The 144,179-nt window shown below is 35.4% G+C and overlaps 1 protein-coding gene across 6 annotated transcripts; it reads right to left on the reverse strand.

Annotated features, from left to right (window-relative positions):
* Nucleotides 1–1,344: 1,344 nt before the first annotated feature.
* On the reverse strand, nt 1,345–97,126 carry PKIA (cAMP-dependent protein kinase inhibitor alpha). Of its 6 annotated transcripts, XM_082363662.1 has the most exons (5): nt 96,971–97,126; nt 47,228–47,336; nt 35,068–35,194; nt 8,064–8,241; nt 1,345–4,856 (listed from the first exon to the last, which is right to left on the reverse strand). In XM_082363662.1, exons 4-5 carry the CDS (start codon nt 8,212–8,214, stop codon nt 4,777–4,779), a joined length of 231 nt encoding a protein of 76 aa, XP_082219788.1. In that variant the 5' UTR covers nt 8,215–8,241; nt 35,068–35,194; nt 47,228–47,336; nt 96,971–97,126; the 3' UTR covers nt 1,345–4,776. The 6 variants fall into 6 exon arrangements, with proteins under 6 accessions (XP_082219788.1, XP_082219789.1, XP_082219787.1 ...); XM_082363663.1 differs by lacking the exon at nt 35,068–35,194; XM_082363661.1 differs by lacking the exon at nt 47,228–47,336 and having other exon boundaries at nt 96,971–97,123.
* Between the last annotated feature and the right edge of the window lie 47,053 nt (nt 97,127–144,179).

The raw sequence follows: 144,179 nt of genomic DNA on the forward strand, positions 1-144,179 counted from the left end.
AATGGTTTAAAAACCTCAGATGAAGGAATAATCTTAGACAGGAAGAGGAAAACTTCCTCTGTCCCCAGGGACATGAAAAAAGTAGCTGTGCAGCACTTATGTCTAAACTGAGGTTGTAAACAATGAATAAACATTGTTATAAACTTTTTACAGTCATCCAGAGGACAAGCAAAGAGAGATGGTTTGGTTGATTTTGATCGGACAAGAGTGTGAGAAAGACGAGAAAGCAAGGAAATTGAAAGCACTGAAGAGAAAGATTAACAGGGATTCCAGACTGAGAAGAGAGCTGCTGAGAAAATATCCATCTTGTTATGGTCAGGAAGTAAATGTGGTGCAAATTAGAAAGATAATGGGTGATAGTCAGGTGTTTTTTTAATTTTGACTTCACAATGAGAGATGGCCAGGACCCCAAATTCCTATATCCTGGACTAGACAGATGCAAAACATTTACAAGAAGAGACATGAGAGGCTAATGCAAACTGGTGGCACTGTTTGCTAGTATTTTGTCCCAAATCCCTATGTAGTGTTTTATCCTCATGACCTGAGTAAGAAGAACTTAAAGATCTACATCCTTTTTTGCCTCTTTGGCTTGAGTCCCTCCCTGGATCCAGGCTGAGTGCTATTTGATGCTTGTTTTCTCCTGAGCCCTGCCTTGGTCTCTGCTTGGTCTTTACTGCCTGTATGTGGTAACAGTAATATTTTGAAAAGAGAGCAACACTAAGATAAAAAAAAGTTAAAGTCTTTGCTCCTGTATTCCAAGATGTTATCCTTAATATAGTAAAACCCTGTGTGTCTGTGAGCACTCCTTTTTGTTGATTCATTTTAAAGTTTTTCAGTGAACAGGTTGGGTGCATCAGGAAGCCTTGTACTTCTTCTAGATAAGTGGTTCTCAAGTTGTGGAGGTGAGGGTAGGAGGGAAAAAAAAAGATATGAAAGTATCCCAGGGAATGTTTCCAAGGGGAAGAGAGTGCTCATATCTCTGTGTGTGCAGGAGGAGGAGAGAGCATTGTAAAAACTTTCAGGGGGTACTGATAAACACCTGTCTTTCTTCTGACTGAAAATCATTGTCCTACAGGTGAGCAGGTAAGAAGACAGGAATGACATTGGAGTTTAATATTTGAGAGGTGGGATGGCTCTGGTAGGTGATAAAGTCCAGGAAGTGGGCTACCAGGGTGGAACGGAGGTGAAAAGTTTTGGAGTAGAGGTCGGGAAAAATGAGGCTGGAATGCTGGGTATGTCCACCACAGGGTGGGTGAGCTTTGGCTTTCTCCTTTATTACCTGTAACACTTCCCCGAGCATCAAGTACATAGTGTGTGTTCAATAAATACTCTTAATAGACTGTGTACATTTCAGAAAAATGTATTACTTTTAATATCAATCATGTGAGCATGCAACATTGCTAAATACAAAAGTCATACAAGCTCACAAATGACTTCAGAGACTGCCACTTGTAATTAAAGAACAATTTAGGCCCTATTAAGACATCATAAACATAGATCCGTTCCTGTTTTCACCTATGGCTATACATTTTCACCCTATTACTACTGGCTTCACTCAGAAACTCTATTGCCCGCAGTTACATTTCTTTACCCCTTAATGCTTCTCTGAAGAGAAATAGCCATTATCAGTCATCTTCTAAAACGGTGTATTTCCACTGTGCCTGAGTAAGACTCAAGTGTTGGGCATTTACAGTACACAACTTTGGGGATATTGCCTAAAAACTGGAGGCTGCCTGTCTATTATCTGTTGGAAAAACATTTCTATGAATTTATGATATCAATATGTCAGCATAGGATACTTACAATTGATAAAAGGTAAATTTGAAAAGTTTACACTTGTTGCAAGTAAGTTGAAAAACGGAAAATTTCAATTTCTAGTTAATTAAACAAAATGAGTAGCATGGAACATAAAAAGTCTGAACCATGCTAAGTTTACAGGCTCCATGTCAGAAAAATGTCTTCTGGGAAGTATACCACAAAAAAATAAGTTGAAATTAAATTTATTATTATTATTTTTTAGATAAAAGTGCTACTCACATCTGTGTCATTGCTCATCTAGGTAACCTTGAGAAAAACAATTGCCCTTTCTGGGACTCAGTTTCCTCCTCTAAAATATGGAGGCTGATCTAGTCCATCTCTAAAAGTTCCCTTCCAGATAAACATGCTCTGTAAACTGGCTTCAACTTTAGGGAGTGTGCAGTAGAAACCTCCCTGGAGACAGATAAACACAGTTTCAAATTTTATTCATCATTTATTAGCTTTTCAAGCTTGTAAAAGTTATACCTTATTGAGCCTTAATTTCCTTATTTGTGAAATGGAATAACGCTACCTCTTTAATTGAATTGTTTGAGAATTAAATGGGATAGTATGTGCTGTGAAGTGAATAGCATAAAGTCAGTTGGTTAACAGGAATTTAATGTGTATTATCAAATCAGTGTCTTAGTTTTCTACTCTTTCTTTCTCTCCTTAAAAATTCAATTCTTTGTATGTTACTGACTTGCAAGTAAAAGATATTATGATAAAATTTGGAAGATACTATGAACTTTTGCTGAGCAACATTTGTAGGATGTGAATGTTTTGGAAAGCTGATTTTTATTTTCTGGCTTGGGAATACCTCTGGATTTGAATATAGCAGACAAAGTAGCAGTAAGAGGTCAAAAATAATTCAAAAGCTCCATATGACTTCACAATTTAGCAACTATTATATATTCAAAGACAGGCATGATACCACATGCATTAATAATAGTATATCACACAGGAATATAAATCCTCCACATATACTCAGCACTAGTCCTAAACTTTACAGAATCACATGAAATCAGTTTGGAATTCCACAATTTTAAGGATGAAGAGAACTTTACCTAGAATCACAAGAAAGCTATGAGGATAATAAATAAGGATATTAAAAAGTGATTGTATGGGTTGGATGTGCTAAATAGTCTAGCAGAAACTGTCTAAAATAGCCCCAGGAACCTCTTTTCCCACTTGCGAGTCTATTAATAGGTGGATTTGTTTGAATGTTAACTGGACATTTTGGATCCTACTGGGTTAAGCAGAAGGAAGTACTCTAAAATTTAATCTTTCCTATTGTCTCAAAGACTCACACTGTTAACATTTTTTCTAGTAATATGTGATTGAGGACCATGTGATACCCATCCCCTTATTCCACTCATTCAAAAAGTACTGTAAAGGGAGATGAGGGCAGACTTACCTTTCATCCTTTATGTAACTACAAAGGAGGGCTGAGTTCCTGGTATGTCCATATAGATTATCTGTTGAAACGCTGCTTAGCCTGCTTCACATGGGATTGTATCCAAGACCTCAAGGACAGTTAAGTGGGGTCTTTATTGCAAAGGGTCTTCCTGTTGCCTGCCATTTGTCCAGTAATTCATGAGCCATTGGCATATTACTGGTGCCTTATATATTACCACCGAGAAATAATTTCATAATACTGACCAGTGGGATTACACAGCTCATAGAAACTTTCCATATAAGAACCATGATGTCAAAACACAGCAGAGGCCACTAACAGTATTAATGAGGATTTTGTCAGCTTCTAATGATGATTATTATTGTATCAGAATGTAATTCACACTAATTATTAGTAAAAGTTTACAAACATTAGAAAGTGCATAATAACATTTGGATCTGATAGGGCTGAAAAAAGACAAGAAAAACACAACACAAGGGCTTTACTTTTGTGATTGGTGTCCACATGATTGAAAGATCATTTTCTACATCTTTTGCTGCTCCGTGGAGATAAGTTGTCCTCCAAATTTTAATAGTATCATACAGCACTGTGATAAATTTGATTCCATAGAAGAAAATATTTCCCATGCTTAGTATTATCTTGTATTCTCTTTCCCACCTCCCCAATTCTCAAAAATCCTCGTAATTGGAAATAAAAATATTCGTTGGAAAAAGTTCTCCACTTGGGAATAAGACAAAATTTGCAGTTTGAATTCTGGTCTGTGTAGACACCAAACAGACTGAATTCAGGTAATATTCACATTAATGGATATTTTCAAATGCCTGTATAATAAGCAAAGGAGCCTTGATGAATCTGTTAGACTTAATTCATCAGCTGTGAATTAAGGGGAAAGATTAAGTTTTAAAAAATGTGTGTTCTGTCCTGTGCACACCACCACACTATGGAGCAGAATTTTTAGGCAGCCCTTTTAAAAATGAGTAGTATAAAAATTCACAGTAACGTACATCATTTTTGTTTTTCATAAGCAATCAAAGAAGGGGGCAGTGCTGAGCATCTATATTGTATAATACAAAACAGTGTAAATAACACAGCAGGAACACACAGATACATAATGCTAAAAACAGTGCTTTCTGGATGGTTCTTTTACTGGGTGAATACTTGGGCCAGAGATATTTAAACTCTGGGGTTCAACCAACCCTTTGCGATTAGACATAATTAAATCCTCTGACATTGTGAGGGGCCAGATGCTACAGGAAGAATCATCATCTAGGTCGGTGCTACTCTCTACAAGCATTTAATCATATGGTCAAGTGAAAGGATCCGTACAAAAATGACATCCAAACACAAGCCACATGATTTCAACCATTGCTGATGCCAGAGGTAGAGAAAAGTCTGTCTGCAGCCACAGCCTCTGCCCCCATTTTTAACATAACAAGCAGGTTCCTGCAATGCAGCACAGCCATTTTCTTTTCCCCCTTTTCACTCTTGGAAATAAATGCATTCCAGCCAGGCCTGGAGATTTGAGACATTGTCAGGTGTTGATGAAGATCGATCAAAGTGGAGTGTTAACTTTCAGATTTTGCTGCTTCTCCCTGGGCTTCCCCACTTTGTTCTGTTGAATTTCGCTGTGCATCTTCTTCACCTTCTGTTAGGGACATAAAAAAGGATACAGGCAAAATAAAAATGACTGCTTATATTTACTGACTCTCAGTATATATATCATATTGGAGATTTCAGAAATACTCAAGTCTGAAATTCTCATAGAGACAAGTATATTTTCTTGGTAATCAATTCCCCATCAAGAAAACAGCTTAAGTGTTTCAAGGGCTGACTAATTCTGGTTCTGGAACAGCATGGCTCAAAAACAAAATAATAACTGAATTTTTAGAATGGTTAGTGATGCTCTATGCTTCTGATAAATAGCTGGGAAATCTCATGGCCAGGTCATGGCATGGCACTTGTACTTTCATAGGTTGCAGAAATCATATGTGTCTTTAGGAAGAAACCAGAAGTAGGGAACAAGTTTACCTTTTGATGCCTGACTATCTTATATTAAGAAATATTTTAAAATTACATTTTACATTATTCTGAACACTTGATGATAACCTAGCTGACTTCTCATAGGTTTAATTAATTTAAATTAAAAGCAACAGTGGAAGGACATTGTGTCAGCTGGTTAGTCCCTTGTCAAATAGTCATGATGGCCTCTGGCCTGCCCTTACAGAACATATGTACAAATCCAATAAAACCACTTTCATAACTGAACCCTTAGCAACAATCTCAGCCATAGCAACACTAAAATTAAACAATGCTTTCTCTCCATATTAGGTCACTTTACCTGGGTGCAAGCTGCAGGCAATTCTTGATTCAAAGATTCAAATATTTGCATGTGTTAGCTTGTTACTAAGTGACCAATATGGCTTAATGGACAAAATATTTGGGGGTGTTGCAATAATGTGTGTTATATTAAATTTTGCTAAGAGTTTATTACCATAATTCAAATTAATTGAGATAAGTAGGTTGTCCATTATTTAGATGGAAATGTTGAAGGTAATTTCTCCTTTACGCTTAACAAGTACACACAAGACACCTCACCATGCACCATACTTTAGGGAAATTAAAAGCAGTTTTTCCACATAAAAATCATATTCTGTTCTAAAGGGGTTCCAAGAATATCATGATGCATTATATAGAATTTTCATGTACTATCTTCACTATTAGAGAAATGAACAAGCCCCCAAGGTATGCAGATGGCCTGAATCTGAGATGTATAGATTAGCATGAAATGAGAACTTGATAAATAGGAGAAGCTCTTGTCAACCAAAGGAATGAAGTCATATTAGGGCAGATGCAAGACAGTAGAATATTAAGGATGAAAGTGACGGCATAAATACAAGATGAGTATCTTAATTCCCATGGGGCTTGGGACTTTCTAGGTATCCAGGGATACTTCTCAGGGCTCAGAATAATGCTGCAAACACAGACCTGTGGCTAAATAGATGCTTGTTAACAAGTCAAGATAAACATGGGACAACAATATTGTTGAGCATAAACTAAAATAGAAGCTGAAATACTCAGGAATTACAAAGGAAGTCCCACACTATTCTCAGCTAGTGATATTTAATTTGCCATTGTACAGTTGTCTTTTTTTTTATGTTTTAGACTTTTGATTGTACAGTTATTACTTTTAGTTCTTTGTACTTAGAATAATAAATAAAGTCAGTGCTGTTTATACTTTGCCTTATTCTGGATTTTGTGATTTGAAGAGAAACAGAAAATTCTTTCAGGGCCTACAGAATTGCAATTAACATGTAGAAATATTTGAAAAAGAATATATCTGGAAGCATAAAGATATTTGAATTATTTAAAATTATTTAATTATAACATATTAATATCAAATATACAATTATTTATTAATATAAAATGTCAACCTTTTTAAATTTTAACATAGTCTAATAGACTATGTTAAGATACTATAGTCTCTTGTATAAGAAAGGTCTTGAGGTTAATGAGTCTTAATTTCAGTGAAAACAAAAAAAGAAGAAATTAAACTACACTATGAATAAAAATGTCCTCATAGTAAGGGTGGCTAAAATTAATGCAGATTATTTAAAATAGAGTATTCATATAAAATACAAATTTTATGAAAAAGATTAGTAAATTCTCAAAGATTGCAGAAAAAATATATTTACTTACTTCATGCCACCAAGTTGGAATAGTTCCCTATAGCTTTTCTCAGAGCTATTTTGAAAATTAACTCCTGGTAGTAACAGAGAAACAATGAAACCTAAAATATACATCAGTCTATATACTCCATGGAAGTGATTATTAAAGTTTTATTTTCAACCTGAGTTTTAAAAGACCAATCTATGACCTGCTGATCTGTAGTCATTGAATAAAGTTCTGTCAGTAGGTATTTTAAGGTAATGTTGCTGAGCTATTTCATTAACATATATATATATACTCTGACTCAGTTTTCCAATAACTGGAAGGCTTTGCCCTGAAAATTCTAATAGCAAAGAATTATCAAGCTGTTACCATGAGTCAGAAACTGATCAGTGTTTTTCACATATATAACATTGTGGTTCCTTAATTGTGAACTCCTTTTTACTTTTAAAGATTATTTTTTGCACAAGTGTTTTTCAGGGAAATACATTCAGCTTTGATATTTGCAAAAGCTATGGATGGAAGAACCATCAGGGGATTCAGAAGTACTTTGACATGTCAAACTTATTTTACTTTTTCACTGGTAAAGTTAGATTTGGTGGGTAGGAGTTCGACGCCCAATAGTAAGACAAATTTTTCAAACTCAGTCTATCATGAAAGGAAAACTAAAAGAACTTCTTACCTAAGACTTATTTATGTAATAGACTATTTTACTTCCATTCTCAATAAAAATGGTCCTGGAGACCCTTTTATTTTGAAATGGTTCTTGGAATCGAGATCCGTCAGACTCATCTGTGAATCTTGTTAAATATCTAATGCTATTAAATGTTACAGGTGGCCAAACTGTCAAAGGTAGGAGCTCCAACTTTGTTAAATGTTCTACATAAGATATTTCAGAGCTTTGATAGAGATTAGGATTAAAAAAAAAAAAAACTCATGTGTTTTATTGATTGCATTAGTAAAATCAGATTAAGGATTCTGCATTTGAGTGGGAAACCCTGTAAGGTGCAGTCATTGAAAACAGAGTGGGAGTGATTAAGAGATTAGTACCTGCCTTTTATCTTGCCTTAGACTGTTTATAACTCTATTAGGTTACTTTCAAAGGTGTTTTTTCATGACTTAATCCTACTTAACGAAGTGCTGCAAATCATTCCATGTTCATAGAGATGGATGTCAAACGACTCACCTGTCTTGTTGATATCAAGACCTGCTAATTTCAAGGCTAATTCATTGCTGTTACCACTTGCAGAGGAAACCAGGATATCATGTATTGCATTTCTTCTACCCGTTCTTCCTGAAGCAATAAAATCTGCATATGTAGTTTCCACATCAGTCATTGCTAACAAATATCCACATAGCAGGAGCTACAAAACAGAGAAAAATTAATAGGTAAATATAATGTTGGTCAATGGTAAACATTTAACAAAGACACTTGTTAAATTACTGGCCTATAATATGGATATGAAATAACTGTCTTGCTTACATGTCCACAAAGCAAGTAATGCTTTGATTCTTGATCAAGGGTCAGGGAACATTTTTTGTAAAGGGCCTGATAGTAAATATTTTAGGCTTTGAGGGTATATAGTCTTTATCCAACTACTCAACTCTATGGTTGTAGGACAAAAGTACTCAAAGAGAATACATTAAATAAAAGTAATACACTATACTTATAAAAATAGGCATAAGGCCAGATTTGGCCTGCATGCCATAGTTTGTGGACATCCAGTTTAGATCATAAAATTCTCCTTCTCTAATACCATTTTAGTCAGTCTTCAACTCCAGAAAGAAGAACTTGAGCTCAGTAGCATACCAAAGTGGTGGGAGGTGGAGTGGAAGTGCTCCATCCTAGAGATAAGCAGTAAGCAAGGGCATTGTTTGCAGAGGACCTAAGAACGATAATGAAATTGACCAAAATCCAGTTTCCTTTTTATTATCATCATGCACCAGCAATTCTAAACAATGCCAGTGATCAAATACTGCCCCCAGTCCAGGAGGACAGCTCCCTTGTTGCCTCCTTGGTGAGTCATTCCTTGAGAGGAATAATAATCTTTCTTGACTGAAACTTTGAAATAAAATCTTCAAAATTACAAAGGACTCAATGAAAGTGAGTTTCCCCAAACAAACCTGGTAACACACATACTTAATTAAAGACTTAATGAAGAAAATATTTTCAAGGTAGAACATGAGATACATGTAATAACAAAAGATCATCAAATGTAAATCTTTAATTTCTTTTTCTATGTTAAAAACTCATATTCTTTCCTGAAGGTCAAAAGAGGGATGAATACTAAGATATGAATAATGAATTTCTGTTGGATTAATTTTGTTTAAACAGAACTTTAAAGTAGCACAATTTCCCTCCTATTCCTAAACATTCCAATTAAATTTTACTATAGTTTAAGATTAAAAACTCATGCCAATAATCAAGAGAAAGGAGTCTTTTCAAAATATACGAAATGTGGAAGAAGCTAAAATGGTAGAACCCATACACTATCATGGACATGCACACTGTCACTCTGAAATAAATTGATGCCATTTACAGTGAAATCCAGGATGGCAGTCAGTAGCACTTTCCTTAAAGCTTAGTTCTTCTCCCAGTGCATAATGAGGGAGCTATTAATTTAATCTGGGGAAAACTTTTATACTCTCTCTTCTGTAAGAGGAAGCTAAAAGAGGAAAGAGGGAGGAATAGCACAATACAAGTTTTGAAATAGGAAATATATGAATACTGCACGCTTTACTGTGACTGTATTATGGTTCCAATCACTTGACTATATCCACCATTCTTTTTTATGGGAATATGATTTAATGGTTGTTACCATGTTACTTAAAATTTCCAAATGCTCCTCAGAAGATCCTGGATTTAACCCTGCCCCTGACATTGGGTCATGGAGTGACAGAAAATCACTTGACCTCCTGGCCTTCCATTTTCTAATAAGTAAAGCAGGACAGCTGGATGACATAATCATTAATGGCACTTTAAGTGAAAGTGTAAAAACAATGATCATTCAAAACTATATCATTTCTAGAATCTTGAATTTGGAAATTCCCTTCTGTGACCATAACCACCAATTTTTTTTTTCTTTTCCTCTTACTCACAATGAATCTGTTCTTCACACTGGTCATATCTTCAATTCCTTTAACCCTTTTTGTTTTAGTTTCCTCTAGGCCCAGTCTGGATCAATTGCCCACCGTTTTGTGTAGCTTCTCATTAGCATCAAGAAGTACCTTTGCTCTACCGTCACCTTGACTTTCCTAAGCCTCACCTGGAAAACAGCACGGTACACTTTCTCTGATCTCATTACTGGGTGGATAAGTGTTACCAAAAAAGTCACAAAATTGTGCCAATTGGCTCAACTAAACATTTTTACTCTATTATTAGTATACACTCTGAGTTGAACGGAAATTCTTTTGTTCACCTCTAGTTGAATCTTCCGTATGGCTTCTCTCTGTGGGAAGGATTCCAAACCCTTTGTAGTCCACACAACCAGACACTACCTGCCTCAAGAGGTGACTTTGCATCTTCCTTCTTGGAGAAGATATAGGACATCTGCTGCAAGTTCTCTTACATTTCTTCCTTTCTCAAATACATTTCTCTGTAAATCACTATTGTTTCTTTTCTAGATAAACTAGCTGCTTTCTTTTTAAGGCATGCTATTGATTCTGTTTCCTATTACCTCCTGTAGGACCTTTCTCCATCCATTTTTTTCTCAATAATTTGAGTCTTCTTTCTCCTCTGGATTTCTCCCTTAAGTTTATAAGCATGTTCAAGTCTTTCCTTACTAAAAAAAAAAATGAACCAACCATTCAACCAAATACCCATTCCTCAACCTTCATAAATCTTTGCACTACCTTCTCTTTCCTTCATTAAACTTCTCAGAAGGGTTCAACTACTTTTATTTTCTCACTTTCCTTGAACCAACCTTTAGAATTTTTCTATTCTATTGGCCTTTATATAGTATGTTTTACAGAGACTACTTTCATATAGATCACTGAAATGATCTGTATTAACATTAAGTAACCGCTTAGTGTGAAATGTTCTTGTGAGTGTCTATCCTGTTTGAGCTCACATGACACTGCCAGTTACGTTCTCCTTGAAACTCTCCCCTAGCATATATTAAAAGTTATAGAGGCAAAATAATTATAGGAATCAGACTTATCTGTATTTGAATTTAGACTTTCCATTTACTTGTTATGCTAGGTCTAATCCCTCTGTGCTCAGTTCTTCATCTATAAATTGTGATAAATATACTTAGTTCTCAAGATTATGAGAATTTACTTGGATTATGTATCTCAAGAGACTAACACAGTGTTTGGCACATGGTGGGTAAGTACTGATTAAAAAAAAAAAAAACTGTCACTTTCTTAGCTTTCATGATACCTTACTATCCTGGTTCCATCCCATTTGACCTTTGTATTTTTTACAGACTTCCCTTTCTAGGGTCACCTTTAGAAATAAGAGCACATTTTGTAGGAATTTAGAATCAGTCATTGACCTTCTTTACTTACTTACTTGAATAACTCATCTAATCCCAATGCTTCTAATTCCTCACTATGGATAATACAAAAGTCTGCATCTGCTATTTAGAGTGTTCTCCCAAGCTCCTCACACACAAGAGCAACTGCCTGCTGAATAGGGACTTCCACTTGGTTTTGCACAAACATTTCAAATTCGATAAAACAAAGTAAGACAACAACAAAACACATAAATAGAGAAAACTGGCTTCATTAATACGCTGTGTTGGGGCATATTTTGACTTATTTCTCTCACTTGATATCCATGTCTAATCATCTGCCAGGTCATGTTGGTTTCTATTTGATGTCACTCATATTTATTCTCTGTAAAACATAGAAAAAACTCTTACCAGGATTATTGCTGAGTTTTCCCACAATCTGAAAAGAACCCACTTTTGCTGCTTTAACTTTAACCACTCACTCTCATACTTGGTATGCTACAGAAAAATGCACAGTGTTTCCCCAGAGCTTCTCTGATGGTGCATTTGCTCAAGTCTGTTATTCAACCTGGAATGCCTTCTCCTGACAAACTTGCTTGTTGAAATGGATTTAGCCCTCAAAATTCAGCCAATGCCATCTTCTCTTTGTCTTCTTTCCCCTATCTCTTCACCTAGCACTCCCACAGGCCTTGATTTGTGCCGGTACAAGGCGTTAAAATTCTAACTGGCATCATGGTTGCCTCTCCTTCTAGACAGATCACAAGTTCTGACAAGACAGGAAATGCATTTTGTTAATATTTTAACTACATAGAATTCCTAGTAGAGCCTTTTGCACATAATCAGTGCTGAATAAAAGTATGTTGAATAGAACTGAACAATGAGGAAGAAATACATTAATCACCTTTCATCAGTAGCCACAGAGAATTTCCCTATCCCTGGGTTATACTAAATCACCAAATCCTAAAACTCTGGAAGGTTTTATAGGTGAAAAATCTGAGGACCAGATAGTTCAAGTGATCTGCCCATCTTCACATAGTTAATTAATTAAGTGGTTGGAATGAAGGTCTTCAAATCTCAGTCCACTCTTTCTGTTTTACCAGGTTGCCTGTCTGTGAGTAAGCTACGAATTTGCATAAAGTTTTTGACCTTGAAGGAATTCGGTGCTATTATAATGATATTTTCATTACCTACTCCACTACCATTAACCAACGCAGTACTTAGTTTCTATGTTACTTTAAAGATTTAGAATTGGATATCTTTACCGATTTCTTTCCATGGTCACATTTTGAAATAAGGGCACATTTTGTGGAAATTTAGAATCAGTCATTGACCTTCTTCTATCTATCAAATATATCTGATAAGAAAGCGAAGTAGGTTACAGGAATAAGCTCATCTCAAAGTCATTGTTATTGTCTTTCATTCTGAGTCTCTTTATGGCTTTTTAAAACATAGGCTTTAAAAATAGCACAACTGCTATTATTTCTCATCTGATAACAATGTTATGAAGTAGGCAAAAATATCCTCATTTTCATTTGAAGAAGATAAGTCAGAGATGTTAAGTGACTGCTAAATAACACACGGAACTATGACTTGAACCCAGGTCTGTGGGTTTTGCATAAAGAACACTGTATTTTGCAATAAAGTTCCTTGTTTTTTGCCATTATCATTTTTTAAAATGTAGACTGTCATAATAATACTCGTGTATGTGGGAGTTTACATCTAATTCACTTTGCTGATAATAGTTTTAAGAAGATTTGAAATATCAGAGTGAGAGAGAAAAAAGTGGTGACATTTTCCATGAGAAGATATGAATTAAAAGGAGTACTGTGTTATGATTTGTATAACTGGGAATGTTAATTTCTGTGACGGTGGTAATTCTATTTATAAGAGGGGAGCCAAAAACTTAATTTGAATTTTCATTTAGGGTACTCCTAAGTAATGAGCACATGGAAGAAGAAACAGGGTTATGAGAGATGTATGTGTATACTGTGTTCACCTTTGAAATGTGTGTATCTAGATTTCAATTGGATTGAGTGAAAGACAATAATGAGAATTGTGAGAATAGGTTATTCTGTAAACTCCTTTTCTTCTTAAGCATTTATGAAATATACTTGCTAGATTGATGTGCATCTTATTGTAAACCTCTAAGGTAACATAGAAAGTACTGGGCATTCAATTATGGTAGCCATTATAATTATTATTATAATAGTTATTATTATAAAGTAGTATTTCACTTTTATTAGATTTGTTTTCTCCAGACAATAAACTTAATTTTCAGTAAAAAGAAAGATAGCTGACAAATAGCACATATTTAAATACATGCATGAAGAATATAATTACATTTTGAAACAAAACATATACATGTTATAAACTCTGTATCTTTTTCTCTCTCTCCATGATTATACTTCCTTAATGAATTCCCATTAGGTGCTCAAAAACAGTAATTTTTACATGCATGGCAGCTATGTTTTTTTCCTTTCAGCTAAATATCTTGACACAGCTTTTCAATTTATTGATATGACTACCAGAGACTGGAAATAACTTTTACACCAATATAATCACTGTATAATGACTTGTAGTTAGCTTAGAAATTCTGGGGAAACTGTTGCCAAATGACTATGGCTGACAGATGTTCACCCAAAAATGACAAAAGTCAAAAAAAAAGTCTAATAAGTGTCAGCAGCTGGTAGAGATTTAATAGAGTAGCACTTAGCACACATTCTGGCCTTATGCAAAATAAACTAATCAGAATAAAACTTGGAAAAATTTACCAAAAGTGGGCTTTGACTCTTCACTAAAGCTTCCTACTTATGTTGCTATAATTAGAATTTTCTAGACATGACAAAATGGTAGTATTGGATATAAACAAGATAATATGGTGCTATTTTTTGTATCTAGTTATATACAAGAGCTAATTATACTAATATTCAAAGTCTGATTAGAGGGAGGAAAAGACATTTTATTATTTAAGTACTGTACTATTTAAAATTTGATTAAATTTTTAAGCATACATTTCTAAATATTGATATCTAAAAATCCAATCAAAATTCATGACTAAGAAATAACCTTGCTTTCTTTTCCCCCTTCTTAAAAAAGTCTCACTTTCTCTCTCTTTAACAAAGGAAACAGTATATTGGTATTCTAAAATTGTTTTGTTTGTATAATGGATTTCTAAACTGAGATTCATAATTTGTGTTGGTCTTTCCCTTATTTATGCCCTTTATCTTTTTAAATATCATTTACACAAATTGAGAGAATAAACCAGATTTCACCCTAGCATAATTTATAGATTTAGATAGACTGCAAGAGGCTAGAAAAAGTATGTACTTACGTCTCCTGTATTAAACAAATTGAAGCGTCCACATAGATGTATTCTAAAAGAGGTTGGGTCTAGGAAGCTGCTTAAATGATTTTTATAGTGACATTGAGTCATGAGCCAAATGGTGACTGGATAACATGCTAATTTTACTCCTGTAAATGGGGACACATGAAATGAGACTCACAGACTTGGAAGAAAGAATGGAGAGAATGTCATCAGCAGGCACTGAAGTCTTCTCTCTAATATAAATGGTATGATTTTTTTTTTAAAAGAGAAGGAAAATTCTTCCTCTACCATTATTACAAATGCAGTTACATGACTTCTCCATTGTTACTTTATGAAATCATGTGAAGTTTGCTAAAAGTCCTTGAGTAGTTTCCTATGTGCTTAAGACTTGGTCTACATTAGTGTTTCTGAAACGTTTTGGTCTCAGATATCCATTACATTATCAAAAATTACTGAGAACCCGAATGAGATTTTGTTTATATAGTTATATCTGCCAATATTTACCATATGTGAAATTAAGACTGTAAATTTTAAATATTTATTAATTCACTTAAAATATAAATAACAAGCCCATTACGTTTCAATAAATAGTATATTTTTAGTGAAATGAAATATATATTCCAAAGCCAAAATAAAATAGTGACAAGAATGGCATTGTTTTACATTTTGAAATTCTCTGGCTTAGTTTTGCAAATGTCTGGCTTAATAAAAGACATCTGGTTTCTCATAACTGCTTCTGCATTCAATGTCTCAATATGTTGTTTTAGTTGAAGTATATGAAGAAAATCTGGCCTCACACAGATTTCTTAGTTGGAAAAGTGAGGAGAATTTTAATAGCTTTTTCAGATAATTATGGATTTTTAAATTTTGCAATGTGGAATCTAAAACCATATCAATATGCTTCCCTTACTGTTTAATTAAAATCTATTGTCTACTTTGCACCTTAAATGGATCTTTTGCCCATGTGTATTCTTAAAAATATCAGGTATTGGTCACTTGGAAAAATATTGGTTCACTAGGTTATGCAAAATTTCCAAATAGTAGCTTATTTCATTATACAATATCACATTTGTTAGTAATGCCACCTATCTCAACAGAAAATTCTTTAAGAATTGAGAAACTGACAAGTTCACAGGGGCCGATAATAAGTTTTCCAAAATTGTAATTTTTATTTGAAAACTCAGATTTTATCATTGGCAACAGATACAGTTGGATTTTGCTTCTCTTGAAGTGACAAGCTCACTTTGTTCATTTTCAAGAAAATCTCTGCCAAATATCCAAGTTTGAAAAAACCACAGTTTGCTTGTCAGTTGTTCTTTCAAGTAAAAATGGTGATTCATGAGAAAAGTGGCTAATTTAGCTCTCAACCCAAGCAGTCACACAAGTACTTACTTGAGACAACCATGCAATTTGGTACATCTTCACTGACTTACCATTTCATCACACAGAATATTAAAAAGACCTCTACTCAAGGGTCAAGATTTGACGAAATTAGTATATTTTTACTCCTTAATCAAGTACATTCTTAGGTACATCTTGCATTTTAAAAATATTAACTCTGAGTGTGTGGCAGTGAAGAATACCAGGCTTACTAGTAGAGTTTGCTGCTACTGACTTGATTCGTGCTAAGGTGTCAGCAGTTTTCCCCACCATGATTTTGCACCATTAGTGCAAATGGCAGCCAAGGTAAAAAGGTAAATAGCATCTGTATTATTATGAAAATTATTTTAAACTTGTGAATCCACTGAAAGTATCTCAGGGAATGACCGAAAGGGTTTTGGGGACATGCAGGAGTTGGGGGGACCAAATTTTGAGAACTGTTGTTCTACACAGTAACAGGAAGCTATCCGACAAACACTACGGATTAGAGAAGGGAACCCTTTTGTAAAGAACTTAACTAAGCAAGTTTTTGATTCCTAAAATATTCTGGAAATAATCAGCTATTTCCATGCTAAGTACAATACTACCTATCTTTTTCTCTTTCCTTTTCCTGTATAAGAATATTACTTATTTATCTAATTCAGGCTTACAAACAATCTAATAGCTTATTTCTAAGAACAACCCCCACAATCTCACAAATCAGAGGGCTTCAAATTAAGTCTCATGAGCTCAGGACAGGGTGCCAGAACTTGATGCTACCTTAGTTCCCCTTTTCCTTGAATTGGGCTATATTCTAGTCACATTTTGGAGTAAGTGACAACAAAGAAGAAATCAAGAACCATACCTGTTAATAGCAACCATTTGAAAATTTCCACAGAAGTCTCCTCTGTTAAGGCATAATTATAAATCCTGCGCCAGATCATGACATTGCATGGTCTAGAATGCCATTTGGTATAATGGGACATGTATTGTCCTTTAGAAGAGTTTGAATAGTGTCCTATCAAAAGCACACTTAAAAAAAAGTAATCTCATATACTGAGTTGTATCACAGAATGATGCCAACACATATTAACTCTGCGAAGTCAAACCCTCTTTTGTTCTAAATCCAAGGCACTGACTTTTTTAATCACAAAATATTGCTAGAATAAATTTTGCCTAATATGAGAAAAAATAGGCAGTCTTTGATGGTTTTCACAGTAAGTTTTTGACTAATACTACTAGAAATAATAACCCATCTACATTTGTTGGGGGGAGTTCTTCACTTCTTCCCTGATTTTCAGTGTATAATAAAAATTCTCAAGTTCAAAAATTTCTAACATTTGATACTAATGGTTATTCTTCTCAATCTTCTCTCTATTCATCAATTCATCTCTGATCCCCAGTTATGTGATAATTGCGATCCTTATGCCTTCATTCAAGATTATATATATATTTTTCCTTGTTTTGACATGGGCACATTTTCATATTGTTTTTGAAAATTCATGACCCAGTCAATTGTATTATTACTTAACTTCTTCTCTGAAACTTCCTTTAGCCCAGATTCAAATCCTTTTTTGTTTTTTTCTTTCCACAGTGCTTAACAAATCAAAACTTTGTAATGAGAAATCTAAGCCTAAAAATGTTATAAAGCCAGAAGCACAGGCTATCTTAAGAAAATATTTTCACTGTCTAATTAGGCAACAAGTGACCTCAAAGCTATTCATAAATTCCTTTCTTGATTTCTGGCTGACCCATTCACCATCCTTAAAAACAGAAATTTCTTCATTGTTTTGTGTTTCTTAAGTCTCACTTGTATTTCATCTGCTTACGCTCTATAGAAAATCTTGCCTAATGACTTTACGGAGAATGTCAAGGTCATCCTATATAAATTCCTTCAATTGCTGTTTCTTTATCATCACATCAAAATTGCCATCTTTTTACTTGAGTCCTTTTGCCAACATTAATACCTGACTGGTGCTCTTGATTCTATCTTCTCTCCTATTATTTTTCCTTCAATCCTGCTTTGTGCTTCTGGAGTCTTTCTTTTCCCTGCTTCTCCAATGCCTATAAAATTATTTACATTTTCCCTGTTATAAAATATATTTCATCTTTTAGCTCTGTTATTTTTGTCACTCACCTTTTACTTTCATTTACTCTCAAACTTACAGAAAAAGAGGTAGATACTAATTTTCCTGCATCCTTTACAATGCTTTATTTTTAATTCCTTTGCAATTTAACTTACATATCTATCAATTTACCAGAATTGTTTTCTCAGAGAAAAACCATTACAGATTAATCACAAAATTCAATAGGTTTTTCACAGTAATCATCTATATCAAATTGTATACAACATTTTACATTGTTATTCCTCTCTTCTTGAAACATCTTTCTCCCTTGGCTCTGATAGTTACTGTACTCTTTTTTTTTTTTTTTTAAAGAAATCTCCATTTTAATTTTTATTTATTAATTTATTTATTTTTGGCTGTGTTGGGTCTTCGTTTCTGTGTGAGGGCTTTCTCTAGTTGCGGCAAGTGCGGGGGGTCACTCTTCATCGCGGTGCGTGGGCCTCTCACTATCGCGGCCCCTCTTGTTGCGGAGCACAGGCTCCAGATGCGCAGGCTCAGTAGTTGTGGCTTACAGGCCCAGCCGCTCCGTGGCATGTGGGATCTTCCCAGACCAGGGCTTGAACCCGTGTCCCCTGCATTGGCAGGTGGATTCTCAACCACTGCGCCACCAGGGAAGCCCTACTGTACTCTTGATTCCCTCATAATCTTCTTATATTTCTTCTTGCTCTTTCCCTCACTTAACTATTAAATAATATTTTTTCTCTCTTTTGTTCTTTATGTTCTGTTTGGTAATCTCATTTACCTCAATTGTCTTAATTTCCAACTGTGTATAGACGGCTATCAAATCTATAATTTGGGGGCCTGATATTTTTCTGAATCGTAGCTTGGGAATTTTTACTGCCTATGGGATATTCCCCCATGTTTATCCTTAAAAACTCAAATTCAGTAAGTTCAAATGGAATCTCTTTGCTGCATCTCTACCTCCACCTCCCCCAAACTATTTATTATCCTTATCATTTTAGTGTATATTACTACTATTTTCTTAGGTATCCATGATATTAATAGAAATCTTAGAATTGTGTTCAATTACTTCCATCTCACTAATTCTTCCCATCTAATCAATTCTCAAACCTCATTGTTTTAATTCTATCCATTCAATGCTTCTTAAATATTCTTCATTTCCATTCTTTGGTCACTCCCTTCATCATCTCTTTCTTGACTATTGCAATTATAGGCTAACTACTTACTTATCTAAACTTATTCTTTTCCAAGTTACCCTTTACACTTTTGCCAGAATTAACTTTATTAAACATAAAATACTCAAAAATCTTCAGTGGCTCCTGGGAACCCTCAAAACATAGTTGTAACTTTATTTGCATGGCCCTCAGGAATGTGAACCCAACCTAATTTACTAGCTTTTTTCCCTATATTATCTCTCCCATGTATACTAAGTTAGATCATAGCAGACACTTGCTATATCTCTGGTGTTCTCTTATTGGTCTTCTCATGCTGTTTTTCTCAACCTGGAGTGACCGTCTCTCCCAATGACAACAAAATCCTCCTCATCTTTCAAGCCCGGTTTATAAGCTACAACACCTCCCCATCTCCAGGTAAAATGAATAACTTTATTATAATATTTATTTAATTTGGCACTATGCAAGAATTAATTATTTTCATGTTGCTCTTCTTCCTATATTATATGTTCCTTGAGATCTGGGTCTTTGATTTTTGAGTCCCCTCAGAATGCTTGGCACAGGATTTTGTATGTTGTTCTTACATCTGCAAAAAGTATATTGTAGATTTATTTTTAATCATCATACTCAAGATCCTTATTGGTAAAGTAAATTTGTCAAGGTTATCCCATTGTCAATAGTAAAAGTATTGATAGCTCAGAAAGCATGTTTCTTTATTCTTATTCATTTCATTTTCCTGTCTCATAATACTTATCATCAATATAAAGAGATGAACTGTAATCATTTCCTCTAATACACTTTTTCTTCTGTGTATTCTTAATTATGACAGAAGATTTTTTAAAAATAACAGCAACAAAAAGCACTGTAGAATTCCAAGTAATCTATCCTATTTTCACTTTATGGAAGGTTACCTCTCTTTAAGTTTTTTATAAAATATATATGACTAAAGTAGCGAATTAATGCATGGAATGATTTGTTCTGTCCTTCTTTTGTTAAGGCTTTTTACATCATTTATTTAATATTTCAAAAGGTTTATAAATCACTTATTAGCTAATCTTTGCAGCATCCCTGCTGAGACAGTCAATTAGCTGAAGAAGTACTACTGGTTGGCAACTGACAAATAATATTACTTGCACATTACAGATGAAGAAACTAAAGCAGAGAGAGGTTAATCAACTTGAACATGTCTTACACAGTGAGTGGTAGTACTGATGTCAGAATGGGGACCTGGGGTTATTCACATCAAAACCACAAAAGCATTAAGAATCGAGAGCTGGTGCTGTTCTTTATTATATTATACTTTCTAAATCCTTTGTTTAATCTTTTCTGGCTCTCTATTGAGTCCAAGGAGGAAAGATACTTTTAAAATCTATACCTTCTCATTAAACTAAGACTATTTTTTCTACATCCAATAAATATTTAGTTTTTGCAAGGACATTAGAACATCGACACATTTCTTCTCAAAATAACTCATTATTAACTTTTCCGTCTTTAAAAGCACAATGAAAGATCAAATCAATCTCAGTAATATTTTCTGGTCTGTTCTAAGTTGTAATAATGACCATAATAACAAAACAGCTATTGTTTACTAATTATTTATCAATAATAACAAAAATATCAAGTATTTGCCAGATACAACACTAAGAAGTTTATGTGAATTGTATAGTTTAAATTCATCAACAAATTTATCAAAGAGGAATGTTCATTATCTCAGTTTTAAAGATGGAATATTAAAGGTTTAGAAATATTGTCATGAAACTGATAGGTGATTTAACCACTTACAAAACCAGCTGCCATTTTCCAACATTCATTTTGGAACATACTGTACTTAATTTTTTGTTGATGGTTTGCCATCCCTATTTTTTTTTTTTTTTAAATATGTAAGCAGTTCACATACTGTGGTGTTGAGACATTACTGTGTAGGGTGATATTTTATTGACATCCCTGCAGAACCTGGCTTTTTAATACTATCATCTGATATACATCATATTAATTGACACTGCAATTTCTTCCTTGATTTGTATATTTTTTTTTACAAACACTTTGCATTCCAACTTCCACATATCTGATTTACTCATCCATGTGATGGTCTTCATCTTCAGACATCTTGCTGTCTGGGCTGTTCAACCCTGTGACAGTAAAAGCACACTCACTAGGGAATAGGAGTTTGAGAGGGACTTAGAAAATTGTTTGACACCTGAAAAATATGGCTCCAGAATATGAAAAAAAATCTGCAAAATTGAGATTAAAAACTTGTGTAATTAATATTTTCAACTAATATTACTACAACAGCAATGTTACTCAGCTTTCATATAGTTATCTATAAATTATATTGGATATGTGACTTGGGCACATTTTAATGCATTTGATAACATTTAGGGTAAAGCTTCTAAAAGGGCAATTGCCTAGGACTGAGGAAGGTTTAAAAATGGCCCTGCACAGAATGAACTAGAAGTGACTTCAGTGGGAGGCTGAGGCAGAGATGCTGGACCTGGAGAGTGACAGAGCAGGCGTACATTGGAGAGAGCTTTCCTATGTAGGAGAGCCAAGAATTTGTTACTTATTGAGTGGGGAGCATGAAGGTAGGGGACCCTATAATGAGAATCCTAGGATTGCTTCTAGATTTCTAACTTGGACAGTACTCTTTGGTGAATACTAAAGGAACAGCAACAGCAGCAAAAGTCTAAGAATGGAACTTTAACATAACACAATGCCACCTTTAAAGTAAATTTGGCATTCTTCCCCTTTTTGAATGAATGAAAATGCATTAATTAAAGACATACACATTCACACACCTGCTAATATCTGCTCTTCTGCAATCATGTGTTTTCTGTAGAGTGTCTAAATATCTATTCCAGTTGAAGTAGTGCTTAAACACTTCAATATGCCTCTTTTCAGCCAAAAAGAAAAACTGTCTATGACTGCTTCAACATACTTTAAATATATGTATAATCATTGCCAACTTATCTGCTTTGCAGATACTAGTTTCCTATACAATATTTAATATCTCCCTTTATTGAAAGTGTCATTGCTCAGTATTATGATTAATGTTTTTCATTTTTATTATATGTCTGAATGTTAGCATTATTGATTAATCTCTTTATTAATGGAATGATCTTCAGCACAATGTGAAATACTCTTCTTGTCTACCATTATTATATGTTTTTTTAAAGATTTTCCATACAGTTACTTTAAATGGGATTTTCAGATTTTTCAGGCTTTTTGAAGTCAGTAGGATAGGCTCCAGTGAGTAAAAGAAATGCTGAAGAACAACAATATGAATTAAACAAATTTAAGTAGTTAAGAAAGCACTAATCTAGCCATTGAGAAATATATACTAATATTTACATAGTATGTATATATAAATCAATAGTTTAAAATGAGATAATCTACTGAACAAAATATCTTAAAATGTGAATTAAAAGATGTTGTAAAATCTCTATATGATTAAAATACAAAAATTTTTATAAGCTTGGAATATAAATAATAAGTGCATTTTTGTCTGGGAGACAAGTTGTTATCTGGGAAACCTCACAACATTTTGTAGATTATCGAAATCACTTTACTATCAATCTTGAGCATTTCTCCTATCAACTCTATAATTAGTATTGGAAATTAGCTTTATGACTCTATTTCACTGTCAGGAACATTGAAGAAACTATTTAAAAGTGCTAAACATTGGTTTTAACAAATAAAAAATAATTCATCTGAAGAAGATGTTACAATGAACTGAGGAATTAAAAGATCTCAAAGTAGAGAAATTTCACTGACTGCAGTATAAACAACTTGAGGGTAGAGAGTTTCTGTTTTTCCTGTTTGTCCTCCAAATTTTGGAACAGTGTTATATACACGGTGCAGGGTAATAAGCAAATATTTAACAAATGAAAAGTACTGAATTCATTACCTTGTGGTACAAATTAGGATTTCTTTTGTACTGTAACTAGAAGATTTTAATTTCAGCATTATGAATTATTAATGTTTTTATCTGATTCCCAGTTCTGTGTCAATGAAACTTATTTGAGTGATAATTAGAGGACTTTATGTTTATCCTATCTTCTAGGATTTCACTTTTGCATATCTGTTAATTCATAATTTTGATATTTTTATAGCACAACCAAAGACTATAAAAACACATAGAGCAAGCACTTGCCAAAGAACTCTAAATAAAACAGGTCTCAGATATGAAATAAGAGCCATGCTTGGTTATACTTCTAAGTGCTTCATCTAAAGAGAGACCTGCAACACTGCTGCATGAATTGATCACCTAGGGTGACTTTTAAACCTACCAACAGCTGGCCCCTCTATCATATCTGATTTTATTCAATAGTCTAAATGATAATAATTTTTTGATCAAGAACTTTATTTTACTGGTTGTAAAGGTGCACGCATGCATGCGCACACAATCCCCAGTGCTTTTAAAAATTGTGGGACAGAATTAATCATAACTATTGAGTTTAAATATCATTTATCAACTTATTAAAGTGCAAGCATGCAGGGAAAATAAGCTAAAGACAAGACTTTCGTTTTTCAATTTATTTTTAAAAAGTCTTGTAGAAATCTTTATGAAATTAACACAAAATGGTGGTACACAAAAATCTTTTTGCTTTGTTTATTCCCTAGTCTGTGGCAATGTAAAGAGTGGAAGTTAACCTGAAATTTAAGTTAAAGAAAGCTATATTGTATTAAGTTTAGCCAAACATTGTCTAACTTGCCATCATATTTTTTCAAATAAATAAAATTTCTATTCTCTTCCCTCTCTCCTCATCTCCCTTTAAGGTATGTCAACTCTAACCCCGCCCCCCCCATACACACACCTTGTTGCCTCTGACATTATCTCCTCTACTAGATGTGCTTTCGTACTTATTGCTACACAATAGTTCAACAATAAAATGTGATAAATGCAGGCAGAGGTGTTTCAAGAAAGAAGGTAAATGTCCTTATACATTTTCAACATAGAAACAGAATTTTTCAAAAATGAGTTACAAAACAGCAAAATTAAAAAAAAATTAGTTATAGATAAAGTTTGCAGATAACGTTGTCATCCCTCTTAAAAGAAGAGGGATAAGGCACAGAAGGAATGTGGTGTTGAGGACAATGAAAATAAGCAGTTATTGCAATCTTTTTATGCTGCATTCAATGGATTTAGAAGACAGAGTCTTGAGTGCTGTCGTTATTACTTGTTTGCCATTTGATGGTGGGCAAAATATTTAATTTCATTGGGTTTCTCTTTCTATGCCTCTAAAATGTGGATTCCCAGGCTAAGAAAATATTTCAAATCTTTTCTAGGTCTAAAAGTCACAGACCTTAGTGTCTGTGTACCCTTTATAAAGGCCACATTTTCACAAAAGATAGCATTCTTGTAAAACATCTTTATAGAAAGAAAAAGCTATATTTAGAAAGTCCACTCAGTGTCCAGGGTTTTCTGAAGTCATACTGCTGTTTATAACCAGGTGTAGGCCAGTAGGACAACACATTTGCTTTAACTAATAACTATCCAGATTTCTTGGAGTTAAAGATACGTTTTTCATTATTCTAAGTGTTGACCTAAGAAATTATTGAAAATAAGAATTGTTTTAATTTACTTATTGAATTACCCAGTTCTTACATGGCCTGACATGAAAGGTGATTTAAAAGATTGCATTTAAGTTTGGACATAGAGCCTTCATCCTGCTGTTTCATCACAGACCTCTTACAGGATAAACACATGCAACCATTTTGAGTTTCTGAATGGGAGTGCTCCTTATAGTATTTTCCCTTATAAATTTCTTGCCAACTTACTCCAATTTGAATGCAGGTAGAAATTTATAAATTTCTCCAAGAACTGATTTTTATTTTTATGAATCTTACTGATTTTGTTTTAATACCGAGGACTTTATCAAATTCATAGACATTTGATAGAGTAAAAAGCAAAAGCATAATTAGGAAAAATCCAAAAACCTCAAATAGAAAATAAGATGCTATGTTGTTAGTAACAAATTAGCACAAATAGACTGAAAAGCTGACCACCATTGTAAACTGAGCTTTTAACTATGTGAGTCGCCAGGAAAAGGAGGATTACCTGACTCATGGGTCTTCTCCTCTTTCTTTGCCTTTTTTGAATGATCTCAAAAATTAAAGAAAGGTTGAAATGACAATAAAAATAATTTATTTCCCAAACCATTTGAGAGTAGTTGCCAACACAATGCAATGTCTCCCCCAAATCCTCTAGTATTTCCTACAAACATATATCCAAATATAATCAGGAAAATCAGGAAATTAACACTGACGCATTACTACAGTGCTACTAATCCTCAGACCCCTTTCAAGTTTTGTCAATTATCCCAATCATGTCCTTCATAATAAAAGAATCAGCCCAGCGTCATATGTTGCATTTAGTTGTCCTGTCTCTTTAGTTTTTTAATCTGGAAAATTTTCTCAGACTTCCCTTGAATTTCATGAACTAGAAAATTTTAAAGAATATGGATCAGTTATTTTGTAGGATTTAGCTGTTTGTATTTGTCTCATGATTATTCAGGATATGTGTAGTTGGCAGGATTAACACAGTGGTGAAGCTCTGTTCTTCTCACTGCTTCCTATCAAACAATTTCGGCAAACTTTTAACTTGTAACCTTACTGGAATATTATTTTACTCATTTGATTAAGGTTTATCACCCAGTCATCTCCATTGTAAAGTTATGTTTTTCTCCTTCATTATTAATAATTTTTGTGGTAAGGCACTTTGTAATTATGTAAATATCCTGTTCCTCATCAAACATAATTTATTCAATTTAATTATTTAAATCAGTATGAACTCATAGACTCCTATTTTATTCAATTGACTATAATATGTTTCTACCATTATTTATTTTGAGGCTTAGATTGTTCAAGATTTGTCCAGTGGAAACCCCTTCAGTTTGGCTTCTATATCCTTTGATGTTTCCCAATTATTCTTTGATATCTCCCTTCTTCTTTTTTTTTTTTTTTTAACATCTTTATTGGAGTATAATTGCTTTACAATGGTGTGTTAGTTTCTGCTTTATAACAAAGTGAATCAGCTATACATATGCATACACCCCCATATCTCCTCCCTCTTGCATCTCCCTCCCTCCCACCCTCCCTACCCCACCCCTCTAGGAGGTCACAAAGCACCGAGCTGATCTCCCTGTGCTATGCGGCTGCTTCCCACTAACTATCGGTTTTATATTTGGTAGTGTATATATGTCCATGCCACTCTCTTACACCGTCCCAGCTTACCCTTCCCCCTCCCCATGTCCTCAAGTCCATTCTCTACATCTGCGTCTTTATTCCTGTCTTGCCCCTAGGTTCTTCAGAACCATTTTTTTTTTCTTTAGATTCCATATATATGTGTTAGCATACGGTATTTTTTTTTCTCTTTCTGACTTACTTCACTCTGTATGACAGACTCTAGGTCCATCCACCTCACTACAAATAACTCAATTTCGTTTCTTTTTATGGCTGATCCCTTACTTCTTGAAACAATAATATGTTCTAGGGTCATCTTATATTTTCCCTGTAGTAGCTCTAGAATCAGCCATTTCTCCAAAGAGCTTTAGTTCCTTCAGTTGGAGAGCTGTATTTAGAAACCAAGATCTGGACACTAGGTGTATTCATTGCTCTTGGGAAGTAGTGGTCCCAGGTACTCTCAATAGGCAGAGCTAGGGGATTTATGTACATATATACATACACACATATGAAAGCACATATTCATAACCATTTACACGTATTCATAAACGTATGCATACATATTGTCTATGTTTAGTTCTATAATGTCTCTATATTGAAAATCATGTGTTCACATTAACATCCTCCATTCCCTTTCAACACCCTTTCAGTCATTTCATTGCCCTTTTCATATTTTAACTCCCTCCACAGATATTAAAAAAACACTGATTACCATATCCTTAATATCCTTACTTATTTGATCAATCTTCCTGTATTTAAGTAAATTCTTGTAGCTGCCACTTTCCCATCCCACACATTTTCTCCACCTGGCACGGGTTATGACTATCTGTACAGAGTGGTTGCCAAGGCCACTTCCTCATGTGGATGCCCTTTCACACGAATCAGACTTCAGCAGTCAACTCCAGGCTCCCTTATGCAGACATCCTCTCCCCTTTCTCAGACTCTGAGACCCAATGCCAAGTCATGTGGTTCCTTGAATGCCCACCTCCTCCATGCTGACAAAGGGTTATTTTACCTCACTTAATGGACTAATTTGTTCAAGAAGGGAAGAGATCACAACACTGTAAAGCAATTATACTCCAATAAAGATATAAAAAAAAAAAAAAAAAAGAAGGGAAGGGACAAGGAAGGGGATGAAGAAAGGGAGGTGGACAGGGATGAACAGATATCTTTTTTTCCTAAACAATATTTGAAGAGGTCCTTCATTTAGAAGTTACAAAGACATTATGAAGTATCAGCTGAAGAACTGAAACGACAACATGTATTTACACACCTATATCCCTACACCTATGACACACAATGTACACCTACTTTTATAGTAACCAAAATATAATTTAACAAAACTTATGATGCTTAGCCATACACTTTAATACTCAGCAACTTAAAAAAATATGCAGTGCCATTTGGCTGTTAACTATCAGTCCATTTATATGAATGGATTTGTATAACTCCTAGCCAAGAGTGCTTGAGATAGCGTCTCTACTGGTCCTTACTGGATCCTCTTCTTCTTTTGTCACTCTTTTCAGTCATTTGTTGATTCTCGATTGTATCTCATTGGTGACTTGAATGACCATTGGTAATCATATCTGGGCAAATACCCCAGCTTGGTGTCTCTCAAAGGGCTGACTGAAAACCATTTGCAACAGAATCAACTGAGGTACTTGATAAAATTCAGGTCCACAGGCCCTGTTTTGATTTCCTGCTCAGAAGCTCTTTAGAGAGTAATAAGTATTTGGAAAATACCTTAGCTAATTCTCACACATTAACACTGAAGCCATGGTGTAGTTTGCATGTCTACAATTCCTCAAAGTTCACGGTTTAAAACACATAGGTCTCACCAACTACAGTTCTTTTATTTTAGCTTCATTAATTCACATTTGTTATTTAACCAACTTGGAAATTGCTAGATGTGTGAATAGCCGCCAAAGTAAAATGTATCTATCTTTTGCAAAAATGTCTTCTACCAAATGTCTCTACAAAATGAAATGTAAATACCTTCTAAGATCTTGCTTGGAGGAATCTTACAGATTTTTAAAATCTTCCAGGTTTTAGGGAATAGCAAGTGCAAAGGCCCTGATGTTGGGAAAGCCACTGCAGAAAGAAAATCTGGATGTGTGTGTGAGAGAATAATAGTAGTAAACGAGTTTGGAGAGTCGGGCAGAAGAAACATTGAATAAAGCAAGTAGGACAGGTAAAAAGTTTAATTTTTATTCTAAGAGTGATGGCAACGGGTTTTGCGAAATAATGTGATATGATTTATGGGTTTTTTTTTTTTTGATTATTCTGGCTATTGTATTGGTTATAGACTATAAGGATTGGGGCAAGAGGGGAAGCAGCAAGGAGGTTGTGGAAGAGGCTGCCTATTGCATTACATGAGGCAAGCAATGATGTCTTGGAGTAAGTAAAGATGGCAAGGGTAAGGTGAGAGGTAGGTGGATTCAGAATGTATTTTCAAGTGTTAGAGCTGGCAAGAATTTCTGATGGACTGGACATAGGAATTGTGGGAAAGTGAGAGTTTAAGGATGAATCTAACATTTTTGGCCTGAGCAACTGGATGAGTTATGGAACCAGGAAAAACTGGAGTGCAATGGATGGATCAAAGCAAAATATTTAGTTTTATTTGCTAAGTTTGAAATGTCTATTATGCATAGATTGGAGATATTTAGTGGGAAATTGGAATTAGGAGTCTGGAGGTTAGGTGAGGGTAGATGGAGAGTGAAGGGGGCCAGGAATGAGCATTAGGGCATTCTAACAGACGTTGAGGGATGGGAGGCATCACCAAGGGAGACTGCCAAGGAATGGTGAGTGAGGAGGGGAGAAATCTAGGAGAGGATGGTGTCCTGGTAGCCAGTGAAACAAAATATTCATTCTGGAAATTATGAAGTTCATTTTCCAAAGTTTCTTGAATTGATGATAATTTGAAACTCGGTATTTTAAAAAGAGCTTTAGCAAACAGAAAAGAGAATAATTTTCTATCACGAGTGATTGATTGCAGTAGCATGGGGAATGGAAAAGTTGTGAAAAGGGAATCAAGAATTTATGTAAAAGACAATTTTAAACAAAAGTATTCGTTTAAAAAACAAGTACACAATATTTAGACATTATATTTTGTCTTTGTGTCAATAGCAGCTACAGCATGCTGTAAGTGAAAGATGAAGGATTACAGTTTAATATCAAATCAGGGGAAAAGGTGAAATACTTGAATTCTTTGTAGATTTTTAATAGATTTCAAACCTTTATTGGTTTTGAATAATGTCATATTTCAAACATAATTTTCTAAATAATCATGACAATTTTAGAATCAGAATAAACCTTATATAACCTTATATAAACCTTATTTAAATGCACATATAGTTCATTTTTATGGGTAAAACTAGGACTCTGGTCTTCTGATTAACAGTACTATTTCTTATTGCAACACACTGTTTAAATGCATAGATGATTGAAAAAAAGAGCGTACCAGTGATCTCTTAAATGTTTTACAAAATATTCAGTAATTAAAATTAGGGAAAATAAAGCTCATGAGGATTAAATTACAGGAAGAGTTTATAAGAGGGCAAAGAAGTAGGAGATGTATTTTCACACGGATAAATATGAGATTTTAGGAGAAAATGACCCAAACTGCATTTATAAGGTCATGATACTAGCTAAATGAAATAAAGACAACCATCATGTGAATAACATATAATTTTGAAGGTGAATTTTGAATATGGAGACTGATACAGATTAACATCTGATTATGATAAAAATCATATAGGCAGGGTAACAAGGTCTTCTTCATCCAATCACAGCTTTTCAGGAATAAGGGAACCTCTTGATACTTTGGTATGTGCCATTTTAGGACAATGAACTTGCTACAAAGTGAACACTTGATGCAAGAAATAGTTTAGAAACATAAATATGATTCAAGAAATTCCTGGATGGTGAAAGCTATGTTGGATTGTTTCACAAAGTTAGGGATGACTAGGTTAAGTAACTTCTCTTTTTAATAACAGAATAACTGTCACATGAAAGATCTCACTATGCCACTGACAAAGATAAAATCCCGGGACGGCATGGCTTCACAGTCTAATAGTCTAGAGCTACAGTGTCCAGTATAGTGTCCATTAGTCACAAGTGGCTATTAAATACTTGAAATGTGGGCAAGTTTGACTTAGGAACTGAAATTTTAATTTTATTGAATTTTATTGAATTTACTTTTAAAAATTTAAAAACACATGTGACTAATGGCTATAATTTTTGACAGCACTAAGAACATTTCCATTATCATGGAACGTTCTATTGACCAGAGCTGAACCATAACATTTTTATTTAATTTTACATTTATTCCTCTTTGCTAAGAAAATCCTCTCTCTTACTAATAAACAATATTAGCAAGATGGCTAGATATAAGCTCAAGATGCAAAAAACTATTGGATTTCTATAATCCAGGAACAAAGAGAGAGCTTAAAAATTATTTAAAATGGAAAAAAAAAAACTACCTAGGAATAAATCTAAATAAAGATGTGCAAGACATTTATGGAGAAAATAAAACCTTACTGAAAGATATTAAAGAAGTCTTAAATAAATGGAGAGATACATCTTGTTTATGGATAGAAAAGACTCATCATAATGATGTAAATTTTCCCCAACTTAATTTATACATACAATACAATTACAATAAAAATACTTAATAGAGGTTTTACAGGATTGCCAATTCTGAAATTTATGTGAATGGTCAAGAACAGCTCAGACACACCTAAAAAATCCATTCATTCCAAAGTGGTCCTGGAAAACTTAATTATTCATAAGAAAACAAAGACATTGGATAATACAGACAAGTCGATTGTAAGTGCATTAATGGCTTGAATATAAAACAAAGATACACTAGAACTTTCAAAAGAAAATCTATTATATCTGGGTGGCATTAAACTGGGGAAGGACATTTTAAGTAGAACAAAAAGGCACTAAGCTAAAAGATAAATTTGATTTCATTAAAATTGAGAGCTGCTATTTATCACAAGACAACATTAAAAAAGTGAGAAGGCATGACATAACTTATTTGTGTCATATATAGCTGACCAAGGATTATTTGCTTGTATTTAAAGAACAATAGAAATAAGTAAGAAAAAGGTAAACAGTAGAAAAATGGACAAAAGATACTCTCTGGACTTTCACAGAATAGGAAACATAGGCAACTATTAAACAAATGAAAGGATTCTCAACCTATCGGTAATTAGGGAAATACAAATTAAAATTGTTATGGACTGAATTGTGTTCCCTAAAATTCGTATGTTGATGCCCCATCTCCCAATGTGGCTGTTTGGAGACAGGGCCTTTAAAAACATAATTATGGTTAAATAAGGTCATAATGGTGGGGCCCTAACTGATATGACTGGTGTCCTTGTAAGAAGAGGAAGAGATACGAGGGATGCATACACACAGAGAAGAGGCCATGTGAGGACATAACAAGAAAGCAGTGGTCATCTGCAAGTCAAGGAAAGAGGCCTCAGGAGGACCCCAAACTGCCAACATCTTGATCCTGGACTTCCAGCCTCCGGAACTGTGAGAAGATAAATCTCTTGTTTTTTAAGCCACTGAATCTGAGGTATTTTGCTAGGGCAACCTGAGCAGACTAATACAGGGAACAAAAGACTAGACTGGCCATTCTAACTGGTGAAGCTATAGAGCAAAAGGACTGAAAATTGATTCCATAACTTTGGAAAACATTTTGACATTATTTTTTAAAGTTGAATATTTGAATTCCCTACAACTCAGCAATTCTTCTCTTAGTATGTCTACTCTTTTACTTATGTTAAATCTTGCACATGTGTACCGGGAAACATTATAATAAATGTTCATGGAAGTACTGTCCGTAATAGGTCCAAAATAACCCAAATATCATTAATAGAATAATAAACACATTTTCTTGTATTTATACAATAAAATATTATACAGTAGTACAAATGAATGAACACTAGTTAAAGCAAAGTGGATGAACCTTAGAAACATAATGTTGAGTAAAAAAAGCAAGCACAGAACTAAAGTATGATATCAATTTTATAAATCTCAATAATAAGCAAAATCAGATAAAAATTATGTGGATGTTGAACATAAAGCCAAGATCAGAGTGATTTCTTTGGTGAAAGCAGGAAGGTGGGATCAGGGTAGAGAACAGAGAGAAGACTCAGCAGTTTTGATTCTAGTTCTTAGTTTTGGTGGTGTGTTTGCAGGAGTTTATTATTTCTCATAACTTACATACAATTAAATATATTCTTTTGTATATTATCTAATAATATTTAAAAAATCAAAATCCATTATATACCAAAGATAACCCCTAGACATTAATTATAGAGAGTCCACTTTGAAACAACATACACAGTTACTCATAAATCTTCTGTAGTTGAAAGCTTTTAGCTATGAAATTCTTCCCCCTTCATATGAGGACTTTATGTTCCATAATGAAGGAAAATTGTTCCTACTTTGGGACAATTTGCCTTCTTTATTTAAGTGATACTAGTCCTTTGGCTGTCTAGAAATTTTAAAAACAACTGATAACTACATCTACTGCCTGCAAGAGAATAAAGGAAAAGGAGCAGAGGAGGCAATCTCATACATTATTGATAAACACATACAAAGACAATATTGGTACAAAGCTATTTCTCCATATAGCAACTCTGAATTTTACTAATAAATACATAAATATATCAAACATTAATAAAAGAATAAAATTATCCAATATGAGTACATTTGCTCTTCTTTTGCAATTAGTTCCAGGATTCTATTTTAGATTATTACTTCATATCTGCGAGAGCTGGGTGTGTGTTTGTGTGTTTGGTTTTGTGGAAGCTGCATTGTGCTAAATTTTACATTTCCTTCTTGAATTAAATGGCTTTTGTTATCCCTTGGGAATACTGAAGATAGCAACAGCAGATTACTACCTACCTGTGGAAAAGTATAAATAGCAGTTTTAGCTGCTAGTGATTCTGAAATTGCCCTTAACTTTGCCCTTATAAAAATGCTCCAAGAATTACGTTTTGCAAATCCACAGATTTACTATCCATATTCAAGTCATTTACGTGGACAAAGAATGTAGCCTGCCATATCAGTAACAAAGGACCTTAGAGCCATCAAGCCATCAGCCACTGAAGCCACCCCCAAAGCTGCACCCTGAGGGGATTCAGGATGGAGAAAACAGGAGACTGGTCCTAGATAATTAAAGTGCATATCAAGGGAATGATTTCCATGAGACCAGATTCTTGCATCTCACCATATACAGAAAAGTGCTAAATTTATTAACTTAAGATGTCTAGTTTCTTTAATTAACAGTAATCTTTTGATGTTCCAACTACCTGTTTTTTTTTTTTTGCAAGAACCCCTAAATATCCTGTGCCCTCCCTTACCTCTTCAGAACAGTCCCTCAGAGCTATCTGAGAGGTTGTCTCCTGACGTAAGTCCTCAGTATGTCCTCCAAATAAAACATAATTCTCAACTTCTAGGTTGTGCATTTTCTTTCAGTCCACATTTAATTGTATGGCTCATGTAGGTACTATGCCTAAATGTAATGGGATGAGCTGTAAATTATTAAAACTAGATAAATTCTGTCAGCTCTACCACTAGCTGAGATCCAGGCTTTCATCTCTGGATACTTCTGTCATAGATCTTGGCAAATATGGGGTCTGTGTTGGTCTTAAAATTATTCGTAGAATTGTGGGGACTCATTCATTCTTTCAACAAATTTTATTGCTTATATTCTATGTGTCAGTTACAGTGCTGGGTCTTGAAATACAGAAGTCAACACACAAGAAAATATAAGGATAAAACACATTTTCTACCATATTAACTTTTTTCATTCATTCATTCATCCCTAAGTCATTCAACACGCCTCTTCTTATTGAATACTGGTGAAGGGTCAAATGCTATGCTAAACACTGAGTATATAACTGCAAATGAGATGGACAGGCCCTGATTTTGATGTCACTACTATCTTTTATCCTGCCATATAATGGGACAGCTTCATTATTCCCTTTACCCTAAGTTTTTATCACAAATTGCTAATGAAAATAAAACTGTTAGTGGAGTTTCAAAATGCATAGGTAAATGAGAGCACAGAACTCCTCTTTCGCATGCCCCATTCTCCTCCTTCTAACTCCCTATGTGAACTCACTTGGTGCCAAGACCAAGAAGATGTGCCCCAATAAGAACCAAGCTGATTTCCTCACACTGACTGGGGCTATTGCTCACTTAGAAGACTTGATGCTTAATTTTGATAAGCAACTAGAAGATCATGGAGACAACCTATAAAAATGATTTGTCTTGGGAGAAAATACTAAAAAGGGTTAATGTGCTGTTCCACATGCCTAACCTCCTGGAATTAAACCACAGGCACTAGATCACCAAGTGTACTTGGCAACAATGAGCTAAAAATGAAAAAAAAAAGCATCATACTGTTATTGTATTCATTTTCCCCCAAGGCACTCTCTGATAAACACCACAACCTCTAAGGGAATTGAGAACAGCTTCCTTGTGGGGTAGGTTATATATGCATCTTTTTCCAAGCAGTTAAATCATATCCAGCTATCAGCACACCTTACTTAAGGTGATTGTAATGTATGAGGTTAAATGTTCCTACCTGATTGGAAACCTTCTTGTCCTCAATTCATTGGCTATACTGGATTTTTTTTCTTGGGTCAGACCTTCAGACTTCTACCAGAAATCGTTCCTTTGGGGAAACCAGGCCTTCCCAGAAGCTCAGGAAACTGAAATGGAGACAGCAAGACAGAAGGAAATTATTTGGACATATAGACCTCAATTGTTTCGTTTTAAGTAAATATCCAAGCAAACATCTTCTAAATGGTATAATAACTTTAGGGAAATTCATAGTTTATAAGTTTGTGTACTCATAAACTGAACATATTATGATAAGAGTACAGGTTGCATTTTGTGTCTTCAACTCAAGCAAAGACTTCAAAAAAGGCCCAGTTATCCTTTGTTCATTAAGACATAAAGAGAGGGCAAAAAGGGCAAGTTTCTAAGTCTTTTTCTTTAAAATTTACTTCCTTTCTTCAGTCTTCATCAAGATCTTCAGGAAATTAACTTTACTAAAGTTAATTATTCATAAAATAAACATAGGAACCTGCAGAAGACTATTTCACAGAGACCTGTAATGTACAATATCCTTTGCATACATGCACCATGAGCTTGTCTTTTCTAGCACTGGCATACACAAAACTCTGTGTGTGTGTGTGTGTGTGTGTGTGTGTGTGTGTGTGCACATGTGTGTCTTTTTTTGTGATGGAGCCACAGGGAGAAAATAAATCTATTGGCTGCAATTCAGTGATTTAGAAAGATTTAAGCGTAAAGGAAAAGGCTACATCAAGTGAAGCAATAAAGTCATGAGGTTGTGGTTCCATAATAATAACAATAGCAGTCTTCTGAGTAACCAAGGGAGCAGGCTTCTCAAATTATAGTCACACCTGTTAGACCATCTGCCCATAAATTTCACACTATCATTAATGGAAAACAAATGGCACTGTCTCTCCTTCCCTTTATCCATTGGCCATTCTCATATAAACTATTTTTCTCTTCAAGGTCATGCTCTTTCCTATCTGTTTAAAAATATTAGGATTTAGGAGGAGTGATAATGTGCCATGCCTTGGTGCTTGTACCAGTGATGGCTCTGTAAGGAGCACTGGATTGTGAGGAGGCTAAAAACTGAATTCCCCTAGAAGCAGAACCTGAGGCAATAATTTGAATGCAAACTGTTCATCTGGGAGGTGCTTCCAGAAAACTCAGAAGTGGAGTGGGAATTGAGAATTGGAGGCATGGAAGGAAGCCAACAGAGGTGCATTACTGAACAAATTACTCCTGCAGGGAACTGCTGCCAGTACTTCAGGGGAGTTCTGTGAAACTCTATAGAACATGTCTCAGAGTTATCCCAAGAATCGGTGAGAAACTTGAAGTACTTATCTTCCAGTCCCCTCTGTCTTTGGTTGAAAGCTACCCCCAGATACATTAACTCCTGTACACTTTTGGCCTGCCCTAAGGTGGATAATTGCAGGTGATCGCATGATTCTATCAGCATATACTGGAATGATGAGTGCTGGGGAGATATGAGTGGAGCATTGAAACCATCTAATACAGTCGGGGCAGGAGATATTAATTACTGGCTTGCAAGTCCAAATGGATAACCTTAAATTCCTGGGTTAATGCTTTTACTTTGAGGTATTTAAGCATGATGTATGAGTAAAAATTTCCTCTATTAAATCAAGTTTAAGATCCTAAGTCCCTAATCTTCTGGAAAACTGTGGGTATCTTTTAACAGATTTTTGAAAAGTAACATGATTAAGATTTCAAATTGACCATTCATTCATTCATTCATTCACTCATTCAACAAACAGTTATTGAACACCTGTAGTATGCCATGGGTTAAACTAGGCACCAGTGTTACTGTTACTAAAATCATTATCGTGCCACCTAGAATTCAATGTATTGTGACACTCAAATAAGAAAATCCGTAGTTACCGTAAAAATTATTACAGAGTGCTATAGGAAGACACAGTAAGACCTTAATTCATGCTGTGGACAGTAGTATATGGGGGATATCAGTAGGGCTTCCTGTAGAAGGCAATTGAAATGGATATGTAACACGAAGGAAGGGTGAATTTTTGAGGAAAAGAGAAGATAAATCCATGGTTGCCAGAAAATGAATGGTTAAGGATCAGTCCAGAAAGGAATTCCATTCATAATCAGTATAAGAAATGCTCACTGGAGTGTAAGAAAAGAAGACAATGGAGAGGGTGGTAGAAGCCAGATCATGAATGGTCCATGTATGTATAGTAAGTGCTATGGTCTAGTCTTTGTGTTCCCCTCCAAATTCATACGTTGAAATCTTAATTTCCGTAGGTGATAGTATTAGTAGGTGGGGCCTTTGGGAAATGATTATGGTATTAGTGCTCTTATAAAAGAGACCCCACAGAGCTCCCTAAGCTCTTCTGCCATGTGAGGATACAATGAGAAGTCTGTGACTCAGAAGAGGGCCCTCATCTGACCATACTGGCACCCTATTCTTGAACTTGCAGCCTCCAGAACTGTGAGGAAAAAATTCCTGTTGTTTATGAGCCACCCAACCTGCAGTATAATCTTACAGCAGCCCAAAAGGACAAAGAGAGTTTGGATGTGGGATTTTACTCCAAGAAAGATGGGAATCCATTGAAGGATTTTAACTGGTAACTTAGAAGAGAGAAAAGTTTCATAACACAATCAGGTATTTTTATAAGAAAAATTTGTTTCATTTTCAGAAAGATCACTCTGGAAATACTGTGACTAGATTTTTGGAGAAGGGTGATGGCAGTCCCGGATATAGAAAGATGAGTTAGTAGTCCATTAATATAAGTCAAACAAGAAAGTGGATATAAAATGTGTGAATTTGTGGCTGAGAGTTCTTTTCTTTTAGTACTTGAAAAATGTTATGTCAGTGCTTCTGACTCCATAGTTTTAGACAAGAAATATACTGTCATTGGAATTGGTGTTTCTCAATAAGTGATGCATTGTCTCTGCCTATCCACTTTCGAGATTTTTTTTTGCCTCTACTTTTCAGAAGTTTAATTATGACGTGTCTTGGCAAGGATATCTTTGTGTTTTTCCTCTTTGGGTTTGCTCAGATTCTTGGATTTGTGTTTATGTCTTCTAAAAAATTGGGAACTTTTTAGTCATTATTTCTTTGAATACTTTGTCAGTCCTACTTGCTCTCTTTTTTCATTCTGGAACTTTGATGATATGAATGTTAGCGCTTTTGTTACTGTTTACAGGTTCTTGAGATCCTGTTCTTTCTCCCATCTCTACCCCTCAGTCTATTTTTCTCTGTAGATTTGGTACATTGTATTGATCTCTTCTAAGTTCATGATTCTATGCTTTGTAATCTCTACTCTACTCTTGAGCAAAGTTTTTTGATTGTTGTATTTTTCAGTTCTACTGTTCCCATTTGTTTTAATTGTTATAACTTCTAGTTCTTTGTTTACATTTTCTACTTTTCCCATTTCTGTCAAGGAACACATAATTGCTAATTGAAGCATTTATGTGACAGCTTATTTAAAATCCTTGTCTGATAATTTCAATAGATGTTTTATCTCAGTGTTGGTGTATGTTCATTGTCTTTTCTCATTTATTCTGTGATTTCCTGGTTCTTGGTGTCATGAGTATTTTTCAATTGTATTCTAAACATCATGAGTTATTATACGACTCTGTATCCCATTTAATTTTATTATTACTTTTTAGCAGGAAGTCATCCTATTTGAGGTGTAGTATGAGGACTGGGGGGTTACATACAGCTTTCCATTGGGCCCTACTGACAATACCCCAGCAAAAGTGGGCACTTACATTGTCTCACTGAAGACAGATCAAGTAGAAGTTCAGCTATCCTACTGGCCCTTCTGACACCTTCCCCCCAAAAGTGGGAACATTAATATCATTGTGTTGCCTTTTAGTAGGAGTGGAAGTTCATCTCCCCAGTAGATTTCTTGACACCAGGGGAGGGGAGAAGTGAAGTGTTTGCTGTCCTTCCTCCCACTTCATTCCATCTTGTTGATGCCGGGTATGGGTAGAGGGTCAGCTACCTGCTGGCCCCACTGACACCAGGGTAAGAGGAAGAGAACTGCCGTCTAGCTCTGCTTGTGCCATCTCATTCTGTCTTACTGCCTCAGGATGGTTATGGGGATTCAGCACCCCATTGGGTCTCACTGACACCATGTGTTGAGGGTTAGTGGGGTGTCTACTCCCTCCAACCTGTAACATCCTGTTATTATTGAAGTCAGGGAGAGATGGAGGCTAAGTCCCACCATTGGACCCCACGACTGTGTGAGGGCAGCCCAGTGTTAACTAGCCTGTCAGGCACCACCTTTTAAAGTCTCTTTGCTAATGGAAAGGGGTGGAGGCTCAACTCACCACTGGACCACACTGAAACAACCCTGGTGGGGAATCAGAGCGCTGCCTCTTCTGGAGGGCAGGAGTTGGGTGGTGTGGAAGATCAAACCCTAGCTTGGTCCAACTGAAACCACAGGACGTAGGGGATGGGTGCAATATTCCACTGGCACTTGGCTCGAGTAGTGTGTATATTATTGCCCAGATGGTTTTCTGTCTTTAGCAACCCCTTTCCTCATACTTTGGCTAGGGGGAACAGGGTTTTTTTTGAAGCTTTTTTGTCTGTTGTTGTGTTGGTGGTTATTGATTGGGGGTTCCTGTAATACCCTCTCCAGGATGTATGGGAAGCAACAGGAAACACAGGGGACTCATCACCATGTTATTCCTCAAGTCCCAAAGTCCCTAGTTAAGTCTGCCTTCTCATTTCCACCTTTCAGTGTCTTCCTATGTTTGTTTGTTGTTATGTTCAGGGTTTTAGTTTTAAGTGGGAGAACCTGGGAGAAGTGGGCTACTTCATCTTCTTGGAAGCAGAGGTCTGGAGGCCTATTGATGTTAAAAAGTACTGCTGACTGTAAATTAAAATTTGATGATATACACCTTTCCCTTTAAGAATTATTCTGCTAGATGATGTGGCTTCCCAAAGTTGCTACAATTTGATTTTCATACTTCTAAAAGTCAAGTGTTTTGCTGGAGTTGAAATTTAAAGATAAGCAAGAGATGAGGCTAAAATGATCTATGTGGTAACAGATTAAAGTTGGAAACATCAATATACATTCATGTTCAGCTTAATATTGCTTCATATTACCTTAATACACATGGTTATGTAGAGAGATACTTATAGATATGTGCATATACATGGGTAATGTACACACATATTATCTCTTTGCTCTGTCAGCTGAGATCTAGAAGCAATGACATCCGAGCAGCAATTAGCACACCCCACACCCAGATCCTGCTGTCTGGTACCGTTCTCCACTAAAAAGACCTACTTATCCTTGAAGAAATAGCTGATTCTAGGACTGGGGCAGTAAATATACAAGATGAGCCTAGACCATCTTATAGTGTCAGAAAGTAAGGAAGTTCCAAAAAAAAATATATGGATGGGGATACATCAGAGTGGCACAAGAGCCAACTGAAAAGAGTTCACAAGGGTCAGGACTAGAGCAATTTGAGGAACAAAGTAAATAAAGTAGAATTAGATTATAACCCAAAGTATAAAGTAAAAATCCATGAGTTCTTCTGATATAAATAAATAATTGGATATGTAAATAAATGAGGGAGAAATGATAAATCTCCAGTGCAAAAGAATTCCAAATAGTTTATGTAGTACTCCATCTTAAGCATAACTCCCTATTCCTTAGCTGTGGGCTGAGCATATTGACTTCCTTCCAAAAAGTACAGTATGAAAAAGGGAAAACAGTAATTTTACAATGGAGAAACCTGAAAAACACTACCTCAGCCTGGTGATCAAGGTCGACCTCAGCATTCATAATGTATATTGATACTTTGTACACTTGATGTGATCTGACAAAATAACCCTTCTACTCTGTGGTCTTCCTCCCCAAAACACATAATCCCAATATTATCATGAAAAATGCATCAAAGAAATTCCAGTAGTGGGCATCCTACAAAAACCTAACTACTCAAAATTGTCAAGGTCATCCAAGGAAAATCTGAGAAGCTATCAAACCCAAGAGAGCCTAAGGAAACATGGCAACTAAATATAATGTGAAGTTCTGGATGAAATCCTGGAATAGAAAAAGGACATTAGGTAAAAACTAAGGAATTGGACTAATGTATAGACTATAGTAAATGATAATGTATCAATATTTGTTAATTGATTATAACAATGTAACATACTAATATAAGTTGATCATCATAGAGGGAAATGGGTATAGTGTATATGGAAACACTTTATACTATCTTTTCAATTTTTCTGTAAAGTTAAAACAGTTCTAAAAACTAAAGTCTATAAAAAAAGTTGTGTTTTCTTGTTTTATGATTATGTGCCTGTATTTCCTAATAAATATGTAAATTTGCTTTACCTTCCTTGATACTGATATTAAAGAAAATACTAAGTAACTCTGAAAGAATTTGTAACTCCAATTCAACAAGCAAGAATTCTTGGTATTAACTTTTTGGAAGAACCCACTGAATAAATCAAAGCAAATTGTCTTTAAAGGCTGAATTTCTTTTCAGTGTTTAATCTTTTATATGATTAATGCATACCACAAGCATGATTCTGTTTCAAAGGGCAGAAAACATTGATTGTAGGCAATGTCTAAAGTACAGTGAAATATTAATACATGATGCTATAACAACTTTAATGTATTTTATGTTTTCAAAATGATGAATTGTTATTTCAGTCAATAAAGGATTCACTTTTATACATTTCCTACCCACCTTTTCCCAAAACACCCGCAAGGAAATGATACTATCATCTGATATTAGGTTCATCAATTTAAATTGGAGTTTTTGGTAGCTGTGGTTGCCAATGGTACTGGAATATGTGATACTTTTACAAATCCTCTCCATGGCAAAATCTGATCTTCACAAGGTAAATCACAGTAGGTGCCTAAAGCCAAATGACATATAGCTTTGTAGCTAGATTACCAAGCATTTTACTTAGAGGCACAATAGAATGTAGAAAAGGCCATTTCTCTTTCTGTCTTTTTCTGCTCAAAGGTCACTCACCATCTTACTTTTTATCAGCTATCTCAGAAGTTTTCCATAAATTTAGACTATATAATGTCACTTAATGTGAATGTAGCTCAACATTCTGTTTTAGTACAGCTAATCTCACATTATTTTTATTGGCGCTAAATATGGAAATCATCAGCAAATTTTTGTACTTAACTTTTTTTTTTTTTGATGTGGACCAATTTTTAAAGTCTTTATTGAATTTGTTACAATATTGCTTCTGTTTTATGTTTTGGTTTTTTGGCTGCGAGGCATGTGGGACCATAGCTCCCCGACTAGGGATTGAACCCACAACCCCTGCATTGGAAGGCAAAGTCTTAACCACTGGACAGCCAGGGAAATCCCTGTACTTAACTTTTAAAAATAATTAAAATAAGCTATTCAACACATTTTTCCTTTAAAAAAAAGCAATTCTTCTTAGGCTGGCCCTGGGCACATACGTGACTTTGCCATTTTTTCCATGGACTATTTTCTTATCTGTTCTACTGTGTCACATTTGTTCTACCTTCTCAAAAAGAAGCATTTAAAAATTCATCTACACATTCATGCATCCATACATTTATTAAATAAACCTATTGAACACCTACATATGGCACAGAAAAAAAGGCAGAAAACTAATCTGGGTTGCACAGAAAGCAATGAACTCAGTTAAAATTTTTGGTGAAAACAGGTGTTACTCAATCTACTGGAAATTACATTTCATTATGGGGACTCACAGACTCAAGGAAAACCAAGACCTAAATAATGATAAAGTAATAAAAGCACTAGCCATTTACTGAGTGCCTGCTTGTACCTGACTCTGAAACTCTAAAATCATTACGGATGTTTTGAGGATTGTCTGATATAATTGTAATCTCCATTTTACAGATGAAAATAACAAGGTTCAGAGACATTAGGTTACTTGCCTAAAGTGAAGTGGCCCAGAAACTACAGAACTGGAAATAGAACCTTAGACTTCATAATGCCAAAGTCTGTGCTTTTAATCACAATGTGTGTGTGTGTGTGTGTGTGTGTGTGTGTGTGTGTGTGTGTGTGTGTGTGTGTGTGTGACAGCGAGGGGGGGAGAAGAGAGAGAATGTGTTTAATAGAGAACTTCTGAGAAATGGCAAGAAAACTGCCAAGTATCCATAAAACAATAATTTAGGAGCTTCTTACTATACAAGTAATTGTTAATCATATGGCTGAACTAAGGATCTCTCACTTTTGAACTAAGAAATCAAAAGCTTCCAGAAGTTGAGTCTAAATTTTACACTTACATAAGATACTTCATACAGAATGCTAAAGTATAATAACTAAAGAGCTCTGAAAATACTGGAAGCATTCATATTAGTATGATTTCATAATGTGGATAATAGAGGATTTAAGAAATTGGCAGATGCAACTGCAGACTCATTTGTTATCATTTCTGTGAAGGGCAAGATAAATGAATAAAATGAGAAAAATGAAAAAAGAATGGCTAGCAATTTTAGGTAGTTTGCTTAATCTCCATACTAGGAAAGACTAAGCAAAAAAAAAAAAATTCTCGAAATTGTATTTTGAAAGCACCTACAAGTGCATATGGTCTTTTTATACCGAATAACTTGGAATTATGAACTGTCAAATAAGTCTAATCTTCTCTGATGATAAAATTGCTGACTTTATTTGAAACTGTGAAATGAAAAATTAGGTAATAATCAGAAATTCTTACGAAAAGGAGTAGAAAAAACAAAATTATAAGAGTCATGTTAAAAAATATTTTGAAACAAACATAAAATCCCCATTACTGGTACAGAGCTTTTAAAACTTTATTTTGGTTTTAAGTTTTAATAACTATTCATATGTTTACATAATTACTGTCATAAGGAAGACACAATTTTAGGTCGGCTTTCTTCATTCTTTCTTTATTAAGCATTATTCTATTTTGCTCCATCGTCTTGTAATTATAATATAGTAACTGTGTGATTTTCTACTAAGTGGATATAATTTCCTAAACTGTTTTCCTATTGTTAACAATTAAAGGTGTTTCCAATTTTTTGTTATTACAAATGACATGACAATGAGCATCTTTATATAATAATTTTCTGGATTATAAATTATTTATTGGCATAAACTTCCAGAATTAGAATTAATGTGTAAAAAGCTATTAACATTTTAATCTTGCTAGACATTGCCAAATTACTTGTCAAAAGATGGAACCAAATTATATTGCAAAGATCTTTGACAACAGAAGACATTATATATAATTTTCGATCTTGCTAAATTAATAAGTTGGAAACCTATGTTCCATTTCTTTGAATTCTTTGATAACAGAGTGCTCCTGGAGGCTGGGAGGGAAGCCATGTCCGTGAAGGCTGCCCAGAGTTGGAGCGGGGAAGTGGAAAAAGGTAAAAAAAATACTAATTGTATTTTCCCTCAATTGTTATCTCTCACTCTTCTCTGCCTCTGTGTAACTTATATCCAGGTAGCTGGAGAAAAATCATGTGGCAGGGCAAATTGGTATTCCAATAAATTAATAATCACTAACTTCAAATGGGTTTTCAAGACTGGAAATATTGCTCTGACTTACAGTAAGTTCTTTCTAATTCTCCTTAAGGACTATTTTCTTAGAAGCTTTACCTACCCTCCTCAAATTTTCCTCCATCCTCTCTACTTCCTTCACTCTGAGCTGGTGAGGTGCTTCATAACTCATTAAGAACATAGAAGTCAGTAAATAGTCCACTGCCAAATCCATTAATTCATTAGCATTTGCACTGATCTTTGTATTCCCTTTTACTACAGGAGTTAAAGTTAAAAGGCCATGTGCACTACAGATAGCATTTCATTTTCTCTCATCTTCTCAAGTACTTCACAGCACTGCATTTTCTACAACCCATCTACTGCTTATGAATGATTCTTGCCAAAATTCAACCTCATTCTAGACTAGTAACTCCTACTTAAAATGTTAAAAACTATACGTGTAACATGAAAGCCTCCCTCCTCCCCTAATCCCTGCATATCTTCTTTAGCCAATTCATGTCTGAACTTTTCAAAATTGTTATCTTCATATATTGTTTCCATTTCCTCACGTCCCATTTACTCTATAATTTACATCCATCTGACTTCTCTCACCATAATCTCTTTGCCCACTGTCCTGAAATTTTACTTATGAAGGTCACCAGCGATCTCCATGTCAGTATAGCCAAGGAATAGTTTTTGTCCTATTTCTAGGCTCTTTCCTTCTTTAAAAAAGAAAAAGAAAAACAGAAACAAAAACCGTTTTTTTTTTCTTCTATGCTTTTACACTCTCATCATCTTCTGTCTTGGTATATTTTACTGGCTTTCTGTGTTTAATCTGATTTCTAAATATTCTATTAGTTTCCTTTATCTTCAGTGGAATAAACCACTATATGAAGGATTATTCTCAACAGTTAGTTCTCATAATAACAGTACTGGTAGCAGCGGTCAATACTTCTATAATGCTTATCATGTGCCAGACACTATTCTGACACTGTTTAAATACATATATATAGACACACACATATATGTGAGGTTTTCCTCCTCATAGGCCTATGAAATAAGCCTATTATTATACCCATGTTACAGATGAGAAAACTGAGGCAATGAGAGGCCAAGGTCACATGCTCAGTACTTGGTGAAGCCCTGCCTGAGTTAATGCTGGAACTTTAGAGTAGACAAGTTAAATAATGTCTCACAGATTGGCCTTAAAAGTGAGCAACATTTAATTAATGACTTGTGAAGTATCAGAAAAAAATGGAACATTTTAAATTGAATGGGAACTACTAAGTCATGTATCAGTAACTAAGAATGACTCTTATTGAATGAAACTATTTTTCATTATTCTTTTGAAAGAAAAATATTCTTGTGTTAGTGTTTCACAGTTTTTTTTCATTCACATATTTATTCATTTATTAAACACACATTTCCTACTCACCTTCTATGCAAGCCTTGGAAGATTCAGTGGTGAGCAACAAATCACAAAGTCCTTGCTCTTAAGCAAATGTCCAGTGGTGGAGGAAGGCAGAGTAAACATGTAAATAAATTTTGTACAGTGACAGAAATACGACTGGACAATGGGATGGAGAGGCACTGAGGAGGCAGGTCTCTTTGGTCAAGATAGTAGTGGTGGCGTTTGAACCGAGACCTTAATGATCAGAGGGAAATTGGTCTGGGTAGAAGGATTAGCCAATCTAAAGCTGGGAGAGCAAGAAGTAGAGCTTGTTGCATCTGAGGGACTGAAAAAGACAACTGTGCCTCGAACCCCATGAAGGTCAGGGAAAGATTTAGTAAGTGACCAGAGCACATGGTCTCTGTGAGCCTGGCTAAGTAGTTGAAAATTTAATCTCTTTACAATAGATAGCCTTTAGAGGTTAGAAGCAGTGCAATAATAGCATCTCATTTGTGCTTTTTAAAAGACTACTTTGACTGTTGAGTGTCCTACAAAAGCAAAATACTTGTGTCTCTATGAAGTGCAGATAGTAAATTTTAAAAAGCCCAATGAGCTCATAAGCAGTTGGTTTACTAACTAATCATTTATCTTAACTAGACTTCATTAATATAAGCTTGGTGACCTTGGGGTCCTGGGACATATTAGATTAGGGAAACCCAACTATTTTCAAATAGTGTGATTTGAAAAATTCTCGAAATTGTTGGGGTTCAGGAAGATTATTTTATTGCTGGGGCTGGATGAGAAGTTTAGAATAAGAAAAGAAAGTATGATGGCTGGCTTCCATCTGTTCTCCCTTTCTGTGAGAGAAATGATGATGGGGTGACTACTTTGCTGTTGACCCAATGCTTAAATTTCAGAGCTAGTTCAATCCAGTAAATATTTGCTGAACAACTATTATATGTTAGGCACCTAGCTGAAACTGGGAATATAAAGAGAATAATTAATAATAAAAGCAGGTATTACTAACAAGAGACAGGCACTGGGCTAATGCTTAACATGCACCATCTCAAGTTACATTAAGTTACACACTAACCATATGGGGTAGATGCATTTATCATACCATTTTCCGGGTGAGAAATCTGATCCCTTTAAGGGGCTTAAGTTACTTCTCCAAGGTTACACAGCTAGTTAGGGGCATAGGCAGTATTTGGACTCAGGTCTGGTATCAGCACCAATTCTCTTAGCCATTATGCTCTATAAGGACCTTACTTGAGAAGTTCAGGATTATACATATATGGGTACAACCAACCCTAAGACCATCTGGCAAAACTGGCTGTTGAGAAGTCCTGGATTTATGTTAAGATGCTCTTGGAATGGAGAAGATTGTGAAGGAGGGTCCCCAAAACACACTCTCTGTACTAAGGGGCAACAAAAGAGAGAAAGAATTAGCCTACAGCAGTATGATATTGAGGACCAAGAAACAGTGTTTCTCTCTTTTGTGAAGAGTTATTAAATTATTTCTACTTCAAAATATCAGAAAGAAATCACAGTACTATGGACAGTTTGCAGAGCCACCCTATCTTAGCGTGAATCCTGGCAGGTGTAGAGTTCATAGTATGACCCTGGCACCTAAGTGTAGTTAAGTAAGCTTTCATTTTTATTTAGCCTTAAAGCAAAGTAATTTTCTGATAGGTATAATTTAGGAAAGTCTTCAAAGAAAATATTTAAAGTCCACTATCTCAGAGAAAAGCAATTTTGCAAAAAGATCTATCAGCAAAAGCAAGGCCAAACACACCAATTATTTAGTGAGACTTGTATTGTTATATCATTGCTCATGTTGTTTCTTTATGCATTTACCTGGAAGAAGGCTTTTAATGTTCAACAATTCTCAAAGAGATAGAGACCCACACTGATGTGTCAGAAAGAGCTTTGCCCTTGAATTAGATCAGTTTAGGTTTGGCTACTTACTAGAATTAGGTAACATTCTTAATCTTTCTGAGCCTGTTTCCTATCTGCAAATAGGGATAACACTATCTATTACAGAGGGATGTGGTTAAATTAAATGACACATGTAAATGAAATATATCCTTCCAGACTGAGAACATACCTAGTAAATGTTAAGTGATCTGCAAATATTCTGCTTTCTTGAAATGGATGAAACCTGTTATCATGTTCTTAACCAATGGTCTAAATATCAAGACAATATTTAGTTAAAAGTTATATTTGTTCTTTCACTGTCCATCTGCATTTTAACATATTCTAACATATTCTCCTTGATAAATTGTGTCAATATTAGTAACATTTGTCATTTAAGCTATTACTGTTCATATGTTTAAAATATTTCAATGTGATATGTCATTACTCAAAGGGATGCCTAGCTGGCTTTGTCAAAGATTTATTTTAAGTAAAAATAAAAGACACATTTTTCATTTTCACCAAGTTTTATTGAACAGTGTATTCATTAACTGTATGAACTTTCTGGCCAACCCAATACAGTAGCCAAGACATGGAAACAACCTCAGTGTTTTTTTGGTGGATGAATGGATGAAGAAAATGGGGTGCATACAACCTACTATTATTCAGCCATGATAAAGAAGGAAATCTGGCTATTTGTGACCACATGGGTGGATTTGGGGGGCATTATGCTAAATGAAATGTCAGACAGAGAAAGATAAATACTTTATGATCTCATATGTGAAATCTAAAATACTGAACTCATGATAGAAAGAATGGAATGATGGTTGCCAGAGCTGGGGGTTGGTGGTGAGAAAAATGAGTGAAGATGATCAAAAGATAAAAACTTCCAGTTATAAGATAAGTGAGTAATGGTGGTGTAATGTACAGCTTGGTCACTACAGTTAACAATACCGTATTTTATGTTTGAAAGTTGGTAAGAGAGTAGATCTTAAAAGTTCTCATCACAAAAATAAAATTTGTAATTATGTGAATTAAGGTTAACTAAACTTATTGTGGTAATCATTTCACACTATATATATATCAATCATCACATTGTACACCTTGGACAAATAAAATATTATATATCAATTAAATCTGAATAAAACTGGAAAAATTTCATTTATATTTTAGCATAAATATATCAAATTGGGTTTCTTGACAAGATTAATAATAACTATAGATAAAAGGAAATAAGATTTTGTTGTTGCTGTTGTTTGCTTTTCCAGAGTGCAGAACACTAAAAAGGGGGGAGGTGAGTGTGGGCTTGCAAATGCTGCTCCATGGGCCCTAATGCTGTGATACAGACATTTAGTCCAGATCTGAAAGAGAACTTGAGTCATTTCAACAAATCTGCAAAACAGTCATGTTCAAACATGAAGAGATGAATAGATATCAGTAAATTTTTTTTCACACTGCAAGAAATCTGCCTTCAGCTTTCAGCAAAACCTCAGTTTTCGGGTTATGAGGGTAACAGTTCTTAAGCAAGCAGTACAATGCTTACACCAGTGCTTTCTCCCTACGATGAATAAGTTTTCAGTCTCCCCACCAGTGCTCATCCCTTCTCCCCTTAATGTCTTGGCCAAAATTCAGCCATCAGCCCAGAAAACTCTTTCCCAGTTTCATTGCCTGTACATGACCACGTTATTTCAATCACCTTGGCACATTTATATTACCTACTTCCTAAGGTAGGTATTATATATATGAGATTTTAAATAAAAGAATGCCTGTAAAGTACTTAATGCTCAACTCCTAGCACAATATGAATATTCCGTAACTGCTGACTAGCATTATTATTATATCATTTACATTAAAACTAATCGGTACTTTCTTTCACACACCCATGTTCTTTGTCCCCAACTGGGGTAAAGGAAATAAATGAACATTTATTGATTATCTACAGTGAGAGTATGGAATGCAGTGTAGGCTATAGAATTAGTGGTGTTCAAGACTGAAACTGACCTGGATTTGAATTCCAGACCTCTCACTTACTTAGACTTTACTACGCCTCAGTTCCCTTACTGATAATTAGAGATAATAGACGTTTCAGGGACCACGGTAAGGATTAAAAATATTATAATGTTTGGATCCAGAAGGGGCATTCATTACCTCATTTAATGTAAACTGTTAGGTAATCTGATTGAGTTTTGAGAATCTGATAACAGCTCTGCATCTTTTTGCTAAAAATAATTAGATAAGTAGATAACTATTCATAGCATTTTGCAAATAATTCCAGGGCTTTGCTAATATGAAAATCAATCAAAGGCTTTAGTTGGCACAAAGAACTCAGAGAAATTGTTATGGGGCAAGAATTACAATTCTTCTTGAAATATAGACTATCGTCCTGGAGAAGAAAGAACAACACTTTAATGTGGTCAAATTTGGGTCAAAACTATGCACTTCCATAATGGTGTTTCTACCAGGTCTTGATTTGACTGGGATTGAAATTTCTGACATTACTGTCCCCATCGCAGACTTGAAAACCTGGCAGACAATCAAGTGCAACCTATAGTTAAAGGTCACTCATCTAAAAAAATGGCTATGTTACTACCATTCTGACAAGAGCATTATGAAGATTAAGAAAAAGCACAAATAAACTCTCCTAACACCTGACAGCCAAGTAATACATCTTTCAGCTCTTTCATTTCTTTTTCCTTCTTACCTTACTTATTTCCTTCCCTGCTCTGAGTTCTCACTGTGTTTCATGTCCCACAATGCTGAAGTCATTGTAATGCTTTTACTCAGAAATCTCATTTAACATTTAGCATAGTAAATAAGAAAGCCTAAGAAGTGATTGAGGTAAACTGCCATTATTACATCATCTGATAACCTGATTTGTCCAGAAATGTAACTATGTGATTCTCCTTTAATTCTAGTTGCTCACCATTCATGGGCACAAATTGAGTGTGTATCAGATATATTAAATTCCTGGAAAATTATCTGTGGTGTGATTTGGGGTTATATTTGTGTACTACAGCTTTCCTAAAACTAAACTATTATCATTTCTACCCCTCTTCTGTCTGAAAATCCTCAAAACATAATTTCTAATTAATAGTTATACTAATTGGCATTATAGTCATTCTTTTTTGCTTTTTCTCTGATTATAAGTATCTTCTGACTCTTAAGTCAATCAAATGGGTTCTCTACATATGGGGAAGTTCAAAGAGGAAAATAGGATGAGTAGGGTAAGAAGACATTCACACGTAGAATTAGTGGAAGCCTTAGCAGTAACAAAACTAGTGAAATTAGAGCTAATTAATTAGCAGTCAGGAAAATTTTGTCATGTGTTGTCATTAATTGGTCAACTAGGGTAATTAGGCTTACAAACAATAGAAAGCAAAGAGTGGAAAATCTATTGTTTCTGCCAGCTTCTCCTGCTTGTTATCAGTGCAATTTTCTCCTAGTTTATGAAACAATAACAGTTTGGTATTAGAATTTAAATGCCATCAATATAAGATATGGAGATATGTGAAGCCTACTACACTTTCTTCGTAAACTAGTACCATAGCATCATAAATTCCACAGTAGAATGATTTAGTTGAAAGATAAAATTCATGCAGAGTACACTATTTGTTTAAACTTCAAAAAAATCAAAAAGGATTGCTATATCTTGGCACACTCTTCTTTGTAGAATATGTTAGAGCCGGCCTTTTTTTGATTAAGAGCTACTGTTCTGTAGAGAACACTTTTTTCATATTCATAATCATCAGGCAAATCAAGAATCTGACTTCCTTAGAATCAGTAAGTGGTTTTTTCCTCACTTCTTAACAAAGAACAGAACAGCTGATAAGAAAACTAAAATCCCTCTTTTTTGTTGATGTATAGATGATTTACAATATTATATTAGTTTCAGGTGTACAACATAGTGATTCAATATTTTTATAGATTATACTACATTTAATTATTATAAAAAGATGGCTATATTTCCCTGTGCTGAACAATAAAATCCCTCTTTTGTTAAAAAAATAGCAAATGATGGAATGTTAGAAAATTAATTTATTTTCCATGAATAATTATCAATAACTATGGGACACTGGCCCATGTAAGTTAAGAGGCTTCTTTTTCCATGTGATTCTGAATACAAAATGTATCCATATTCAGGAATCGTTTTCAAAGTGAATTTTTTTTGGTACCTTAATAATCATAATGGGTAGTAAGATCAATTTGTTTTAACACTTATGTAGATAAGTGTTAAATATAAAATGATAAAATGTAGGGTCTTTTCACTTTTTAGTTTTAACTCTGTATATGAGACAAAGAAAACTAAGTGCTTTCTATCATATTGTAGTTTTTGCTCAACTACTACTACCAAAATTCTTGAAAGATAGTATTACCTGTTTGTGTCCTTTCAGAACAATGCCCTTGCATACCAGTGCCATAAAAAAATCAATAGCCTTGAGAGACCTTTCAAGGAAATCATTGTTATTGATTCATCCCTCAAATATGACCCAATTTAGCAACAAAATGATGCTGAAGTTTATCGTTTCTTCTCAGTGAATTAATAACTCTGGAAGATTTAAATGTCTTTTCCTAGATGACAGAGGTGGCTTCTATACACATACACAATGGACACATACACACAAATAACATCCTGATATCCATTTTACATCTGTAATTCCACTCTGAATTCTCCCTGCCATTAACCAACTCAAATGCCACATTATTCAACTCCTTTCCCTTGCTGGCTGGATTGGGTTCAGGAAACAGGGAGCAATTTTAATGCCCTCTTTAGTAAACCTACACCCTATTTATGAACTAAGAAGAAATAGTTTTTGTTTCTATTTTCTGGTATCTTGAGCCTTTCATATGATTGCATCTCTCCAACCATATAGCTTGCAGAATTAGTATTACGATTAGAGATGCAGAAAAGTTTTGATGCCTAAAAATGTCTTCTCATCTACTAACTGATGGCTGGCACTCAACTCTCTTCCCTTTATCTCTGAATCTCATCCCTTTACCTTAAATCTTTTTTTCCCATTAAAATTCAAATACTGGTTGTGCTTTAAGATCTTAGTCATTTTTATCTCAGCTTGAATGATCCAAAAGCAAGTTTTGATGATGTGTAAGAGGGAAGAGAACTTGAGGGCATGAGGGTTCTGCAGAGGGTATTAGGGAATAGAGAAGACAGAGCAATAAATAGACTCCCAGGGGAAACTCAGAAAGTGGAGCTTGATGAAACAAGCAAACATCACGGTTTTGCTTAAGGTCTATTCTAATTAGTTGTTATTCGTGTGTAAAAGTTTGCCTAAAAAGCATAACCTATGAGTGATTTGTGCCCCTGCATATTACGGATGTATAATATAATTCAAACAGTGCAAGGAACACACAGATTACCACATGGCCTCAGCCATGCTCCATTTTGTAGTCTGCCCACTTTGAGCATCAGAAAATGGATTGTAGAAATCTGGTTCATCTTATTTTAAACTTCTCGTTCCCCAAATTTGAAATAGTATTTATTTAAAAACTAGGCTCTTTAAAAAGACCGCAAAAACACTATAAGGTATTCACTGAAAAGAACCTAACATTTACTACTGTAGTACATTATGTACAATTTATTGACTATTTCTCCTGAATATACATTTATGTATTTCATAATCTAACATTTATATTAAGTATAACTATAATATGATTCTGGTGTCAATCTTGACAAAGCTGGTGAAATCCTTTGCTACAAAAATATGTCTCTGCCTTATAATTTTGTTTCAGTATTAGTTTCCACATCTGCCAGCAAGATACTTTTCATCCTACTCAACTAATAGGCCACTTAGTTGAATACTGGATAAAATACAAATTGCAGAGAATCCTCTATTTCTGTTCATAATTTTAAAAATTTCAACTAAAAGTGCAAAGCGTTTATCAATTTCTGTAGCTTGCTCTCTTCCTAAACCTACTTGCTTCTTACATCAATATTAAGTTTCTGGTTTTAAATAACTGTGACTCTCCTTTAATGTGTCCTCTGTTAAAGGCTTTCTCTCCCTTTAGAATTGTTAGTAGAAGTGGTATTTTTGTGGGAAGAAAACAGCATCTTCTGTACTACTCAGCTGTCAGGACTATAGAGCTACATCCTCAGTTGTATAATCAAAAACCTGGCCTGGCATCAACTGGTGGGATTAAAAACCACTTTTTCAATTCCTTGCAATTCAAATATTTACATCAACTTCTCTTTGTTTTAACAATAGCATATAGAACCCAGTGTGGGTGTGGCTCATGATTCTGCTTCTCTGACTCATGATCTTAGACTTCTTGCTTCCAACTTCCTGATGAATGTGCCCTTTAGCAATTGATGGGGGCCAGGTTTGTTTACTGCCACTGGTTTCCAACAGTTCAATGCCATGAGGCATCTCTTGAAAGTATTTCTTTGCTACAAAGTATTTCTCTCCCCTGCCCTCACCCAGCTCTCAGGTTCTGTTGCTTATTTAAGGTTTGCATCTGTAAAGAGTCCTTTGGGTTTATTTCCTTGGTGGACTGGCTGTCTTCCAAGATTTTGTTGTTAATGTTGTCTGACATTTTAAAGATGACCTTTTGGTGTTGTTATAAAACTTCTCAAGAAAAGGAAAACAGAAGTGCTCATCTAACCCTCTTCTAAAGACTATGCAAAAAAGCCAGTTGTTTTAAAACATTATGGCTGGTGATATAAATGGCTGCAGCATATTATATCTGCACCTGCATGTTTTTAACTTGCAGAAACTAAAAATCAGCTCTGCAACATGCAATCAGACATGAAGAAACAAACAAACAAACAAAAAGCCAGTATTGAAAATTTTCTGCCTGATACGTGAATGTATTGGCGAACAAGCCTGCTACTTCTAATATTTACATAAAGACAGTAGTCAAATAACCAATTCAGTAAAACAAACAATTCTTCTATGAGAAAAAAGAGTGATGCTACTTAGAGTTGATGGACATGAACTTTAGGAATTTTAGAGCTGAAAATAATCTTGGAGGCCTCCTTTTATAGATGAGGAATATGAGGTCTATGGTGGTTAAGAGAATTGTCCAAGCCGGAGATGGGACTAGGGTCAAAGTTGAGGTTTTCTGCCAGGATGTTGAGCTTACTCTTTGAACTTGCTGGGTGTTTACATATTGCATCAAGAGAGCCCATATGTACTGGATTTTCTTCCATTTACTATTAGAAGCAAGTTAGTGCTTTTACAGGTATTGTAGTATAAAATCAGCCCATTTAGTCAAACTAGTCAAAAATTAGTCAATCTAGGAGTCCCAAAGAGACAATGCTTTGTAGGCTTTTTCTTTTCTTTTCTTTTCTTTTCACTGGAAATGGGAATTAGATAGATAATGCATGTTTGTGTGTATGTATGTATACATATATATATATATATATATATATATATATATATACTTACATCTTGTTCAAATTTAAAAGAATACAATTTTGTTTTTTATAGTCTAACTATGTATGACATAAAAATAAAACATGTGGTTAATCAAATATATTTGTAGTATTATTTTTGTAAGTAACTTCCTTTCTTTATATAAATCTGTACAGTTTTAAAGATAATGGGATGACACAGAAATATTCATTTTCAAGCTAACACTGATAAATAATGTTTTGTAAGTGCCCTAAATTATGTAAAGACTAAAAGTTCCATTGTTCTATCTATTCTATGGAAAGTGGTTGATGTTTAGCTATGAAATAATGTATCAATCTCAGGAAACAATTCTTAGGTTAAAAAACTCATTTTCCCCATGACGTCTTTTCACAAAGATTTAATTCAAAGAATTTGCCTTTGTAAGATTTCGATCACTTTTCACCATTGTTCCCATCCATGCATGTTCCTGTTAAGGGTGCCTGCTTCTGTTGCTAAGCAACCTTGCAGTCTTGTTGGGGCATGATGATGAACTAATAATTATTTTAAATATGTCTGTTTGGATAGGGTCTCTTTAAGAATATCGTGATACTTTTGTCTAAGAGGCTGTGTAAGAGGGTTCTTCATTTCAACTTACAGTTCTACAGGAATATAAGTGATAGAATGATGTTTTCCAGAAGAGTTGGAAGAATGCCAAGAGTACACTAGAAAAGCACTAGGTCTTACTTCCTCCCAGTATGCTTTTTTTTCTAGGAAAGGGTAAAAATCAGTCAGATTACAAGTCAAGAAATTTACCAGAGGATTTCAAAGAAATATGAGGAACATCAATATTCCTTTTATTGACTAGATTAAATTATTATTTTTTCCTTCTCATCCCAAATTCTTAAGAAAAATTGTCAAGCCATTATGTTGAAAAATAAGTCCCATGTAAGCGAGACATGGGTATTTGAATTTTATCAGGCTTCCAGATAAAACTAAATTGTTGATTAAATCCTCTCCATCCTGCTTGCTCTTGTCCCAGACATCCCTCTCCAGTTCAGGAATATCCTCCTTTAAATAGTTTATTTAACCATATGGGACTGATGCCAGTAGCCTTAATATTTTCTGTACGGTATACTGGGATATATAAGGGGACTACCATCATATCTCTAGCATGTAGTGAGAGTTAGTAGATAGCATTCCCAGTGTGTATCTGGAAAAACAAAAAGGTTGTTCCTTTAAACAATCTTTTTTGGTGATAAAGCAAAGAATCAAAGGTATTTCATTACTAAAGAATCAGAGAATGTCCCAACTCCAAGAGAAGAGCACTTCTAATGTCATCTCAATATCCATCCAATCCAGAAGCAGAGCTGATGGTGCTACCAAGAGACAGAGTCTCCTTGTGGTGACACCACCTTCAAAAGTTTTGGAAGGTACCCCCAAACATCACCAGTTTTCTTTACAACCTTGCTTGTCTCTAGTACTTAAAGATACATCTGATACTTATTGATTCTATTTATATTTTGAGGGTGATCCCTTCTTAGGGATATCACCTCATATGCAAAGTTAAAAGTATTGATCATTTTTCTCTTCTAAAACTTAAACTATTATAATTTATAATTTATGTTTAAGGCAGCCAAGTTTAATAGCTTTATGACTTGGGGCCATAAAGGTGAGTGTTTAAATCTTGGTTCACTGTTTTGTAGGTGGTATATGGCCCCTCCAGGCATCAGTTTTCTTACTTATAAAATAGGGTTTGCAGTGCTTTCTTCACAGATAAAGGATTAAATTTGATATGCTAACATAGTGTCTACCATATAGTGTACATTAAATGTGAGCCCTCTTTCCTATCTTCACTGGGTGTGGCCGACTTCTAGTTTTCTAGGATTTACTAGAAAATTTCATACCTTCTAGGAATATATGGCTTCTGATCATATTCCCTTACCATCTTCATTTTACTAAACTAAAGGCTCTTATTTTTTTTGTAATTCCCACATTCTTATTTCCCATCTCAGCTACTTTTCTGTTAATTTTTTAGAATTCAGTTTATTTTAGCAGGCATTCATTGAGGTAAGGGGAATTACAGTAGGTCCTGTGGTTACAAATGTAAACAGGATCCCTGTTCTCAGGTACCTTATAGTCTTGTGTCAAGAGTAGTAAACAGACAAAAAATTGCAATTTGACCTGATAAATTCTGTGATACTGGTAAGCCTGTGACAACACAAGTGAAATATCTAAATCAGATTAGGGAGGATGGGAGATTAAAGGTAAAGGAGCTTGCTGTACTTGTAGGCTTTTCTCTAGAGTTGGCAAACATCTGTACCTGTGTTCAAGGTTTAGATTGGCCAAGACAGCCTTAACATTCCTTTCAGCTTAATAAAACTTTAGACAGGTTTCTTCCTGAATTATAGGCCCTTGACCTCCCCTTATTTAGAACATTTACTCTAAAAAACATGCAAATTCCTTTTTCACCCCTTTGACACGTAAATCTTCTTCTAGTAATCTTGCCGGATTTACAACCCAGGAATGTCTTTCTCAAGGACATGGGAGCCATTTTTCGGAATGTAATCATCAAGAAAGATAGCATCGCATTCTCTGTGGGAGGGCAAGAGTCTAACTTCAATAAGTGCTGATTAGCAAACACACATGGCCTAATCACATTAACCAGTCTCCTCCTAATGTCCTCCAGTACCAATCCACTAGCTCACTCCAGAATTGATAAACTCTCCCACCTTTGTTTCAGCAGAGTTTAGTCCAATCTCTCTCTCCAATTGCAATAGTTTTGAATAAACTTTCCCTTGCCTGTTTAAGTCTGTCCTTTGACAGGATGCATCCAGGTTTTGTACAAGGGGAAAAAATTGATTTTTGCCCAATAATCTACTCACTGATGCCTGGCACTTGGTCAACTTTTGTAATTGCTGATTAAAATAAGTCCATCATGTCAGTGTCTAGGGGGAAATGTTTTCAATGGCTCTAAACACTTTGAGCAGTGATAAATGAAATCTCTGAGTTCACCATCTTCTAACTGGAACTAGAATTATTTTTCCAAAAATATATTTCTTTACACTTATGCACAAAATGAGCCTCTGCCTCAAAGAGACTCTGAGTAGGCTCAAGTATCCACTCGTCCTAATAGCTTTATACTCATTCTTTTGGTATTTCAATGATCTCAAGGGTTCAGAATCATGAATAAAGTTGGGAGCAATTCGTGATGATGTTAATCAACTATAAATTACTCAACAAGGGCTCCCCTTATTATACTCTCCATGAAGCTCTCTAGAGGATCAGCTCAGGTACTGGTCTGATGCACAGTCTAGACTGAGAGAGGATTTCAAATAATTGATGGTTTTAGCCAAAATTTTGAATTCTAAAAAGGGATGGAAATTTGGAAATTCTAAATCAATCATAGCAAATTACAAATTATCATCAAGAAAGACTGCATGATAAAAATTTCTAAAGGTTACTGTAGAAATTAAGCTTAAATTCAAATTTAATTCTAAGGTAAATAAAAATATGTATTCCATTTTCATTTTTTTCATTATAAAATTTATAAAACCAGAATTTTCCTTCTAATGTGCCCATTTGCTGTACTTGCTTTTTCTTTCCAAAAAAAGTTTCACTAACTTAAGGACATATACGACATATGGCACCTTAGAATTAAGGAGATATGGGAGAATGAGTTTGATTACCTCCTCATGCTACAAGCAAATTTATTACTTCAAACTTTCTTGGACAGTTTTTAAAAAGATGCCAGTTACCTAACTCATACAAACACCCATATACATATGTACATCTTTCTTGTTGGGGAACAGACATATTAGTGTAAGTAAGTGGTAATTAAAGTTAATGTGTTCATTTTATATAGTTATAATTTAAGATACAGTAGAAATATGGTTTGAACATGATATATACCTTTTTAAAATATATTAGAGACTTATATAACCACCTCACAGTGCCTATATTTGTCCATTATGAGGTTTAGAATATACTTTACTACTTAAATGAGTTGAGTATGATATTTTATAATTATACCTTTGCTTTTATCATATATTGTGGATGTAGAGTCTTTGGTCAGAAACATACCCTCTATATTATAAAAACATCATTATAGAAAAATGCAGTATTCTTTTAATATATACTTTAACATGAAACTAGGACAGATTTTCAGCAAAATAAGGGAGTTGCATATATTTGGCTTTTACTGGCAGGCCTGTTTCTGCCCAGTAATTACCAGTCTTTACATACATGTTACAGTTCAGTGCTTTTAAGGAAATCCAGCTTTCTTTGCTCTCTGATCTTTTCTTCTCACAAAATACTTAGCAAACACATAGCTATTAGCTCCATATGAAGTGGTTGTATACATCAGGTATTTTTCACAAGCCCACTTAACCAAGGTACCAAGTAATTTGACTAGAATCCAAAGCAAATCAGTTGAAGAGCTAAGTGTGCAAAAAATCCTGTAACACACTAGATTCCAATGAGCCACAGTTTTATTAACACTGCATCACTTAGCAAACTCAGATGGGGTCTTTGGGTCATTATGTTGAGTTTCTTTAATTGGCAAATGCTTAAGAGCACACTTTAAATGCAGTTACACAATGAGATCATGATAAGAAATGCTATAGGAATATAGGCAAAGAAAAAAAAATAAATCATCACTCACATATGCCCTGAGCATTTTCTGCTGAAGAGAGAATCTGAACTCCATAATGAGGGTACTAATATATTACATGCTTCTGATAGTAAGTTCTTATCACTTGAGAAATATCATTAAACATTGTATCTGTGCAGCGTAATCCTTCTTAACTTGAAATATACCTTTAGAAATAATACTTCAACAGTTTGAGAAAATTCAGCTATTACATAGCTATTTATCTAAATATTTATGTGAGATAATTATGAAAGCATTCTATTAATAATTTTCTGAAGACATTGTAATAACAATTTAGTCTTAGAATTTTAGAAAAAAAAATAGACCAATAAAGATACTTCTTCTGGTTCAAATTGTACAAATGAAAATTCTGAAGCTAAGTAAATTGGGCAAAGTATGTTGCTGTTTCATAAGTTAATGAAAATAAATTTATTTGTTAAATTTTTATTTATTTATATTTTCATGGGTTTATAACATGTAAGTTTCATGTGTACAATATTATATTTTGACATTTATATACACTACAGTGTGCTCACCACCAAAAGGTTAGTTGTCATCTGTCATCATATTGTTGACCCCCTTTACCCATCTTGCCCTCCCTCCACCCCCTTCTCCTCTGGTAACCACTACTCTGTTCTCTGTATCTATTTGTTTGTTTCAGTTTGGTTTGTTCATTCGTTTTGTTTTGCTTGTTTTTATATGCCACATATAAGTTAAATCATATGGTATTGGTCTTTCTCCATCTGATTTATTTCACTTAACATAATACCCACAAGGTCCATCCATGTCGTCCCAAATGCCAAGATTTCATCTTTTTATGGCTATTATTCCATTGTAAGTGTGTGTGTATCTTCTTTATCCATTCATCCATCAGTGGACACTTAGGTTGTCTCCATATCTTGTCTATTCTAAATAATGCTGTGATGAACACAGGGGTGCATATATCTTTTCAGATTAGTGTTTTTGTATTCTTTGGATAAATACCCACAAGTGGAATAGCTAGATCATATGATAGTTCTATTCTTAATTTTTTGAGGAATCTCCATGTCATTTACCATAGTGGCTGCACTAATTTACATTCCCACCAAATGTGCACAAGGGTTCCCTTTTCTTCACTTCCTCTCCAACACTTGTTATTTCTTGTCTTTTTGATAATAGCCATTCTAATGGGTGTGAAGTGATATCTCCCTGTGGTTTTGATTTACATTTCCCAGATAATTAGTGATGTTGAACATTTTTCACGTGCTTGTTGGCCATCTATATACCTTCTTTGGAAAAATATCTATTCAATTTCTCTGCTCATTTTTTAATTGTATTGTTAGCTTTTTTGTTGTTGAGTTGTATGAATTCTTTATATATTTGGGATATTAGATACATGATTTGCAAATATCTTCTCCCATTTGGTAGGTTTTCATTTTGTTGATGTTTCCTTTGTTGTACAGAAGCTTTTTAGTTTGTTTAGTTACGCTTTTGTCTCCTTGCCTGAGGAGACATATGCAGAAAGATATTGCTAAAACCAAAGTCAAAGCGAATACTGCCTATGTTTTCTTCTAGGAGTTTTATTGTTTCAGGTCTTACACTGGAGTCTCTAATCCATTTTGAGTTGATATCTATGTATGGTATAAGATAGTGGTCTAGTCTCATTCTTTTGCATGTGGCTATCCAGAGAAACTAAATTTAGATGCTCTCCATCCCTTCATCACATTTTAAACCCATTCAGATTAATCTGCAAAACTTCATCAAGAGGTTTGAAGGTAGAGAACTTTTGACTGTCTAGCTGATTTTTAAGAGTGATTAGGGCAGAGTTATAAATCAAATTACTGCAAAAAACGTTCTGGCTAGTCCATGTCAGTCACTTTCCTAAATTTCAAGGTTATTAATTGCTCAACTTATCTTATGACTTTAAATTTGAAAGCCTCAAATTAGCAACAAGTTTTCATATGATTCAAAGCAGTAGGGGTTTTACAGAATGATTCTGTTAAATTAATTTTTTCCTCATTTGAAACATAGATGATTAAGATATATATTAATTTATTCAGAAAAGTCATACATTTTTTCAGTGGAAAAAGTCTTCCCTTCTGTGCTCCCTAGGGCTATTTGTGTGCAAAATTTAACAAATATTGGTTCAACTCTTTTTTTTTTTTTTCTGATTCAAAACTTCAGCATGAGTGATGATTAGTTGGATGGCTAATGAGACAGTAATCTCCTCAAACATTTTTTAACCCACTTGTACAGTCTACATGAAGCAGCAGCTCAGTAAATGTTGAATGAACAAGTGGACAGATCCCACTTACACAGAAGACTGAATTCTTCTTTAAGAATCTGAGGTTTAATTTTGTGGTCAAAGGTTTAGAAATGGAAATAGAAGTCAAAGTTCCATTTGACTTATAACGTGACTTCTGTCCTCAGCAGATGGTTAAAAAGGTTAGTTCTACCAGTGGCTTCAGAAAACATACAAAAGAGGTTAGCAGAACCATGATATTTATGGTATATATTTGATTGTTTCAAGTACTGAGTGAACAGGTATTACTTGTAAGGTGCCAGTTTCAATGATAAGGGCTGAACTGCAGGGGTTTCACACTCAGCCCTGCTACTTGTTAATTCTGGCTTAACTCATTATGCTTCCTGATGCTGCCACACAGCTCCGTATTTTGAGGTAATAGGTGATTTGACTATGCTTTTTTGTTTGTTTGTTTTTTTAATGTTACACAGAAAGCTAGAGTCAAAAATTTGTGTGTAGTATGAGAATGATACTTTGGATATATTGCTATTTATGATAAGCCCAGATTTACATGTTTACCTCGAACTGGAAAAAAATTGCTAAGTAGAATTTCCCCCGTAAAAGTAATTACTGACAATGTCTTACTCCGTAACCACATGGACCTATATCAAGACTGCTTATTTGTGCAAGATACCAAAGTTGTTACCACAAGACTATGTTATCAGAAGCAGATTTTCTGCCATTGGGCTGGGCCAGCTTTTGCAAACTACAGGAAACCTGGGTTCATAAAATAACCTAAGGGACACTCCTGATCTAAACTCAAACAGAATGGGGTTAATACATAAATCCTTGCAGGAAGTTTAGACATTGAAAAGATCTGTCACTTAGGATGGCGATTCAGCTTAACAAATGAGGCAATGAGACTGATGGAATATGCCCTTTCCAAGGAAGAAGTTACAATGGTTTCCATTGATAACTATCAGTATTTCCACAGTCCTCTGTTTCCAGGAGGTTATATATAGTATCACAGAAGAACCCTCAGAACAGATAATCAAGCCTTTGTAAAGAACCAGAGAAATATATTAAATGTCTCTTAACAAGGAGAATTGAACTTTTTTACTTATAATAATCATTATTATCATTATAGAATTATTATATTATTCTTAATATTTTATTATTAAATAAATAATTATTATCTGCAGGGAAGGCAGATTGGCATCACATAAGTGTTACATCACTGAAAACTAATCAAGACACACACACAAAAAAATGTGCTAAGGCTACACTAGGGAGTCTCACTTCTGATCTCAAGGTTATGCCAGTTTATCCCAATTTCTCAACAAAACTCTTTATCAAACTTATTGTATCTTATCCCTCACTATATCGGAACTGTTTCAAAAGGGATCTTGTTAGTCATTTTCCTTAAAAAAAAAAAAAAAAGAGAAATTCAAGCCATGCCTTTTCTATGAAATCTTTGGAGGTTGCTATGACAATGTTATTTGTAGCTCAGCCCACAATTCATATTCTTCAGCTTTTACCCAAAGTAACCTGGTTCTGCTTGCTAGGTATCATCTTCTAAGACTCCAAGAGATATTGCCAAAGTTTTCTCCAGAGACTGGGATTGGGAAAATGATGGCATTATTAAATGCTGAACTTTAAAAAAATCATTTCTATTTTGAGCACCCTAACATAGTTATCTTCATTTTGCATAATCCTTTTTTTTTTTAAAACAAGGATGTACATTTTTACATGGTTGCAATTACAGCAAACATAGGGTTTTGTGTTATTCCTTCACTATTTCCAATAACGAAAGCATTTTTCATATATTACAATTGGGGGATTATTTTAATGTTAAAGAATACATGATATTTAATGGATACAATCTATATTTAATTTAATCAGATCCCTATTACTAGCTATTTGTCGTCATTTTTTTCCTTATTACAGACGGATTCACAAATAACATTATTATGAATTTTTTTTCTTCTACAGAATTGTTTCTTTAGAATGAGCCAGGGGTTATGGTTTGTTTGGCTTGTATCGACAGTATTTATAAAAGTGTAAATCTGAATGTGTTTAGGTGAGGCAAGTACAGTAACCTGTATTCCCCATTGTCTTCCCCCAGGCCAACACTGCACATTTAGATTACTTGCTTGACCCTGAAAGCATTTGAATTTTTGACTCCTGGATTACTGGGTCAAAGGCGTAAGTATCTTTATGACTTTCAATAACAATTATCATTTAACTCTTCTAAACCAGTTATACATGTATTTCAATGTCACCAACTTTCATTTATTCGAGTACTTTCCAAACGTTAGGTGCTGTATAGGCATTGGGGACACAACGATGAACAGGGAGTTACAATGCAGTGTGAATTAATAGAACTTAGAATAGGGTACTAAGGGAACCCATAAGAGGGGCAGAAACAAGTCTTCTCCAAATCGGGTCATTACATGGGGAAGTGGTGGCAAGTAGAAGTACGGAGGAAGGAGAGAACTCCAGGCAAAGATAATACCACATGCAATGGCCTGGAAAACATAAAGCAAGCATATTTTAAGTATTATGAGAATGTAGAATGGGTCCTAATCTGGTGACTAATTAGCCTTCATTCTAACCAGTAGATCAAAGGGAGTAGCACGAGAGCTGGGAGAGCTGTTGTGTGACTGTGGCTTGTTGAAGACAAATAGCTAGTAATAGGGATCTGATTAAATTAAATATAGATTGTATCCATTAAATATCATGTATTCTGGTCATCTTACACAAGTTCATTAGACCACTGATCGTTGTTGCAATAGTGTTGAAAGACATGAATATATATGAAAAAGCATATATATATATATATATATATATATATATATATATATATATATGATTTTATAATGTAGTCATCATTAGGTATCATTTAATAATTTTTTGTCAAATTTATTAACTATATAAGCATGTTATACATGTAGATTTAATATGCATCGCATCTAAGAAAATCCAATTCCTGACATAATCAGCAGAATGAAAAGTGACACAGAGATTAGAAAACTCCCCAGCACTTGAGAGAAGAGAGGTTTGTGCAGTTTGATGGCAGCACAGGCCCATGTGTAGGAGAAGGGGAGGTGATGGAGCTGCAGTGATAGGTTAGAACAGTTGAAGTGCCTGGAGGGCCAGGCCAAGGAGTTCACTTTGTATTAATTCAATGGTCAATGAAATTACATAGCAATTTTAGAGGAAACAAAAATTATAATTAAAATTGTAGAGGAAACACTAATTCCTTTCACTAAAGCAAAATTCAGAACATCCTGGTGTCAGCACTGGAAAACAATCTCCAGGTAATTGAAGCAGGAAAACCACGTCCATTTAGGGGTTCTCTCATTTTCATTATGACTGCTACCACCATAGCAGCCTCTAGGCTTCCATTCTAACACTTTTGTCCAGGTATGGAGCAATCAAAAACATCTTGCTTTGTTTCACTTTAGTACAAATGATATAGAAAAGACATCAAAAGAATTTATTAAATGATAAGAGAGAATAACTGGGAAACAGAGTGTGTATGAAATATATAAACAGTCTAGTTTACAAAGAACTACTTTATTCTTTATAGAACATTGTTAGCCCATAGTCCATGTTATTCTACATTGGACACCAAGTGTCTGTTAACCCTATGAAATAATATTTAAGACATTATGTGCATTTATTTAGTCTTTGTATAAAGGATGTGATGGAAGAGGACCTCTACCAATAGATAGAAAAGAAATTCTTGTAATTGTCTGTTATGCAAGCCAAAAGTGGATGGGGTAATTTGCCAGAAATAATACTATAAGGGATATAAGTAATTTGGTCCAAGTACACAGCTCTCTGGGTTGCATTATTCAAGAGTAAATTTTAGAATGTCTGGAAGCAGAGGTCTTACTCAGTGTTCAAGACATATGAGGTCTCTGAGAATTTCTCTGAAATCACACTGAACATCTTGTGTACATGTATGTGTGTGTGTATATTTCCTGGGAAGTCTTTAAAAGGCTAATAAGCTCTTTTATGGCACTTCTTCATTTCACTTGTGTGCTGGGCCTCCCCATTTATGAAAGCAGAAGTTTCAGCCTCTGAGACTTTGAGCACAAGTCAGCAGGTGGTGACAGCTTTCTCTTCCAACACTGCATCTTTTAAGCGTTCTTAAGAAAGCAAGCAGCCATCAGTTATGAACATCATTCAGGTGATGTTCTGTATGTATGAACTGTATTTGAGATTAAAAGATGGGGAAGAGATAGGAAGTGAGTAGACATGAGACTATTATAAGGGCTGAGGAGAAAAGTGGCAGAATCTAATTACAATGGGATGAGTGGGAATACAGAAATGAGGATGGGCAGAGGATGCACATCTTGGTATTTGGTATGTACCGCAGGATTTTTTTCACCAAGTTGTCATTCTGTGTTTGGAAAACAAAACTGGGGGAAAAATGAAATCAAAGAGTAAGTCAGTGCTTGGCATATAATAGGAATGTAATAAATTTTGGAAAGACTCACACTACCATGGTGAAACTACAAATTTTAGTATTAAACATATATTCATTTGCAGAACAGACAGTAGTTGGACTTTTATATTACTAATGCTTACAATACTTCAACTTCTGGTCATCTTATACATGTTCATTAGACCACTGATCGTTGTTGCAATAGAGTTCTGAAAGTTTAATTTTGAGATGTGAATGAGAAATGAGGTCATGGCATAGATGAAGACAGGCAATGAAACTATAAAAATGGTAAGCTTGGTCTATGAGAACCTATATGAGCAAAGAATCTGAAAAAGAATAGATATATGTATATGTATAACTGAACCACTTTGCTGTACACCTAAAACTAACACACTGTAAATCAACTATACTTCAATAAAATTAATTTTTTAAATTAATTAATTAAAATTAAAAAATGGTAAGCTTGGTGAACTGTAGTTGATCTCGTTCAGGAAAGTATAAGTGGGCACTGGTTCTGGAGGATACAGGAGTGGTTTGAATAGAGAGAGGGCCAACTTTACTTCCTAACAGTAAATTAAAATTAGGGGAATACAGAGATTATAGACTAATAATCAGAAAGTGGCATAAATGTAAGAAGCAGGCTGGCTCTTCTTATACTAGAGAAAGAGAAAGCTAAATTTGTGGTGGAGATGGTAGGGGAATCATTTGAAACAATCCAGATTTCAATTGAAGTGAAGAGGTCAGAAAATATTAAGGATAAATAAAGCTTAGTTTATTCATTAGGAACATGGCACAGTTAGTAAAAACCAGTCTCAAAATGATAATTCTCTAATTTGATAATTCTGAACTAATCAGAAAAAAATATGAACTATAGTGTACATTAAGTCAATGTTGAGAAAAATGATGTATTAATTTGAGTACAATTCAGTTGTTATTTTACAATGCTTTAACAAAAGTACACATTAAATACATAGAATTTTATATATAGTATAGTATAAAGATAGATATAGATATCTATAAGTATACTTTTCAGCATAGAAAATTACCAAATTATCTAATCAGTTAAAAGAAAATAGCATTATCCTTCCCACAAAGTTCTGAAATTAAAGAAAAATGTTATGAAGATATAAACTATTCACTGAAGTTTCTGAAATAATCAGAAAGCTTGAATCAAAGAGAGATTACATTTAAGAAGGATGTGTTATTGTTTAATTCAATGGTTAAAGAAATAGAAAAATTAAATGGGAACACTTTTCTGTTAAACTTTCCCCTCTGGCGGCTGGTATAAATAAGGGAGCTAGTATCAGACCCTCCATTTCCCTTGAACAGGTGTTAACTTCTTCCTAGAGGGTTTAACTTCATGGTTAAGAGCATGGCCTCTGGGCTCAAATCTTTTGTGCCTGAATCCTAGACATGTCACTTGTTAAGTGTGCAACTTTTGGCAAGTTTCTTACTTTCTCTTAGTCTCAGTATTTAACTGTGTAATGTGGATAATATTTGTGAGAGTTAAATGCCACTGACAAACAGTAATTGGTATACATTTAAGCGCTCAATAAATTTGTCTATCAGGAGGAGTTTGGACATACAGGGAGATGGTAGATAGATTCAGAAGGGAAATATGAGAATTCGTTTAGAATGAACAGTTTCGAGGAAGATAACGACTGAAAGGGGGGTCCTCCTTCCCATTCAGCTTCTAGAAAAAGAGGTGTGTTTAACAGGACAGAGAAAACAGGTTGAAAACTGGTGGCCCTGTGGGCATTGGAGTAGGGGAAGCATGTTAGAAGTGTTTCACACACAGACCGAAGAAGCTAAATACTACACATCCAACAGAGCTGTGGATATATATTTAAGTATGTTTGTGGGTCTATCTGTACAATGTTTCTCTTGAAAAGTCAGCAAGAGCTGTGAAGATAGAGCTCCAATCCTCTCTGACACTTGTTTAGGGGAGGGGCAGCAGCAGAGAAATCTCAGAGTGTAAGACAATCTACAAATACCTGCAGGGACATACATTACTACTTTCCACTTTCCTCCTGGTATCAGAGCTCTCAAAGTAGTTTATACCCTTTCATTGCCTTATTCATTCCCTTCATGCATCTTCCACAATCAGACTTCTGTTTCACATTTTTTACTTCATTTTCCTCTGTAATGTTGTAATTGCAAAAATGAAGTGAACTTGCCTCAATCCTCTTCCCTCTTGTCCTCAATGAACTATGAACTGGTAAATATATATCTTCTCTTTCTCTTATCTAGAAACCCACCCTTTAGGGTGTGAAATCCTACAATGTGTAAGACAAAATTGTTCTCTTATAATTAACTGTGTATATATAAAGCTTCGCATTCATTATATATATTTATTATATTCAGTTGTTATTAATTATATATTTATTATATTCATATATATATAATGAATGTGAATATCAACTTTATCCCCTTAAATTTAAGCCCTCCAGGTAATAAATGTTTTTGTCTTTATGAGCTACATAGGTCTCTAACACATATTCTTTCTTTTTTTCCTTTTGCTTTTTCTTTTCTTACAACCTTTTCAAAATGTAATAACCATTCTTAGCCCAAGAATAGATTTGACCTGTAGGCCATAGTTTGCTTACTGATGCTTTAAAATAAATAACTCTGAATTTGAGAAAAATATAACAAAACTCAATAATCAGTTATTGATGTTGGATATGGTACACTTTAATGCAAGTGAGCGACAACAAGTACTATGGTGAGAATATGCTTATCAGTTCCCAACAGATCTGAGGGGTGAAGGTAAGTTGTGTGAAAGGAAAATAGAAATGGAGTCAGTATTGGTAGGGAGAGGTCTCTCAAATGGAGCCTCTGAGGAAGCCGCTGAGTAAGTGTGACTTAGGCACATCTCAGCTGAGATGGAATCTGAACTTTGACTACCTATTGCTTTGACACAGGCATCCAGAGCATCTGCCCACGTTCCAGAAACTCAAGATACTTATCGGACCCTTACCCTAAAATAACTTGTGACAGAGAATCCCTTAAGGACAAATATTTCCTTTCCTGCGTCAGAGTCAATCATAATTCCTGCCAGACAGCTTTAACAACCTTGTACCTTTTATCTTTATAAGTCCCTGACTCTTTCTCTTCCAAAGAACATCTTTGGGTTTTACCTGAATCTGTGTCTCCAGGACTGCAATTATTAAGACCCCAAATAAAACTTTGTTCTCTGCAGCCTCGATACTGATTATTGTTCGACAGTTGGGCCCCATAGTTTACGAATAAGTGAGACAAGTTCTTATCTCTTGGTTCATGCCTCTGATCTCCTTTTTCTTGTTCAATTTAAATGTTATTTCCTAAGAATGACTGCCTCCTTATATTGAGATAAAGTTCTAATTTTCACCTTAGATCTAGTCATGTGACAAAGGAATTCTTTTATTCCTTTGTCACATGACAAAGGAATGAGGAAATATACTCATTTTCTCAATCTCTTATGGACTGCTTTCTACTTTGATACAGCAAAAATGTTACTGTTGAGAAAATTGTTTCTTTTGCCTGTTAATTTGATCCTGTCAACCTTTTCTTGTACATTTTCTATGCTACATTTAATGAATTTAAATTACTCACAGTTGATTTCCAGGCCTACCAATATACCACTTCTGCCTTTTAACACTCACTCACCTTGTTTCTTTGCACTTCTCTTTTCTGTCATTTTTGCTCCAAATTGCTCATATTTAAAAAGTCCTCTTGCAACATCATGCATAATTCACTCACAGATGTGAGGAGGAACAGCTGTAACATCTTTCTGCCAAGGCATACAGTCATTCACAATGCCCAGTGGTTTCTCAGTTGTGTGTAGGATTTTTCTGCTGGGATGGGTCTTTTATCATCTTCAAACATGCATGACTCAGCCACACATACTACCTTCACACAGTCTTCCCGGCTATAAAGTTTAGAACAAGCTTCGACTCCCAAGTATCTGCTATGGTCTGAATGTTTTATATGTTGAATTCCTATGTTGAAATTCCTATGTTGAAACCCTAATGCCCAATGTGATAGTATTAGTAGGTGGACCTTTGGGAAGTGCTTGAGTCGTAACAGTGGAACCATCATGAATGAAATTAGTGCCTTATTAAAGAGGGTCCAGAGAGATCCCCTGCCCTTTCTATCATGTGAGGACACAGGGAGTTGGTGCCAGCTTATGAACCAGGAAGAAGGTCCTTACCAGAAGGCAAACATGCTAGCACCTCAGTCTTGGACTTCCCAGCCTCCAGAACTGTGAGCAATAATTGCTGTTGTTATAATCTACCCAGTTGGTGGTATTTTGTTATAGCAACACGATTGGAGTAAGATGATAGCATCTTTCTACCCTAGAGGAATAATTCCTAGACTAATTACCTAGTAAAATTTGTGCATTACCTCAACATACACCAAGTGATGCTGGATGAGGTAAAATCCAGAAACAAGGTTGCTGAAGAGTTTTATCATGATCTACTATCACATACTATCACATACCTCAGAGATACTACATATTTACTCGTGTTAGGAGCCTCACATGGCAGTGGTTTTCTTCATGGCAGTGTGAACACCAGCATCACTGCTACTTGCTACTCCTAAAGGAGCTTGAATGCCTCACTCCCTTTCCTTGTTTGAGAGCTATTCCAGTTTTTACTTGGCTGATCTTCAAGCTACTTATCATAAGTGCCCATTCTCTTGATTTTCAGGAACACTCATTACTATTATATCCCTCAGGGCAATTTTAGAAGTTTAAAGCAATGAAGAGTAGCTTCTTAGGATAAGAAAAAAGAATAAGGTGGATTGTTGTTCATTTATTGATCATTTATGAGTAGCTGTCATATGCCAGGCATTGGGGCATTGTGCTTTTGATGTCAGAAGCAGTCCCTGCTTTCAAGTGGTCTCTGGTAAAGCTGGGAGGAGTTTCAACTGGACAGAATAGTATAACATAATGAGTAGGTAAGTGCCAGGACAGGGTGCCAGGGTGGGAAGGAGGACACAGAGAAAGAACGAGTTTATCATGAAATATTTTTGAAGAACAGGACACCTGATTTGTGTTTTGAAGGAAATGTAGAAGTGTGAAAGACAACAAAAAAGTTTCAGAAATGAACATTCTAGGCAGAGGCTACAGCAAGATTTAAAAAGCAAGAGGGCACAAAGCACCAAGCTGATCTCCCTGTGCTATGTGGCTGCTTCCCACTAGCTATCTATTTCACATTTGGTAGTGAGTGTATATATGTCCTGTGACCACCTAGAGGGTGGGATAGGGAGGGTGGGAGGGAGACGCAAGAGGGAGGAGATATGGGGATATATGTATATGTATAGCTGATTCACTTTGTTATAAAGCAGAAACTAACACACCATTGTAAAGCAATTATACTCCAATAAAGATGTTTAAAAAATAAAATTAAATTTTAAAAAAGGCAAGAGGGCATAAAGAGCAATGGTGGTTCTAAAGAACTGCCAATAGATAAGTATGACTGGAGTATAAGATCATTTGAGCAAGTAATGCAAAAGATACCAAAATTTGCAGTGGATAATCTAAGGTAAGGATATATCACCTTTCTTTTTTTCACTCTAGAAATATTTACTGAGTGACTCTTATGTGCCAATGATTGTTGTAGGTTCTGCAGTGAAAAAACCATGACTCTACCTGCACGGAATTTGCATTCTACCTAGGGAAGAGACAGAAAATAAACCAATACCAAAATATTGATATATTTTTTGGCAGATGGGGACAAACATGTGGAAAAAAATATATCAGGGATGGAATAGAGCATGTGTAGGTTAATGTGTGCACCTGCATGGGGATGCACAACAGTTGTTTTTTATAGGATGATCAAGGTCTCACTGATGTGGTGACATTTGACCAGAGACTTGAAGGTAGTCATATCCTGTCTATTATCATAACCTCTAGTATCATATTCTATTTATATGTGTATGGATTACTTTTCTAGAACATTTCCAGAAGATGAAATCGTAAATGCAAGGGCCTTGGGATGGGAGAACATTGAATGTTGAAAGTACAAGCTAAGAGGCTGGTGTTACTGGTGTGGAAAGAGTGAGAAGAGCAGTGGATAAACTGGAGAGCTGGTGGTGGTGAAGGGGGTGCAGAATAGATAGGGCTTTTTAGAGTCTGTTTAAGTACTTGTTCCCTTGTGGCTCCCCACCTCTTAGACAGAGTCAAGGAAATGTCTAGCCCCAGGCAGTGGAGAATAGGCATTTGGTAGTTTTTGCTAAAGTGTTAAGCTTAAAAGCCTAAAATCTTTATGGACAGAGAGAAATTTTGCTAAATATCTTCTTTACTACATCAGAGTAATAGATGGATAAATCCAAAGAATTTTCCACACAGGGAAAGCACCATCAGGATTTGTGTATTTTTTGTTTTGTTTTGTTTTTTAACAAGAGGGAAGGGAAATTACCGTTACTATTTTGAATCTGAGAAAGACTGGAGCAAAGAGAGGTTAAATGATTCATTCACTGCAAACCCGGGCTTAAGAGTAGGACAGTCAAGAGTGTTCTACATGAGGCCCTCGGCCAATCACTTACTCAGAGGAGGGCCAATTACATTTTTTAAAAATTAAATTTAATTAAATTAATTACTTTATTTATACAGCAGGTTCTTATTAGTTATCTATTTTATACATATTAGTGTATACATGTCAATCCCAATCTCCCAATTCATCCCACCACTACCACCCCTGCCCCACTTTCCCCCCTTGGTGTCCATACGTTTGTTCTCTACATCTATGTCTCTATTTCTGTCTTGCAAACTGGTTCATCTGTACCATTTTTCTAGATTCTATATATATATGTGTTAATATATGATATTTGTTTTTCTCTTTCTGACTAACTTCACTCTGTATGACAGTCTCCAGATCCATTCACGTCTCTACAAATGACCCAATTTCATTCCATTTTATGGCTGAGTAATATTCCATTGTATATATGTACTATGTTTTTTTTATCCATTCGTCTGTCAATGGGCACTTAGGTTGCTTCCATGACCTGGCTATTGTAAATAGTGCTGCAATGAACATTGGGGTGCATGTGTCTTTTTGAATTATGGTTTTCTCTGGGTATGTGCCAGTAATGGGATTGCTGGGTCATATGGTAATTCTATTTTTAGTTTTTTAAGGAACCTCCATACTGTTCTCCATAGTGGCTGTATCAATTTACATTCCCACCAAGAGTGCAAGAGGGTTCCTTTTTCTCCACACCCTCTCCAGTATTTGTTGCTTGTAGATTTTCTGATGATGCCCATTCTAATCTGTGTGACTTTCAATACGCTTCCCTGGGGCAGTAGTGATTATCTTCCCAATAGCTTGGGCAGCTTGGTGAAGAAGATCAGAGGCTGACTTCAGCTTTTCATAGCTCTCGATCTTTCTACTTCCTAAATTCCCATTCCTTTTACTTGAGAAGCGGTTCATCAAATATGTAACAGCAGCAGAAGTTTCTCCTAGAAACTTGTTAGAAATGCAAATTCCCAGCTGAGGCTCCAGAAATCATTGTTTTGACAAGCCTTCTGATTCTCTCTAAAGCTTGAGACCCATTGCTCTCCTTCTGATCTGAGAGAGAGGGAGAGGGGGAAAGATAGAGAAAGCCCAGGAAAGAATGCTGGAAAGTAAATTCAGATAGCTTTTTATATGGGGTTTTTACTGTGGTAACTTACAAATGGTTGAAAAAACCCCATAAATTGAAACATGTAGCTACTTTAAGGACTCTTTAGCAGAAATCAATCTTATTCCCGATCTATTACTTAATAGGTCATTTCCTCATATGGATGACTAACAGCAATTCAACAGAAAATGCTTTTTATATTTAAATAACACTTTCTGTTCCAAGATGTCAAAATGTTTGACAAGTGGTCAAAATGCAGCTCACTAATATTCTCAACCCCATGGTAGTAAATAACCCACATCTACCATCACTGCTGTTTACTGGTGATTTCTTGTCTGGGAAAGTTGAAGCGCCTTCGCTATCTCTGTAGAAAGTCAATGACTAAAGGAGATAACGTCCTTCATCTTGGTTCCCATAGGAAACCAAATTGATAAATTACTCATTGACTTCTATTATTGCATCTCAAGGATAGTTAACAATGCTCATCAAGGAAAAATCCCAAAGAACATTCTTGCCCTATCTCTGATTAAACCTGATTTTTGAAAATCATCTGGCTCAATCTACATTTAATTACAATATGAATGCTACTTAATTCTCTATTACTTCTGATTACACAGGATCAATGCCACTTGAAGAGTAAGAAGCAAAGGTTCACTACATTGGGGTCTCCTTGACAACCAAGCCTGTGCCTTAGTCATTTTGACTCCCTAGTGACCAGCTTGGTATCTGGAATAGTATATGCGATCAGTAATTATTTCTTGAATGTATGATGTATGAATGAGTCAAGATATTTTTAGAGTTGGAGTCATGGATCAAGAGGAGAAAACGTGGTTTAAAAAAAACTACTACATTCTCAGAAGCCGGTGCTGCAATGAATGCTAATAACAACTTGACAATGTCCTCTGTCATTGCAAATAATGTGATACCAACATCTACTAATCAATCAAAAAAAGACTTTCAGAATTCAAATTTGGAAAGGATTTTGAGCTGGGGATTCCTCTCACCCACCTTTTCTTATGATAAAACTTGGAACTGTAGTGTCAACAGATAACATGCCAGTTTTTCATTTAAAATTGGAAAATTTAATCTAATTTCGGAGGCATGAAATAAAACTGATGGGCAAATATTAGAATTTCCATCAATGAAAAAGCTTAATTTCTAAAATGCTGAAGGTTAGTTTATCAAAATACTGAAATTGCCTCATATCATAAGTCAAAGCACCCTCTCTTTACTAAATAAGGAGCTATAAAGTTGTACAATTACTGTCAATAATTTTTTTACTTGGTTTGAAAAATAGTTGCTTGTTTTAAATAAAACAAAGTTCAACTGAAGTGACTATATATCATCAGTCTTGTAAAACTCCTTGTGTTAGATTTCTTCTATCCCCAAAATGCCAACCATGCATATTAAACTGACTCTTGTTTTTTGCGTATGATTTCTGTACATCTTTCCTATTTGAATTTTAATGTTAAGTACCCTTTCTTAGAGTGTGGATTGTAACCACTCTGTTTAACACTCTATCACCAGTACCTAGAACAGTGCCTGCCACATAAGAAACACTTAATAAAATTTCGAAATTATCTTGATTAAAATCCATACTCATCCTAGCTTTAAGCACATGAAGACAGAAATAGGTTCCAACTGCATAAGAACACGTGAATAATCCAGAGTAAATGTTAACTATAAGTACAAATTATCTGTTGATTAAAATACAGAACATGTCTGAGATTTGGAATTACTTCCTAATAACCCTGAGTCAGAGCTGTGGTAAAGGCTTACTGGGGGCATGTTACCATTTTCTGAGTACATACTCAGAAAAGGAAGAAGTTGATGAGAGAGCATGCAAGATTTTCCAGGCTCAAAATGGAACTTGACTCATCTGCATGGAAACATCCAGCGAAACACAGAAGGGCTCACTCTTCTGCTGAATTAAGCTCACCCCCGTGAATGGAATGGAACAGAAACAAGAGACTGAGGTCTAGGTTTTGAGGATCTTCACTCCACTTACATGCTTTCACAGGACCAGGCAACGCACAAGAAGAAATGTGGGAACTGTTGCTGTGTACCTCTAAACAAACACAGTCACCCTATGTAATAGAATGTGTCATATATCTGACCAATCAGAATAATTCCTCCTTTCTTGGTGGAGTAGCTCTGATAGAAATGGACAGAGCTGGGCTCGGGGTGGGAAGGGGGTGGTTTCCTTCTGTTACAGGCTCTAAACTTTCTTCAATTTTCCTATGATTTTAGCCTAACTAAAAGTTATGGACTTTTGAAAAAGAGTAGGTACTAAAATTAAATAAGCTGAGAGTGTTGAAGGTGAAAAAAATGATACCAAATTTAAGAAAATGTAGAATTATTACTATGAGAATTACCAGAACTGTGTTTGTTCCAAATATGAGCCTGCTATAGCATTTTAATTATGAACAGAATTAAACAGAAATTCACTTGCTGTCTCCATCTGATAATATTACCAGAGACTTCCCTTAAGGAAATTTAAAGTTATTTTTTCTATGTAAATCTCTGCAAGTCCTTAATTTCAACCTTATTATAAGAAATAACACACAGTATCAATAAGCTGGCAGAATTTTGACAATTCTCCTGCCTCCCTCCATTCCACCTTCTTTTCCTCTTTCCCTCCGTCCCTTTCCCTCCTCTTGCCTCAATCCCTTTCTTCCCACAAAGCAAGTAAATGGGTATATAGCAAATAGTAGGGATCACACCCTTTCATTACAGGGGTTGGGAATGTGGACTGTCACAAAAACAGACTTGATTTTAAATACTGTATCTGCGCCTTACTAGCTGTGTGACCATGAATCATTTAATCATTCTGTGCCTCAGTTTGTCCATCTGTAAAATAGGTGATAAGAGTACCTACCTCTTAGGATTGTTGTGAGGGGGGATTCCAATTGGTTTTAAAACAGTATTTAGCACAGAGGAAGCATAATAATTATTATTTTCCACTTCTCTGAATATATAAAACATTTAGTATTGGGATTCATAGTCTCAAAGTCTAACACTCACTGATGTGAATATCTGATTAGCTAAATGGAGAAAAAAATTGTTATAGTAATTATTTCTTTAGTTTCTCGTTTTGTTTTTTTAACTGAAAACCAGAATCACAATTTCTTGGCATTATCTGTTATCAATGAACAGTATAAGACTATAATATTATTTTTGACAAGGCACTGAATATTTGAAATGAAGAAAACTAAGAAATAGTAGTAAATAAAACTTTTCTTTTACTACTCCCAAGTGAAAGATGAAATTAATGGTGATATATTATGTGAAAACTCTGGAGAAGTCATACGGAAAGGACCTTAAGTGCTTGAGGCACACTTGAAATTCAAATGACAGTAAATGACTAATTCTTAAATCAAGAACCCTTCACTAAAATTAAAAACACAAATGCTTTCTTTTTCTTGATTTCTTGTAGGAAGTGAAAGAGTACTCGGTAGGTGTCAGACTATTTTAAAAAGCAGGTTATAGAGATGATATTTCAGGAGCATAAAAATACTAAGGCAGATCTCATAAATGATTGGTATATTATTTAATTCAGGTTAGCATCAGAATTGTCAATGTTTGTTTATTAAGCAATGCAGTCCTTTAGGTAGGAAACATGGTTCTTTGGAGAAGTTGATAGACACAAGATACACAAACTGGAATATGGTGAAAAAAGACAGTATAGATTTTTTTTAAATTAAACCTAGGAATTATTTAACATGGCCATTTCTTTGGGTTGAAGAAAGAACTTCATATAGATTTTCCTGGTTCAGGCTCCAGTGAGGTCTATAGGCAGATTTGTAACTAGAGCAAGATTCAGACCTATTTCCATTTTTGTGCTTACCTCTTAAATATGTCCAGTTCCTACAGCATAGAGGAAAGCACTAGATTGGCCATGGCATGAAACAGGTTAGAATTCTGGCCCTGCCACTTAATAACTGTGCACGGCTTAAATGGGCAATTTGCTAAAATTCATGAATTTCAATTCCCACCCTCCAACTCCCCACCCTGGGCAAAATGAGTATAATCCTTTTTCTACCAACTCTAGAGAGTTAGGATGGTCTGCAGAGAAAATGTATATAAAAATGCTTTGAAAATTATTTAATGCTTTAAAAATATTATTTATCATTATTATTTCAAGATGAAGGAAAACTCCCCCTCCTCTAATATATTCAGTTTTTTATGGCCAGCTAGATCTTCCAGAAAGCTACATAAAAACTGAACATTTTAACAACACTCGGCAATGTTTAGATGTTAAAAAAAAATTATCCAAACTGGCACATTTCTTCTTAAACAGTTCTAAAAGTAATATATACACATTGCAATGAATTTGGAAATACAGAATGAGAACAGGAGGAAGTAAAGGTCACCCTGACTCTCTTATTTCTTGAGTTAACCATTGTTAAATAATTTTGAAATTTTCTTTGGGTCTTTTTTCTCTATGTGTGTGATATTCAAAACCAAGTTGTGAATATGCTGTATTTATTATTTAACATTCTTCTCTTCTCACTGGACATTTTACAAAAAACAATTTTAATTTGTTAGTTTCTGTATTGTTTCCGATTCTATGCATCGTAAAATACTTAATAGTGAAGGTTACCTATGAGCTATATGTAAAAAAAAGTTCAGCATATATAACCTAAATAAATATATTAGAAATTCATATGCTTTAAAGCAGTGATCCCCAACTGTTTTGGAACTAGGGACCGGTTTCATGGAAGACAATTTTTCCACCAACAGGGTGGGCGGGTGGGGACCCCTGCTTTAAAGGATATCCCTATGTTTTTATGTTGACCATTTCAAAAGTTTCATAGACAATTCCAATATTTATATTTAATTAAAGACCATGAAACTTTTTTTAGTATTTTTAAATAAAAGATAGTTAAAGATTACTTCATTTAAAAGCTGATAACAAACCTCTAGAACACTTCCTTCTACTTAAGTGAGGTGTTAGATAAAAAACGCACTATAGAAATATAGATTATACCTGAGTTTAAATAAAAATCTGAATAAATACTATAGAATTGTTATCTCCCCTTTATTCTGTTAATAATTGGTAATAGGAATATTATGGAGAATGATTGAAGCTAAATAGTCATATGTCAATTACCAAGATCACATTTGTGTGGTACAATGAATTTGCAAAGGTAGACTATCAAATATATTTTATTTTCAAAGGTGGTCTGCCAACCGGCAAGTCATTTCATAAGTTATGCTCTAAAATATATCATTTACTGATACCCAAGAGACATCTCGGTATGTCATTAATAGTGCAGAAACTCTAAGCCAGGGATATATTTGTCCTTATGATTAATTTGAGACAGCAGCTAATAAAAACCAGAATAATAACACTAATAACCTTCAAATGAATTTTGACCCTAAGCTATAGCAATTTCAACAGAAGTTAGTATATTTACATACCAAATTAAAATTCCTAAACTAGTATTACAATTGATGCAGTGTTTTTATGAAATACTACCTGTATAATACTTCATTAAAATAATAAAATGAGAACAATATAGAAATGTCATAAATATTTGTGTCCTAAAAAGGATTTAGAGGGAATTTCTGGTAGTATAAATTAATACATGATTAATCTTATTACTTTTATTTATAAAGCATCCAAACATATACACATCTGTAATCTTATATGTCTTTACCATCAAGAGAAATATATTCCAGAATTAATTTTAAAAACACTGCTTTTACTGTGCTTATGTTTTCTAGTTGAGAAGTCTGGACTTTAAGCATTTTTAAATTATAGAACTAATCAGATAGAAAGCAGGAGGAAACCAACAATACAACTGATGGCATTTGTTAATATAAACCTTTGTGTAAAAATGTTATGAAACTAAGAATGGAAGAAAAATAGAATTATTAATCAACAGATGGCTATTTTTAAAAATCTAGTTAATAGTATACTACCTGGGTTATTCTCTTACTTGAAAAAATTACAGTATATTAGGTTGTCCTAATTTGGAACTATGTAACTGCCACTCTCATGTTTCTAGTTTTACTAGAAGAGTGCATTTTTTAGGTATAAGCGTAAGAAAAAAACAAAAACCAAAACTGGAAAGTTCCATAGTGCAGTTTCGTTCCTCCCTTTCTCCAACAGAAAAAATAAGAAATACTGTACCTAACCAACAGATCTGATGATTCCAAAAGGGGCAAGTCTCTATTCTGAAACACTATTCAAGTCAGAACATTCCAAATTAGGATTTTGTGAGACACTGGAAAATTATGGCATGAAATATAGAAGAATATTTCTAATGCACTGTAAAATGTATTCCTCAAAGCAAAAGAGCTAATGGAAGGCCAGAGCACTTAATGGATAAAATATAATCAAATGAAACAGAAGCATGTTCCAAGCTGAAAGGCAGCAATATCACTATTCTCACATAATTGGATAGTAGTTATAACCCAGTAAGATCAGGTTTAAAAACATTTAAATATATATAAATACACATATGTATAAATAACATATATAGCGCCTGAAGTAAATACATATTCGTATTCATATATTAAAGAATCACTTTGAAATTTTAAAAATATTTTTTTAACTATTGAAAAATAAACAGCTCGTGAAAAAAATACGTTTTCTTTGCAAAACTTGACTCTGGAAAAAAAGATTCTTCAAATGCTTCTCCAAGAACTTGTCTGTTTATTTTAAATATAATCAAATAAAAAAATAAAAATTAAAAATAAATAAATATAATCAAATATTTGAAATAGAAGGCAAATGTTCATGAAAACAGATATATATACATGCATATATATGCATGTATATATTTACACACATAATTGGTTAAATATAATTAATATATATAATACACATAAAATACAGATCTTCCTTAACTTACTATGGCATTGCATCCTGATAAACCCATCATCAACTGAAAATATCATAAATTGTAAATGCTTATACTACACCCAATCTACCGACCGTCATAGTTTAGCCTAGCCTAACTTAAATGTGCTCAGAACACTCACATTAGCCTAAAGTTGGGCAAAATCATCTAACACAAAGCCTATTTTATAATAATCTGTTGAATATCTCATTTGTTTTATTGAATACTGTACTGAAAGTGAAAAACTGAACGGTTGTAAGTGTGTCCGTTGTGATCGGGTGGCTGACTGGGAGGAGTGGCTTGCTGCTGCTGCCCAGCATCACAAGAGAGCATCATGCTGCATATCAGTAGCCTGGGAAAAGTACAGTTTCTACTATAAATTCAAAGTATACTTTGAAAAAATTCAAAGTATAGTTTCTACTAAACGAGTATCACTTTCGCACCATGGTAAAGTTGAAAAATCGTTAAGTCGAACCATTGTAAGTCGGAGAATGTCTGTAAATAAGTTTTTGTATAATATATGTGTATACGTGTATGCACATGTATATTTAAAACAGGAATTTACACTGTTTGCTACATCTCATCTTAGAAGCAGACTATGCCCAAAATCTATGCCTCAAGCCTCTGGTGAATAGCTAATGAATTCAGTATTCAAACAGGGATTTAAAAAATTGATTTGGAAATTCAGGACAAACTTACTACTGAAAACGTTTTACACTTTTTACTTAAAAGAACATAGTTAGGTACACATGATTAGACTCTACCAACTGAAATAAATTATTGCCGATTTGGCTAGAGTTGTTGATCACCACAAAATTCTCTCTTGTGGACAACTATGGCTTACATATTAAATGGAAGGCTTTAGGCAGTTTTTGTACTTGTTTCCTTAAACCTAAATGGTCCACATAATGATAAAAAGTCAAATAAGAAAAAAATGTAAAATTATGTGCTTTTTAAGGCCAACAAAATTGTTATCATACTAAAGCTTGTCTGTGTACTAACAGTGCAGTTTTTATAGGCAGGTGTTTCTGGTACTAAAGTTTTCACGTTAATTGAGGCTCTATTTTTGATTTCAGTTTAAAGGTGTTGCTAGTGATTGAATCTACTCAGTAGCGCACATTTATGAATAAGACTCTGAATATTAAAATTCTTACATGTACTCTCTAAATTCATTGAGATTCAGTAAAATAGAAAGATATCATATACCAAGAAGATTCCTTTGTATATGATGTACAATGGAGTAACAGATTAATTTTCCTTTTTGGACAACTTAATGATATTGATTAACATTAAAAAACTTCAACAGTTACATATTAAAAAAAAAAAAAGATTGGGGTACAAGGCAGATAATTAGTATTATTACCTTTAAAGGCTTTTGTTAGAGGAAGTGAATGTTAACAACCCTTTATAAATTAAAGTTGCCCTCTCCCAGGAACTTCAACACTGTATCAGAAAAAAATAAAATTGTCAGCTATTGCTTTTAAGAAAGGGAACAATTCCCATTTTCTATAACATTACTTCTGAAGTCAACACCCTTATTCAACAACCTTGATATCATTTCTGATAATGAGTCAGTGAAAAGACTGATTAGACAAATGGTAAAATTCAGAAAGAAAATAAGATACAGAAAGAAATTCAGAAAGAAAATAAGATGCCAACTGAGTTTTCCCAGGTCATCCAATCACCTCCTTGCAGAGTTAAAAATAGAAGCTAAGTCTAATTCCCACAGCTACTGCCAGATCAGAGCCTGACAAGTTTGCATTGTGGTAGCTTCAACCTCTCCTGCTACTGGGGTTACCTGCATTGAGACATCTTCCTATGAGGTTCAGTCATTTCAAGGTTTGGTTTAAAATGGAGAGGGGTAGGAAAAGGTTCATAATTTTAGGGAAAATCTGTGGTAATGAGATCTCATTGTAAACTGCTCACGAGAATTAGAAAGATAAAAATTGGAAATATTTACTAACCCTTACTATGTTTCAAACACTGCAATAAGTTCCCTTTTATGTTATGTTCTTTAATCTTCACAACAACCCTGTGATTTTCCTGTTTTAAATATCCAGAAACAAATCACAGTGGTTAACTAACTTACCCTAAGTCATAGAGATAGAAAACAATAGAGGTAGGATTCAAACTAGGTGAGGTTCAAAGTTCAAATTCACTTCCTGAAAAACATGATTAGAACATAAATGGTAGCCAAAACTCTCTAAAATAAATTTAAAAATTAAAAGAAAGAGAGAAAGGAGGGGAGGAGGGCCTAGTGATCAGCATACCTTAAAAATAATGTTTAGAACTTTTTGACTGATCTTAAAAATGACCAAAAGCTAGCTGCCTGAGAGCTCTAAGAATAAAATTATTAACAAACTAAACAAAAATCATTGAATTTTATACTCACTCACTTTGAGATCAACCCAGTTGCTTTCCTTTCATAACACTGTAGTGCCATTTTATTTCATTTTCTATTATATTTATTTATTTTAAATATATTTATTTATTTATTTATTTGGGCTACATTGGGTCTTCGTTGCTGTGCGCAGGCTTTTTCCAGTTGCGGCGAGCGGGGGCTACTCTTTGTTGTAGTGCGTAGGCTTCTTATTGCGGTGGCTTCTTTTGTTGCAGAGCACAGGCTCTAGGCGCGCGGGGTTCAGTAGTTGTGGCTCGTAGGCTCTAGGGTGCGGGCTTGGTCGTTGTGGCGCACGGGCTTAGTTGCTCTGCAGTATGTGGGATCTTCCTGGACCAGGGCTTGAACCCGTGTCCCCTGCATTGGCAGGCTGATTCTTAACCACTGCGCCACCAGGGAAGCCCTCTATTATATTTATTAAGGGATAATTTAAAGACAAGTATTTTGCCTAACAGGTTAATGATTTTTTTTTTTTTCTTCTAAACGATAACCAAGATGCCAATACTCCTCCCCTTTTTCAGTGGACTAATTAGTGTCAGATCATTTTAGTGTCATATTTAATTTTTGTGGTGAAAGAGTGATTTCACAAACCCTGTGAAGATGTTACACATCCACTATAACATGCATGCAGGTGGAAAACATTTTCAATTGATGTAGAGTTTGCTTTCTCTATGACTGTATTCTTCACAATCAATGAGATAGAAAAAAACATGGAGAAAAGAGAACTGTTGACTAATATTTTCTTATTAAAATCTGTATCTTGGACTTCCCTGGTGGCGCAGTGGTTAAGAATCCGCCTGCCAATGCAGGGGACACGGGTTCGAACCCTGGTCTGGGAAGATCCCACATGCCGCAAAGCAACTAAGCCCATGTGCCACAACTACTGAGCCTGTGCTCTAGAGCCCGTGAGCCACAATTACTGAGCCCTTGCACCACAACTACTGAAGCCGGCGTGCCCTAGAGACCATGCTCTGCAACAAGAGAAGCCACCGCAATGAGAAGCCCATGTGCCACAACGAAGAGTAGCCCCTGCTCCCCGCAACTAGACAAAGCCCATGCACAGCAACGAAGACCCGACGCCACCAGAAATAAATAAATAAATAAATAACTTAAATAAATAAAATCTGTATCTTGCATTTTGAATTTTCTAAAAGTCCAAATCCATTGTGGTTGAAAAAAGAAGAGTAATGTCATATGTTTTCTTGTCCTGGGTAAATGGACTGTGCTTGGTTGAATGTCTTGAACTGCTCAAACTTTAAGGTCCATCACCTCTAATTTCCACCTTGCCAAAACCTCAGACAAGAAACAGGAGAAAGGGTAGTGCCATCCATAATTCATTCCCACCACACCTACAAAAATAATCATAAGGAACTTGTGTAGAATACCAATTCTTTTGTATTAGGAAGGCAGTTTTCAAAATTAAATGGTATTTGTTCATTTGGTTGTTTAATAAATATCTTGCAAATGCCTATAATAAAGCCAAATACCAAAATGACCATTTAAGTTGCAGAAATTTTTACATTCTTGATATTTTACTATTTTAAAGTAACAGTTTACATTTGAGTGCTTACCATAATATATAATACCAATAAGCTCCCTAGAAATCTAAACATTTATAAAATACACCAAATGCTACTGTCTCATGCCTTGCTTTGCAATCCTGGATTGCTTTCTAATATGGAGATGATGTAAGAAATATAATCTAGATATCTCTTCTATGGGATCACCAGCCATGTCTCAACTAACTTTTATCAGTGGAGACTCTCAGTACATACATATTTATTTATTATAAAACTCTTCGGTACTGATCATTAGGTAATTCTGGTAAATGTGGGCGTGTAATAATAGTTAAGAATATCATCCCCATTTCATTTCAGCTTGATCCACTGCAGGAAAGCACAAATTAGATGAAAGCTATTTCCCCAAGAACAACTCACTTCCTTGAGAGGAGAGATAAACTTGGATGAACAATGCTTTGTCACAATTTATTTTTGAGGGTAGTGGTTTAAAAAAAGTGCTAATGTAATCTTTTCATAATGAATCCTTTTAAAAATGCATTAATTCTCCAGTGAATATAGCTTATAATTAGAAACCTATACATATAATTTTACTTTTCTAAATTTTTACATATGACCGTATATAACAAATATTGAAATCTGAAAATCTTCGTAATCTTTAAAATTTGATGGCCTTTAAATCTGAATCTGGATTTGGTGAGTCTGACGGATTATTCTTAGTGACTCTATTGGGTACCACCAGTTCAGTTCAACATTATTTCTGCAAGTCTCAGAAGCATTAAGTTTTGTGAATGGATAGAGGGTATTAGCATCCTGGTTGTTTTTCACTACATTGCGATTACCAGAGAACCTGAGTGTGAAAGATCATGGAGAGGAGTGTAAGAAATGGCACTAAAGGTATCACTGACTTCTCGCTATTTACTCAGATTCTGCAGTATACAACAGAAGGAACAAAGCAGGTTGTGTTGCTGCTACTGTTGCAATGACCAAGGATCCTCAGTCTCATAGCCATTGCAGTCCATTGTTTAAGATGTGAGCTTGTTGTTGCTTATTCAGGCAAAAGTCAGAATGCTTATTTGTTTTATGTCTGTTTTTTAATGAGGGTTTGATCAGACAGCAATAAAGACAAAAGTAAATAGGAGAAATGTTTATTAATAGGTCCCTCCATACCTATCAACCAAAGAAAAGGCATACCTTAAAATATTGTTGTGAAATGTCTAGGGTGTGTCTGTCTGTGTTCTTGCAACCCTTCACCTTTAAGTAGCTTTTCAAAAATATGTTATAAACATGTTGCTTCATCCTTGCCCTTTTAGCCTGTTAATGTCTAATTTAAGTAAAGCAGGATGCAATCCCCAGCAAGTTATCTGTTTCTCCTTTCTTGGACAATGCAAATCAAAACAGTCTTCTTCTAAGGAGGGTAGTGAAAAGTTTTGCCAATTGTGTTCATACTTCAGCTATTCCAGCAGTCTTTAGTTTAGCTTAAATGAGACACTCTCATCTTTGGGCTTTAATTATTCTGTTTCAAAATAAATTGTAAAAGATACCCTAAAGAGAAACTAAGAAAAAAAACCAACAAAATAAAAGATTTACCATAATGCAGGTACATAAATATGAACTAAAAATAGTTTTAGATTAAAAATTAATATTTTTTATTTTAAAAATTAATCTAATTAAAATTTCAGATTAGGCTGGATAGAAATGATCCATTGCTGAAGCTTAAAAAAAACTAGCTATAAATGTTACTAGTTTTCTACACTGTTGTTACAAGACTTGACTGACATCCGTGATGTACTCTGTAATATTTTTGAAATGATGAAATATGTGATCCAGAGACTTGAAATATTTCAATACTTGTGTATAGGAATTTTCTTCCATGAACTAGAAATGAAAAAAGTGAGAATGTTTCCTTGCTCAAATCACGTTAAATGGATTCCCTTATATTACTTGCATTCATTTTTAAGATAGTCATAAATGGTAACGTAAAATACAGGAATACTATCTGTTGAAGAAGTTTATGGTTTTTAATAGTCAATGTATGTATTCAAATTATAAGTATTTCTGCATAATCTCTGACCCAACAATACCATTCCATGCCACTCCAAGAATTCTTCCATCAAAAGTAAAAGCTCCAGCACATAAAGACATGAACCTCTATGTCCATTACCACATTTCTTGAAATCATAAAACTGTTTGGAACTTAATAAATGTTTATCAATGGGTTTTGACTGAATGAAATTGTGGCTCACTCATAGTATACGTTATTGGGCATCTACTAAAGGTAATATGGTAGTGATATATGCTAGATATCATTAATATAATAGAAACACAATGTACTAAAAGTGTTTTGCAACTAAAAATCACTATACATTGTATGGCTTTAAAAAGGAATGAAATGCTGATACATGCTATAACATGGATGCACTTTGAAAACATTATGTTAAGTGAAAGAAGCCAGACACAAAAGGACAAATATTGTATGATTCCACTTATATGAGGTAGTTAGAATAGGCAAATTATAAACCCAGAAAATAGAATAGAGTTAACCAGAGGCTGAGGGGAGGGGAGAAATAAGAGGTTATTGTTTAGTGAGTACAGTTTCTGTTTGGGATAATAAGAAAGATCTTAAAATGGATAATGGTAATGGTTGCTCAACATTGTGAATGTACTTAATACCAATAAATGATACACTTAAAAATGGTTAAAATGGTAAATTTTACGTTATAGGACATTTTACCAAAATAAAAAATAAAAGTATACTATAAAATAAAGTAAAAATTTACCTCATACTAGGCGTATTATGAAGTTTGCATAAAATTGCACTTATTTTAGGAGCTTATATGGTTATTATCATATTTGGGGACATGTAAAGAAAGCAACAGCTTAAGTAGTCCTCTTGAGTTCTTTCTCTCCATCTTTCCAACCCGGTTTTTTCTAGATTAATGGTTTTGTCACACCTCTCTTTGAATACTAGCATCAGTAAGAATGCTAGCTAGTACTGGTTTCCTTAAGTATCAGCTAAAAATTTTAATGTATTTTTATGCTGGTAACTGTTTTAGAACTGGGAGGGATGTCATTGTTTTCTTAACTTGGCAAAAGCAAATATATTACTGTAGACAGCATTATTAGAAAGAAATAGTAACTTTGAAGTAGACATATGTCCATCCTAAGAAAACTGAATATATTTCAAAGTAGACCACACCACTCAACTGCTGGCAATGTTCTTCTACATACTTGGCAGTATAGTACTCTAAGTCTGAGAACTGTTTCTTTTTTGTAAAAATGGTTTTGATTGGAATACCCTGAATAAATCATTTGGAATGTGTAACGTTTAGAGCTCCTTCTGGGATTCCTTTTCCATGAATCAAGGTTCTTTGACTCACTATTCTCCTTGGCACTTGCTTCCTAGTCATCTCAGCTGCCTTTGTGCCAGTGCTAATGAAGAGCTCCCATTTTAGGTCCTAAAGCAGGGAGAACAATAAAAGGAGAACCTCATTTCAAGTACCAGAAATGTCTGGGCTATAAAGGACACACATATTGTCAAAGTAAGCCCAGAGTGGGGTGACATCACCAAGGTTGTTCCTGGCTCCGCCCCCGACCCCCCCTCCAGGAGGAACAACTAACAATTATTTGGAAACAGGACACTATTTGAGAGAATCCTAGAACATGGAGGTGAGGCTGAAGCACCCCCGTGCACCACAGAGACCAAGACAGACTACATTAGAAGGGTGAGAGAAGCAGCTAAACGTTGACCTCATTGCCCCTCCCCCAGGCCAGTGGAGCACCATGGGTGAGGTCTCCCCTGAACTTCTGGTTCCTCCAGTAGGAGAAGAGAACTGGGGGACAGCAAGCACCACCACTAGCATTGCGGTTGCTTTGTGGGAGCCAATGCTCTAATCTGCTCTACTGGGATTGCAGGGGAATCTGCAGGGTTTGACCACTGAAAGTTGGACTGTGATGAAGGGGGAAGGGGCATGCAACAGCCAGCACATGGATTATGACAGATGGAATTCATACCTGCAGTGCCCAAGTAGTGATCACAACTGGCATATTTGCTTATCTACAGATCCAGGTTGGCGGGGCACTACAACCAGGGAACTCAGCAGGGTACAGATCCACCCGATATGCATCTGGCCCTTGAGCCTGGTTTGCCCATACCCAGGGAAAGAGCAGAGTCACAGCTCACCCACTGTGGAGAGTGTCTTCTGGCCATCTGACCAAAAGGGCTGGCAATAAATCCTGGAAGCTATTTGGCCCAGTTGTGCTCCAGCCAAGAGGCAGGCAGCCAGAGCTCATTACCCCCAAAGCAGAGCCAGTACCAGGTGTGGAGGGATCCTGTACTATGTACAGGCAGGGAGATTAATTCATATCCAAGGCTGAGAGTAGCTCCAGCTCCTCCCAACTGGGGAGGCTGTTTGAGAAATTAAGAGTAGCCTGGAGTGGCCCCTCCTCATTCCACCCAGGCAAAGGAACTGGGACTAGCCCCATCCCATCTGCTGTGGAGAGTGTCTTCCTGGCCCATCTGACTAGAAGGATTGGTGACAACTCCTAGAAACTGTGTGGCCCAGCAGTGCTCAAGCCTAGAGAAGGGTAGGCAGAGCTGATAGTCTGCAAAGCAAAGCCAGTGGCCTTGTTCAGCCACAGAACTTGGGGTGTGGATCAGCTTGAGTTAAGACAACAAGAGCTTTACTGGCTTTAGAGCTGCTTCTCCTGCTGCACCCAGGCAGGAAATCTAATTTATAGCCCTACTCATCACTGAATACAGCCTTCAGCATGTCCAACTGGGGAACCTAACCAGAGAACATGGGAAGCTGTACAGCCCATTAAACAGCCCTAGATACAGTGGCACTTGAACAGAGAGCACAGCCTGTGGCCTCCCCCATCTGCAGGGCAAAACTAATGTCCTCACCTGACCAGGGAATTAAGTGCACACTCTGGCATGATTTGGGTTCCCAAACAATGAACTATACAGGCTCTGGGCCCTGTCCTGATTCTCTGCCAGGAAACTAATTCATAGCCCCATCTACTACTACTATTGAATATAATACCCAGTAAAGTCTGGAGGAAGAGCCCAATTACTCAAATATGCAGATACCAATGTAAGGAATCAAGGATGACAAAAATTAGGCAAATATGACACCACCAAAGGAAAGTAATAAAACTCCAATAACTGACCTTAAAAAAATGAAGATCTATGAACTGTCAAGGAATTCAGAATAATCCTCCTAAGGAAGTTTAGTGAACTACAAGAAAGCACAGACAACTAAGTGAAATTAGGAAAACAATGCATGAACAAGACAAGAAGTTTGACAAGGAAATAGCAACATCAAGAAAACAGGAACACTAGATTTTAAAAATACAATAACTGAACTGAAGAATTCAACAGAAAGTTTCAAAGGTAGATTTGACCATGCAGAAGAAAGAATCAGCCAACTGGAGGATAGGACATTAGAAATTACCCAGTGAAAGGAACAAAAAGGAAAAGAATAAAAAAGAGTGAAGAAAGCCTATGGAAATTATGGGACACAATAAAGTAAACAATGTTCATGTTATGGGAATTCCAGAAGAAGAAAAGAGAGAGAGAAAGGGGAAAAAAGTATATTTAAAGCAATAATGGATGAAACCTTCCCAAACCTGGGATGAGAAATGGACATCCAGATCCATGAAGCCCAAACGACCCTAAATATGTTGAACTCAAATAGGGCTACACTGAGACACATTGCAATTAAATCATCAAAAGTCAAAAACAAAGAAAGAATTTTAACACCAGCAAGAAATCTTTTCTCTCTTTGAGAAGTTACATACAAGGGAACCCTGGGATAATTGGATATTCACATGTAAAAGAATGAAATTGGACCAATATCTTATACCACTCACAAAATTAACTTGAATTGGATTAAAGACTCAAATGTAAGACCTGAAACTATGCAACTGCCTGCCAGAAGAAAACATAGGAATAAAGCTCATTACATGGGTTTGGTAATGACTTTTTGGATATGACACTGAAAACACAAATGACAAAATAAAAAATAAAATGGAACTACATCAAACTAAAAAGCTTCTGCACAGCAAAGAAAAGTAAAAACAAAAACAAAAACAAATCAACAAAGTGATTGAAAAGACAACCTATAGAATGGGAAAAAAATATTTGTAAACCATATATCTGATAAGGGTTAATATCCAAAATAAATTAAAAATTCATACAAATCAATAGCAAAAAAAAAAAAAAAAATTACCCAATTAAAAAATGAGCAAAGGATCTGAATAGACATTTCTCCAAAGAAGACACACAAAAAGCCAACAGGTACATGAAAAGATGCTCAATACCACTAGTCATTAGGGAAATGCACATTAAAACCACAGTGAGATATTACCTCACACCTGTTAGAACAGTCATCCTCAAAAAGTCAAGAGGTAACAAATGCTGGTGAGGATGTGGAGAAAAGGGAACCCTTGTGCTGTTGGTGGGTTTGTAAATTGGTAAAGCCAGTATGGAAAACAGTATGGAGGATCCTCAAAAATTAAGACTAGAACTACATATATCTAGCAACTCCACTTCTGGGAATATATCCAAAGAAAATGAAAACACTAACTCAAAAACATATCTGCACCCCCATGTTCATAGCAGCATTATTTATAATAGCCAAGACATGGAAACAACCTAAGTGCCCATTGATGGGCAAATGGGTAAAGAGGTTGTTTTATATATAGATAGATATATACACATCATATGTATACACACACACACACACACACACTGAAATATTATTCATCTATAAGAAAACAAAGAAATCCTACCATTTGAGACAACAGAAATGGACCTTGAAGGCTTTATGCTAAGTTAAATAAGTCAGAGAAAGAAAAACACTATATGATCTCACTTATATGTGGAACCTAAAAAAAAAAAAAAAAAAAAAAATCATAGAAAAAGAGATCAGACCTGTGGTTACAGGAGACAGAGGGTCAGGGGAGGGGAAATTGGAGGAAGATGGTCAAAGGTACAAGCTTCCAATTGTAAGATAAATACATACTATGGACATAATGTACAACATGATGACTATAACTAACACTGACGTGTGATATATAGGAAAATCGCTACGAATAAATTCTAAGCATTCTCATCACAAAAAAGTATTATTTGATCTCATTTATATAAATTTGTATGTTTGTGTGAGAGAGGACAGAATACAAAAATGCAAAAAGAAAAGTTGTAAAGTACGAAGCTGCTTAGGTTTATATCTCAATCTATAACAGATAACAATTTGTTTAATTTTAACAGGTACAAAAATAAATATTAAGCATAGAACAAGCAAACAAAAAAGTGAGCCCAGAGTAGATGTCCTTAAAGCATTTGCAAAGGAGGGCTTTATTAGGTCCGTAAACACCTGCAATTATAGGCAAAATTCTCTGTGTGTGTGTTGTGTATGTACTTGGGGAGTGGATGCATAGCCTTTATTGAATTATTAAAGGGGATGTTAAGACACAAAAGTTTAAAAAGCACTGGAAAGCCTGATCACAAAACAATTTTAAACTACTCTGATTATGTTTTTATAGTTTTCCTTCACTCATTAACACTTCAAAGAATAGCATGTTAATGTGGAAAGAATCTCTGCCATTTAGGTAACATCTCTGAGTCTCAGTGTAAAATTAGCATATAGTAGAAGGATGAAATTATATACCATAGATGAAAGTACCTAGCAGAGTGCTTTAAAACTAGTACTTATTTATGCAAGACACCTTCCCCTGCTTACTTGTTTTCAATAGAATGAAAGCATACTGAAAGCTGGTACAACGTCTTCTTTAAAGTTTTGTTTTGTAATGCTTACTATGCTTTTTGATATGGATGAGCCAATATCCATTTAAGGGCATGTAAGCTCCCAATAACTTTTGTTGAATATAACTATTTGAATGTACTTTCACTATATTATTATAAAGGGACTTTAAACTAAAATGTACTTGCACACATTATTTAGAGCCTAACTTGGATATTAGAGTAGGTGGATATATACCCCTGGAAAATAATAACTAATTTCTTCGCTAAAATCAAATTGCTGAACATCTACTTTGCATATACATAGCTAGGCACTGTATTATGAGTTGCAGGTAATAAAAAGTTGTTAGTCAAAGACTCTGCTCTCTAGGGTTACTTTAGAACAGCAAATCATGTTCAAACTAAAGGATAGACCAAAATAGAAAGTGCCATAGGAATTTAGACAAGGGAGAAACACATCTGAAATGAGAAGGAAGGTGGGTATGGGGAAGGGTTCATGGAAGAGGCAGTGTATGGTGTTAGCAAGGTTTCAACGTGTAGTAGGGTGAGTGAAAGGAACAAATGAAGACATACAGTCGTGATATCATGCGGCAGAAACTAGAAATAAATATCACTTGTTCTAGGCGGGTCATGAGGTAATTTAAGGGGATTAGTGAGAAACTAGATACAGAGATATCTCTTTATATATTACTTATTAATAATACTTTTATAAAGGAATCAAGTTTTTTTTTTAATTTTATTTATTTATTTATTTATTTATTTATTTATTTATTTATTTATGGCTGTGTTGGGTCTTCGTTTCTGTGCGAGGGCTTTCTCTAGTTGCGGCAAGCGGGGGCCACTCTTCATCGTGGTGCGCGGGCCTCTCACTATTGCGGCCTCTTCCATTGCGGAGCACAGGCTCCAGATGCGCAGGCTCAGTAATTGTGGCTCACGGGCCCAGTTGCTCCGTGGCATGTGGGATCTTCCCAGACCAGCGCTCGAACCCGTGTCCCCTGCATTGGCAGGCAGATTCTCAACCACTGCGCCACCAGGGAAGCCCAATAATACTTTTAAACACAAGTATTTAATTTAAAAAAAGAACAATATAGGGATAGGAGATTAGGAGGTACAAACTATTATTATAAAATGAGCTATAAGGATATATTGCATAGCACAGAAAATATAGCCAATATTTTATAATAACTATAAATGGAGTATAACCTTTAAAAATTGAGTCACTATATTTTACACCTGTAACATATAATATTATATATCAACTATACTTCAATTAAAAATGCTATTTTAGTGAATAAAACACTAAGCAGTAAAATTTTTAAAAAAGAACTTAAAAGAGAACTTAAAAACAAAGACATAAAGAACAGGTTGAAACAGCGCAGAAATCTGGCAATTAAGAGGCCATTGATAACTTTCAAAATAGCACTTTTTCTACCCATTCTCAGTGGAGGTAAAGCCTTATTAATCCTACTATTTCTTTTTCCGTTTTTCAAAATCTCAGGATAAGTCTATTTCAATTGTAGCTAATGGCAGTAATGCAGCACCAGAAAATGCCTTTTGTAAGGAGAGGGCAACTTTGAATCCTAAATCTGTACTCAAGTCTTAAATTACTGATAACACTGACCACCCACCAGACTAAATGTTTTTTTTTACGTGATTGGAAAGCAACAGATTGATTTCAATTCTATCTTCTCAAGTCTACGAAAGAGTTCCTACAGTTCATTTAGCATCTAATAGTGTACATCCTTCTATTTGGTATTCCTCCTCCTTAACACCGGGCAATTAATTTTTCCTTTCTCTGGGAAACGTTTTTAAGAAAGGAAATAGAGTCATAAATCAGTTTCGGTTAGGAAATCATACAACTATTTCTACCTAGGGCTTTGAATTTAGAAACTTTCCTCAGAAATTGTTTAAATATAATGAAGTCCAAATTCTGAAATACCTTAAATTTAATTATCTTAGTTGCACTAAAATAACAAATTATATTTCTATCTTGTTTTCTTTCTTCCCCAAAAGGTTTCTCCAGCCCTAATCCATAACTTAATGCATTCATCTCACCTATAAAATCACTGGCAGGTATGATGCCAGCTTTGGCAGCTCCAGTCCCCTAATCCTGACCCATTTCTTGCCAAAGAATTCAGTTTCTTCAGAAACCAAGTAATAGACATTTCAATTTCTAACCATCATTAGCATATTTTCATGTACTAATACTCAACATAAAAACCTTTTAAAATTACAGAAATTTTTACTGTACTTAAGATCAATTGCACTAAGCTGTATTTCATAAACCTTGGGCTACTTCCTTAAAAATGAATTATTACTTTCATATGTTTTTCACTTATTATTCAGAATCATTATTCATATAATTAAATATTTTACAATTAGGTAAGAAAGGTGGTAAAATAGTTTTGCTATTCTTGTTCTTTGTTCTCTCTTCTAGTTGGTGTGCCTGAGTCAAAATTTTAGAATCTTGAAAATTTAATATTTCAAACCCAAACCACAGTTAAAGATAATAATAACAAGAAGCCAAAAAAATTTCGGTCCAAAGGTTTGCATGGTCCAGGGAACAGTTCTCGGAGTGGGCCATTTGGAGTGGGATTTGCCCACCCCCCTCCACTCCTTCTGCCTCATATACTGAAGATAGAGACAAAGAAACCAACTCAAATCTTTCCAAAGTGTATTTATAAATAGAGAATTTGTAATCAGAAAATCAATAATGATATATAATAGAAGTAACATGATTTTTCAGAACCAGTATCTTGGTCTAAAAGCAATATTTAAAAAAGAAGGTAAGTGGAGGTAAATTATTTTAGCTATAAATTCTGGCCCTCTTTTTCATTGATCTCCTATTTTAATTTGTTAAAATAAAATCCATGGCCTTTTGAGTCAAACTGTCTCTTTAATTTCAGATTTAAAGATAACAAATCTCTTTTTAAATGGAATATTGGCACACAGACACCACACAGTCTGGCTTATTGCAACTGTTCTCTGTTGGTGAAGTGGCACATTTGCAATCCCCACCATAGCCATCTTCACCATTTCACAGAATATCATTCAAATGTACATCCCTAGGTGGGCAACAAGAATGGGCACTTGAGCTCAGCAGCAAGGCGTTTGTGGGGAAATCCTAGGTCAGAACCCCTAAAAGGGGAGACTAACTTGAGGATGCCCAAATAACCTGAGGTTTACCTTGGACACCTCCCCTGGCTTTCTGATTGCCTGTGGGAAAAGCCTCTCTGGAAACTCTTTTGAGGTTATTGGGGGAATCCTAGGACAAACACACTGCTTGCTTTTGCAAGAGGACTTGCCCCATACCCTACCCAGCTGGGTGTCTCAACCTAGCCGGACTAAAAAAGCTTCAAGAAAAACGGGATAGACTGACATTTGCATTTCTACTTCCACCTATTCTTATGCACATGGAGCAAAATATGTAGGTATAGCCCTCTTTCTCACACCCCAACAGATTCTGCTGTCCTCGAAACCCATCTGGTAGCTGCAGTGACTACAATGAAGGGAGTTATCGGAAACCATGTTGGTACTGGGCTTAAAGGATTTTTCATGCCATGCATTTTGGGGAAGGACACAGATAATAGTCCAAACGTGGTATAAGGCAATGCCCTTTCTGGGTCCTTGAAAAATCAGTCATGGAACAGAGGTGGTGAACAGGAGCTGACAAGAGCTGGCTTGTGAATGGGCACAGCAACCCCGGGGGGGGGGGAAAAATCAATGAAATGATTGACGAGAGAAGATGGTAAATGAAGGGAGAAGTGGGGACAAGTGCTGTTCAACCCAAGCTGAACTCCAGGAGGTAAGTTTCTCCTCTAATTTGAGATTCTTTCTAAAGGTTCAGTATTGAAGTGGGTGTTTGACGTTGAAATGTGCAGACCCATTCTGATAACTGGAGAGGGAGAAGACTGAGGAAGGCAAAAGGAGAGGGAAGATTTCCTATTACTTCTCCAGGCTGCTGACAAGAACCTGCTGCTCGCGAACCAGAAATTAACCAAGCGAAGGTTGAAGGAAGCAACGTAAAAGTGCAACTCAAATTATTTTACATTTTGAATCCTCTTCAATATCTAAGCGAGTGTGGCATAGCAATGGTTGATTATTTTAAGATTTCAGAGGCTGACCGCCTTCTTTGTTTGCCCAGTAACACCGCTCCTCCAATAATCTCAAGCACTTGGCTGATTAACATTTCAATTCCAGTTGTTGCTCCTTTTCCCATTGCGGAAGGCGGCAGGGATATTCCCCTTCTTCCCTCTGTATTACAAACCCCATTACTAACCAAGCAGAAAGCACAGCGCAGTGTGGCCGAGGCTAATAATAGCCGGGCTGCTTACCTTCTCCGGAGGGATCGAATCAGTGCATGTCCCCGGCGCCGGCTGCCCCGGGGCCGCAGTGCCGCCGCGCCGGGTCTGTGCGTGGTCAGCTCGGCCGGCCCCCACCCCACCTGCCAGCTGCAGCAGCTGCTCCCGCCGCTGAGCTCCGGCCGCATGAAGTCATCCCCCGCCCCGGGCCGGATCGCCACATTCCGCGCCAGCCGCGGGGGGAGAGGGACCTCTCCCGGCTGCGGGGACCGGCTCCTGGAAACTGCGCTCAACGATCGCTACCCTTCCCGGTGTTAGGGTTATTTTCTAGGAATGCTTTTACAGAAGAAGCGTCGCCGGCTGGTGGACCGAGAGAGAAGAGCCAGAATGGCTTTCTTTGCAGAGCGCCTTTCCTCTGAGCGCTCCCCTGTCACTCCCGCGGCATGGACAGCTCCATTCCGCTGTGTGGGTTTTCCACCCTCTTCATCTTCCTTATCTGTATTGTTCATTTCGCTGAATTTGAGAGTGGGATTAGCTTTTAAGATATCATTCAAACACTCCGAAAATATTTTAAATTGGCGACTAGTTTTTCTAAGCCCCTTGTAGCAAGCTCCACTTTCCCCTAACACGCGCGCGCACACACACACACACACACACACACACACACAGTTACTCGCACGTACACACCCAGCCAAACCACTCACAATTATGAAAGCTGGGACCTCTCGCCCTCTTGCCTACGTAATGGAACAGGAAACTCCCAAAGGAGTGGGGAAGTAGGACCGGCTAGCGAAAGCACTTGAGGAAAGAGAGAGGGGTCGCCCCAAGATTTTGTTGCTGTTTAGTGGTGTCCTTAGTGGACAGATGTTCCCCCTCTAACCCCCTGGCCCCGCCCCAAGTGGAATGGCTGGTCTGGTGACAGCTGTAACATTTGGAAACAAAGAAGCTGAAGCCACATTAACAGATGGCTGCATCTCTTTCTTTCCCGAAGGATTTATCAGAATTGGCTTTAGGAATAATATTAGCATATACGTATATAATAAGCCCTTTCCTTCTCTCTTTAAATTGGCACCAGCTATTAACAGATTTCTCTCTCTCTCTCATCTTCCTCCCTCCCTCCTTCCCTCCCTCCCTCTCCTAAGCTGACCAGATCATCAGTTTCCGGACTTAAGGGGGAAAAAAGGCCAAGGATGTGCCCTCTTTACAGCTGAACCAGGGTTTATTTTCCCAGGGTTGAGCCATTCCCAAGTAGAGAGGCTCTTTGACACTAGGGTTCTCTGTGAGTGAACTTCTCACATTCAGCTTGCTTTTGGAATTACCCATCACTAGGTCCAGGCCAGTTTTATCCTTGGTTTTGTCCAGCAACCTAAACAGTATAATTGCACAAGGCCAAGGCAGTACTTTTAATCTAGGAAGAGTTCCCAACTCTCTGTTTAGCAGTTCCAAAATTAGGAGGTAGTGTAGCAAACAGTTTCAACAAGACTCAGTAAGAATTCTTGACCCTAGAATGCGGGCTTTTTGAATGCTGGAACAACCTAATTCATCTCTCTGAGTTTCACTTTCATAAAATTAGACCTCACCAAAGAGCAGGGGATTCTTAATATGTATCAAAGTGTATGTGGAATCTGGATGGGAATATTACATCTTTAATTTCACTAACCTCTAACTGGAATTTAGTATTTAGCATTTCCTTTAAATCTAAATGCAGACAACAAACCACAATAATATTAGGAGTACCTGTGACTATATCACCAGCCGATGTCACAGACAATTTCCTAAGGCAGTTTTTATATATATATCTCAAAGTATCACTACTCTGATGTTACAATCAAATCATCATTACCTTTTCTGTTTTATCTAATAGACTATATATTTTAGAATGGTTTTAGATATACAGAAAAATTAAGGGGATAATACAGAGTTCTTATATATCTCATTCCCAATTTCCTCTATTATTGACACCGTACACTAGTGTGGTAATGTTTTTACAATTAATGAGCCAATATTAATACAATAATATTAATCAGAGTGTACTTAATTCAGATTTCCTTGGCTTTCACCTAGTGTCCTTAATTCCGTTTCAGGTTTCCATCCAGGACACCACATTACATTTAGTTATCAAACCCCCTTAGGCTCCTCTGGGCTGTGGTAGTTTCTCAGGCTTTTCTTGTTTTTGATAACCTTGACAGTTTTGAGGAGCAGTGATCCAGTGTTTTGTAGCATACCTCACTAATGTAATCCGTCCAATGCTTTTCTCATGGTAAGACTGGGATTGTGGTTTATTGGGAGGACAACCAGATAAAGTGCCTTTTTTATAACATCATGTCAAGGGTACATACTATCAACGTGATTTGACTGTTGATGTTGACCTTGATAACCTGGCTGAGGTAGTGTCTCAGATTTCTCCACTGTAAAGTTACTCCTCCACCCCTTCCACACTACACTTGTCAGAAGGAAGTCACTATGTGAAGCACAAACCCAAAGAGTGGAGAGTTATGCTCTACCTCCTTGAGGACAGAGTATGTACGTAAAGCATTTGGAATTCTTCTGCACAGATTTGTCTATTTTCACCTAAATATTAATTTATTCAATTATTGATATTTATTTGTATCAGTATAGACTCATGGATATCTATTTCATCCTTTGGGTTATAATCCAATACTACTTTATTTTGTTGTTTGAATTGTTCCAGCTTTGGCCATTGGGAGCTTTTTCTTTTGGTGCCTATGCTTCTTTGACATACTCCCTTTGGGGTGTGTGAGTTTGTGTGTGTGTGTGTATCTGTGTGTATATGTGTTTAGCATGCATGTTTGTGTGTGTGTTTAACACTTCCTGACTTTCTGGTACCACAAGATGCTCCAGGCTCATTTTGTGTATTTCCTGCCCCAGTCCTAGAGTCAGTCATTTCTCTGAGGAGCCCTGATTCCTTTTATTGGAGAGTAGTAATAGAAACCAAGATCTGGGCTCTAGATGTGCTGTTGCTAATGGGGTATTATTTGATTAGGCTCTCTTAACTGAAAGAACAAAGAAATATATATGTATACTAACCCATGTATATACACATATCAGTAAATATTTCTATATATAACTATATCTATATTGAGCTGAATGTATACTGATGTCTGCAACTGTAATCCATTAACGCTGAGATTATTTTAGCTCTCTCCTCTCGTTTATCTGTAAATTCATACTTCGATATTGAGAAATGTGGCTACCACCATCCACCATCTATTTACTTAATTGTTCAATTTCAGTACACATGTATCAGAATTGTTAACCCATCTCCCCAACATCACTATTTTTAAGTATAGTAGTTAATAGAGTCTCTGTTATATCTTGTTATTTAATGAGTTTAAATACCCATTAGTTTCTATATCACAAATTTGGTTTTTAAAATATTCTAATGACTGCATTTAAAAAATAGTAACTAGTTTCTTTTGAAATTCTATATATTATATTTTATGAATTTAAAAGTGTTATTTTAAGACTATTTAAATGGGCTGCTCCATATTGTCAAAGGGATCCACAGTAAAAAGAAGGTTAGGATCTCAACCTCACAAAGATTATTGTCAGTTTATAATGAGATGATGTGAAATTGTCTGGTGCAAATGTTGGGAGCTCATGCTTGATAAGTGTTGGCTTCGTCCACTTGGGCAGGCTTCTTTCTCCTTTAAAGTTCTAAATACCTTGGAAGAGAGAACATGCTAAACCTTATGGTTAATAATTTATAATTTAGTGGAAGGATTTGCTAGGTATCAGTGTTGGAGGTAAAGGTCCATATAAGGTTGATGGAGGATGAGAGGAAGACAAGGATGACCCTGAAGGTCAGGGGTTTTGTAGTTGAACAGACTGGGGATTGGATCCTTCCATTCACAGCCTGACTTTGTTTCATTTTTGAAATAAGGAGAACAATGGCTATTAAATAGGCTTGTCCTTAATAGTGAAAGTAGATGTTTAATCTTTTCTTTCAATTTGTTTGAGACAGTGGGGATTAAGTGTGGTGATTTGGGACAGTTAGTTACATAACATATTGGATTGTCCTTCCTTGTAGAGTTTTCACTCTGTGAAGCCAGACTCACTGGAGGTATAGATAGTTTCTCATGATAATTCAGTCTCCTTCATCCATGAAAGTACTCTTGCCAGGTGCTTTTTACTCACAGAAGACAATCAGTGTTGATGGTGCTGGGAAAAAACAAAAATTAAAGATATTAAATGGCAGGAATTAACTGCTTCAGATTATATACCATGGAGAGAGACATAGGGGAAATAGAAAGAAAAAAAATGAAATGAGAAATGTCTTACATCAACATGTAGGGTTTGAATCTATCTGCTTGGAACTTGACATACACCAGTATGCCAGATAATTTAATTTAATGAATAGTGGCTAGGGTGAGGTGAAATAGATCAGTTTTTTAATGTATGACTTTTCATTGAACAGCCCTTTTGTAAAAAACTATCTTCGGATCATGACTTTGAGGTCTGCCGTAATTCCTTTCTAATATTCTGGAATTAGAGATCAAATGGCCTAATGATATCATGGGTCTCTGCAAAGGACAATATGAAAACCTGAGCCAGAGGCCCTGGGTGCCTGAAGCTGTCAGCATTAGAACCACTCCTTTGGGTTAAGGAGTCCTTCCAGAAAGGACTCATTTAAATGCAAATATACTATCAAGAGGGGTAACCATGTATCCAGTATCTGATTAGCAGCCATTAACAATTTAGCAGAGATTAGCTTCTTAGATTTATTATGGAGAGGAGTTGTCAGGGTGATTTGGCCCAGGCATCTGTCATCCACTGACTGCCAGGTCTCCTGCCCTCTTCACTACATAGGGGTCTGCCTAAAGCTGAACTTAGTTTACTAGGAAAGAATTGGGCACTTACTGCATGACAATCAATATTGTTTTACATAATTTTGACTTATGAGAAAGGGTAGGAGAATTTCTATAATAATAGTACCTGTGTGTGTGTGTGTGTGTGTGGTAGCTGCTCAGCTTAGGTTGATTAATCATACTCTACAGAAATCTTAAAAGTTTATGACAAACATCTACCCTTTCAATGAGACCAGAAAGTATATCATGTAAAATATGCACAAATGTAGTCCAGGGATGGCAAAGCTATAGTAATAGAAATAGAATTGCATTCAAGTAATTATAGCTGGACTAAAAATTTCCTGCATTAATATGAAAGCACAGATACAAGAGTACAAGAAAATGATCATTCATATGAAGATTGATATTTCATATTGAATATCTGTAACAGAAATAGGAAAATGGAAGAAGGGAAATGACTACAAACAGAACAGTAACTGTTTCTTTAGACATTGCTAAGAATTCACCTTGTTTTTACTGGTAAGGAGTTGACATATAATACCAGATCTATATAATATAGGTAGTATTCTATAATTGGAACTCTAGATTTAATTGTGAAATGTATGTTTACTTAAGTGAGATGCTTGGTAAATGTCATATGATACATTCAATAGTGTGAGGTAAGTAATTCTCAAATAAACCCTTTTTTAAAAAAATCATCATGTGAAAGTCATGAAATAAAACAATGTACTTAGGCATTGCTCTTTAAATTTTTTAACCTTAAGATTTTAAAGAATCTAAGAAAACCAAAAAATCCCTTCTGGAGAAAGGTATACTTTGAAGAAAACTTTTGTATTGTAATGAATAGATTATTAAATAGTATTTATAAAGAATTATGTCTATAATTATTCATTTTTTTATAAAAATGAATATTCAACTTTTCAAATCAAATTTAAGCTAATAAGAAGAGGAAATTTAAATTTGATTAAAAAGTAAGTTTCAATGAACTGTGTTTGATCATCAGGCAAGTTGATGTTCATTCATTCAGCAGATATTGATGGAGTGTCTAATATGTGCTACTGTTCTAGGCACTAGAGCACTAGGCTCTAGGAGTGAACAAATAAATCTCTTCTTTATGGATCTTATGTTCCAGTGGAAGGAGACCACCATAAATACATAAATATAACATGTTAGTTAGTGGAAGGACCATGAAGGAGCAGCGTAATGATGCAAGGTTTAGGGCAAGTATATAGGGTGGTCAGGGGACATTTGAGCAGAGATTTGAAAGAAGTGTGGGAGCAAACCATATGAATACACTGAAAAAGAGGCTTGGTGTATGCAGGTGGTTGGGCTTATACTTTATGTGTTCCAGAAACTAGGAGGTTAGTTTTTTTGTAGTGAAATGATCAAAGGGGAAATTGTTAGAAGATATGGTTAGAAAGCTAGGTTAGCGAAAAATCACTTAGTGTCTTTTAGGCAATGGTCAAGAGAGAACTTCAGAGGATTAAGAATTTGTTTTTGGACATACTAAATTTGTGATGGCATATGTGGACATGTGAAGTAGACAACTGGATATACTAGTCTGAAATTCAGCAGCAAGAGATTATCATGGCTGTAGATGAAAATCGGTAAATCATCATGGTATTTAAAGTCTTTAGATTTAAAGATGAAATCACTTTATAAGTAGGTGTAGGCAGAGAAAACATGACGTTGAAGGACTGAGCCAGGAGACACTCCATTATCTAGAGGATTTGGCAAAGGGTAGAAGAAGTGAGCAGGGAGATAAGAGGAATTGTCTCATGAGCCAAGTGGTAGGTGTTAGAAGGAAGAAGGAGTTATTATTAATCCTACTAGTAGATTAAGATGAGAACTGATAATTTAATATAGGACTTGGCAACATATAATAGATACCACTAATAACCTTAAGAAGAATAGTTTCTATGTAGTGGAGAGGACAAAAATAGGTAAGTGGGAGATAAAAAATGAAACATTAAGTAGAGCTATATTTTTTGAGTAGTTTTGCTATAAAGAGGAGCAGAGCAATGGGGCAAAGATTAGAATTGGATATGAGAAGAAATTTTCCCTTTAAGATGGGAGGTATTAGATCTTTGCATGATAATGAGAGCATCTGGTAGAGAGCAAATAATGGAAGATACAGGGAAGAGGAGACACAGTAGAAGAGAAATCCCTGATTAGGCCAGAGGGGAGGTATCCAGTGCAGAGTAGAGGGTTCGGCCTTAGAACAGAGGACAAACATTTCTTCTGCCAAAGGAAGAAGGAAGACAGAACATGGAGTTTCAGATAGATCCAGGTAGGATGGTAGACTTGGTGTTTGGAGTTCACGGATATTCTATTTTGATCCCTCCTGTATTCTCAGTGAAATAGGAAGCAGCTGAGAATTTAGAGGAAGACATGTTATAGATGTAAAGAAAGGGGAGTTATGAAATTGTTCTCTAGGACAGAAGAAAAGAGAATTGATTAAGTGGTCAGTTTTCTAGTAAGTACTAAGAGTTCACATGGGGTAAAATGATTATGAATTTAAATGAGGCAAATTAGAAAGGTTGCTCGTTTTTTTCTCCAGCCGTGTTTAGTTGTTTGGCCCAGATGCTGAATTGGCATAAGTTCTATTTCACTAGGGCTGGCATTTTGTACCGCCAATATGACTGATAGTGAGGGCCAAGGGACTTCACGGTGTCTATGCAAGAGTGATTCTAATGACAGACCATGGGCTCTAATCAGGGTAAGCAGAGAACTGAGGAATTACTCCTTGAGCACTGCACTTGATTTTAACTGTATGTTGGAACACAAAACTGAAAATCTTGACTGATAATGGTATGGTAAGAGCAAACACAGCTGGGACCTCCACATTTCACTCTGTTACACAGGAATTCTCCATGTTTCTTTCAGCTGAATTCCTGTCTGTAATTTCTTGATCCTTAATTCAGTGACATTATCTGAGGTGAGGTATGCATTTTTGATGAAGTCTTTCAGAAATGTATTTTACAAGACTACTTTTAATTTTAAAGTTGTTAGACTAGAAATAAGTTTAACAGAGCTTGCAATGTTTTCAAGTGCTTTGCTTTTCTCTAAAGAGACATTTGTTTGACTATTACACCTAGCTCCATCCTTCAGGTGTTCTTCCTCTGGCATTGAAAATAGGAGTAAAATGTAAAAATTAAACAAACATATTATCTTCAAACAGATATGTATCACTGTTTTCTTTCTAATATGGGCCAAATCTTGCTATTGACACCATGTCCATTTTTTTCCCAGTGTAACTAGTTTATTACTAGTTTTCCCTTCATTGTGTGTATGAGACATGTTTGCCCCCTCATGGATGAATCTGGAACTGTCACCATGAATTTTTGCTTGTGTTTATTAGGGAAAAATAGACTGAAAGTGTAGATATTATGGTCAATGGGAATTATTTTTGAAGAAATGTTGAGGCTGACCAAAAGAGGTTGAAATCACTAGATGTTTAACCTTCTTCCATTAGCTTCAAAACTTGGGATTATGTTAAGAACCACACTTTAACTGAATCTGGAAGAAGATGATAGTCAAAAAAGTTTAAATTTTGATATCCTTTTAGAATATGAGAACACAGAATTGTGAAGAAAGCTAGTCTCACTCTTACTTAAATATTACAATGCTTAATGTTTGTAACTTAACTCGGAAGGATGAGATGGCTTTTCTTAAATTAGTTTAAGACTATATAAATATAAATAAAGGAAAACCTGCCATTGATTAATCTTCACTTGCGTCGTACAGAATTATACAAGTTATGAGAAAATCCATTCTTAGGACTGTGTGAACAACAATGAATCTGACTTTCCCTTAAGTGTTTTCCCTAACATTCTAGAAAAAATAACTTCAATGTGCTGAACTAGACATTTATGACTTATGTGCTTGGCACTGTTTTAGTTTCTAGGAATAAGACCCAGTTTCTTTCCTCAAAAGAGTTGCAAGTTGATATAGAGACAAAAATTGCAGTAAAGCGTAATACATTCCACTGCAGAAGTTTGTACTTGATATAAATTAATATAAGTGCAAGCAATGTATTTTAAGTTCATTCTAGAAGAGTAGTTCAGAATAGCTTCAGAGAGGAGAAGACCTGAGCTATCTTGGGAGATGTTTAAACAAATGAGGAGTGGAGCCGGAGTTGGGAAGGCAAAGGCAGTGTAGCCTTAGAACGCAAATGTTCACAGACATGATCTTGTGGCTTATTCACCATTCTTACTGACCTAATAAGGGCACCTGCTGGTAGCTTCATCATCATCATCATCACCATCATCATCATCACCATCATGTTAATAAAGAATGGATATTTTTGCCAGGTAGTCAAACAAGCTCTTTACATGTAGCACCTAGATGTTTTCTACCATCCACCTTATGAGTTCAATCATTGTAATTATTCTCATTTTTCACATACAAAAATGAAGACTTAGAGAGATTAAGTAATTTGTTCAAATCTTGATGTGTGCCCTTTCAACTCCATGCTCTGTACCTCTGTGCTTAACAGGCTAAGATGATTTGCCCATATTAAGGGCTCAAATATTGGTTGATAAGTATAATAATCTCATAAAGGGTAAAGTGAAGTAATCTGCTTTGATGTTTATGATGCAGTTTGGTGAATGCACTTAAGTGCCAATAGATGAATAATAAAAGTGAGAAACAAACAAAAAATAGAGAATAAAGATTCATATATGTATGTCTGTTGGGAACAAAAAATCCTCTTGAATGTCTAACTTCTTAGTAAATATCAGGATATCACATACACATCATTAGGCAGCATCAATGGAGTATCCTCTGTACCCTGCAAGAGGACAATGTTATAGAGGCACAGAAAGAAAATTCATATTTCCTGCACATTATAAATAAGTATATACTATGATCACTCTTTAAGAATGAAGTAATTTGAATTTTTAAATTTTCCTTATCAATTGGTGTATATGAATCATGTTAGGTGAAGAATTATTGGTTGATTGGACATTTTATGTTTTTTTTTTTTTAATTTTTATTTATTTATTTATTTTTTTAATTTATGGCTATGTTGGGTCTTCGTTTCTGTGCGAGGGCTTTCACTAGTTGTGGCAAGTGGGGGCCACTCTTCATCGCTGCGCGCGGGCCTCTCACTATCGCGGCCTCTCTTGTTGCGGAGCACAGGCTCCAGACACGCAGGCTCAGTAGTTGTGGCTCACGGGCCCAGCCGCTCCGCGGCATGTGGGATCCTCCCAGACCAGGGCTCGAACCCGTGTTCCCTGCATTAGCAGGCAGATTCTCAACCACTGCGCCACCAGGGAAGCCCGACATTTTATGTTTTAATTCTTTACAGAAAACAGTAAACAAATCCTTTTAGGCTTAAAGTATCACATTCAGCAAATGAGTTATACTGAAGAAAGTGATGAATTCAGTAAAGTGTCTGGAATCTAAAATATTGTTATATAAGAAGTAACTGAAGGAACTGGGAATAGATGAGATGAAGCAAGACCTGGAGAGAAGTAGGTGGTCGCTCTAAACTATTTTAGGAGTTGTCCTATGAAAAAGGGATTAGACTGTCCCACACTGAAGATTTTAGACCAAGTAGACAGGCTTAGGTTGATAAAAGGATAAATATTTTGACAAGTAGAACCTTTCAACTATAAAATGGACCAACTGCATTTTAAACTCAAGAACTCCCTGTTACTGAAGTGCTTTAACAGAGGTTGAAGTTAAGCAGTTGGAAAAGTAAGAGCCTTTTACAGTGAGAAAATTCTATGATTCTATGGTTTTTCAACTCATAAATTTGTGTAGTTCGTCCATTTTACTCATTGTATACACTTAAGTATATTGTTCCTTGAAATGGCTATTCAAAGTTGTTTCCTGTGCCACACACTATGAATGTTAGGGTTGGTCCTGTGTAAATCTTACCCCCATTGAATTAGTATTAACCCTAAACAAGCAGCTTTCTTCCATAAGGAAACAAAAAAGAGGTTCAGAAATGCCCAAACTTTTTTATAAAACTGTGTTATCAAATCTTATTTATCAAAAAACTTCAAACATAGCAGTATGAGTTCCCATATACCCTTTACTCAGCTTCCCCAAATGTCAACATTTTATATTACTAGAGTATAATTATTGAAACCAGAAAGTTTACATTGTCACAATGCTACTAACGATTTATAGACTCGTATTCAAATATTGCCTATTGTCTTGTGGTCCAGATTCAAATCTAGGATCCCTTATTGCATTTGCTTGTCTTATCTCCCCATTCTTCTCTAATCTAGGATAGTTCTTCAGTCTTTTTTTTGTCTTTTATGACCTTGAACTAATGGAAAATCCTAGCCAGTCATTTTGTAGAATTTTTCTCAAATAGGTTTGTTTGATATTTTCTCATGGTTAGACTGAGGATATGTATTTCTTGACAAGAACACTTCAGGTGAGATGTTATGCCATTTTCAGTACATATTAGAGTTATAAAAAAATCTGTATGTCTCACTACTGGTGATGCTAACTTTGATGACTTAGTTATAATGATAGCTGCAAAACTACTATTTTTCCCTTTGTAATTATTTGAGATTGTTCAAATATTCTGCTTCTTGTTTAATTTTCCCATACTAATTTTAGCAACCATCAATAATTTTTGGCTCCACCAATTACTGTGGTGTTTGATGATTGTTCATTTTCTATTCCCATCATTCCCTCTACATTTATTAACTGTAATTTGACTATAAGAAAGAGCTGTTCTTCTCCTTCATTTATGTATTTTTCTGGTTGTTTATATATATACATATATCAGTGTGAACTTGTGGATATTTATTTTATTCTATGGGTTAAAATTTATTACTATCATTAATTATTTTGTTTCTCAAAGTGTTCTATATTTGGTCATTGGTTTTCCTTCAAGCTGTCTCCTATATTTTTCCTACATGGCCATACAATTTTTGGAGTAATATCTTACTTTCTGGCACCACAAAATGCTCCAGACCCATCTTTTACTTTCCTCTGTCTCAGCCTTGAATCAGTCATTTCTCCATGGAGTTCTTCTTCCTTGCATTAATAATGGTATTCAGAAACCAGAATCTTGGTATGAGGTGGACCCATTGCTATCCAAGCTACCTCATTGCATTTTCAGCAGAGAGAGCTAAAAATATATATACCAATACATACAAATATACAAATATCTCTATTTTCATATTATCTATCTGTGTGTGTGTGTATACATACACACACACGTGTGCACACACACATTATCTATCATCTATCTACCTACATATATATATATAACTTCAAATTGATATATGAATTCAAATTGATACTTTGATTCCAATCCAACACCACAGGGTTTATTCTAGCCTCCCTTACCCTTTCCTTATTTGTAACTCTTTTCTTTAACAATTAGAAACCTGATTCTCATTATTTGCAGTCTATTTATTCATTTGCTCAATTCTGGAATACACATAAAATATTTAAAAATCATTAACCTGTACACGTGTGAAAAATAAATTTACTAACAAGTTCAATATTTGTGTACATTTCTTTTTGTCTTTAGCCTTTCAGTATATATTGTGCATGGTTAATTACAGTATATTAAAATACTGTTCTCCAAAGTGACTTAAGCTAGCTCTTTCCCACCTCCTTCAGTGTGGTTTTTTTCTTCTGCAGTGTGAGAAAATCCAGTACTTTGTGTTCAACTCAGACTACTGAACCAGAATTTCTAGCAGAAAAGGTGATAATCCTTATGTGCAATAAGATCCCCAGGTGATTCTTTTCATTGGAGAAATTTGAGGAACACTGCTTGACGTCTCTACAATTAAGATGTCTAAAATGAAACTTCAATTATTCCTTCTTCCAAACTGTTCCATCCTGCAAATCTTTTCTTCCTCAGTGAATGGTGCCATGATTCACACAATAACTAACTCAATGCAAAAACCTGGGAATGATCCTCAATTCCTTACTTTTCTTCACTTTCTGCATAGACTGCATCATTAGGTCCTCTGGAATCTCATCTCTCTCTCTCTCTCATCACATATATAATGTTTCTCTTTATCTTCATTTCCACCATCTTAGCCACTACCATTTCTCCTTTGTTCTACTTGAACAGCCTAGTAGCTACATAACTATCTTTTAAATGAAACTATCTTTTCATTTAATTGCTTTCTCTTGCATCTAAGATAAAGTCAAAATCTTTAGCCTTATGGATTCTGGCCTTGCCTTTTCTTGTAAGTTGTATTTTCATACTTATAAGTACATACACACTCACACACACACACGTACATTTGGTATTGTTAGTTTAGGCTTTGTTTGCCCTCCCATCCTAGCATGAGAAAATTAAGACACAAAGTCAAACCAAAAACAAAATTTTTTTTTAATAAATTTGAATAATATCCTTTCCCTCCAGAACATTTCTCTAAAGTAGTATTATCATTAATGGCAGTACAGACCAGATTTTTTCCCTTAGGCATAAAGGCATGGTGAAGAAGTCTCATTAGAAACTGGAATCTAAGCTTTCAATGTCAAATTCTGTCTCTAATCTTCTTCAGTATGCCATAATGATTAAAGTATAGGAATCTGAATCAGAGGTCTGGTTTAATATAATCTTGTTTTTTATAAGCTTTGTACCTTAGACAAGTCATTTATCTCTCCATTCCTTAATTTCTTCATTTATAAATGGAGATGTTAAGAGTATTGATATTCAAGGCTAATGAAAAAAGAATGCATCTAAATACTGTATCAAACACTTTAAAAAGTGACCAGTTCAGGTTCTCTGCCCATTTTTAAATTGGAATATTTGGGGGTTTTTGATATTAAATTGTATGATTTCTTTAGTTAATTTGGATATTAACCCCTTATCAGATATATCATCTGCAAAAATCTTCCATTCCGTAAGTTACCTTTTCATTTTGTGATGGTTTTCTCCTCTCTGCAAAAGCTTTTCAGTTTGCTATAATCACACTTGTTTAATTTTACTTTTGTTGGCCTTGCCTGAGGACATAGACCCCCCAAAAATATTGCTAAGGCCGATGCCAATGTATTTTTCCTAGGGGTTTTATGGTTTCAGGTCTTAAATGTGAGTCTTTAATCCATTTTAAATTTATTTTTATGTATGGTATAAGGAAATAATTCAGTTTCATTCTTTTGCAAGTAGTTGTCCAGTTTTTCCAACACCATTTATTAAAGAGGCTGTCTTTTTTTCATTGTATGTACTTGCCTCCTTTGTCGTAGATTAATTGATCACATAACTGTGGGTTTATTTCTGGGCTCTCTATTCTATTCCATTGACCTATGTGTCTGTTGTTATGCTAATACCATACTGTTTTGATTACTATAGCTTTGTAGTATAGTCTGAGATCAGTGCATGTGATACCACCAGCTTTGTTTTTCTTTCTCAATATAGCTTTGGCTATTGGAGGTTTTTTGTTTGTTTGTTTGTTTGGATGATTCTATACAAATTTTAGGATTATTTGTTCTAATTCTGTGAAAAATACCATTGGTATTTTGATAGGGGTTACATTGCTTTGGGAATACATACAAATGACCAAAAGACACATGAAAAGATGCTCAATATCACTAATCATCTGGGAAATGCAAATCAAAACCACAATGAAATATCACCTTACACCTGTCAGAATGGGTATCATCAAAAAGACAACAAGTAACACGTGTTGAAAAGAATGTGAAGGAAAGGGAACCCTTGTGCACTGTTAGTGGGAATGTAAATTGGTGCAGCCACTATGGAAAACAGTACAGAGGTTCCCCCAAAAGTTAAAAATAGAATTACCATATGATCCAACAATTCAACTTCTGGGTATCTATCCAAAGAAAACAAAAACATTAATAAGACAGGATGTATGCACCCCTCTGTTCATTGGAGCATTGCTTATAATAGCCAAGATATGGAAGAAACTAGTGTCCATAACTAGATGAATGGATAAAGAAGATGTGGTATATATATACACATATATATAATGAAATATTACTTAGTCATAAAAAAGAATGAAATATCTTCACTTGCAACAACATGGATTGACCTAGAGTACTAGGTGTGCTAAGTGAAATAAGTCAGACAGAGAAGAACAAATACTGTATGATTTCACTTATATGTGAAATCTAAAAAATAAAACAAAGAAAACAAAACAGAAACAAACTTGTAGATACAGAGAACAAACCGGTGATTACTAGAGGGGAAGGGGGATAGGGGATTGGGAGAAATAGATGAAGGGGATTAAGTGGTACAAATTTCCAGTTATAAAATAAATGTCATGGGGATGCAATATACCACATAAGGAATATAGTCAATAATACTGTAATAATTTTGTATGGTGATATATGGTTACTAGACTTATCATGGTGACCAATTCAAATGTATTTAGAGGTTGGATCACTATGTTGAACACTTGAAACTAACATAATATTGTATGTCAACTATACTTCAATAAAAAAGTGACCAGTTAACATTAATTGGTATTATAATTACATTTTCTCTGCATAAAGGCACATTTTATTGATTTTTTCATTATAAAGTATAAAAGTACCTTTTACCTTCAAGATGAGTTCTAAGATTAATTGTTAATGTTAATATGGTAATTTAAAATATGTCTAGATATAATTTAATTTTAATTGCCTAACACAAATATGTCTGATATTCACCATTATGAATTAAAACTTATTAGTAAAGATGTCAAATGAGTCACCAAAACATTTTTGTTTATTGCCTCTCATTGAACCCTAAATGCTAAGAAGACTTTTTGTTGGAATGAGGGATCAAAATTTTATACTCTTTAAGAACTAATGCCATAGCTGTTTTATTTTTATAAATAAAGCTATTTCCATTTACTTTGTAGTGTACAATATTTGAATGGCCTGGAAAGAGAAAAATTATTCTTTGGGCTGACAAAAATGACAAAGAGGCTCATTGCTGATGAAGGGAAGAAGACAAAGAATAGAGAAAGAAGGATTAGTTCCTCTTTCAAAAGAGGGGCAAGATACTAGAGCTTTCTGTAGGGAAACTGAAGCACACCTTTCTTTCTGAGATTTGAAAGGAAGAGATGTCCTACATTTAAATATCTAGCGTATACCTTCCATTTAAAAATGAACCTATCTAATCATCCAGTGAGGAAGAAGAGAGTAAAATAGCCTTTGATCAAGTCCTTTTTGTGGTGTTAAATGAAACTATAATGAATATCACATATCTAATGAGTTCAAGATTTCCCCTTGGAAGAATTGGTCTGTCCTTTACAAAAAAGAGAGTTCAAGTGAGTTATTTGCATTTGGTAGGGAAGCTCTACTGTCTAAATCATACTCATTTAAAGGTCCAGTTCAAAGTCTGCCATAATTTGTTATTATATATGTAATTTTTGAATGTAATGTACAGTTATATATGTATATAACATCAATGAGAAATCTTATCTATACTTCTTTGATTAGGCTCCCTGTAGTGACATATTTCTCCTTCCTTTCCAAATACTGAGTGGTGATAGTCATTTTTAATTGAAGTGAAATAAATGATTGTGCATATCACAATACGGTTGAGGAACTTAGAGGAATATTAGAAAATTAGAATTTAGGATCATGATGACTCATTGACTTTCTTCATGAAGTTGTCAAAATTACTTATTACTAAAAATCCTATTTTCTGAGTATTGACAAGGTTCTTGTGACATTTATTTAGATTACATTAATGATTTTATAATTTTAACAGTTAGAAGTTGAGGCTCTTTCCCATTATTTGCACATATTTATTTTTCAAAAAGCTTCAGTAAACAATAGTTTTATTTTAAATATATGAAACTTTTGAAATTATATTTTAAGTAAATAAGGCCATTAGGGTTGAGGATTGACCTATTTTTTCACTAATCTTGTCAGTTAGTGCTGTTTGTTCCAAATCATCCCCTTTATGCTAAAAAGCAAGGGCTCTTTTTTTTCTATTTTTAAGGAGACTGTGTAGAAAGTTTCTATGGGAAAGATGGAAATTCTCTGAAAAACATGAAGTCTAGGCACCTATTTTCAGAAGAAGTATTTCCCATCACTATCCCTCATGTTCGTCTGTGCCCAATAGTTCTCAGTACTTAATTTACAACCTCTTACGAGCATTGGACACAATCATTCCCTCCTTGAAGCACTTGCTTTGATACAACCCCCATTCCTAGTTTTCCTCTGGCCTCACTAATCATTTTATCTGAGTCTCGTATACTGGACATTCTTCCTCTTCCAGGCGTTAAGACCTCTTCTCTTTACCCGGCGATCCTGCTCTGCGTAACCCGTGCGGTCTCCTGGACAGTTGGTAAGATTTGCTGTGCTGAGGCAACGTTCTTGGTAAAACTATGGCTACCCATATTTTGAAGGGCAGCCATGGACCGGCTTAACCCGCATTTCCTATATGGAAGGAAATTTCAGAATGCTGTTTCTTGCTGCTATCAGTATAGTCTTTAGAAGAGAGATGAACTCAGGCTAGAGTTAGCCAACCTGCAAACAGAGATGAAAGAAAATGTTGCTTTAATAATGGAGGTGCTATTTCCTGTGGCCTGTAATATAAACTGATTGAGACTATGGTAAATTAGGACCATGCAGGGTAGAAAAATCCAACTGTTTCTCTGCTTGAAACGGAAGTGGTGACAAGACATGGCTGCAAAACAGCAGCCATTGCAGGAGATTTGACTGTGACCGCAAGTCTCTTTCAAGCATCTTTCTTTATATTTTATTATATTTTAGACAGTGGAAGCCACTCCAGCGTCAAAGACTAGATTAAGGACAATACATTCCCACGTGCCCAGTCATCGCCTATACTTCGCCTTACCTCCTCTCAACTTCACCTCTGACTATAGCCAAAGCTATAGTGAAAAATCCTGTGCAGGCTTTAACTCTCTTTGCCTGACAGTACCCTACCTCAAAGAATGTATAGGGTATTTTTCTTTTCCTGCCCCAGGGCTTTTCTAACTCTTTGGCATGAGACCCCAGCGGCAGCCCCTTCAGCCTTACAACTTGGGGAAATTTGGGTGGCCTTAAACTAATAGGAGATGTGAGCCAGTTGTTGAATGCTTCTCCATGTCTCCTCAGACTGAAAAGTTTTGAGAATCATTTCATGAGGTTCTTTAGAAAGTCACACATAAAACCAGTCATCGGCCTTGCCTCTAGTGAAACCACTTTCTTTTCTCCCCTGTTCAGTCTCCAACCCCTCATGTCTGCTCCTTGCCAACAGACCTCCCAAATAAACTACTGGCACACAGAAGAATCTTGTGGGCTCTGTGTTAAGTATAAGGGCGACCTCATCTAAAACACCACCCAAACCCGTACCCTGAGAGGGCTCCCCGAGAGCTGAGATAGGATGGAATGAGCACCACGCAGAGATCAGTTAGCGCACAACCACAGCTGTGAGGCTGAATAGTTATAACTAGAGGAAAACTTTGGCAGTGGTAACTCACACATGGGGCTGGCAGGAAACAAACCTCAACTCTACCGAGTTTTTGATGGGCTTGTTTCACAAAGAATCCCCAAGCCTGACTTGAAATACTGTCTGGTCCCTAAACTTGCACCAGCAGGAAATGGCCCATGAAAGTCTCTAGGATACCCTTCTCTTTAAAGTTCATGTCAAGTAGGACTACGGAGGATAATGAACAAAAAGTTCTTTGCAGAGAAAGGAGTCAATGAAGGAACTGATTCTACTTACAGCGAAGAGCATGTTTGTTATCACTGCCCAGCAGGGTTAAAATTACTGTGGAACTTTTCCAAATGTGAACTTTTACTGTGCATTATTTGTTTTGGCAGCAGATAGCTTTAGTTTACAGATTACTGGCCGTGAGGAGTTACATTTGCACTTTGTGGAGATGACTGAATCACGAAGGGATCCTGGATTTCTTGGTGAATGCACTACTGTCATAGGGCTTGGTGCTTGTTTCTCTCAGGAAAAGAGTGAAAATGTTTTTTTCTTTTTTTTTTTTTAAACAGGTTTTGTTCTATGTTTATTTATTTATTTTATTTATGGCTGTGTTGGGTCTTCGTTTCTGTGCGAGGGCTTTCTCTAGTTGTGGCAAGCGGGGGCCACTCTTCATCGCGGTGCGCGGGCCTCTCACCATCGCGGCCTCTCTTGCTGCGGAGCACAGGCTCCAGACGCGCAGCCTCAGTAATTGTGGCTCACGGGCCCAGTTGCTCCGCGGCATGTGGGATCCTCCCAGACCAAGGCTCGAACCCGTGTCCCCTGCATTGGCAGTCAGACTCTCAACCACTGCGCCACCCGGGAAGCCCTGAAAATGTTCTTTTTGGTAGAAAGAAGGATGCATATTGATATTTGAATGGCTAAAGAGGAAGATTGGCTGAGACTAATAGTTTTCCCACAATATCTCTTCTCTTCTTATACCTTAATAGAATTCCCCATTTTTACCCAGGCACAAATATACTCATAATAAAGATCTTTTCCTATGTTCTGGCCAATAGCGCATAAGCAGAAATGACTTGTGTGAGTTCTGGGATGTGTCCTTAAAGTTAGGACGATGCTCTTTCCTCTCCACTTCCTCTCTCCTGGTGCAATATGGTTATGAAGGCTGGAGTGTCATCTCAGATTATGACGATCAGAGTCACATCCTAGGCACAGTGAAGTAAGAAGCTGAACTAGTCTGTCTTGTACAACATCAGAGCCACTGTACTAGTCTTGAAGTGTCCACATCTGAATGCTTAAGTGAGAGAGAGAAAAAAATCTGCCTCTAGAGACATATTATTTATTTTGGGTCTGTTATATGTAACATAATTTACTCTCACACAGCTTGAGACTCAGTCCAGTCCAGTGTGTCATGAAGGGCCATCTGGTATGAATATTCTAGGAAAAAGGTCCTCACTCCTAAGATCCTAAGAGAGCTGCAGGAAGAGCTTTTTTTTTTTAACTGTGAAGATTGTCATATCCAGAGTGATGCCTGGAACTGCTCTTGTCATCTTGCTGCAGCCTAAGGACAAAGTCATCCCTGAAGCTGGCTCTGTGAATCAGAGTCCAGTCAGGAAAACGGAAGTGACTCAAGGTGTTCAAACAGAGGAGGATTTAATGCAGGAAATTAATTAGCAAGTCATTGGAAAGACTGGAATAGCAAAGAAAGAAAGAGCAAGGCTGGAGGAGCAAAAGGAAGAAGAAAGTGGGAACGCATATCAGAATGCTGCTCTCACCCTTTGGCTGAAGCCCTCGACCCTACACCTCCCAGCCATTTGCTGAAGGCAGTGCTAATGCCACAGAGCAGTAACACAAGAGCCTGTGCCATTGACCTCACTGCTGAAAACCCCACAAATGCCAATAAAGCCTGGAATTCTCTGCACTGGTCAGTTGTCTTCAAAGCACACTCACAGATGTTGCTACAACAAAAAGCAACATCAGAAAACACATAAATTTCCTTCTCTTCCCATTTTACAATCTCCCATCAGGAGCTCCAATTGACATAGGTACCTTAGAAATGTAGTTTGAGGCCTCCAGTCCCCTGCAACACAGAGTGGGGTACAAAGGTAGTGCAGAGGTCTGCTGACAGTCAACAGATAAAAACTGGCTGAATGACAGAATCAAAAAATGGAAATAACTACATTCTTCGATCGCATTGTTAATCCAATATGTCAATCAAATTAGAAGGCTGCCATATTTCTGGATTTCCTCTTACGTAAAGTAATTAATTTCCTTATCATTTAAGATAGTTTGAGTTGAGGTTTCTACAATTTGTGGCTGAATCTATACTAAATTTTATACAGAAATATATGAAAATATATGAGGTTATGTTGCCTCTGTAGTTTCCCTAATATTTTCAGCTGATATTATGCATTTTCCACACCAATAAAATTATTTGTACTATGTTATTATATTTTAAAGAGCTTTGATATCTTTTGGAGATAAATATTTTTAAAAAGCATATTATATGAATCTCATTGATTAAAATCTTGTATTCATCTGAATAATTTTATTCTTTTTCCCTCCTCTTTTCTAGTTCTAGAGGGTTACCACAATGTGATTTTAGGGCATGTTAGGATATGTCAACAAATTTTATATTGAATGCATTTCTACACTGCTGGGTTCCACAGTGTCTTTAACAGGACTTGACACATAATAGGCACTCTATAAACACCTGTGAATAAATAAATAAGTACATGAATGGATGATAAAAAGAATGAATGACTATGAATACAAGAGAGAATGGACTCTCTACTTTAAAATATTTGAGTCATGCTGTATCCTCATTAATGAAAAGGAACCGTGCCTGTTAGGCGACTACTATCAATCAGGTGTTTGATATATATTATGTATTTTAATCACCAATCTTTTAAGGTTGGAGTGATTAATATCACTGTATGGATGATGAAAATAAATAAAGTTAAGAAAAGTTTATTGTTCTGCCCAAGGGATGTTTAACTATATGTCCTGATGGATTCAAATTCATGTTTATTCAATTTCCAATCATTGAAATTTTTTGGTACAGAACAGACTCTATATGATAAATTTGTATGATGTTAAATTTTTATGAGGTTTATGTTATACTTTGTTTATATTCTTATTTATATTTTTATTATCTGTATTGCCATCTGGGGTTTACATTAAGATTGTTTTCTTATATTGACTTGCTTTTTTAACAAACTTAAAAACTTTAAAACACTTTCCTATTCAACATGAAACAATTAATGGAAAATAAAACTCATAGTATTATTGTAGACAAATAATTTTTACCATCTTTTATCTATCTTTCCTTTATTATGCTGTTTCAAACTGTGCTCATCTATATAAAATATATATGATTTAATTGTGAATATTTGCATATGATATTATATTTTATTCCTACTTATCCTAATGGACAAGCACAGTATCATTTAGATGGATATGGATATGTGCTGACCTTAAGATCATTGAAAATAAGTTTAAATTTTAACCTGAACTAGTTTTTCTTTGTCAATCAAAATATAAATCTTAGAGGACAATTCTTACTTTAAGTTTAAAAGCTTGTCAATAGAGAAGAAAAGTATACATGTGTTTGTTAATGAATCCTTCACAGGAAACGTGCTTTACATCCTGAAGCAATAAGGGAGTTCATTACTGTCTTGATAAATAGATGAATAAAAATCTCTTGTTTACTGTTTCTCTGCCAAATTCACTGGACCAGCAAAGTAAACAATACAACAAACAATTGTACAAATCTTTGTTGATTCAAAAGAAAACAGAGTTTAACATTTTTATCAAACTTCTTATCATGCCCTTTGATTGTCTATAGTTTTACTGTAATTTAAATACTTCTTGGGGCTTCCCTGGTGGCGCAGTGGTTAAGAATCCGCCTGCCAATGCAAGGGACACGGGTTCAAGCCCTGGTCCGGGAAGATCCCACATGCCGCATGGAGCAACTAAGCCTGTGCACCACAACTACTGAGGCTGCGCTCTAGAGCCCGTGAGCCACAACTACTGAGCCCACGTGTCAAAACTACTGAAGCCCGCGCACCTAGAGCCCGTGATCCACAACAAAGAGAAGCTACTGCAATGAGAAGCCCGCGCACCGCAACAAAGTGTAGCCCCCGCTCGCTGCAACTAGAGAAAGCCCGCACGCAGCAACGAAGACCCAACACAGCCCCAAATAAATAAATAACTAAATAAATACTTCCTGATGACCTTGTGAAATAGGTTTGCAAAATTTTATTGACTCTGTTATAATTAAGAATCTTTTGAAGACACATGGAGGAATCTAATATACCCACAAAGAGTAAGACATTCGGTAATAGTATGATATATTGGCTCTCTAATCTGATTAGATGCTAATGACTCTATCTCCAGTAGTAGAGAGCACTGAGAGTCCTTGGCTTGAATTGTTTAGGGATATGCAAAATATCTGCTTTGGTTACTCCTAATCAACCACTTATAAGAAGCAAGGAGCTAAGTAACTCCATATATGATACTTTTGAGCATTTTGGAAAACTAAGTAATATAGTGACATTAGTTGGTTGCTACTAATGCCACTGGACAAAGTGGTGAAACAAAAGACTGCGTTCAGGTATTTGACTTCCCAACTCAAGCCACAGAAATGACCTAAGAGCTTCCATGAGTGCTCTGAAGGACACCCTTATCTCCTACAACCACAGGGCTGAAATTGCTGAAATTCAAGTTGAGCTCCCAGCCTCCTAAGGCATCTACTGTTAAAGTTAGGACATTGATTGGGAAAAAATGGGATTCTTCAAGTTGTGTTGGGGATCTGTGGGAAGACCCTCGTGAAGCTGAGCCCTAAATTATGATTAGTCTTCCGTGCCAGTGGGAGAGGTCTCCCCACCCTCAATGGCAAGGGGCATCCCTCCCCCAGTGGTTTGCAGCTTTCCACCTCTGTCTGAGGGGACTAATTCTGCATTGCCTGAGGGAACGTAATGGACTCCCTGAGGCAGTTGCCATCCAAGACAATGCTGATTCTTCTCAAACTCACCCTCACCATCCCTCTTTGCTTCTAGACCTATAACTAGACTTGAGTCCCAACAGGCCCTTAGTGGTGAGGTAGAGTGTGACCCACGAAAAGGTAGCTACACTCCAAAAGAACTACTTGAGTTTTCTAATTTATACAAGTGGAAATCTGGGGAAAATGTGTGGGAATGGGTGTAAGGGTAGGGGCAACATCTGTCTTGTTTATTGTTTAATTGCAAATATCTAGTACTGTCTCTAGCACATAAAAGGTACTCAGTAAATATTCTGGAATAATTGAGTGGTTGCTAAAAATTAAATCCATTTCTCTTTTTGACACTTTTCATTTTTATACTATATAAATACTTATAAATAATATAGATGCCTCTATAGAGTCATATACATGTATATATGTATATATTTTTCACTGGTTCATATATATGTATATATATGCACACACACACTGGCATCAAAGAAAGGAGGAAATACTGGAGCTTTCATATCTGCTTGCCCAGATGTGGGACATAAAGGGAAGAGGAAGTGATCGTCTTGAAAGCTGCCAGCAATCAAACATCAAAAATGGAGTCAGACTCTTTATTACATGTATTTACTTTTATGATAATCATTTTAGTATCTATCTGTTTCCCTCACTTGACCTGCATTACTATAAGGGTGAACACTACTTCTCTGTTTTTGTCTGAACACCAAGCACCAATTGCAGTATGTAGCATAGAGTAGGTTCTCAATAATGTCAAATAAATGAATAAAAAAACCTATTTTATAGTCAGAGGTATACACCTTCTAATAGCAGAAATGGCTTTAAAGCAATTTTAGAGGAGTTATTTGAAGAGCAATTAATAAGATAATTCCATGGCAAGTGAAGCTTTTTATCACTGGTGAGGGAATTGTTGTGAATGTATGAAAAATATATATACAAGTCAAGAAAAAACACACAAGCAAATATAAGTTTAAAAAAACCCGAATTTGTTATTTATTTATTTATTGTAAAAGAGGTTTTTGTGGAGAGGAAACCCAGAAAAAGTAAAACGTGCTTGCCCGGAAACTGAGAGACTTGTAGTCTGATTCCATTTCTATCACTAATTATTTGGCAGAACTGAACAAGTGGCTTAATTTCTTGGATACTGTTTACTTATCTATGAAATGAAAGGGCTGGAATTAATGATTTCTAAGATGTGTTGAAATTCTCAATTCCTATGAACTTATCTGACTCGGGTTTTTACCCTCACTTATAGTGGAAGAAATAGAAGGGCCTTGAGCTCTGTAGGGTCAGTGAAAATGTTTTTATTGCATTCAGGTATAAGTGGTTCTTATTACTGACCTGTGCTGGTGCTGTCTCATGGGGCAGAGAGTCTATGATGGTTTATGAATTTATCCTGTCTGGGAAGATTTACCACTGTGTATTTTATTGATTTTTCAATTCAGTAAACCTGATAAAGCAGGTTATTGCCCACTCAGAATTGGATAAAGTAAGACAAACTCACAGGTTGAAAACCGAGACTAAAAAGAATACGGAGTTAGAATGAATAAGCCAAAACTTCATGGTGAAGAGACAAGCTTGATGAAAAGCAAGATCTCACTTCAAAATCCTTGTCATATTAAAAAAAAAAGCTTTTGAAATTGAATATATCTTGAATTGAATAAAGTGTTAGAGTTTGGTTAGGCAGTGGGAAGTAGTTTGTGTTCTAGCCGCTACCTTAGTTCTCAGCTTTCAAAACGAGGACTATTTAAAAGTGTAGGCTAAAAACTGGTGGGGTAGGAATTTCTACCACTCATTTACCTGTGCCCATCCCTCCAAAGTTCCCCTCTCCCCTGCCAGAAACATCAGTTTGAGTAACTATCTGCTCAAGAAAATACCTTCACAAGAGCCAAGGATTCCAGGCAAGGGATTACAGCACCTGGGTGAAGCACAGAAATATGAAAGGATACAATGAAGATGGTAGGAAAGATAGGTTCATGACTCACGTTACCTCTCTCCCAAGCCCCAGCAGCCAGCGAGGAGAGAGATACCATCCAGAGAGAAGAAGAGTGAAGTGAGTGCCAGACATTACCCTGAGCCCCAGAGCTGGCTGCCCAGCACCAGGCTGACTCCTGCCGTAGAGTCCACCAATTCCACTTCTGGGCATGTAGCTGAAGGAAACGAAAACACTGTCTTGAAGAGACGTCTGCAACCCCATGTTCAGTGCAACATTATTCACAATAGCCAAGATAGGGAAACTACCTACATGTCATCTAAAAGGATAGAGAAAATGTGAATATCATTCAGCCATCAAAAAGAAGGAAGTCCTGCTTTTTGTGACATCATGGATGGACCTTGAGGGTATTATGGGAACTGAAATAAGACAGAGAAAGACAAATACTGTATGATATCACTTATATGCAGAATCTAAAAGGTGGAAATCACAAATAAATAGAGGGTAGAATAGTGGTTGCTAGTGGCTTGGTGTGGGGTGGAAATGGAAAGATGTTGGTGGAAGGGTACAAACTTCCAGTTATTTCTGGGGATCTAATTACAACATGGTGACTATAATGAACAGTACTGTATTATATACTTGAAACTTAAGAGAGTAGAACTTAAATGTTATCACCACACACACACATACACACGCAAAAAAAATGGTAATTATGTGAGGGGATAGAGGTGTTAACCTTATTGTGGTAATCATTTTGCCATATATACATGCATCAAATCACATTTCACATCTTAAATTTGCTTACGCTATATGTCAATAATATCTCAATAAACCTGGAAAAAGACTATGGGCCATTTAAATGTGACTATTATATTAAACCTATAAAAGGTTGTTATAAATAAAAATTGGTTACATATCTCAAAGAACACATTTGAAAAGTCATCAAACAAAGTAAAAAAAAAAAAGAGGTAATTCTGATTTTATTTTGCTTTAATTGTTTTTTTTCTATTGTCTAATGTTCTTAATACTGATTAGGCATCAGTTTTGAATTGGGAATGATATTAGTTAATGTACATTGAGCGCTTACTCTGTACCAGGCTCCTTTATTTTTCACAATAAACCTATGAACTGGAAGCTAGTATTATTAAACCTTTTTATAGATAAGGACACTAAGACACAGAGAGGTTAAGTAATTTGCCTAAGTTTTAAAGTAAACAACCTAGTGTTATATGTCTAATATAAAAAGTTAGCATATATTTATGAGCACCTATCTTTGTATCAGAAACTTTAGGAGACATTGATTATTGAATATTTGAAATTGAATATTTTAGTGAACAGCAATTAGAATTTTATTATTGGAATCTCAATGTGTAGATAATATGCTTTCAGCAGACATGTGAGTAATCATCATCGTGCTATTCCTTACAACAGATTTTTAAGTCAGTCAGGCCTGCATTTAAATCTTGCCCACATCATTAATTATATAACCTAGTGTACTAGAGCTCAACCTTTGAGTCTCAATATCTTCATCTGTAAAAATCATACCAGTCTTGTTGGGTTATTGTTAGGATTATAAAAGATGCACATTAAATACAGTAGAATAATGGGTTCATAGGGGTTCCTCACTAAATGACAGGGTGGCAGGCAGAGTTCGCTGTCAATCTCCCCCTTCCTGGATAAAAGAGTGTTCATTTTGCTCAGTTGACAGCAGGCCATGTGCTTCAGGACCTTTCTCCAGCCCTAGGAGTGAAGCTCTATTAGTCCTAACCAATTGTAATTATTCTGTTCTCTCTCTAGAGATTGGTTCAGCAATGGACTTGTGACATGATTTTGATCAGTAAGCCTGAGGGGGTTGTCTTCTGAGTGGTGGAAGGATTTCTTGAAAAGTTCTTTCTTGCTCCTTAAGTAAGAGCAAAAAGCAAGAGTTTTCTTTTTTCAACCTTTAATATTATTATATAAATATATATATCTTGTTTTTCCTGGTGCCGTCTCATGAGGCAAAAAGCTAACTCCCTGAATAGGACCGAATGAAAGATAGAACAATTCCAGGGCTTGATGATATTTCAAAACCACTATATTAACTGTGAAAATTCCCTAATTTTTGCTTTGTGAAATAATTCTTTCTACATTTTAGACTATTTTAGTTGGGTTTTGGGGGTAACTTTCAGGCAAGAACACCCCAACAGATGAGAATTATCATCATAATAATTATTATTAAAGAGAAGAATGTGCATTCCACTCAAAAATTTACCTCATCCTAAAAAAGAAGGAAACTGCAAAAATTTAGCACCTAGCTCCAAGTGCATACTTAATCCTCTCTGAGAGAGCGGTATGTAATTGGTCCGAGATTGATTTTTTTTGAACTGTTGACTTAGTGGTGGGATCCTTGTACCTAAGCGTTTTCAGGAAATGTCACCTTGCTTTTTTTCTTTCATTTCTGCCTCAGGTTTGGCAGATGGTCTTGTTTCCTGTTATCTGGTATATCTATGTATTATTTATATATTTATTCAACAAATATTTATTGAGTGCTTACCATATACTATGCCTAACATAGGGTGCTAGTATCAGAGTAGGCTTTCCTGAGAAGGGACAAGTGAAATAAGGTAAGAAGGATGAGTTGAAGCTGACTGGGTGAAGTGGGAGGAAATATCTGTGAAACAAGAGGGATAATGGTGCACTTGAAAAGTGGAAAGCCCAAGGTTTTGAAACATAAAAGGTAAGGGGCTTATAGGCACAAGATGAGGTTAGAGAAGTAGGTAGAGGGGATGTTAAGTACTTTGATTTTTACCCTAAGAGTAAGAGGAAGTCTTTGAAAACAGGTTTTAGTAATGAGAAACATGGTTAGGTTTTTATTTTGAAAAGATCGCTTGGGTGCAACATGAAAAACAAATTGAAAGGAGGCAAAAGTGGATGTGGGGAGATGAGTTAAGAGGTTTCTGCAGTTTTCTGGGTGAGAGGTGTGTGGGTGACTTCAATTAGGGTAAAAGCAGTGGAAATAGATGAGTACAGATTTGAGAGTAATTTGGAGGTAAAATTGACCAGACTTCTACGGGGAATGAGATAGACTGAGATGCACTGCTAGATATTTGGCTTGCTGAAGAGTAGTTATGGTGATTTGCTGAAAGAAAACTGTAGTAGTGGATTTGATCTGGGGGCTAAAAATGTTATGGCTTTGGTTTTGAACATGTTTAGTTAAGCATCTTACCTGAGTGGAGGTGCTGAATAAGCAGCTGGATATAGGTATATGGAACTTAGAGAACAAATCTGTGCTAGAGGTATACATTTCGGAGTTATCACTAAACAGGATAATTGAAATCATGAGGGTGGCTGAAATCATATGGGAGAAAGACTGGAGCATGAGATGATGGCCTAGGACTGAGACCTGAGAAGCTGCAATATTTATTGATTTGGTAAAGAAAGATGAGCCTGAAAAGAAGATGAAGAAGAAATATCCAGAATGGAGAAAAATCAAGAGAACTGGTATTACAGAAGAAAAATAAAAGATGGCTGCTGTAAGCAGAAGAGAGAGGAAAACCAGTGGTGAGTTTTCTGAGATTTAGGACTGACGGAAGTCTATAGGGTTCAGTTCCTTTAACAAGATCTCCTTTGCTGGAGGGAAAGGGGTTTAAACCAGATTACAGTATGTGTGTGGAGGAATAAGGAGAAGGAAATAGAGACAGTGAATAAAGTTAATTGTTTAGGAGCTTGACTGTTAAGGAGGAAAAAAAAGATGGAATGGAGTTTGTAAGAAGGAATATGTGAATAAAATAGTTTATTTATTTATTTTTTTAAATATTGAATAGAATTGAACATATTGGATTTGGGAAAGATCTAACAGAAATGACTGAAAATATTACATAAAACACAAACCAGTTAAATGATGAAGTAAGTCTCTTTGGGAAACCAAATGGAGAGAGATTCAAATCACAACCTGAGTCATTTACTTGAGAAGGAACACCTTGTCTACTTTAAGAAGGAGGTAGGTGTAGAAAATGTATATAGATATGGGGAAAGTTACAGATCTGGTAAAAGATTTTGAGAGAGTTTCTGTCATATGGATTCTATTTCTCTATAAATTAGAAAGTGAAGTTATCTTCTGAAAGTAAGTTTGGAGTTGGGGTATGTTACATGTTTGAAGAGAGAATGAAATGTTTGAAATTGACATGGCTTACTTTGGCAGAAACCGACAGTCTCCTTCAATATGCTGGTTATTGGGTACGTGAGGTGTGTGTATGGACTTTGCTCTACCAACACAATCATCATTTAAAAACAGTTAGGGGGACTTCCCTGGTGGTCCAGGGGTTAAGACTCCACACTCCCAATGCAGGAGGACTGGGTTTGATCCCTCGTCAGGAAACTAGATTCCGCATGCTGCAACTAAGAGCCTGCATGCCGCAACTAAATGATTCCTGCATGATGCAACTAAAGATCCTGCACGCCACAACTAAAGATCCCACACGATGCAACTAAAGATCCTGCACGTGGCAATGAAGATCCCAAGTGCCGCAACTAAGACCCGGCACAGCTAAATAAATAAATAAATAAATAAATAAATAAATAAATAAATAAATAAAACACCTAGGAATGTGGGTCTCAACACATAGAGTCAGAGCTGTAGGTATGAGAACTCCACCTTAGCCTCTTAACCAAGCCATATTCTCCAATGTAGTTTTTCTCAGAGTCCTAGGTTAGAAATTTTAGAATGCTCATTCAAGTCTTTAATGACTCATGCTTTGGTCCAAGTTACATCGATGATTCTTGTATTTTTCCTCCTAAACAAGGAACTCAGAAGGGAAAAGGGGTATCTTCCATCCTGAAATCCTAATCATCATACTAGCCAAAGGATTTTTTGTAGACAAGAACAAAATATCACGTGAAACATAAATGGATCATGTTTATTTTTGTCTAAGTTTATGTTGAATATGAGCCTATGTAAGTTTTTAAGTCTACTGTGTTCACTTTGTTACAGAATAACCTTAATTCTTTAATTTATTCAACAAATGTTTATTGAGCACCTACTTTGCTCTAGGCATTACCCTGGGCCCTAGAGATACAGTGATGAACCACAAAATCAACAATACCTTCATACCTTCATGGAACTCATATTCTAGAAGGTGGATTAGATTTTTTAAAAATAAACAAATATATAATATAATATCACTTCAACAGCAGGGTAAGAGGATAAAAAGTGATGGAATATATGACGAGAAAAGGCTGTGGATAATATAGATAGGGCCAGGAAGGGTCTATTTGTGGAGATGACATATGAACAGGGGCCTGAAAAAAATAATTGAATAAGTCATGAAAAATCTAGGGCAAAAGTTTCCAGGCAAGGAGAACAGTAAGCGCAATACCCCTGAGATTGGAACAAGTTTGGTTCATTTTTGAAAGAATGAAGGACGTGGCTAAAGAAGGCTAAATCAGGAGAGAGTGGTAGGAGATAAGTTAGAGAAGTAGGAAATAGTAGAAGAGTTCAGTGAAGGTGGACATCAGGACCATGGTGAATTATTTAAATTTTATTCTAAGGAGGATGGAGAATGATTGAAGGTTTTGAGTAGATGAATGCTGTATTTTATTTTATTTATTTATTTATATTTATTTATTTTGGCTGCATTGTGTCTTCATTGCTGCACGTGGGCTTTCTCTCGTTGTGGCAAGTGGGGCTACTCTTCGTTGCAGTGAGCAGGCTTCTCATTGCAGTGGCTTCTCGTTGCGGAGCACGGGCTCTAGGCTTGCGGACTCAGTAGTTGTGGCTCACGGGCTCTAGAGTGCAGGCTCAGTAGTTGTGACGCACGGGCTTAGTTGCTCCGTGCGGCATGTGGGATCTTCCCGGACCAGGGCTCGAACCCGTGTCCCCTCCATTGGCAGGCGGATTCTTAACCACTGCACCACCAGGGAAGTCCCAAATGGTGTATTTTAATTTTCCTTTTGCAAAGATCCCTCTGGCACCTGTCTGAAGGTTTGACTTCAAATGTTTAGATTAGTTGGAGGTATTTTTTTTTTTTTAAAGGAACTCTTTTTTTTTTTTTAAATTATTTATTTATTTATGGCTGTGTTGGGTCTTCGTTTCTGTGCGAGGGCTTTCTCTAGTTGCGGCAAGTGGGGGCCACACTTCATTGCAGTGCGCGGGCCTCTCACTATCGCGGCCTCTCTTGTTGCGGAGCACAGGCTCCAGACGCGCAGGCTCAGCAATTGTGGCTCACGGGCCTAGTCGCTCCGCGGCATGTGGGATCTTCCCAGACCAGGGCTGGAACCCGTGTCCCCTGCATTAGCAGGCAGATTCTCAACCACTGCGCCACCAGGGAAGCCCAGTTGGAGGTATTTTATTCATCTGGGCAAGAGAGGAAAGTGGTTTGGGCTAGGGTGGTAATGAGTAAGACAATGAGGAAATGTTGAGTAGGGTTTTGCTTAGAAGATAGAGTTATGCTCTCTTATTCATTTGTCTTTGTAGAAATACGTATGCTTTATGTTGTAAATTCTTAAAGGACAGCAGTTGGGCTAAAAAATCATTAAAATTTTTTTATCTTATTAAAGGAACTAAGTGCTTTAAAGTCTAATAACAGGTGTAACATACCGAGATAATTAATGTCTTTGAGAGTATACTGAGCGCAAGAGCAGATAAGTCCACACGGCTTTGCGGTGGTCAGTGAATGTATACTGCTCTCCTTCCCATGTGAAGGTAAATGCAAACTTCTTTGATTATTTTTGTTGTTGTTGTTCATGGGGATTAAACAGAGCACATTCACCAGATTATTGGTCACATATCAAGTATCAGAGACTTGTGTTGTTTTGTTCCGAAAACAATGACATATCCACTCAACATCTGTGATTAGAGCTACCTCATGATCAAGTTTATGGTGGGCTATTGTCAATCTCCTCAGTCCAGCTCATTTTGCAGCAGAGGTACAGTTGTATTGAAAGAGCATATGAAGGGGATCACTACCCCAGAAACCTATAAATCTTTAGAATTTCAGTATATGATGTCTGCAATTCCATCTGGATACCATATAGTTTGTGACAATATTTTTCCTGAGCAAGGGGAAGTTCTATGGACTTCCCTTTGACCATTTCTAGTACCATACCTGAGGACTAACCTGAGGTATATGTCATCCAGTAAGTATATCTCTCCCAATTTTGAATCCAGGAACCAGAAAAATGCCCACAGTATAGGTCCACAGACCAATTAGTAATATTGTAAGGTCAGAATTCCATTTATTATCTGTCTCCATAAGCCACACTCTAACTTGAAGACTATAATGACATTTCAGTTCTCTTACTATCAGTCAGTCTATTGTATTCAGTAGAACTCAAAAGATCTTGGTATTCTTCTTCTCCTGCATGCAATTACTACCAGTCCCTTTGAAAATAAAAACTGAACATGCTATTGTTTATATTTGCCACAGCTTTACAGAATCCTTTCTCAAGACACTCTAGACTCCTTTCAATTGATGAGCACTGAGTATGAGAAATGACAGATCTGGAAGCTAGGTGAATGGTTTTCATATTTTATTTGGATAACATCAAACTTTTGCTTGCCAACTCTTGATTTTCTTTGTTATATAAATCGTGAAATATTGTATTCTGCTTCCCATCTATCTCACATCTAGGAACATGATGTTTTATTAGTAAATACCAAAGAAGTCTTCAGCCAAAGTACTATTCTGGCTTTGTTTCCTGTTATGGTAATTATAGCCATGTTGCCTCTGATATTTACATGCCTCTTACACTGGGCCTCTGACTATTCCAAGAATCTATCAACTTTATTCACATTAAGGACCCAATAATGTGGCAATATCATCAACTGTCAACCCTAGTATGAAAAGACAAGCTGCACTGGGTTTCTCAGCGATGACCATGCCCCTTTCACTGGTGTGCTCTTTACTGCCTTAGTGAAGGAAACACATTTTGGACCCTTCTGGGGATCATGGTCCCATGGTGGATTTTCTGTTCTTGTGTAACACATTTATTTTAATTTACCCACCGTCTTGACTCTTCTGACACCTTCCTCAATTCTCTGCCAAGGCAGATCTACCATCTCGTGTCATTTACTGCACATTACCATCATCTTTAAGCTTGAAGAAGCCTTTCTCACATTGTATTAAGCTCAACTTCAGGTTAAATTCTGAGATATAAAAGAGTATTACCATGTCTATAAAGTCTCCACTACTCAGTCTTATTATTTTCTCATTTCCTCCTAGTTTCTGACTGTATATATATTAACCAAGACATGCAATAATTTGTTGACTAAACTGTTTTTTTTCCCCTAGTAGGGAAATGATTTCCCTGCTCTGCTGTAATGCTAAATATTGCCTGGAAGCTCTGAAGGGAGCTAGGGTGGTTTAAGAAAATAACAAGCATCTTTTGGTAAGGTATTCAACTCATGTGCGGTCTTTACTTATTTTCTAGGAGAAAGGAGGCTATTCTCCTCTAGCAAGTGGAAAAGTATTCCACAAGGTTAAAAAAGAGAATCCTGGGTTCAAGATTCTCAGACATATCCTCCCAGTTTTCATCACGTCAGGTCTCTGCGTTCTACTATTTTCCTAGCAGTATCCGGATTTCATTATAGGACACCTGTTGAGGCAACCTTCCTCATATCTGTTATTTAACCCAAGATATAAGGCTATGCATAAGCCAACAAGTATTTTGTCATGGATGATGATGGCCTTGAAGATTTACATTAATCATTGCACATAAAAATCAACTCAAAATTTTTTTCCAAAATACCTATGTCCAAATTCTTCCCCCAGATATTTTGTACCAATTGATCAAGAATGAGACCTGGACATGAGCATATTTTGAAAGGCACTTAGAGATTTGGTATGCAACAAGGATCAAGAAGTTCTAATTTAGTTTATAAAACTGTATCCTACCTACCATGCTGAAGAATAATATCTGAATATATAAGGACTGATTCTAAATTTGAAGGAAAGAAACTGGAGTGTACAACTATTTACATGTATAGAATTGATCAGATTTCTATTAAATAAATAAGCATGTAAACAAGTTTAAAATTCACATAAAAAACAAAACCTTGAACTTTTTAAAAGTGGGAAGAACAATAAAATATATGTCTATAAAGAAAAAATGATGTTCCTAAATACAGAAAATTATTCAGTCCATCTTATTTTATTGTTCTGTAGCCCTAACCGATTTTAAGTGATGTCTTTCATCTTGTGGATTTTCTGTGCTCTTTATTTGTAATTAACTTTAAAAAATGACTTAGTTGATTTGTATCCAGATTGCCTAGGGAAATCCTAGAACTGTATTCTCCTCTTGTCTATATTGTAAAATGCTCAAGTTCAAATCACGTCAAATGCTATTTTGGCTAGTAAAGCCACAAATAAAGGTTGAATAGTAGGGGACTATATATTTTCCTCTCATAGAGGTGATTGGAAAATAGATTCCTCCCTTCTTACAGGTGATGATTCTGTGAAACTATGTGATAATAGGTGACCTGGAAAAACATGTATATAACTCAGGGACCATTATTACTTCAGGCTTAATATATTGGAAGCTTTGATCCTGCCCTTGCCCCGCAAAATCAATTAGTCAGAGTAGAACTTTTTCTATCTTTCTGTATCTCTGTCTTGCTGTCCCTCTCCAATTCCTCCTTTTCTGTCTGATTTTATGTCTTTTGGTAGCACTATTGAAGGTAGCTCCTTCTGAGATTTTACTACCTCTTGTCTGACATTCCTCTCTTTCTAAGTTTGCAAGAGCTAGATTTTGATTGACAAAAAAAGCTTATCATGTAAATAAATCAGTGTTTGAAGGTGGATATTATTGATTTTGACTTGAATATACAATCTGGGTTAATTTGTTCATTAATAACTATTAATGAACTATCACAATTTGGAAACAAAATTGTTGCACTCAATCATCACATGACTCACTTCATCATGTATTCAGCCATCATATGAAAGTATGTTTCTCTTTGTATTTTGTTAACAAATCTCTTTGTAAACTCACTGTCTTTTCTCATCCTCTGACAATGTGTGTATTGTCAAGACACTGCATTTGTGCTGCTTCAATGTGCACATTGTAGTCACTCTGAATTTTTGCATATTGTTATCGTTTAGAATTCCTCCTTTGACACTAATTTATATTGAAAATTGAAAAGTGATTTTAGCACAGTTCCAGGATAAAAGATTAATACATAGAAAATGAGTAACTGGATATCAAAATATTCAAAAAAATGCAGCATCATTTGAGATGGCATGATAACCAGGAAATTCTTAGGAGTACATGTGGCAAAAGAAATGAAAGAATTTTATCCTGAAAACTACAAAATATTGCTGGATAAATGAAAGGTGACATAAATAGAGAGATGTACCATGTTAATGGATAGGATAACATGGGTATAGTTAATATGTCAATTCTATGCAAATTGATCTACAGATTCAACTCAATTCCAATCAAACTGCCAGCAGGCATTTTTTTCCCCTAGAAATTGACAAGCAGATCCTAAAATGCCTATAGAAAGGCAAAGGATCTAGAATAACAAAATGACCTTTGTAAAAAAAAAAAAGTTGGAGTGCTTATATCACCTGACTTCAAGACTTAGTAAGTTACAACAAACAGGATAGAATTAAGTTAGACAAATACATTAGAGGAACAGAATAGAGTCCAAAAATAGACCTGCATTTATATGGTCAAATGATGTGTGACAAAGTTGCAAAGGCAATTCCATGGAGAAAGGATAGTCTTTTCCAAAAAAATATTGTTTCAGCAAATATATATCCACATGTAGTGAACTTTGATTAATACCTTGAACTGTATGCAAAAATTTACTCCAAATTGATCATAGATCTAAGCATAAAACCAAAACTTGTTAAACTTCTAAACTAAACGGAGGAGAAACTGAAATTAGGTTAGGCAAAGATTTCTTAGATAAGACACCAAAAACATAATCCATAAAATAAAAAAAATGTAAATTGGACTTTATAAAAATGAAGACATTTTGTTCTTTGAAAGACATTGATAAGAACATGGAAAGATAATCACAGCCTGGAAGAAATTATTTTCCAATTAAATATATTATAAAAAAGTACCTTTGTCATATGTATGTCCTCATTATTTACAGTAGTTATAGTCTATAATATTATGTTAGTGTGAGCACTGAATTAGTCAATTCTGAGCCATTGCCCCCAGGAGAAACATAGGGTTAGGTTCCTGTGAGCCTCCAGTCACAATATATCCATCGTCTGATTAGTACAAACCTTGTTTTGAGTGTGTTTCTGTTAAAGACGCCTCATTTAATATACATTGTTTATTCATTAATATTGAATTCATGGCCAACAGCACTATAATTCATGACAAAACAGAGCTTATCTAACACACTATAAGGCACATCACAGCCTTCTTACACTTAGGAACAGTAAACAGCACTTGAACACTGTGCTTGGGGGCCATTTTAAATAGCAAAATTATCAAGGAAAAACCCCCAAGTGTGAAAACATGATACTGAGCAGATCATGAAATGGACACTTGTTTACAGTATGAGAGTTGAAACAATAAGGCAGAGTTTCACCTTGTTCAGCTTCAGATGGGAACACACACATTAGGGAACTCAAAATGTCCGTCTCTTTGCACATGTAGATAACCAATTATATATCTGTTACATGACAATATTTCTTTTTTGTCATGTTTAACTCATTTTGGGGAAGAAGTTAGTATTGGGAGAAGTAGAACATTTGGGAGAAGTAATGTATTTTGCCTGTGGCAGACACAATTAAGATATATTGTCCTTGTCTTTTGTTTGAGGGGACACATTTTTGCTTTTTGTTTCATGTTCACTTTTTTAATTAAAAATATTTTATTGAGGTAAAATTAGTATATAACTTTAAATAAGTTTCAGGTGTACAACATTATAATTCGACATCTGTAAACACTACGAAGTGACTACCACCAGAAGTCTAGTTAACCATTCATCACCATAAAATTGACCCCCTTCACCCATTTTGCCCACCCAAATGGCAGTGTGATTTTACTCTCTTTTGTGGCTTAGTAGCGTTCCATGGATTATTTATTTATTTATTTATTTACCACATCTTCTTTATACACTCATCCATCGATTGACACTTAGGTTGTTTCTTTACTTTGGCTTTTGTAAATAATGCTGCAATAATCATAGGAGTGCATGTATCTTTTCCAGTTGGTTTTGTTTTTGTATTTTTCAGGTAAATATTCAGAAGTGGAATAGCTAGATTATGTGGTAGTTCTATTCTTATTTTTTAAAAGAATCTTCATACTGTTTTCTATAGTGGTGCACCATTTTACATTCCCACAGTGTAGGGTCTTCCCTTTTCTCCACATCCTTTCCAACACTTGTGATTTCTTGTATTTTTGATAATAGCCATTCTAACAGCCGTGAGGTGATATCTCATTATGGTTGTCTCATTATGGACTTGCATTTCCATAATAATGAGTGATGTTGAACATCTTTTCGTGTGCCTGTTGGCCATCTGTATGTTTTCTTTGTAAAAATATCTGTTCAGATCCTCTGTCCATTTTTGGATTTTATTGTTTGTATTTTTGTTGTTGAGTACATGAGTTCTTCATATATTTTGGATATTAACCCCTTGTCAGAAATCATTTACAAATATGTTCTCCCGTTCAGTAGGTTGGCTTTTCACTTTCATGATGTTTTCCTTTGCTGTGAAAGAAAATTTTTAGTTTGGTGTAGTCTCATTCATTTATTTTTGCTTTAGTTTCCCTTGCCTTTGGAGTCAGATCTACAAAAATATCGCTAAGAGAGATATCAAGGAGCTTAATGTCTATATTTTCTTCTAGGAATTTTATGGTTTCAGGTCTTATATTCTAGTCTTTAATCCATTTTGAGTTAATATTGGTGTATGGTGTAAAAAAGTGGTTAGTTTCATTCTTTAGCATGTGGCTGTCCAGTTTTGCCAACACCATTTATTGAAGAGACTGTCCTTTCACCGTTATATATTATTGGCTCTTTTGTCATAAGTTAATTGTTTGTATATGCATGGGTTTATTTCTCGACTCTCAATTCTGTTCCATTTATCTCTGTGTCTTTTTTAAAATATTTTATATTGTTTAATTACTATAGGTTTGTAGTATAGTTTGAAATCAGAGAGTTTGATACATCCAGCTTTGTTCTTTCTCAAAATTGCTCTGGCTATTTGGGATCTTTTGTGATTCCAGATAAATTTTAGAATTATTTGTTCTAGTTCTGTGAAAAATGGCATTGGAATTTTGATAGAAATTGTATTTAATCTATATATTGCTTTGGGAAGTACAGACATTTTAACAAGATTGTTTATTCTGATCCATGAGGACAGACTACCTTCCATTTATTTATGTTGTCTTCAATTTCTTTCATCAATGTCTTGTAGTTTTCTGTGTATAGGTTTTTTACCTCCTTGGTTAAATTTATTCTTAGGTATTTTATGATTTTTGATGCAATTGTAAATGGGATTGCTTTCTTAATTTTTATTTCTGAAAGTTTGTTATTTGTGTATAGAAATACTACAGATTTATGTATATTCATTTTGTGTCCTGCAACTTTACTAAAGTAATTTATTAGTTCTAACAGTTTTGTTTTTTTTTTTTTTGGTACAGTCTTTAGGGCTCTCTCTATATAGTATCATGTCATCTGCAAATAGTGAGAGTATTACTTCTTCCCTTTTTGATTTGGATGCCTAATTGCTGTGGCTATGTCCAATACTGTGTTGGATAAAAGTGGCAAAATTGGGCATCCTTGTCATGTTCTTGATCTTAGAGGAAAAGCTTTCAGGTTTTCACTGTTGAGTATGATGTTAACTGTGAGATTTTCATATATTGCTTTTATTATGTTGGGGTACTTTTCCTTTGTACCCACTTTGTTGAAAGTTTTTGTCACAAATGGATGTTGAATTTTGTCACATGCTTTTTTTTTTGCATCTATTGAGATGATCATATGATTTTTATCCTTCATTTAGTTAATGTGGTGTATCTCGCTGATTGATTGATTTGTGGATGTTGAAGCATCCTTGCATCACTGAAATAAATTCCACTTAATCACGGTGTATGATCGTTTTAATATATTGTTGAATTTGGTTTGCTAATATTTTGTTGAGGATTTTTGAATCTATACTCATCAAGGATATTGGCCTATAATTTTCTTTTTTGTGGTATTCTTTTCTGATTTTGGTATCAGGATAATGTTGTCCTCATAAAATGAGTTTGGAAGTGTCCCTTCATCTTCAATTTTTTTGGAACAGTTTGAGAAGGACAGTTATTAAATCTTTTGTGAATGTTTGGTATAATTCACCAGTAAAACTGTCTGGTCCTAGACTTTAGCTAGTTGGGAGTTTTTAAATTACTGCTTCAATCTCCTTATTTGTTATTGGTCTGTTTAAATTTTATATTTCTTCATGATTTCCTTGGTAGGTTGTAATTTCTAGGAATGTATCCATTTCGTTTAGGTTGCCCAATTTGTTGTCATATATTTGTTGATAATAGTCTCTTATGATCTTTTGTATTTCTGTGGTATCATTTGTAACTTCTCTTTCATTACCGATTCTGTTTATTTGAGGCATCACTCTTTTTCCTTGACTTGTCTAGCTAAAATTTTGTCAGTTTTGTTTATCCTTTCAAAGAACCTGCTCTTAGTTTCATTGTTCTTTTCTATTGTCTTTTTAGTCTCTATTTCATTTATTTCCACTCTTATCTTTATTATTTCCTCCCTTCTACTAACTTTGGGCTTCACTTGTTCTTCTTTTCCTAGTTTTTGTAAGATGAAAATCTAAATTTTATTTGATGCTTTTCTTGTTTCTCAAGGTAGGCTGTATTGCTGTGAACTTCTCTCTTAGAACCGCTATCGCTGTATCCCATAGATTTTGGTATGTTTACTTCTGTTTTCACTTGTCTCTAGGTATTTTTTGATCAATGACCTATTGGTTGTTCAGTAGCATGTTGTTTAATTTTGTGTTTTTTCCAGTTTTCTTCTTGTAATCGATTTCTAGTTTTTTCACTTCTTTATAGTGGGAGAAGATGCTTGATATGATTTCAATCTTTTTGAATTTATTGAGACTTGTTTTGTGGTGTAACATGTGATTTACACTGGAAATGTTCCATGTACATTTGAAAAAAATGTGTATTCTGCAGTTTTTGGATGTAACGTTCTCTCTCTATATATATCTGTTAAGTCTATTAGAGTTAATATGTCATTTAAGGCTGATATTTTCTTATTGATGTTCTGTCTGAATTTTCTATACATTGATGCACGTGCGTTGTTAAAGTCCCCTACTATTATTGTATTGCTTTTCATTTCTCCCTTTAAGTCTGTTAACATTTGCTCTTTATATTTTGGTGCTCCTCTGTTGGGTGCATATACATTTATAAATATTATATATTCTTCCTGGATTGACTCCTTTATCATTACGTAATGCCCTTCTTTTTTTTTTTTTATTACATTCTTTGTTTTAAAGTCTATTTTGTCAACTATGAGTATAGCTATACCAGTTTCTTTTTGTTTTCATTTGCATGAAATATCTTTCTTCAATCCTTCACTTTCAGGCTGTGTATGTTCTAAATTTGAAGTGAGTCTCTTGTAGGCAGCATATAAATGAGTCCTGTTTTTTTTAATCTATTCAGCCACTCTATGTCTGTTGATTGCATAATCTACTCCATTTACATTTAAAGTAATTATTGATAGTATGTACTTAATGCCATTTTGTTAATTATTTTCTGGCTGTTTTCATAGTTCCTCTCTGTTTCCTTCTTCTCTTTCTTTCTTTCCTTGTGGTTTGATGACTTTCTTTAGCATTATGTTTAGATTCCTTTCTCATTTTCTTTTTTGTATTTACTATAAGCTTTTTCTTTGTGGTTACTGTGAGGTTCACATATAACACCCTATATGTATAATGATTTGTTTTGAGTTGATAGCAACTTAAGTTTGAACACTTCCAAAACTTTACATTTTTAATCCACACCCCCACGTTTTATATTTTTGATGTCACATTTTACATCTTTTTATTTTATGTATTCCCTAACTAATTATTGTAACTATAGTTAATTTTAAAACTTTTGCCTTTTAACCTTCATACTTGCTTTATAAGTGATAGTTCTACTACCTTTACTATGTATTTACATTTTGCAGTGAGATTTTGCTTTTGTATGTTTTCTTGTTAATTTGTGCAATTTCTTTCCAGTTTAGAGAAATTCTCTTTAACATTTCTTTTTCTTTAAATTGAAGTATAGTTGATATACAATATTATATAAATTACATGTGTACAATATAGTGATTCACAATTTTTAAATGTTATACTCCATTTATAGTTCTTATAAAATATTGACTATATTCCCCATGTTGTACAATATATCCTAGTAGCTTATTTTATACATAGTAGTTTGTACCTTGTAATCCCCTTCTCCTATATTGCCCCTCCCCTCTTCCTTCTCCTCACTGGTAACCACCAGTGTGTTCTCTATATCTGTGAGTCTGTTTCTTTTTTGTTATATTCAGTAGTTTGTTGTATTTTTTAGATTCCACACATAAGTGATATCATACAGTATTTGTCTTTCTCTGACTTATTTCACTTAGCATAATGCCCTCCAAGTCCATCCATGTTGCTGCAAATGGCAAATTTTCTTTCTTTTTTATGGTTGAGTAGTATTCCATTGTATATGTATACCATATATTATTTATTCATTCATCTGTTGATGGACATTTAGGTTGCTTCCATATCTTCGCAACTGTAAATAATCCTGCTATGAACATTGGGGTGCATGTATATTTTTGACTTAGTGTTTTCATTTTTTTTCAGATATACACCATGAAGTGAAATTGCTGGGTTGTATGGTAGCTCTGTTTTTAGTCTTTTGAGAAACCTCCATACTGTTTTCCATAGTGGCTATACCAATCTACATCCCCACCAACAGTGTACCAGGGTTTCCTTTTCTCCACATCCACACCAACATTTGTTATTTGTGTTCTTTATTTTTTTGATGATTCTGACAAGTGTGGGGTGATATCTCATTGTGGGTTTGATTTGCATTTCCCTGATGATTAGTGATGATGAGCATATTTTCATGTGTCTGTTGGCCATCTGCACTTCCTCTTTGGAAAACTGTCTGTTCAGTTCTTCTGCCCATTTTTTAATTGAGTTGTTTGTTTCTTTGATGTCGAGTTGTATAAGCCATTTATATATTTTAGAGATAAACCCCTTGTCAATCATTTCATTTGAAAATCTACTCCCATTCAGTAAGTTGTCTTTTCATTTTGTCAATGGTTTCCTTTGCTGTGCAAAAGCTTTTAAGTTTAATTAGGTCCCATTTGTTTATTTTTGCTTTTATTTTCTTTGCTTTAGGAAACAAATCCAAAAAATATTTCAATGATTTATGCCATAGAATGTTTTTTAACATTTCTTCTAAGGCTTGTTTAGTGGTGACAAACTCCTTCAGCCTTTGCTTATCTGGAAAACTCTCAATTTCTCCTTCAACTCTGAATGGTAACTTTGCTGTGTAGAGAATTCTTTTCATAGTTTTTTCCTTTCAGCACTTTGAATATGTCATGCCACTCTCTTCTGGCCTGTAAAGTTTCTGATGAAAAATCTGCCAAAGTCCTTATGGGGTTTCCCGTGTATGTAACAAGTTGTTTTTCTCTTGCTGCTTTTAAGATTCTCTTTTTATCTTTAACTTTTATGATTTTGAATATGATGTGTCTTAGTGTGGATCTCTTTGGGTTCATCTCATTTGAAACTCTCTGGGTTCCCTGAACCTAGATGTCTATTTTCCTCTCCAGATTAGGGAAATTTTCAGCCATTATTTCGTGAAATAAGTTCTTTGGCCCTTTCTCTCCCTTTTTTCCTTCTGGGACCCCTATAATGTGAATATTATTCTACTTGATACTGTCCCAAAGGTCCCTTAAGTATCTTCACCTTTTAAATTTTGTTGTTGTTGTTGTTGTTGCTTTATCTGATTGAGTTCCATTGTTTTGTCTTCCAGCTTGTGGATCCATTCTTCTGCTTCATCTACTCTGTTGTTGAACCCCTATAGTGTATTTTTCAGTTCAGTAATTATATTCTCTTGTTCTGTAACTTCTGTTTAGTACTTTCTTATATTTTCTCTTTCTTTATTGAGGCTCTTACTGTGCTCATCCATTCTTCTCCCAAGTTTGGTGAGCATCTTTATGACCATTACTTTAACTCTTTATCAAGTAGGTTGCTTATCTCCATTTCATTAAGATCTTTTTCTGGGGTTTTGTCTTGTTCTTTCATTTGGAACATATTCCTCTGCCTGATCATTTTCGCTGACTCTCTGTGTTTGTTTCTTTGTATTAAGCAAATCAACTCCCTCTCCCAGTCTTGGAGGAGTGGCCTTGTGTAGATGTCCTGTGGGGTTCAGAAGTGCAATCCCCTCTGGCCACCAGAGCTAGGCACTCAAACGGTATTCCCTGAATGGGCTGCATGTGCTCATCTGCTATGGTGGGGCCATGGCTCCAGTGCAGCAGTGGGCAGAGCCTTTGCCCAGCCAAGCTGGGCATGCGTGTCTGTGGCCACAGTGGTGGCCAGGTCCTTGTCTGGCCTGGCTATGGTACATAGCTGCAACATAGGAGTGGGTGGGGCTTCTAGCAAGGTGCACCCACTTGGCTCTAGCAGGTTAGAGAGATAGCTCCAAAATGGCGCCTGTCAGCACTAGCTTAGCTGAATAGGCTGAGACTGCAAAAATGGTATCTGCCTGTGTCTCTATCCCTGGAGAGGGTCTCAACAGTTTCCTGCCTCACTGGTAGATACCTTAAGATTAATAAACTGGTCTCCTTCACCTATGGTCTAAGTGCTTTTCAAACTGCTGTTTTTGTCCTGGGTCCCAGGGCAAGTGTGTCTGTGTGTGAGCCTTTAAGAGTGGGTTCTCTGGTCCCTACAGTTTCATGGTTTTTCTGAACATAATTGGTTTTCAGAGACAGGCATTTAGGGGGTCTCATCTCTCCTGTGCAGTATCTAAGGGTTGAGGTGCCTGATATGGAGTACAAACCCCTTGCTCCTCAGGGAAAAGTTCTGTATTTCAAGATCTCTCTTGATTGAGAATTTCTGTGGCTGGGATGATTGTTTGTTTTCTGTTTTGTTTTGTTTTTGTTTAGTGAGACTGTGTCTCTGCCTCTCCTACCCATCTTGTTGCTGCCTTTCTATCCTTTGTTGTGGAGGCTCTGTTTATTCAGTTTTTAGGTCTCTTCAAAAGAAATTTTTCCATTAGTAGTTGTAGATTTATTGTGACTGTGGAGGAGGTGAGTTCAAGATCTTACTATGTTGCCATCTTGAACCTCTTTCCCACATTCACTTTTGAGTTGAGATGAGGAGGAGGTCTCCTTTATAACTTTTATGGGACGATTTAGAATTTATTTTCATTCAATAGACATTAATTAACAACTGCCAATCTGAGTCCCTGAAACATTCTTTCTTCTGGATTTCTACTCTTCTTTCTTCTTGCAATGTTGATGTGACTTCAAGTTTCTTCCTTTTTAAGCCCTCAAGTCCCTTCCTTTTCAAGCCACTCTGTCATGGGGAACATGTTTCAGAAATTATTCCATGGCCTGCCCACACCACTAGAGATCCCTATTCCAAATCAATCCAAGTTATAATTCCATGTAATGTCCAGACGTTTTCAACTAGGAGTAGCAGGCTTAAACACTGATTGAGTTGAAATAGCTTATGTGTTTCCCATGTCTTAAGTGTGCTTTCCTGCTCAAATTGTGGTTAAAGTAATTAAAGATAGTGTTTTCTAGGTCTGTGCCTTCCAATTTCAGACAAGTCCATCCTTCGAGTGAATTCAGCTGAGATTTGCATATGTTCTTGGCATCCTCTCTGAATCTGGAATTAGTTGCACTGTATTTGGCAGCTGTTATTCATAGATTATGCTGTAGGTTTAGGACTGTCTTTTAGTTTCATTACAAAAGGTGTATCTTGTCTATTTTCCTTTTTAATTGTGTTTTTATGTAGAAATATAACAGTAGACTTTATTGTTTAAATATTTATTTATTTATTTGGCTGCGTCAGGCTTTCATTGTGGTTCACAGGCTCTTCATTGCAGAGCACGTGTTTCTCTCTAGTTGTGGTGTGTGAGTTTTCTCTTCTCCAGTTGTGGCATGGGCTCCGGAGCACATGGGCTCTGTAGTTTGTGGCATGTGGGCTCGCTAGTTGAGGCTCACTGAGCTCAGTAGTTGTGGCACACTGGCTTAGTTGCCCCACGGCATGTGGGATCTTAGTTCCTCGACCAGGGATTGAACCCATGTCCCCTGCCTTGGAAGGCGGATTCTTTACCACTGGACCACCAGGGAAGTCTCCTTTTTATTTGTTTTTAGTTGGCACAAATTAAAAGAAGAAAGACATCTTGCCTCAGACACCTTTGTGTGGAAATCACCAAGATTTCAATAATTTTTTTAAAAAATGAAAACAGAGATATGATATATTTTTATATATTTATTTGAAGTAGGGGAGGAGTATATTAGCCTTGTGTTTAGATTTATTATTTGTTCTACATTACTAACCTATAATTTTCCTTTCATTGTAATAGATATATCTACTAGATATCTAACAGAATACTCCAGCTTCAGAATTAAATTTAGATTTCAGATTTGGAAGTGAATAAGCATCTGTATATCATATATGTGTTGGTGACTTAAATGAGAGTTTTTTAAAAAACATTTTTAATAAAACATGGTTTTAAACATGTTCAGTAAAGTTTAAATTCTTCCTCTAGGAATTCAAAGCAAAGTTATTTTATTTGTAGTAGCTTGGAATTTTTAATTGCATCAAGAATCAGATTGTGAATACTCTTTGGATGAATTATTCTCAAGTTTATTCTTCAGAGAGTTCTGCAAGTTGGCTCTGATGTTTCAAATCCTAAACAGAATTGTATTGTAATTTCAGATAAATATTTATGTAATTTTCAGTATTCTAACAAGTAAAACACACGTAGCTATTCACATTTGTGTGGGAACATTTTAAATCACTGCCAATATTAAACTCAGTCCTAAATATGATAAACAGATTATTAGGTCTACTGCTGAGAGCTTTGCCTGACTTTCAGAGCATTTGTCCAGAAGAACAGCCAATTTAAGCAACAAAGAGCAACATTCCTTTGTTGCCATCACTCCAGTTACTCTCTTGCTAAAATGCTAAAATGGTGATCCCTTTTCTATCTTACTTTTTTCTTTCTTATTTCCCTTTCGTACCAAGTCTATTGTGTATATGTTTTTGTGTGCATTTGTCTTTGGCCTCATACCTAAACAGCTGTTACTATTGATACTTAGTGAATACTAATATTATGCTGACTAGTAACAGTCTATCTAAAGAGGAAGCATGATGTAGTCTGGTTGGTCCCATCCACCTGTTCGATTGGACAATTCAATTAATTAAATTTTCTGAACCTCAATTTTATAATCTGTAAAACTGGGAGATCAGATAATCTCTAATATCCATTGCAGTTTTGTCACCTATACTTCTGTAGTAATTTTCATGATATAGTCTTGTTTGAGTCTTACATAAAGGCAACGGAAGGTTATTTATGACCTGGTAAATAAGGAACAGAGGAGTGAATAGAAAAGCACTCTCCTGCTATATTCATAAAGAATCCTTTATACCCCTATTTTTTACCCTATAGTTCATGTGTAAATGATATCCATTACTTAAAATTTCAAAAGCAAAGACCATCTGGTCTTTATAAATTCTGTTTCTGCTTTACCAAATATTGATAAATTGTTCAGCTTTGTGCTGCCAAATACTTAGGTCTCATTGTCATGGCTTCATACCAATTTCAAAATGAATATTGAATATAATTATTTAGGGATGAAAGAGTCATAGTAAATAAAACCATACGCTTACTATTAAAGCCTTTTATTTGAATAACTCTTAGTAGCATATTTTCAAAACTTGGTCCACTTGTAATACTGGAAGAGTCCATTTTCTTTTGATTCCTGAAACTATAACTCTTGGGCAATAAGCCCATCTGTATTAATGGTCCACGCTGAATTGAGCTTGATTAGTATTTGAAATTGATTCTGTCCAGATACCAGATGGCCCAAGTTGGTATTTGATTTGTCACTTTCAAAGGAAAAACACTTTTTTTTTCCACCAGGAATGAACAGATTCAAGATGTTGACTGTTCTCCCCTAGTTTTACAAACAATTATTGAACATTAGTGCCCGC

Source organism: Balaenoptera borealis (assembly GCF_965194805.1).
Source record: "Balaenoptera borealis genome assembly, chromosome: 17".
Classification (NCBI taxonomy): Eukaryota; Metazoa; Chordata; class Mammalia; order Artiodactyla; family Balaenopteridae; genus Balaenoptera; species Balaenoptera borealis.

Coding starts and splice junctions, on each gene's coding strand:
- PKIA (XM_082363659.1), bottom strand. CDS start 14,764: ATGACTCAATGTCACTATAAAAATCATTTAAGCAGCTTCCTAGACCCA. Junction 8,242..14,662: donor ATTTGTTTAATACAGGAGAC/GTAAGTACATAC, acceptor TCTGTTTTGTAG/CTCCTGCTATGTGGATATTT. Junction 4,857..8,063: donor TCTTGATATCAACAAGACAG/GTGAGTCGTTTG, acceptor TGTCCCTAACAG/AAGGTGAAGAAGATGCACAG.